This window comes from Odocoileus virginianus, chromosome 2 (genome assembly GCF_023699985.2).
Source record: "Odocoileus virginianus isolate 20LAN1187 ecotype Illinois chromosome 2, Ovbor_1.2, whole genome shotgun sequence".
Lineage (NCBI taxonomy): Eukaryota > Metazoa > Chordata > Mammalia > Artiodactyla > Cervidae > Odocoileus > Odocoileus virginianus.
The window spans coordinates 83261446-83405624 of NC_069675.1; the positions used below are offsets into that span (position 1 = coordinate 83261446).

Below are 144179 nucleotides of genomic sequence, written 5' to 3' on the forward strand. Positions count from 1 at the left end.
GGCCCACGCTCTGCCAGCCCTTGAGTATTTCAGTCTTTGGCCTGAGCCCAGCTGCAGAGCCAAGAGGAACAAAGCGAGTCTGGAGGCTGCTCTCCCTGCCCGCAGTGCGGCAGGGTGGGTGGGAGGACAGGGGAGAGCAGACTTGGGAGGGGAGAGCTGGCCGCCTGTGAGGCCCGAGTCCAGCCCATCCTTCCTGCTTTTCTTTCTGGCTGAGCCCACTGGCTGGAAGCCACACAAGGACCAGAACATGCTATAAACCGACCAGTCGCTTTACCCGCAAGCTGGTTGACTAAATGACCTCATCGATGATTGGCTAGTGGATGATTCATGAATCACTGACCCACCAATCTCCCCCCTGTTGAATGACTGACCCACCAACCTGACAGCAGGCATCTAACACCTTTGGTTTCTTCATCTATAAAATGGGGCAGAAACTGAGGACTAGGGACGTGAAACAGCCGTGGCTGGCATAGGTGGAGCCAGGCTCGTGTCTCAGACTCATGGCCCCTGCTTCTTTCTCCCAACCATCTCCTCCTGGAGACGGGCCCTAAGAGCACGTGTGACTCCAATGAGTGGACTTGGGAGGGGGCCTCCGTGGCTCCCAGCAGACAAAGGGGACAGTCAGGTCCTTCTGTACGTGCTTGTGCGCACACGCACACACACACACATGCACTCCTTCATGCTGTGCTTTGTCGTCTCTGTGGGTCCCCAGGAGGCCAGGATACACCTCTCTGTGTATTGCATCTTCAAACCTAAGAGGGAGAACTGGGCTCTGTGTATGTCAGGCCCCTGGTCCTGGGGTAGAGTGGCTACGTAGTCTACAACCTGCACCATTTGCCAAAGGAGAGCTCCAAGGTGGGACTGTGGGCACACTGGGCCCTCGGAGGCTTCCCTTAGGGCACGGTGGTGGGGTCTTGAGAGAGCGGGCTGGGCCGCCTGCGGAGCCGTGGGGAAGGAGGGCCCTGCTGTCTGCCTGGTGCAGGGGGGCCGTCGGGGGGACCAGACCCACCCCTGCTTTTTGGTCCCACCATTTGGCAGGGAAGACTGACCCATGAATGAGGGCCATGTGGGGAGCGGGGCAGCGGGCAGGCAGAGGGGACCTCGCAGGCTCTGCCTGCGAGCTGGTGGGAGGGCCGTTTCCGTAAGAGGTTATCGGAGCTGGTGTTAAGGGACACAGGGGAGGTAGCTGTCCAGGGCATGGAGGTGCCGTCTCACTGCTGATGACACACCTCGCCCATCTGTGCATATGCAGCGGGTGCTAAATAGGCTTGGCAGAAGGCCTGAGACCTGAGGAGAGTGGCCAGTCCAGCGGCTCTCACACGTGAGCAGCACCGGTATGCCCTGGGGGCTGTGTCGAAACAGAGTGCTGGGTCCCCCCCTTGTGTCTGATACAGCAGGTCTCCAATGGCGTCGGAGAACCAGCATTTCTGGTAAGTTCCCGGATGTTGTTGCTGTCACTGGTCCGGGGACCCAGCTGTGAGAAGCAGTCCTCTTGCCCACCCTCCTCATTTTGTAGGGAGAGAAACAGACCCAGAGAATGGAAACTGCTCATCCAGATCACTCTCAGATGACCAGAACCCACACCTCCCGGCTCCGTGCCCTCTACCACATTACAAGGCCCCCTGGATGGATGCTGCAGGGCCACTGTCCTGAGAACAGCCAGCCCCAGAAAAAAGCCCTCGGAGGTCAGTGCAGCGTTAGGCAACAGCACAACGAACCTGCTGGCCGGGCGGGCAGTCTCCCAAGTGTCCTGTGGCCGCCCAGCCTGTCTGCTTGGCCAGCGGCCTGTACCTGGGTGTGCTGCCAGCCCGGCTTCCCCAGTGGTCCAGTGTGATACTGGCAACAGCCCAGGCAGGCAGCAGAGTCAGCAGGACAGCAGCTCGACACGTTGGCAGAGTGGCCAGTCAAGAAGTGTCTCGCAGGGGGCTTTTGTGGGCCCTGCAAGGGTCCTGCCCGGATGCCTGCTTCTCACTCCTGCCTTCCAGCAGTGCCAGACCCAGCCTCAGTTGCATTATATCACCTCAGTGGTCCCAAGCTGGCATGACTCAACATAGGAATGGATTTTAACCCTCGAAGGAGCTGTCAGCTTCCAGCTCAGAGCTGAGTACAGCGGCACCAGGGGGTGTTGCCCCCATCCCTCAGGTGGGCTGGCCCCACTGCCAGCCGCTTCCTGGGGAACCAGGGGACCCCTGGGCGGCAGCTCCTGCTCCCCACGGCTTCCTCTCTGCCCTGAAGACCCTCATCTCCCCCATGAAGCCCCTGCCCCAGGTGCAGTCAGTGCCCCTCCCCCTCAGTGTCCTGCGTGGCATCTCTCTGGTGACAGTTGCTGTGTTTACCACTTCCTGTCTGTCTCTTTCCTGAACCCAGAGCTCTGACCTCACAGCAGGCCCATGTGGACAGGGCCAAGACAGGAGTAAACCTGCTTATCCAAGATGAGTTAGAAAATGCCTTGTGCTTGGTTTGCCTGGAGCCCCCGCCCCGACGCCTTTCCAGCTCCGCGTCACTGTGGGATCCCCCCTGGCTCCCTTGCGTCCCTCCCTATCGTGGGCTCCGAGGGACACATTGCCTCGGGCTCAGTGTGCGAGCCGTCTTCGCTGCCTTTCTCTCTCCCTCCTGCCCGGCAGGGACGCTGAGAGGTGGGAGCCTTTGCTCCCAGAATCCTGCCTCTGCTGGGGCCAGCACCATGGGAGCCTCAAGAGACCCAGGGCGGGGAGACGGGAGGACTTGACCCCTGCACTCAGCTCCCCAGGGCAGGGACGACAACAACAGGCTCGGGGTTTTGCTGTTTCTGTTGAAGTGCAAGCAAGTTCACGTTGAAGCCTGGTGCTCTGCCAGCCACTGGGAAGAGATGAGTGTGACACACTTCAGCTCTCATGGACTTAGCTCAGTACCTGTGTGACCTTAGGCAGGTTGCTTATGAACCCCAGGTTGCTCTTCCGTAAAATGGGGATGGTAAAATATTTACTTATAGGAATGCCTTGGGGATTACATGAGCTGATGCTTATGTAACTATTCGTCAAAGATGCCTGCCACATGACTACTCATAAATGGTGGCTAAAAAGCTGTTTTGTGTCCAACCAGTCCATCCTAAAGGAAATCAGTTCTAAATATTCATTAGAAGGATTGATGCTGAAGCTGAAACTCCAATCCTTTGGCCATCTGATGTGAAGAACTGACTCATTTGAAAAGACCCTGATGCTGGGAAAGATTGAAGGCAGGAGAAGGGGACGACAGAGGGTGAGATGGTTGGATGGCATCACCGACTCAATGGACATGAGTTTGAGTAAACTCCGGCAGTTGGAGATGGACAGGGAGGCCTGGCGTGCTGCAGTCCATGGGGTCGCAAACAGTCAGAGATGACTGAGTGACTGAACTGAACTGATAAAGGAGGCTCACAAGGAAAGTGGTGAGAACAGTGTTGCTCTTCCGTCGCTCAGTCGCGTCTGACTCTTTGTGACCCTGGAACTGCAGCATGCCAGGCGTCCCTGTCCTTCACCATCGCCCAGAGCTTGCTCAAACTCATGTCCATCGAGTCAGTGATGCCATCCAACCATCTCGTCCTCTGTCGTCCCCTTCCCCTGCCTTCCTACAGCGAATGGGAATATGTGTTAGAATTGTAACAGATGCAGGAACTGCCCTGCCAAGGGTGAGCTCCCCAACTTGAGATGCGCCCACACCAGACAGGGCAGAAATCCACTGGGGTGTGGATTCCCGCCGACAGCGGGCTGGCTGCTGGGGCCCCAGGGCCAGTCCTGAGGTTCTAGGGGCTCAGGGCCACACTGACTCCACAGCCTTGGGCGGTTCCTCCCAAGGACCCCGCGGTGCCTGCAGACTGTCTTACTGCCCACAGCAGCCCTTCCTCACAGGGAGCAGCAGCCTCCGCATCAGGGTTGTTTTTACCAAGCTCTTGCCTAAGTGGCCACACTGTCTGCTGTTAGCAGGTACCACAAGTCCTCAAGAGGCAGGCTTAGCTTGGCACCCCCACTCCAGCATACGTGCCAGCCGGGTAAGTGCAGAGCCTGCCAGGGAGTCATCCTGAAGGTCATGCATGGCCTCACTTCAGGGGTCTACCAAGTTGATGGCCCCACTGGCTGGCCAAGGATTCTGGGAGAAACTCAAGTTCCTCCTCTGCATTACTTTGACCTGCTCATGTAGGGGTTAACCCCCAGGGAAGTGAGCCTCAGCAGGAAATCCTAACTCACCGGCCCAGCCAAGCCCTCGGGGCCTTGCTTGCCTTCACACTTCCGGACTGCATCCAGCATGTGGTCCACTCCGCTCTTTTCCTCCCGGGCTCCTTTATGGGGCTTCCTGAGGGCTCAGGCCCTCCAAGCACCTGGACACCTTAGCTGTCGGGTTCAGGAGGAAATTTGATGAGCCATGGTGTCTGCCAGGTGACATAGCTCCTCCATCCCTGTGGGAGGATGGCTTGCCAGGGTCTGGGCCCCCCGCCTGGGCAGTGATCACAGACCTAAGGAGGCCTGAGTCTCTCCTTAGAAGGGACCTCTTGACCTCTGCTTTGTCTGATCTCCAGGCCTGACCCCAGATTTTAGGCTGCCTGAGTCAAGAGTGGGGCACGTGGGCTGTAGCGATGATCTCTTATACACACACATTTACAAACGCTTCCCCTCGTTTTCTCCTCGTGATCCCCTAGGCAGGGACCACTGTCTTTAGGAGGTCAATTTCTTCAGCTAAAATGGGAGCGATCACACTTCCCTAGCAGGGTTGTGTTAGGGATTAGAGGTGATGCTCACAAAGCATGGTCCTTACAGGGCGTCAGATGAGCCCCCATCCAGAGAGGTGATTTCTCTGGTTTGGCTGGGCCCAAACTCCCCCTCATGTCAGACCCATTTATGATGCTGGGGGAGAGGGGGAGCTTTTTATCCTATGTCTTGGGGAGAGGGGGAAGCTAGGATCCCCACACTGGGACAGCACCCATCACCCCGGGTGTGGGACCCCCAGAAACCCTGGCAGGGGCAGGGGCCAGAGTCCCCGGGGATAGAGGAAGGCACCCAGATCCCTGGTGTAGGGCAGGAGGCCACTGAGCTTGCACCCCCAGGGTGGGCGGCCTGGTGGGGAGGCCGGGGTGTCAGGCCAGCCTCAGCTGGGATGGTCCCAGGACACTCTCAGAGGGCACCCCATCCTACAGCCAGGTCTTTGAGCTGTTTTGGACACACACGCACTTCATTGCTCAGCCGTTTCAGTTTCTTTTTGGCAGCGCCATGCAGCATGTGGGCTCTTAGTTCCCCGACCAAGGATCAAACCCCCACCCTGCGCACTGGGAGTGTGTAGTCTTAGCTGCTGGACTGCCAGGGAAGGCCCTTAGCTGTCTCAGAGCAAAGCTGGGAGATCATGCAAGCTCCCCACCCTCCGGCTTCCTGGCTCCCTCCATAGTTCCGGCCCGGGAAGGAAGGGAGGGACGAGGGTGTCACAGGCCCAGAGCATTACTCAAGGAGGAGGCAGGTGGGAAGGGGCCCTGGAAGCCCCTGCCCTGCAGGCAGGGCCCTGCGAGGGCTTTGTCTGGTACCCCGAGAACAGGAAGCGCCCCACCCTGGGCAACCCCTCCGCAGCCTCTGGGTGGGCCTGGCCCACTTCCCCTGCCGAGGGACACACCCGGGCTGTTGGGTTCTGCAGCCACTGGGGAGAGGTTAGAGAGGCAGGCTCCTTTTGGCCTCAGCCTCTGGGGTTTCCCTCTCTGGGGTAGGAGAGGACTTGGTTGGTGCGGTGGTAGTAGACTGGCAGAAGCACAGATAAAATAGTCCAGCCAGCCTCTGTGGATTCCAGCAAGCATCAGCTGAACCCCAAATGCTCTGACAATCCAAACTGGAGACGAGGTTTGGGAAGCATTTGTTCCCAAGATCACACTCCATTCACATGGAGATGCTGTTCTTCCTTCAGAAGACACAAAAGGGTTCAATGACCCCTACTCCCATCCAGAAAGTGACACGTTATTCATTCATTCATTTCAACAGACCCTGGTGACGGCCAGCCCAGAGCTGGTCTCAGGGTTCCGGAGAGTAAGCCTTGCTGGTGTCCCAGAGTCCACAGTCCGGAGGACACAGGGTGACCAGGTGTTGGAGGCTGGGCCAGAGGAACTGTGTGCGGAGTGGGGAGCCCAAGGCAGACCAGCACTTCATCCTGTGGTCAGAACCCTGCCTCTTGGCCATGTTTGAGCTGAGCCTCAAAGAGGAAAGAAAAAAGGAAGCATAAAGGAGTGTGTGTGTGTGTGTGTGTGTGTGTGTGTGTGTGTGGTTGGGTGTGGGTGTGTTGGTGTGGGAGGGAGGGGTGGGAGGCAGACAATAATTTGGGCTTTTTTTTTTTGTTTTCTGCTTGAAAAGTATACCAACATAAGGGCTTTCCAGGTGGCACTAGTGGTAAAGAACCCGCCTGCCAATGCAGGAGACGTAAGAGACATGAGTTCAATCTCAGATCTGGGAAGATCCCCTGGAGGAGGAAATGGCAACCCACTCCAGTATTCTTGCCTGGAGCATCCCATGGACAGAGGAGCCTGGCGGGCTGCAGTCCATGGGGTGGCAAAGAGTCCGACAACTTAGCAACTAAAACAACAACGAGTATGAGATTTCCACATACAGTATATTATTATTAATATGTATTATCATGCATGATATATGTTGTGTAATATTACATATATATATGGAGAGAGAGAGAACATGAGAGATACTTATTACAAGGAGGTGACTTGCACAATTGTGGGGGCTGGTTAAGTGAGTTAGAAATTCACAGGACAGGTGGCAGGCTGGACCCTCTTGTGCATGACCGACCACTGCAGACACAGGTGGAATTTCTTCTTCTTCAGAGTGACCTCAGCTTTGCTATAAGGCCTTTCGCTGGTTGGAAGAGACCGACTCATATTACGGAGGGCAACCTCCTTTGTTTAAAGCCACCTGACTGTGGACATTAACCACATGGACAAAAATCCCTTCCCAGCAACCCTCTAGGTTAGCGTTGATGGACTAACTGGTGATGAGAGTCTGGCCAAGTTGACAGGGAAGACGAACCATCACACCCAGAGGCCGAGAGCTGCTGAGGATCTGGTGGTGAGAGGCAAGGGGCAGTCTCAGCCTCAGTGACCGCAGCTTTCAGGGGCCACCAGCCTCCCCCAGACCGTTGCCCCAGTTCAGTCTTCCCTGCTCCTGTCCCTCTCCCTTTAGGCCTCTGTGCGTGTGTGTTGGGCGGTGGTGGTGGGGTCTGGGGGGCAAGGCAGGCTCCCCCGTCTTCAGGGCTTCACACAGATGTGTGCCCTTTGCTCCTGCAGGCCCCATGGAACCCAGGGGCTGAGCTAACAGCTGGTGCTCAGAGCTGCCTCCTTGGGCAGCCCTGGCACCCTGGCCTTAGAGACAGCCTATCTGCTGCTCCCTAAGCATCTGCCTGCCCACAACGGGAGAAGAGGAGCCCCAGTTCTCACGCCGAGGGCCCTGCTCCCACACCACAGAGGGCAAGAAGCAGTTGATGCAGGGCATAGCCCAAGTTCTTTCCCCATGTGCAACAAAGAAGCACAGCAAACAGACAATACATGCCAAGACATGCGGGCTGCACCTTCTAAGGTAAGGCTGAGCCGGAACTCTGAGTGCTTGTGAAAAAAGGGCTCCTGGCCACACATGTCACCTGCCTGGAGCCCACTCACCTCCGACCTCTGCGGTTGTCGCCTGCCAGAAGGAGGAGAGCCACGGTGGCCGGAGCCGGCTGGCACCCCGAGTGTGCACACCCCCTCCAGCCCACATTTGGTGGTGTCATATCGTAGCTTGAGATCAGCCCTCATGAGAATACTTACACCACGGAAACTGGAAAAGTGAAAAAAGTGTTAGTCACTCAGTTGTGTCCAACTCTTTGTGACCCCATGGACTGTAGCCCACCAGGCTCTTGTGCCCATGGGATCCTCCAGGCAAGAATACCGGAGTGGGTTGTCGTTTCCTTCTCCAGGGGATCTTCCCGACCCAGAGATTGAATTTGCATCTCCTGCATTGGCAGGTGGATTCTTTACCACTGAGACACCTGGGAAGTCCTTGAGCTAGATTTAGGAGAAAATAAAAAGAGAATTCAAAAGTCAGAAATTGACTAGAACATCAGCAGTGATCACATTTGGGTAATGGGATTGATGGTTTTATGAGTGATTGAAAAAACTATTCTTAAAACTTTATTCATAAAAACAAGTAGTGGGCTGAACTTGGCTCTTAGGCCGTAACTTGCTGACCCCTGGTCAAATGGGCATTATTGTAGCTGGATCATGGTTACATAGGAGTTCACCACACTGTTCTGTCTACTTTTGCGTATGTTTAGTGTCTTCCTCAATAAAATATTTAAATCAACAACAATTAACAAAAATGACTTTTCTTCCCAACTATCTTTAAGTTTAATTATATATTTTTTATCCAATTTTATGGAGGTGTAAGAGAGTTGGGACCAAATCCATCCCGAGTCCCCCACGCCTGCCCTGTGCTTCAGGGTCCAGGCGGGTGTGGGGCTGCAGTCACCAGGCTCAGGCTCTCTGGCCCCTGCTTACCTCTATGTGCCTCGGTTTCTCCATCCACATCTCAGGCTGTGGCTGGGGCTGTGTTTTCACCTGGCCCTGCCGCCTGGTCGTGGCTCTCTGGCAAAGCCCCCCCATCCCTGAGGGGTCACGGGCCTGACGGGAAGAGAAGCGCTGTCTCTGTCTGTCTCAGGGACAGGGTCTGGACAGTGAGGATTTGGGGAGCCCTGTGGCGCTGTGACCCTGGACGAGGAGCTGAGAGTTGGGCCTGGGAGTGTTCAGGGAACTCCAAGCAGATGACAGAGGCTCAAGCCGCCGGGAGGGTCCTGGGAGGAGGACCACCCACAGCGTGGGCAGCGTGAGAACGTGGGTCCCTGAGCCCACCCTCAGGACTGACGTCCGAGAGAGGAGGACATCAGGGGCCGAAGGAGCCCAACAGTAGGGGGCAGGTGCTGGATGGAGGGGGGCACCGGGGTGGTCCAAATCCTGCAGGCCTGCAACCAGGCCCTCCCTGCTCACTCGTGCAGCCGTCAGGCCCAAGCCTGAGAGGGGAGGCAGGAGCTGGCCGCACGTGATTCCTGTTGGCTTCAGGGACCTGGAAGCATCTGGAGGCTGGATCGGGAAGTGGGGGAAAGGTCAGAGCGTCGCGCCGGCGGTGGCCTCACTCCAGGGCCGGTGGGCGGAGGATGGCTGGCGGCCAGCTGGGCCAGACACCCACAGGCCGTCCCTGGGCTGGCTGTCAGCCACCCAGGGGAGGCCGTGCGACCTTGAGGAGGCCAGGGCTGCATCTGCTGTGCTGGCGGGCGGGCGGGCGGAGGCCCTGGGGCTGCTGCTGTCTCTGACCCAGGCTTCTGCAGCCTCGGGGACTGGCTTCACAATGGGAGGGCTTTCTGGGGGATGGAGAGTCAGGTAGATGGGGGTGCGATAGGGGATCCATGGATGTGAGGCCCCTCAGAGCTAACCGTCCATCCCTCCATGCGAAGGGCAGAGCCTCTTGGAGGAGATATGAGACAGAAAGGAGAGGTGGGTCAGGGCTCAGTTTGAGAGTTTCCCCCCATTGGGTCTGTCCACCTCTGTTTCCCTGCTAATGGGCCTGTCCACCCCTTCCAGGCCACCGCGCGCAAGGAGAGGAAGCTGATTGCCCGAGGAACCAAGTTTTATTATCGAATGCTCAGTTTCAGCAACAAAATAAATTGTAAGACATGAGAAGAAATAGGAAAGTATGGCTCATACAGAGGTTAAAAAAAAAAAATCCATTTGATAGAAACTGTCTCTGGGGAATCCCAGGCTTCCCAGGTGGCACTCGTGGTAAAGAACCCACCTGCCAATGCAGGAGATGAAGGAGACACAGTTAAGATCCCTAGTCAGGGAGATCCCCCAGAGGAGGAAATGGCAGCCCACTCCAGTATTGTTGCCTGGAGAATGCCATGAATAGAGGAGACTGGGGGGCTGCAGTCCACAGGGTCGCAAAGAGTCGGACACGATGCATATAATCAACTGAGGAATCCCAGATGTTGGTCTGGCTAGATGGAGACTTTCGCTCAGCTATTTCAAATACGATCACAGAACTTCAGGAAACCCTGTCTAAAGAGTAAAGGCGCGAGGATCATATCTCCCCGGACAGCACCCTCCTGGAGTGGGCCGGCCCGGGGCCACCTGCTCCTCCCACCGCCCCGCACCCTCTGTGGGCTGCCCAGAGATGGTTGCCATTGGAAATCAGAGGTGGGGGTCACTAGATACCCCTCACGGCCCCCACACAACCCAGAGGGAGTGGGAAGGGAAGCAGCTGGTTCAGACTGGGGGTGTCCGGCCCGCTTCTGCTGAGCTGGGCCCACCCAAGTTGGAGGACAGACTCCATGAGAATAGAAATGGAAAACGGGAGTCAGCTATGGGGAGCAGGGTGCAAACTGGAGAAGAGAATCACAGCCATCTTCAGACACCCGGCACCTTGTGGCTCTGGGGAGGGCCGCGGGCTGGCCAGCTGTGTCCACTGCTGTGTGGTGGGGCCTGGCCGCTGAGCCTCTCTGAGCCTGTTGGTTCCTCTGTGAAGTGGATGAGGACGCCCGCCCTCCCATCTCACAGCATGGCCTGTGAGAATCAAAGGCAGAACCGACCGTAAGGGCGGTTCCTCCTCTCCCATGGCTTCTCCCCAGGGGAACCCTCCTGGAGGGGAGGAGCCTCTGTCCCTGGGGCACCTTCTCCCTTGGGAGCCACAGCCTCCAGCCGTCGTGGCCTGCAGGATGTTTGCCTACTCTTATCACAACCCACATGCACACAGCAGTGGAGAGTTCTGTGTGGGCGCCTGGTAACTGGGCCATCCGTGCTGGCTGCCAGGCTTGGGCTGGCCACTGCCCCTGTCTGGTCCAGCAGGATATGGCCATGGCAGGGTGAGGTTTGGGGACCATCTGGCTTGCTGAGAGGTCCGGAACTGCAACAGAGAGCTGACTTAGCCTCAAAATCCCAGGAGACCGAGAGGTTTGTCCACCTGGACCACCTGAACTGCTGAGCCCAAGATCTGGGTGCACAGGCTGCCCGCAGTGCCCACCTTGGGGACAGGGTCACTCCCGACACTGCCTGGGGTGGGGGCCCAGGACAGGCGGTCAGCATAGCCCCAGAGGAGCGTTCTTTGGCTTTGGCTGCAGGTCTGTGCATTTTTTTGGGTGAACAAAAGTTTTTTATTAGGATTTTATCTTTTAAGAGCAATTTTGGGTTTGTAGCAAAACTGAGAGGAAAGTACAGAGATTTTTCATATATTCGCCCCCGCCCCCCAGCTCACATATGCCCAGCCAACCCCCACCCCCATGATCAGTGGGACATTTGTCACCATAGATGAGCCTCTATGCTACATCATTGTCCCCCCACGAGTCTATATGATGATTCACACTTGGTGATGCACATTCCACAGGCTTGGACAGCCTATAATAGCATGTCAACTTTTATCCATCATTACTGTATCACACAGAATATTTTTGCTGTCCCAAGCATCCTCCGTGTTCTGGTTTTTCATCCATCCCCCAGAAACCCTGGGAACCACTGCTATTTTTACTGTCCCTATTGCTTTTTTGCTTTCCAGAATGTCATACAGGTAATGTAGCATTTTCAGATTGACACCTTCCCCTTAGTAATGCATTGGTTTTTAGCACCGAGTAACACTCCATTGACTGGATGTATCACAGCTGATTTATTCATTCATCTGCTGAAGGAACATGTGGGTTGCTCCAAGTTTTGGAAGTAATGAATAGAGCTGCTGTAAACATCTATGAGCGGGGCTTTGCGTGGGTATGTTTTCAGCTCTTTTGGGTAAATACCAAGGAGCGTGATTGCTGGATCATATCTATGGTAAGGGTACAGTTGTGTAAGAAACTGCCGAACTGTCTTCCCAAGTCACCGTACCATTTTGCATCTCTGCCAGCAACATCTGGGGGTTCCTGTTGCCCTGCATCCTTGCCGGCATTTGGTGCCGTCCGTGTTTTTCTGGATTTTGGGCATTCTCATGGGTGTGTGATGGCATTTCTCGGTTGTTTTAATTTGCACTCCCTTAATGTCAGATGATGTGAAGCATTTTTTCCTATGTGTATTTGCTGTTGACATGTTCTTTTTTGGTGAGGTGCCTGTAAAGGTCTTTGGCCTGTTTCTTAGTTTGGTAGTTTGTTTTCTTATTATTGAGTTTTTAAAGTTCTCTGGGTATTTTAGATAGCAGTCCTTTATCAGACATGCTTTTTGCAACTGTTTTTTCCCCCAGCCAATGACTTGTCTTCTCATTCTCATGACATTGTCTTTTGCAAAGTCAACGTTTTAAAATTCAATGAAGTCTAGCTGATCAATTATTTCTCTCGTAGTTCATACCTAAAAATTCATCATCATATCCGAAGTCATCTAGATTTTCTCCTGTGTTGTCTTCTAGGAAAGTTAGGTTTTTTTTGTATTTATATTTAGGCCTGTGGTCCAGTTTTAGCTAAATTTTGGGAAAGATTTACAGTCTGTGTATAGATTCATCTTGGGGAAAAGATTCTGTATCCATTCCAGGGGGCAAAATCCACTTTCCTGCCCTCCTTTAAGGTGGCCTAGACAGAGCAGTCTGCGTGCTAAACAGCCTGGTGAATTTTGAGCTTCTGGGATCAGAAGGGTTCATGCTTTGTCCCTGCAAAAGGTTATTTCCAGGGAGAGACCTCTCCTCCTGCTTAGGTAGCAGGTCAGCTGGACTCTCAAGCGTTTTCTCTTCCTATAACTAACCCCCTGGTCAGCAGTTGAGTTCTTAACATATGGGATGGAATGAAGGAAAGAAAGAAGGAAGGAAGGAAAGAATGAAGGCAGTGGGGAGGGAGGAGGAGAGGGGAGAGAGATAGGAAGGAAGAAAATCCTCAAAAGAAATCAAGAGTAAAAAAAAATTTTTTTTGTATTACTTTAGTTTTTATCTTCTATGCTTTTCCTGAAAAATAAGTGAAAGTGAGGCGAAAGTCACTCAGTCGTGTCAGACTCTTTGTGACCACATGGACTATATAGTCTATGGAATTTTCCAGGCCAGAATACTGGAGTGGGTAGCCTTTCCCTTCTCCAGGGGACTTTCCCAACCCAGGGATAGAACCCACTGGGTCTCCCGCATTGCAGGCGGATTCTTTACCAGCTGAGTCACCAGGGATACCCTAAGTGAATGTGTGGGTGTTTTTTTTTTCAGAGGAGAGACATGACCAGGAGTGTCTGTATCATTTGCTGTCTGGCCTCAGAGACTTCTGATCGCAGGGGCTGGTGTACGCATGAGTGTGAGGCGGCTCCCCAGGGCCCTGGACTTAACTTTCCGTAAAAAGCAACAGGAGAATCACACATGGAAAGGACTAGAGGCCAAAAGTAAAAGTCCACTCAGACCCTTGAAATGATCTTCTTTCAAGTACATAATGAAACCTGAACACAGGCATGCTGGCTGGGAATATTTCTTGGAAAGAAAGTCAAACTTTCTTTTCTAATCCCTACAAGAATCACACCCCACACCAGGCCCCAACCCCAGGTGCATGACTCTCCAAAAACCGTGCCTAGCCTTCCTCAGCATTTCATACTAGAGATCGCAAGGGAGCACCTCTTCAGTAGTATCATACAGGAGAACATTCAAAGGAAGAACAGTGGGAGGACTTCCCTGGCTGTCCAGTGGTTACGAATCTGCCTGTCAATGCAGGGGATATGGGCTCACTCTCTGGTTGGAAAACTAAGATTCCCACATGCCTTGGAGCAATTAAGCCCAAGTGCCACAACTACTGCTGGAATCAAGATTGCTGGGAGAAATACCAATAACCTCAGATATGCAGATGACACCACCCTTATGGCAGAAAGTGAAGAAGAACTAAAGAGACTCTTGATGAAATTGAGAGAGGAGAGTGAAAAAGTTGGCTTAAAGCTCAACATTCAGAAAACTAAGATCATGGCATCCAGTCCCATCACTTCAGGATAAATAGATGAAGAAACAGTGGAAACAGTGGCATACTTTATTTTTTTGGGTTCCAAAATCACTGCAGATGGTCATTGCAGCCATGAAATCAAAAGACGCTTAATCCTTGGAAGAAAAGTTATGACCAACCTAGACACGCAAAGAGTCAGACCCGACTGAGCAACTTCACTTTCACTTTCACTTTTCAGACAGCATATTAAAAAGCAGAAACATTACTTTGCCAGCAAAGGTCCATCTAGTTAAGGCTATGGTTTTTGCAGTAGTCATGTATGGATGTGAGAGTTGAAATAAAGAAAGCTGAGCACCGAAGAATTGATGCTTTTGAACTGTGGTGTTGGAGAAGACTCTTGAGAGTCCCTTGGACTGCAAGGAGATACAACCAGTCCATCCTAAAGGAAATCAGTCCTGAATATTCATTGGAAGGACTGATGTTGAAGCTGAAACTCCATTACTTTGGCCACCTCATGTGAAGAGATGACTCATTTGAAAAGACCCTGATGCTGGGAAACATTGAAGGCAGGAGAAGAGGTTGACAGAGGATGAGATGGTCAGATGGCATCACCAACTCAATGGACATGAGTTTGAGTAAACTCTGGGAGTTGGTGATACACAGGGAGGCCTGGCGTGCTGCAGTCCATGGGCTCGCAGAGTTGACTGAACGAATGAACTGAACTGAACTGCCACAAATACGGAAGCCCGCATGTTGTAAGTAGGACCCGTCACAGCCAAATAAATAAAACTTTTTGAAAAGGAAAAAAAGAAAGAACAGTCAGGATCACAAAGTCCCGTGGTCTGTGATCCAGTTATCTTACGGCAGTGGAGCCTTTCAGTCATTCAGTGGAAGTGTATTGATGATTGTATCAGTCGAGGTCTCAAGAGGAATCAGATGACACATTCAAAATAGTGCTATTCACAGACAGACAGTGGCAGCCTGGAGGGGTAGGGAGTTTGGAGGAGAGTGGATACATGTAGATGTATGACTGAGTCCGTGAGCTGATCACCTGAAACTGTCACTACATTGTTAATCGGCTATACTTCAGTATAAAATTTAAAAAAAAAAGGGATTGTTTATCAAGATGGAATGTAAGGGGTCCTAGGGGGACAGTTTGTGACCTGCAGTGAGTAGCAGCTTACCCCTGAAGGAATAAGGAAGTGATCCCATCCTTGAGAGAAAGAGCGTGTGGAGGAGACCACGTGCTTGGGGATCAGCCTGCTTGAGGTGGCTTGTGGGGAGTCAGAAATCGGTCCCCGACCCTAAGGTTCCTGCCCGAGGCTCTTCTCACTGACTATACAGGCTGCGTGGTCCCACAGGTGTGTCCCGGGGAAGAGAGCTGGGCGGGGGTGAAGGATGGGTCTAGGATGGCTGATACAAGACCCCTGCGTAAGGGTCTACAAGGCACCAGCATTCCTGGAGGCTCTTGGAACTCATTAGGGACCAAGTCAGACAAAACCCTTGTTCCGATGGAGGGGACATTCTAGCGAAGGAGGTGAACGACAAACAATAAGCATAATAATCAAGTAGAATATATGGTAGGTTAGGTTACTTCCCGGAAGACTTGGCACTCCCAGTGCAGGGGGCCTGGGTTTGATCCCAGGTCAGGAAACTAGATCCCGCATGCCACAACTAAGGTCCTGCAGGCCAGACTTTCCTGGTGGTCCAGTGGTTAAGAATCCGCCTGTCCCTGCAGGCGCCACAGGTTCAATCCTGGTCTGGGAAGATTCCACTTGCCTGAAAAGTTTTAGTACATGTGCTGCCAAAGCAAGCACTCCACTTGCCCGAAATGTTGAGCTTCCCCGGTGGCTCAGTGCCAAAGAATCTGCCTGCAGTGAGGAGGCACAGGCAACCACTACTAGTGGTGCTAGTAGCAAAAAACCAGCCTGCCAATGGAGAAGACGTAAGAGATGCAGGTTCGATCCCTGGGTCAGGAAGATCCCCTGGAGGAGGGCATGGCAACCCACTCCAGTATTCTTCCCTGGAGAATCCCCATGGACAGAGGAGTCTGGTGGGCTATGATCCATGGGGCTAGAGAATCAAACACTACTGAAGCAAATGAACACAGTACCTGGTAGGTTAGAAAGCAACAAGTGCTATGAAAAAAGAAACAGAGAAGGAGCCTAGGGGGCAGGGGATGAGGGGTGAGGGGCATGAACGGGGAGGACCTTCACCCTGGAGGGGTGTCTTGACATGCCGTGGATCACTGGACCCCCAGGAATTTTAGAGACAGACCCCTGAATTCCTGTGGTTTTCTCCCCTTTGCACACAGGTACTCACCAGTTTTCCAGAGAAGCTATTTCCTGCCATTTCTATTTCATCAATGGAATGGCAAGGTGAGTGAGGTCCCCGCAGACTAGACCTGACTGAGGGCTGGAGACTCAGGATACCCCTGAGCTCCGCAGCAAAGGTGTGATGTTGGTCCTGGCAGCTGGAAGTAAAGCGCTTCTGATGGTCTTTTCTAACAGTTATGGAGAAAAAAATACTTGCTGAGAAGGGCAAGCCTGACACTCAGCCTGCACTCATTTTATTAATACCATGACATCCCATCGGGCTCATAAATAGGTCTTTCTTCCTAAGACTGAGATTGGGCAGGTATCTCCAGTGGAGATGGGCGGAATTTCGGCAGTGGAAAACTGGTGGTTTATTATCTGTGTGCTGCTGACATCATGTAACCTTGTGAGACATTGCTGAGCAGTATCTTCGGCAAGAGGGCCAGGATGGCTGAAGAGGAATGGGGGGCAGGGAGTAGTGAGAAGTGAGGTCAGAGGGTGAGGGCCGTGGACCCCATCCACATTTAGGGACCTTGGCTTTTCCTCTGAGTGGGACAGGGAGCCGCTGTAGGGTTTTAAGCAGAAGAAGCTTAATCTAGATTTGTATTTTAGAAGAATCATTTCCTTCTAGATTGAAAATAAAAATGAACGTGGAAACAATGAGTCTAGTTGTGTTGCACTGTGCTAAGTCATTTCAGTCGTATCCAACTCTTTGGGATGCTATGGGCTGTAGCCCGTCAGGCTCCTCTGTCCATGGGATTCTCTGGGCAAGGATACTGGAGTGGGTTGCCATGCTCTCCTCCAGGGGATCTTCCTGAGCTCGGGATCGAACCTGCATCTCTTACGTCTTCTCCATTGGCAGGCTGGTTTTTTGCTACTAGCACCACTGGGAAGCCCCGATGAGTCTAGTTAGGCTACTGAAAAGACACAGGTGAGAGTTGAGGTGGTGAGAGATGGTTGGATTCTGGATATATTTTGAAGAATGTAACAACAGGGTTTGGGGAAGAGACTGGATACAGGATGTGAAAGAAAGGGAAACTGATGATGACTTCAAGGCTTTTGTTCAGGGCAACTAAAGGCATGAATTAGCATCACTGTTTGCTAGTGAACTTCTTTATGTCAAGCACTGTGCTAGACTTCAGAGCAGAGTAAGAAAGCATGGTGTGTACCCCTATCCTGCCCCCCTGGCCCCTTGCCCCCTGCACCCCTGTGCTCTGGAAGAGGGCCGGAGAGGAGAACGGACAGACATCTCAACAGGTAACTACATAGGATGCTGGAGAAGCCAAAGGAGGGTGTCCACACTTCAGCGGGGAAAGTGGAATGCCACGGAAAGGTCTGAGTTGGTGATGGGTGAGCTGAGTCTCAGAGAATGGGTGAACATGCTCAGCCAAAGCAGAGAGGAGGTCTCCAGGAAACGGGACAGGGAAGGACTCATGTGCTTGGAGATATGCAGATAGCGTGGACTCACGAGCCAGTCTGGACAAGCTGTCCGTGGTTTATCCTGACAACTCTGCACTGTTGAAGAGTGGCTGAGGGGTGGGTGGGCTACATACAGGTGGGCAGGAAGCTGTTTCAGCAGTGGAGAAGTGGAAGAAGACAAGCCAGGCCCAAAGGTCTGGAGTGGATGCGGGGACGAGAGAGGTGGCAGAGTCAAAGGTGACCCTGCTTTCCGGCTTGGGTGCCATGTACAACAGGAACCATGATGAGAGGAGCTCAGTTTGGGGTATGAGCCGGGCAGAGAATGTCCAATATGGTTTGGATCTGGAGCTAAAGGGAGAGCCTGGATTAGAGAAAGAAATCCGGGAGTAGTCTGTGCTCAAGACATTAGAATCTGAGGATGGAGAGGAGATAACAACAGCACTTCCAGGGCAGGTGTGGGGTCACAGAGAGTCAGCCAGATGTAGGATAATCAGAGGATGCTGCCTGGTAAGCGTGTCTTATTCTTTCTCTGACCCGTGTCCCCTCCTCAAAGCCCTGATTTCAATTTTCCAAGCTGTGTGGTTGAGGGGAGGAGACTTTTTTGGGGGGACCTAATGACAGTTCACCAGTGGATGGATAAACTGATCCAAATGAATCTCAGGACATTTGCTGGGAGTCCTGCACCTCTGGACTTGAACCAGGAGGCACACAGATTTAGGAATTGTTGGCAGTCATCTCGAGACCACACAGGGAGAGTAAAAATTAGGATGAAGCCCCCAAAGGAGGCAAGAAATTAGGCTGCCAGTGACATCAAAGTCCAGGACTAACCTGGGCCACCTTCAGTTTCAGCATTAGGAAGGCAACACATTTCCTTTATTGTTTAACCAGCTTGTTGTTTCTGATTTTGCAACCGAAACTTTCTAACTGATATACCCGTCAGGAAAGCCAAAGAAATTGAGAAGGTTTTCTTTATGGTCAAAGGTCTGAGAGAGAAAGAAAAGATGAGCAGCTAGGTCATCCGCAACCTTGGCTGGAGCATTTGCAGTGGACACAGCCATGACAGTGGACAGAACTGGAGGTTTGGAGTTGGACACACTGCTTCTCTCCCTAGCAGTGCGATCTCCTGGGCCTCAGCTGTGAAATGGGGCGACGCCCGCTCACTGGCCCCGGAGGATTAAAGGAGACCATCCAGCATCCGGCACTGAGCTCATTGCACAGTGTGGCAGGGACGGACGTCAGGCTGCCCCAGTCTGAGCACGTAAGAAATGAGGAAGCAGGACCATAAACAGACTAGTCCTTCAAGGAGATAAACACAGTTCACAAAGAACAAAGACCAAACAGCCCCGGAACAAGAAGTTACGCTCAACTGCCCTCCAACAGACACAACGAATCAAAGCGCTGAGACGTCAAGAGACACTCACACTCAGCGCGCAGGAATGAAAGCGGTTCTCTCTGGATAGCAGTTTTATAGTCTCTACAGAATGTTTACTGACCACTGTCTCTGACTCGGTACTCCTCTGCTAAGAATTCACTGTGCAGTTCTACTTCACAGGTATGGAAGGACAGACCTGTCCACACTTTTTTTGCAGCAGTGTTTGTAATAGCAAAATCTTGGTCTAAATGTCTGTCGGTAGGTACTGATTTATTGTTCAGCCACTCAGTTGTGTTCCACTCTATGTGACCCCATGGATGGTAGCCCACCAGGCGCCTCTGTCCATGGGATTCTCCAGGCAAGAATACTGGAATCTCCTCTAGGGAATCTTCCCGACCCAGGGATCAAACCCACATCTCCTGCATTGCAGGCAGATTCTTTACCATTTGAGCCACCAGGGAAGCCCTGGGTACTGATTAGATGGTGGTCATTTCTATAATGGAATACAATGCAGTCACTAAAGAGAATTCATGTCTAAAGAATAGTGATAAATGAAAACATCTGCAAAGAATAGTATGACCCTACATGCAAAATATGCACAGTGCACCTGAGTTTGCCTGGAGGACTCTGGTGTGGCCTTGGAGAAATGGATGGCTGGTTCTCTCTGGGGCGTTGGTCTGGGTGTCAGGAAACTCACCTCTCAGAGAGACATTATCATGGAGCTCTTCTCATTCCTTCTCATGGCATGTGTTTTTTTTTCTTGGCATGTGTTACATTTATAAAATTTTCTAAAATTTGGCTAAAAGATTTGAAGGGGGTGATGGCTAAAGGAGTTCAGGATCAAAGGTGTGTGTGTAAGACAGAAGTGATCGGAGCAGAGAAGGGACTGTGGCCTGTTAGTGCACATCTGCTGTGATGCCCTCGGGGCAGCAGTGTGGGTTCAAGGCCTGGCCACATCGCTCACCAGCCCGTGCTTGTACACTGGTGGCAGTGTTTGCAGGTGAGACGCAGATGTTGCTGATACCAGATGACAGTAATATGCCAGCTCCACAGGGTGGACAGAGGACAGTGACCTTGAATGACTGCACACCTGGTTGGTGGGAGCAGGCATGGTGACCCTGCCTCTGCACCTGCGGGCCACATGCACCCCGTGACTCCGTCCCCATGATGTCCAGTAGGCTCCTTGAGACCCCTGCTTCAGGGCCCCGTCTCGGGCGCTGCTTTCCTGACTGCCGCCAGGTTAGGCAGACCATCCCCACTGTGTGCAGTGGGGCCAGGTCCAGCCACGCTCACTTCTGAGCTTCTGACTTCTAACCCATCTCCCTGCTGATGTCCTGCAAGGGGCGGGGCTTGTCAAGGGCACCAGCTTGTCACCTCATCATCGCAGGACCATTGACTGAGCACCTACCATGTGACCAGAACTGGGCGGGCTGCCAGCGATCCAGGGAGACAAGAGGCTGGGGAGGACGGCGGGCAGGTTAGGGTCACAAGGTGCCGGGTGTGTGTGTGTGCAGGGTCAGGGGACCTGGGCTCTCCACTGGTGAGATGGGAGAAGCCCCTTGCTTCCAGGGCAAAGCCAAGCTCTGAGACAAAAGGCAAAAGCTAAGTGACCAAGGGAGAAAGAAAAAAAGACGGAGGGAAGGCAGGAAGTGTGAGGGGCCCGGGCAGCAGAGTCCAGGAAGGGTCCCCTGGGAGAGGACACACAGGCCCCACCCCACAGGCTCTGGGGCCTCAGGGGACCATGGGCGGGGTCTCCCCCGCAGGAGTTCTGACCTGTGGCCCCAGGATTAAACCTCCCAGGGAGGTTTCCTGCAATGCCTGTGGACCTCTCGCTCTAATCCTGGGGCCACAGGTGTTGCAGGAAACCTCCCTGGGAGTTACTTCATTTGTGTGATCATGTGTTCACTAGGAATATACTTCAGTGTCTATCACATTTAGGCCCTGGATTACCGGTGTGTACTTATCAACAGCCGTTTGATTGAGGAATTCTGATGATCTGAAACATTACAGGTAGATTTTTGTTCCTTGTTTTTGGCTAAGCTACACAGCTTACAGGTTCTTACTTCCCTGACCAGGAATGGAACCTGGGCTCTTGGCAGTGAGAGCACAGAATCCCAACCACTGGACCACCAGGGAAGTCCCTGGTAGATTTTTAAACCAAACGTTTCCTGTTAAGCTTTAAACTAAGAACCCTGAGATTTCAGGTCTGAAAGCATTTACCTTAAGCTTTGGTGGTTAAATTTTGGTAGTAGTTAAAAACTCAGTCGGGTCTCCCTCGGTTAACAATTACTCAGATCATTTTAGACCCTCTAAGGCAAGACTAAGAGGAAGGAAGAGTTTTCCCAAGTTTACATGCTGGGAAACAAGGAGAAAACCCAAAGGTGATTCTTTTCAGGTCTGCTTTTTAAGATCACAGATTCTGCTTTTACTGACTAATGAAAGGAAAAGCCAAGCTAAATAACAGGAAAGGACATATTACGAAATAGACATATAAAATTTAATCCCTTTGGTTTAAAATACATCTTCAATTATACAATTAAAAACAAGACAAAATCAATTTCATAAAACAAAATACAAAATATTGTTATATGACCCGTGTCCCATAACATCTTATCTTAGAAAGCCAGCAATTTGGTTCACATACTTCATTAGAATATTTTAATGGAAGAATGTAACTATCAATCCTATGTATACAAATAGCCTATTCTACTTCCCTGAACCTAGAGATACCTGCGATTTTCATTTCCATTACAAAATTACATTCTTTAGTATTTTTATATATTTAAACACATATAAAAATGTTCCCCATAGTAATACAGTTTCATAAACTCATGAATGCTTTTTAGAGATGTTAGCATACAAGTCCATCAAAGCCTGGAGGTTCTGAAACGTGATAAAACAGAAGTCATTTCCTGTAGCACAGAGATCTGGAAGCACTCCATCCCGAGTTGCATCTCCTGGTTCACAGTGACGACAGTACGTGCCGTGATCACTGTGTTTATTCCCGCTGTCGGGGACACCTGACTGATACGAGCAGACACAGCAGACGTGAGCTGCGGTAGTGCTTTTTCCTTTACTTCATTTGTTAAACAGTGCAGACATCCAAATGACAACCTTCTCAAGAGTGTGCAGCATCTCTGTCATCTGAGGTTTTGCTATGCTATGGAACGGTGGCTGTGTTTGGGAAAACCCAGAGAAAGCTTCTGAGCGCGGTTCACGAAGCACAGCATGCTACCTGCTGGGTGTAGGTGGTCAGAAATAACTTATCCTCTCGTCTCAAGAAAGTCCTTAAGGTAGACCTCATCGCGTCTCTTCGCTGTATGTACAGACACCACATGTATATATTATCTATTTATATAAGACAGGTATGTACACATTTACAGACACAGGCCTTCAAGACGTATTGCACTTACATACACGCAGCTTTAGCCTGATGGAGGCACACTGTCACCGTTCGGGTTCTTCATAAGAGAGGCAGTTGATATGTTCAAGACAGTCGCAAAGCAAGATTCTGGTAACCTGCCCTGTTGGAGTAAACACTTACTGGGGAATGAGAGGCCGAGGAGAGAGGGCGCCCCTGTCCGTTGGGGGCACCCCACCCGTGACCTGAGGCGGTCAGAGTCACATCGAGTCTGACGTGCACCCGTGCTGAAGAGACAGTTCCATAAATAATGTAGCAGATATCCTAAAGGTACCCAGGTAACCTAGCAAATCTTGGAACAAAGTTCCACTTTTAATCCTAAGTATTTATAGCAGAAAATTCAAATATGCTTTCTGGGGTCATCTGAAAAACGCCAATGCAATACATTCAATGCTATCTCCAAGCCAAAAGCAGCGCCACCTCCAACATCCACTGACATCCACCCACATTTGGAAGGTGGCCGACTGGCAAACCTGTGGCCTGTCAACCCCAAAGGCCCAGGTGACAGCTTCGCTGAGCTTGCTGGGAGTCGTGGACGTGGCGTCCTCAGATCTCAGTGAGGGTGAGCTTGAACGATCCCCCAGACTCTTCCATCTGCAGCTGGAAGGTGTCTTCGTTGGAATAATGCTTCACGATATTGTCGTCCATGTTCACCAGGATCCTGGAAAAGGGAGATGAGACAGGCCTGCTCACTCCTGCCTGCTCTGAAGTCACACCCAAACTTCACAGCTAGCGCTACCACTTGCTAGCTGTACCACGTGAAGCGAACTAGTTATACTCCCTATGCCTACTTTCCTCATCTGTGAAATGGGTACAATAGTAGGGTCAATCTCATATGGTTGTTGTAGGGGTGAAATGAGCAGCTCGGGTAAAGCACTTCACGTGCAGGATGTATGATAAAGAAAACACACTAGTTGAGTTATTATTTCCATGTGCAGTAATCATTCAATAAACAGTACTTATTACAGTGAACAAAGTAAGTCTACAGAAGAAGCACGTGGTCCAGCTACAGAAGGCACATCAGTCAAGTCAACCTACGCTATCAGAAGCCATAGCTCCCTGATGACTATTTTCCCCAGCAAGTTACCCTCAAAGTTTAGTCGATCTACTATCAAGGCCAACCCTTCCCACTAGACCCATTGAGGACATTCCACATGCTTTAGAATTAAGTCAAAGAATGTTTGCTCTGTACCCTGCTTACCCAGGCCAAACAGTACTGACACTTAAGTAACACAGTTCTAAAAATATTAACTTCTGAACAAAGAAGCAACATTCCATGATTGAAAACATGACTCAGGGCAGGAGGGTGGAGGGAGATGGAGCAAAGGCTTTGATGTTGGTCAAAACAGAACCTGAAGCTTGGCCTTGGCACTAAGCTGCCCCCTGATCCTGGAAAAGCCTCCTAGGCTCTCTGGGCCTCGGCTGCTGCATCCAGAAACTGAGCAGTAATCCCTGTCTTAGAGTAATGGCAACATGAGAGTTAAGTAACACACGCGTGCCTGGTCCAGCACCCGACTCACGATGGGGGCTCAATAAACGGGACAGCGACTGCTGTCACCCTTGGTAAATTTTATCATGCGCTCTGGAATTTGGAGCCACTGCACTGCTGCCAGCAAGGGAGAAGCAAAGATTCTACTTGGAAAAAATCCACAAAGATGCCCGAGAAAAGTAAATCAACTTTATGTGGATAATCTAGTAAGAAAAACTGTAGTTTTGCACTGATATTTCTATAATTGGTTCTTGACTGGGCACAAATTCAGGTGGACAAAATTAATTTTCTATGACACTGACATTACTCAGAGGTTCTGTTCTGTGACACTGACATCACTCAGAGGGGCCGTTCTGTGACACTGACATCACTCAGAGGGGCCGTTCTGTGACACTGACATCACTCAGAGGGGTTGTTCTGTGACACTGATATCACACAGAGGGGCCGTTCTGTGACACTGACATCACTCAGAGGGGCCGTTCTGTGACACTGACATCACTCAGAGGGGCCGTTCTGTGACACTGACATCACTCAGAGGGGCCGATCTGTGACACTGACATCACTCCTAGTCTCTGTTGTGTGACACTGACATCACTCAGAGGGGCCATTCTGTGACACTGACATCACTCAGAGGGGCCGTTCTGTGACAATGACGTCACTCAGATGGGTTGCTCTGTGACACTGACGTCACTCAGAGGGGCCGTTCTGTGACACTGACAGCACTCAGAGGGGCCGTTCTGTGACACTGACAGCACTCAGAGGGGCCGTTCTGTGACACTGACATCACTCAGAGGGGCAGTTCTGTGACACTGACAGCACTCAGAGGGGCCGTTCTGTGACACTGACATCACTCAGAGGGGCCGTTCTGTGACACTGACATCACTCAGAGGGGCCGTTCTGTGACAATGACGTCACTCAGATGGGTTGCTCTGTGACAATGACATCACTCAGAGGGGCCGTCCTGTGACACTGACATCACTCAGAGGGGCCGCTCTGTGACACTGACATCACTCAGAGGGGCCGCTCTGTGACAATGACATCACTCAGAGGGGCCGCTCTGTGACACTGACATCACTCAGAGGGGCCGCTCTGTGACACTGACAGCACTCAGAGGGGCCGCTCTGTGACATTGACAGCACTCAGAGGGGCCGCTCTGTGACACTGACATCACTCAGAGGGGCCGTTCTGTGACACTGACATCACTCAGAGGGGCTGTTCTGTGACACTGACATCACTCAGAGGGGTTGTTCTGTGACACTGACATCACACAGAGGGGCCATTCTGTGACACTGACATCACTCAGAGGGGCCGTTCTGTGACACTGACATCACTCAGAGGGGCCGTTCTGTGACACTGACATCACTCAGAGGGGCCGTTCTGTGACACTGACATCACTCCTAGTCTCTGTTGTGTGACACTGACATCACTCAGAGGGGCCATTCTGTGACACTGACATCACTCAGAGGGGCCGTTCTGTGACAATGACGTCACTCAGATGGGTTGCTCTGTGACACTGACGTCACTCAGAGGGGCCGTTCTGTGACACTGACGTCACTCAGAGGGGCCGTTCTGTGAACACTGACAGCACTCAGAGGGGCCGTTCTGTGACAGTGACATCACTCAGAGGGGCCGTTCTGTGACAGTGACATCACTCAGAGGGGCCGCTCTGTGACACTGACAGCACTCAGAGGGGCCGTTCTGTGACACTGACATCACTCAGAGGGGCCGTTCTGTGACACTGACATCACTCAGAGGGGCCGTTCTGTGACAATGACGTCACTCAGATGGGTTGCTCTGTGACAATGACATCACTCAGAGGGGCCGTCCTGTGACACTGACATCACTCAGAGGGGCCGCTCTGTGACACTGACATCACTCAGAGGGGCCGCTCTGTGACAATGACATCACTCAGAGGGGCCGCTCTGTGACACTGACATCACTCAGAGGGGCCGTTCTGTGACACTGACATCACTCAGAGGGGCCGCTCTGTGACACTGACAGCACTCAGAGGGGCCGCTCTGTGACACTGACAGCACTCAGAGGGGCCGCTCTGTGACACTGACGTCACTCAGAGGGGCCGCTCTGTGACACTGACATCACTCAGAGGGGCCGTTCTGTGACACTGACATCACTCAGATGAGTTGCTCTGTGACACTGACATCACTCAGAGGGGTTGCTCTGTGACACTGACATCACTCAGAGGGGCCGTCCTGTGACACTGACATCACTCAGAGGGGCTGTCCTGTGACACTGACATCACTCAGAGGGGCCGTTCTGTGACACTGACAGCACTCAGAGGGGCCGCTCTGTGACACTGACATCACTCAGAGGGGCCGCTCTGTGACACTGACATCACTCAGAGGGGCCGCTCTGTGACACTGACATCACTCAGAGGGGCCGCTCTGTGACACTGACATCACTCCTAGTCTCTGTTCTGTGACACTGACATCACTCAGAGGGGCCGTTCTGTGACACTGACATCACTCAGAGGGGCCGTTCTGTGACACTGACATCACTCAGAGGGGCCGTTCTGTGACACTGACATCACTCAGAGGGGCCGTTCTGTGACACTGACATCACTCAGAGGGGTTGTTCTGTGACACTGATATCACACAGAGGGGCCGTTCTGTGACACTGACATCACTCAGAGGGGCCGTTCTGTGACACTGACATCACTCAGAGGGGCCGTTCTGTGACACTGACATCACTCACAGGGGCCGCTCTGTGACACTGACATCACTCCTAGTCTCTGTTCTGTGACACTGACATCACTCAGAGGGGCCGCTCTGTGACACTGACATCACTCAGAGGGGCCGCTCTGTGACACTGACATCACTCCTAGTCTCTGTTCTGTGACACTGACATCACTCAGAGGGGCTGTTCTGTGACACTGACATCACTCAGAGGGCTTGCTCTGTGACACAGACATCACTCAGAGGGGCGTTCTGTGAACACCGACTCCATCATGGAAGGGCCGTTATATGTGACAATGACATCACTCAGAGGGCCGTCTGTGAACAAGTGAACAGACTCTGATCGTGGCCTGTCTGAGACACAAACTTCACATCACTCCAGATGCTAGCTGTACAGTGACACTGTACATGACCCCATGCTACTTCGCCTCTGTGAACATGGTACAATATCAATCTCAATGGTGCTTGTGAAATGACGCACTCAGGGGTAACGCATCACTCAGTGCAGGCGTCTTGAACTGAAATCACTTCTAGTCTCTGTTTCATGTGCACTGAACATTCATAAAGGACTTTCGTGAACACAGTACAGTCACATCAGAAGGGCTTGTCCGTGACACAGACACACTCAGCAGGGGCACCTACTGTAATCGAAACATACTCCTAGTGCTATTTTCTGACATGATTACACTCAGAGGTAGCGCTCTGTTACATGGAACCTTCACCAAAGGCCTGCAGGCTTTGCACATGAATCACTCAAGAGAGGCCTGACTCTTACACGCACAACTCACTCAAGAGGCACAGTTCTGTATTGAACATCTAACCAAAGAGCACTTCATGTGAACTGACATCAGGTGAGAGGGGCAAACTTCTGTGACACTGAACTCACTCCTAAGTCCTCTGATCTGGACCTAGGCATCACTCAGAGGGCCTCGTGTGACACTGACATCATCCTGTGTTAGGTCATGGACATGAATCAATACAGAGGGCCTGTTCAGACGCGATCAGACGCTCATCAATGGACAGTGCTCTGTGACACTGAATCATCAAGGTCTCTATCTTGACACTGCACACTCAGAGGGAGAAGCAAGATTCTGTGACTGAAAAATCACTCAAGGAGCGTCTGGAAATGACGTCAACTTAGATGGATTGTGAACACGTAGTCACTCAAGGTGCGTTCTGTGACACTGACGCATTCAAGCCTTCTTGACACTGACAGCACTCAGAGGGCGTTCTGTGACACTGACATCACTCAGATGGGCCTCTGTGACACTGACAGCACTCAGAGGGGCTGTTCTGTGACACTGATATCACTCAGAGGGGCCGTTCTGTGACATGACGTCACTCACATGGGTTCTCGTGTGACATGACATCACTCAGAGGGGCCGTCCTGTGACACTGACATCACTCAGAATGGCCGTTCTGTGACACTGACATCACTCAGAGGGGCCGCTCTGTGACAATGACATCACTCAGAGGGGCTGTTCTGTGACTCTGACATCACTCAGAGGGGCCGTTCTGTGACACTGACATCACTCAGAGGGGTCGTTCTGTGACAATGACATCACTCAGAGGGGCCGTTCTGTGACTCTGACATCACTCAGAGGGGCCGTTCTGTGACTCTGACATCACTCAGAGGGGCCGTTCTGTGACAATGACATCACTCAGAGGGGCCGTTCTGTGACACTGACATGACTCAGAGGGGCCGTTCTGTGACACTGACATGACTCAGAGGGGCCGCTCTGTGACACTGACATCACTCAGAGGGGCCGCTCTGTGACACTGACATCACTCAGAGGGGCCGCTCTGTGACACTGACATCACTCAGAGGGGCCGTTCTGTGACACTGACATCACTCAGAGGGGCCGCTCTGTGACACTGACATGACTCAGAGGGGCCGCTCTGTGACACTGACATGACTCAGAGGGGCCGCTCTGTGACACTGACATCACTCAGAGGGGCCGCTCTGTGACACTGACATCACTCAGAGGGGCCGCTCTGTGACACTGACATCACTCAGATGGGCCGCTCTGTGACACTGACATCACTCAGAGGGTCCGCTCTGTGACACTGACATCACTCAGAGGGGCCGTTCTGTGACACTGACATCACTCAGAGGGGCCGTTCTGTGACTCTGACATCACTCAGAGGGGCCGTTCTGTGACACTGACAGCACTCAGAGGGGCCGTTCTGTGACACTGACAGCACTCAGAGGGGCTGTTCTGTGACAATGACGTCACTCAGATGGGTTGCTCTGTGACAATGACGTCACTCAGAGGGGCCGTCCTGTGACACTGACGTCACTCAGAGGGGCCGTTCTGTGACACTGACGTCACTCAGAGGGGCCGCTCTGTGACAATGACGTCACTCAGAGGGGCCGTTCTGTGACTCTGACATCACTCAGAGGGGCCGTTCTGTGACACTGACATCACTCAGAGGGGCCGTTCTGTGACAATGACATCACTCAGAGGGGCCGTTCTGTGACACTGACATGACTCAGCGGGGCCGTTCTGTGACACTGACATGACTCAGAGGGGCCGCTCTGTGACACTGACATCACTCAGAGGGGCCGCTCTGTGACACTGACATCACTCAGAGGGGCCGCTCTGTGACACTGACAGCACTCAGAGGGGCCGTTCTGTGACACTGACATCACTCAGAGGGGCCGTTCTGTGACACTGACAGCACTCAGAGGGGCCGTTCTGTGACACTGACATCACTCAGAGGGGCCGTTCTGTCACAATGACGTCACTCAGATGGGTTGCTCTGTGACAATGACGTCACTCAGATGGGCCGTCCTGTGACAGTGACGTCACTCAGAGGGGCCGTCCTGTGACACTGACATCACTCAGAGGGGCCGTTCTGTGACACTGACATCACTCAGAGGGGCCGTTCTGTGACTCTGACATCACTCAGAGGGGCCGTTCTGTGACACTGACATCACTCAGAGGGGCCGTTCTGTGACTCTGACATCACTCAGAGGGGCCGTTCTGTGACTCTGACATCACTCAGAGGGGCCGTTCTGTGACACTTACATCACTCAGAGGGGCTGCTCTGTGACACTGACATCACTCAGATGGGCCGCTCTGTGACACTGAGAGCACTCAGAGGGGTTGCTCTGTGACACTGACATCACTCAGAGGGGCCGTTCTGTGACACTGACAGCACTCACAGGGGCCGTTCTGTGACTCTGACATCACTCAGAGGGGCCGTTCTGTGACACTGACATCACTCAGAGGGGCTGTTCTGTGACACTGACAGCACTCACAGGGGCTGTTCTGTGACTCTGACATCACTCAGAGGGGCTGTTCTGTGACACTAACATCACTCAGGTTGTTCTATGACACTGACATCACTCAGAGGGGCTGTTCTGTGACACTGACAGCACTCACAGGGGCTGTTCTGTGACACTGACATCACTCAGAGGGGCTGTCCTGTGACACTGACAGCACTCAGAGGGGCTGTTCTGTGACACTAACATCACTCAGGTTGTTCTATGACACTGACATCACTCAGAGGGACTGTTCTGTGACACTGACAGCACTCAGAGGGGCTGTTCTGTGACACTAACATCACTCCGGTTGTTCTATGACACTGACATCACTCAGAGGGGCTGTTCTGTGACACTGACAGCACTCAGAGGGGCCGCTCTGTGACACTGACATCACTCGGAGGGGCTGTTCTGTGATACTGACATCACTCAGAGAGGTTGTTCTGTGACACTGACATCACTCAGTTTGTTCTATGACACTGACAGCACTCAGAGGGGCTGTTCTGTGACACTAACATCACTCAGATTGTTCTATGATACTGACAGCACTCAGAGGGGCTGTTCTGTGACACTAACATCACTCCGGTTGTTCTATGACACTGACATCACTCAGAGGGGCTGTTCTGTGACACTGACAGCACTCAGAGGGGCCGCTCTGTGACACTGACATCACTCGGAGGGGCTGTTCTGTGACACTGACATCACTCAGAGAGGTTGTTTTGTGACACTAACATCACTCAGGTTGTTCTATGACACTGACAGCACTCAGAGGGGCTGTTCTGTGACACTAACATCACTCAGATTGTTCTATGATACTGACAGCACTCAGAGGGGCTGTTCTGTGACACTGACAGCACTCACAGGGGTGTTCTATGATACTGACATCACTCAAGAGGCTCTAAGGCTGCCAGTCAGCACTCACCCTTTTTTACATTTCTTGAAGATTTTCCCAATCTTTTCTTGGGGAACATCGTATTTGTCAGAGATCTAAAAGAACAAAAGAAAAATAATATTACAAAGTTCTGTGTTCATGACTTGACAAAACAATACATTCACACAGTGGTACAGACACTCAGCTTTCTGTTTCTCACATATGCACACACAAAGACACTGATGAGGACCTGTCTATCCTGGGGAAGGGGGGCCACCTGCCTTTGGAGAGAGGTGGAATCAGGGGTTGGTTGCTTCCCAAAGTCACAGGTGTCACAGCTCTATTATATGGCCATGGTTTTTTGAAATTAATACCTTACAGAGCAGTGTTAGATTTACAGAGAAAGTACAGAGCTGCTCTCTCCACCCAATATCTGTGCACTGCACTTGTCCTGTCTGATGAGCGGATGCTGCTGCAACAAGAAAACTAAAGTCCTCTGCCCACCTCTCTGAGCTGAGCGCTGCATAGGTGTTGACATCCATGTGTGCCCCTCTCTTGAGCTGGGAGCTCCATGTGTGTTGACATTCATGTTGGCCCCTCTCTGAGCTGTGCACTTCAAGAGTGCTGACGTCCACGTGGGGCCCTCTCTGAACTGTGTGCTCCAAGTGTGCTGACGTCCACGTGGGCCCCTCTCTGAGCTGTGTGCTCCAAGTGTGCTGACGTCCACGTGGGCCCTCTCTGAACTGTGTGCTCCAAGTGTGCTGACGTCCACCTGGGCCCCTCTCTGAGCTGTGTGCTCCAAGTGTGCTGACGTCCACGTGGGCCCCTCTCTGAACTGTGTGCTCCAAGTGTGCTGACGTCCACGTGGGCCCCTCTCTGAACTGTGTGCTCCAAGTGTGCTGACGTCCACGTGGGCCCCTCTCTGAACTGTGTGCTCCAAGTGTGCTGACGTCCACGTGGGCCCCTCTCTGAGCTGGGAGCTCCATGCATGTTGACATCCATTTGGGCCCCTCTCTTGAGCTGGGAGCTCCATGTGTGTTGACATTCATGTTGGCCCCTCTCTGAGCTGTGCACTTCAAGAGTGCTGACGTCCACGTGGGCCCCTCTCTGAGCTGGGAGCTCCATGCATGTTGACATCCATGTGTGCCCCTCTCTTGAGCTGGGAGCTCCATGTGTGTTGACATTCATGTTGGCCCCTCTCTGAGCTGTGCACTTCAAGAGTGCTGACGTCCACGTGGGTCCCTCTCTGAGCTGTGTGCTCCAAGTGTGCTGACGTCCACGGGGGCCCCTCTCTGAGCTGTGCACTTCAAGAGTGCTGACGTCCACGTGGGTCCCTCTCTGAGCTGTGTGCTCCAAGTGTGCTGACGTCCACGTGGGCCCCTCTCTGAACTGTGTGCTCCAAGTGTGCTGACGTCCACGTGGGCCCCTCTCTGAACTGTGTGCTCCAAGTGTGCTGACGTCCACGTGGGCCCCTCTCTGAACTGTGTGCTCCAAGTGTGCTGACGTCCACGTGGGCCCCTCTCTGAGCTGTGTGCTCCAAGTGTGCTGACGTCCACGTGGGCCCCTCTCTGAGCTGTGTGCTCCAAGTGTGCTGACGTCCACGTGGGCCCCTCTCTGAGCTGTGTGCTCCAAGTGTGCTGACATCCACGTGGGTCCCTCTCTGAGCTGTGTGCTCCAGGTGTGCTAACGTCCACGTGGGCCCCTCTCTGAACTGTGTGCTCCAAGTGTGCTGACGTCCACGTGGGCCCCTCTCTGAGCTGGGAGCTCCAAGTGTGCTCACGTCCACGTGGGCCCCTTTCTGAGCTGGGAGCTCCATGCATGTTGACATCCATTTGGGCCCCTCTCTGAGCTGCAGGCTCCATGCGTGTTGACATCCACGTGGGTCCCTCTCTGAGCTCTGTGCTCCAGGCATGCTGACATCCACACGGGCCCCTCTCCGAGCTGCAGGCTCCATGCGTATTGACAAGCATCCTGTCCAGGCACTTTACTCAGCACACAAAGGCCTCACTCTGGAGTCAGACACGCCTAAACGGCATCAGTTCTGACTCAGTTTCCACTGGCAGGTGACCGTTCTAACCCTTGGCCTCCTCTCAACAGGAAAGAGAGACCCTCACCTCACATACCCCACGACTATTGTGGGATTAAGGCGTGTCCAGAACAAAGTAGTTCATTTCAGATATGGAATCACCGGAAAGAAGGAACTGTGATTCTACCGCTCAGAAGGATCATCCAAGGGCCCTGGCCACAGCCAGGCCGGCGCCTCGCCAAGGGCAGAGCCTCTTTGGAGGGCAGTGGGCTCTGGCTGAGGCGTGGCTGCGGGCCCCAGTCCCAGCCCACCTCCCCACCCGACCAGGGGCATGGGGTCCACACAGTGCAGTGAGCTCTGGAGGTTTCCTCTTGGACATGGAGCTGTCTGCACAGGGAGGGGACAGCTACTCCAAGGACCAGGGGCAGATTCAGTCTAGGTCAGACGCTGTTATCTGAGCAGCTATCTAGACTGCTCCCACCCAGGGGTCACCGCCCTGCCCACCCTCGATCTGAAGAGCACGCCTCTGGGCGGCCCTGAAATCGGGGCCTCAGAAGACCAGCCTGTAGATCACTTTCAATCTAACGAAGATATACCATACACATCGAACCACATCCAAGATGCCATCATGCACATTCACCTCTTTTCGGTACCACTGGACGATCACTGTGTTTATGAAACCCCCAGCCCAGGAGATGGGAGGCTGGGATGAATTCCTTAAGCGCTGTGAATGAGTTATATTTGGCACAGTGAGTCCCAGTCTTTTCCACACTCTCCTCTCTCTCCATCATCAGGAAGTGAGGAAGGGCTGTCAGGAGACAAGGAAGTTGGAGGAACCGGGATAAGTCACAGGAAGCCGAATGACTCAGAGCAGAGGGCGACAGGTGGCGCTGGGGGCCGCTGGGCACCGTTGGCTGAGGTGTAAGCGAGGAGCCTCTGTGGCGCCCGGTTCCTTGAGACTGAGCAACAGCACCCCCTGGCGGCCACCCCCTGCACTACCTCAGTTCTCACCACAGCGTCCCTGAGCAGTCCATCCAGTTCAGCAGCTCAGTCGCGTCCGACTTTGTGACCCCATGGACTGCAGCACGCCAGGCCTCCCTGTCCATCACCAACTCCTGAAGCTTACTCAAACTCATGCCCATCAAGTCGGTGATGCCATCCAACCATCTCATCTCTGTTGTCCCCTTCTCCTCTTGCCCTCAATCTTTCCCAGCATCAGGGTCTTTTCAAATGTCTGTTCTTTGCATCACGTGGCCAAAGTGTTGGAGTTTCAGCTTCAGCATCAGTCCTTCCAATGAACACCCAGGACTGAGCTCCTTTAGGATAGACTGGTTGGATCTCCTTGCAGTCCAAGGGACTCTCAAGAGTCTTCTCCAACACCACAGTTCAAAAGCTTCAATTCTTTGGCGCTCAGCTTTCTTGATAGTCCAACTCTCAATCTACACGTGACCACTGGGAAAATCATAGCCTTGACTAGATGGACCTCTGTTGGCAAAGTAATGTCTCTGCTTTTTAATATGCTGTCTAGGTTGGTCATAGCTTTTCTTCCAAGGAGCAAGCGTCTTTTAATTTCATGGCTGCCGTCACCATGTGCAGTGATTTTGGAACCTCAAAAAACAAAGTCTCTCACTGTTTCCACCGTTTCCCCATCTATTTGCCGTGAAGTGATGGGACCAGATGCCATGATCTTAGTTTTCTGAATGTTGAGCTTTAAGCCTACTTTTCCACTCTCCTTTTTCACTTTCATCAACAGTCTCTTTAGTTATTCTTCGCTTTCTGCCATAAGGGTGGTGTCATCTGCATATCTGAGGTTACGGATATTTCTCCCAGCATCCATCAGTGCTACCTGGCAAATTACACAGTGGCCTCTGCCGATTTCACTGTAGCCATCTTCCTAACCAGAACCTAAACTCCATTCAGCACTGGGTCACGTACTCCTGTATCTCCAGTGCCAAGAACAGTGCCTGGCACAAAGTAAGCCCTTCACAAACATTTGTTAAATGAATTCAACATTTGGCAGTAATCAGGGGAAACCTGCTTTCAGCCGAGTTACAGACTCACTTTGAGCACAAAGATTCCGATGATTTATAGGGGCCCGAGGTGGATACATATCAAGACACAGTGCTGATCCTTTGAATTTCACTCTGGGGCAAAGCCAAAACAGGGATCAGCCTGGTACCCTTCTCGTGTCTCTCTATGGTGTCCCCAAGGGCAGGCTGGGGTCAGTGTGCTCTTGGGCCATTTGCTGAGATGCTGCGGCAAAAGGATCTCCAAGCCACCAAAGTCATATGGGCCCCTTCTCAAGCTAGACATGCAGGTGATCAGAAGTGTGCAACTAGTGACTTCACTTTAAATCACCTGGCTGTGGTCACCTCTGGTCACAACTCTGCCTTTTCACAAATAGGCTTAGGGTAAGATCTTGACACGAATTCAGTCATTCCCCAAGATCAGGAGTTCCAAAGGCCGATGGAGGAGCCACCGTTTTATGTGTGGAAGTTTTTAAGATTTTGATAGAAATAATTTTTGTTGGCTTCTAAGTAGTCTGTTAAGTGACAATCTCTCTTTAACCAAGCAAAGGAAAGTTAAACCATTCCAAGGTTCATCACAAATCCACTCAGTTCAGTGGACTAGACACTGCTGGGTGATTACTATCTACCAATGGGTGCGCTGGGCACAGTGGTGTGAGGTAGGCACAGCCCTGCAGCTGCTGAAGACTAAGCTGGGGGGTGGGGTCAGGGTGAAACGTGGCACGTGCTTCAGCCACAGACAAGGTGCTGGGACTCAGGAAAGGCTTCAGCACCACCAAGGAACCTGGACAGGCTGGTAAAATTTGTTCTGATTGAATTCTATGCAAGTAAAAGGATTACAAAGCTCCTACTACTTACAGCTTCCATCAGGCCTTTCAAGGATGGAGTCTTGAGCATCAGGGCATCGAAGACTTCTTCTGACTCCTTCCGCACATAGAGAAGCACTGATCCCCAATGGGGAGGGGGGAAAAGTGTAATTCATTGATAGGAGCAAAACAAGAAAACAGATTGTGGGTATTGGGAAAAACAAAAAGAGACATCTACATTAAGGATGGCAAACATGAACCAATATAAAAATCTGTCTCAAGGAATACAGCTTTCAGCTTCTTTTTAACTCTGCTGGAAGTCCCAGCTCAAGCCAGGAGGAGCTGCTCTGATGGAGGAACACTCAAGGGAAGTCAACACCGATGAGGTCTGTTTGAGGAATTCATGCTTTGGCTGGACTCAGAGCTCACTTCCCACTGAAAACTCCCACTACGAAACGTAAACCAACACACCTCTCTTTGGTTCTTCTACCCGGGTCAGCTTAGCAGGAGGCGGGATCACAAAGTCGTCTTCCGAGCTGTACGGCCCCCTCTTCAGGCTGGACCTGCAGTGATCCGAGGTGTGCAATTAGTGACTTCACTTTCAATCACTTGCAGAAACAAAAGGAGTTTCGGGGTGTTATCACTGGATTTTACATTTAAAATGCCCTTCGTCCTTTACCTGGGCCAGCTGCCTTTATTTTGTGGATGAAAATCTGGGGCTCAAGGGAAGAAGCTGACTGACCCGGGCTCGTGCGACTGAATGGCAGAAGGGGACCACACTCAAGGAGCCTGCCAGACACCCATGCTGCTCCCACACAGCTCCAGCTGCCCTCCCGGGAATGCGGCTTCTCTTCAGGAAAAAAAAACTTATGAAGGAGGTGGGACGTGAGATACGCATGAGGGTGGTAACAGAGGAGAGAGCATGTCAAAAGAGGGAGGACGTGTGAGCAGGAAAATGCTAAGCCAGGCTGGCTGAGACAGAAAGTTCCGGAGGAAGATGAATCTAAATCTGGAAAACCTCCATCACTCAGCTCTCGGGAACTTTAGACTCTTATGTTGCAGTGATCAGGCAGTCGATCGTTCTGAGCATCAAGAAGGCTACAACTGGGGTGTGGCAGAGACTGGAGTGGACACCAGGATCTACAAGCTGAAGACGAGCGGGACGACTCTGGAGACAATCACAGCATCAAACCCCAGAGGATCGGAAAAAATACGGCAGTGTCGGCGGAAATACAAAGGGAGAGGAAACATTTCCAGTTGCATATGAAGAAAGAAGGGCTTCCCTGATAACTCAGTTGGTAAAGAACCCGCCTGCAATGCAGGAGACCCTGGTTCGATTCCTGGGTCAGAAAGATCCCCTGGGGAAGGGAAAGGCTACCCGCTCCAGTATTCTGGTTTGGAGAATTACATGAACTACAGTCCATGGGGTCGCAAACAGCCGAACACAACTGAGCGACTTTCACTTTCCTGAAGAAAGAAGTGAAGAGAGCGGCGGGACTGGCTGTCAAAGGCACAAGTCACAGTGAGCTCACTGTTGTGAGGTTCAGTGAGTAAGCAAGAAAATAGTAAAAAAAAAAAAAAAAAATTGAAAATGAAGTTAAGTGCGAGCTTCTGAGCAGAACTATCACTTTAAGAAAAGCAGCTGGACCTTAAAATGCTGTGTCTCAGCTTCCAGCACAGAACAGGCCTCCAATGAAAGCACCTGCAGAACTCAGGTCTGAGAACACAAGTTTTAGAGGGGCTGCAGAGAGCCAGCCTTCTGCGAGGCCTGTGGCTCATGTAGGTCGGCGTGGGGAGCCAGGATGGCCCACAGAAGGTGACCGGACCGTCACCTGGTAGAGTGCTGGGCAGGCGGGCTGCTGGCAAGGCTGAGAAGGGTGCCCCTGGGAGCAGGGGGCATTGACACCATCACAGCAACCAGCACACAGGGGCCTCCTCCAGCGTTCTGAAGCCTGATCTCTACAAGGAACCCAGGCTTCTCAGAGCAGAGGCTGATTTTGGGGCCAGAGCAGGGGAGAAAAACAAGTGCCTGGAACACGCCATGCCTGAAGGTGAGGAAGTGCTGGAGCGGTGAGGGCAGGATGGTCTTGCTGTGCCAGAGTGACCCAGGAGCAGGTGAGAGGGGACCCCACTGGCCCTGGGACCACGTGAGCAGAGTAACTGATGATGATGAATCACAGTGTATTGAATACAGTGGGAAACCACAAGCCCATGCTGATGTAATGCAAATGAGAAATTAAAAACTTAACAAGGAGTGAGATGTTTACAAAGCACCTCCCCTCAAAACACCTACTATAAGAAGAGAAAGAGTTTCACCCCACAGCGGAGAAGCCTGGCAGAGCATGCCTGAATCAAGTGACCAGAGCGAACATCGCCAGTGGGGGTGCCCTGAAAACACGTGCTCCTGACAGGATACACTGAGAGCAGGGTCTTGTCCGTACCAGCCCTGCCCAGACGCATCATCCACCTCAAGAGAAAACCACGGCCAGACCCAAACAGAGGGGCAGCCTACACAATGGCGGGAGTATGACCTGCAGAAGCATTAGCTCAGGAAAGCCAAGGAGAGGCGGAGGCTATTCCCGATGGAAGGAGATTCAGGAGCCAGGACAACGAAAGACCCTGTGTGAGTCTGAAAGGGACCCTTTTTTGCCATAAAGGATGTTTTTGGAACAATTAGCAAAACCTGGACTGGCTGGTACTGTGCTAAGGTCTTGATGTCAACATTCTGACTGTGTTATGCATGGGAACATCCTCATTTGTGGAAACATACAAACCTAGACAGAGTATTAAAAAGCAGAGACATCACTTTGCCTACAGAGGTTCGTCTAGTCAAAGCTATGGTTTTTCCAGTAGTCATGTATGGGTATGAGAGTTGGACTATAAATAAGGCTGAGGGCCAAAGAATTGATGCCTTTGAACTGTGGTGTTGGAGAAGACTCTCGAGAGTCCCTTGGACTGCAAGGAGATCAAACCAGTCCATCCTAAAGGAAATCAGTCCTGAATATTCATTGGAAGGACTGATGCTGAAGCTGAAGCTCCAACACTTTGGCCACTGGATTTGAAGAACTGACTCACTGGAAAAGACCCTGATGCTGGGAAAAGATTGAAGGCAGGAGGAGAAGGGGATGACAGAGGATGAGATGGCTGGATGGCATCACTGACTCAATGCACATGAGTTTGAACAAGCTCCGGGAGTTGGTGATGGACAGGGAGGCCTGGCGTGCTGCAGTCCATGGGGTCACAAAGAGTCGGACACGGCTGAGTGACTGAACAACAACCACCACCAAGGACTCAGGGATGTTGGGTCACTGCCAGCAACTTACTCTCCAGTGGCTCAGGAAAAAGCGAGTTCTTTGTACTGTAATTATTTTAGAGGTTTGAGAATGTTTCAAAATAAAAAGAATTTAGTAAAACAAAACATAAACCTTACCCTTCACCCTCCAGTTCTTCTGAGGCAATGGGAAGGACCTAAGACCAAGGGAAAAAAAAAAAAGATTGCTTTTCAAGCATATGCTAAAATATTTCAGACTTTAAACAAATTATTCCTAAAACGAAAGTAATTTGGAATGTGACCAATCGCACACAATGACCAGATTCTTAAAGATGTCTTGAACTCCTCCAGTTCAGGAGCTGGCAAACAACAGCCCATGAACCAAGTCTGGCCTGATGCCCGTTTATGTAAATACGGTGTTTACTGGGGCACAGCCACGCCCATTCCTGGCACAGTGTGTACAGTGATTTTGGCCCCACAACAGCAGAGGTGAGTCACAACAGAGAGCCCTCAACCCCAAAAGCCTAAGATGTTTATTCCTGGGCCCTTTACAGCACAAGATTACTGAGCCCTGCTCACCCTAGACTCATGAGAAACTGAATACTCTGATAGTGCCTTTCCTGAAGAACGCTGCAAACACATCTGTCTGTCGGAATCTGTGTACAAAGCTCCTGGCGTACGTCTTTGGGGCATCTACCTGAACTCAGGCAGAGGGCATTCTCCACTCTGCCCAAGTCCAACCTCCACTGAGCTTCTGCTCCAAGCAGAGTGTGACTGCAGCTTTGATAAATTTTAGATTAGCGGCCGAGATTCGACCAAACATGTGCCTGTGACAGTCCCCTAACTGAAACTATGAGGAGAGCGCTCAGACATCCTTCATCCTATTAAGGCTCCCACACCTGGTATTCCTCTGGCTTTTCCCTCCTGTCCAGACCCATGGAAGTGAAATTCACATGATCACAGACTCAACTCCACATGTTATTATTCCAGTGTCTTTTAAAGAGCTGAAGACACCAACAGATAACATCCATACAGAATTAAGTCGGCAGGTCTGGGGCTATGCTTCCACGGCAATGATGCTTACACATAGCTGACTGTGAGGATGTCACATCACCCGAACCAGACACTCCAAAGAGCTGACCCCTAACCCTGGCCAGACCTCCCCAAGCTCTGGCTCCTGTTTGCCAAAGACTCTCCTGCTGTGGCCTGTCGCCTCCTAGCAGCCACCCTGGGATCCGGGTTACCTACGTGAGCACCCCGCTGAAGGCTGGCAAAGTGCACATCGGGGATGAAGAGGACAGGCTGGGTGTCGAGATCAATGAAGGGCTTGAAAACTGTGATGTCCATGCGCTTGTGAGATGGAAGAAGCGGCACTTTGACGTCGGAAACTGAAAAAAAAAAAAAAAACCACAAGGACACCATCGTCAGCAGCTTCCATTCCCAGACTGCAGGCAGGCTACAGAGCATCTTCCTTGTTTAAGAAACTTAAAACTATAGCAGAACAAGCAGATACAGGTCATGCTGCCTGAACTGCGAAAAATTACACTTAATGTGTTTGCATTTGCACTAAAATCAATTGCACATCTTACCAAAGGCGGGAGAGAAAAAGCCATGTTTAAACACAAAGACACACATACACACTACACAGAGAAAGATCCAGAACAGAGGCAAAGCACGTGAAGTTTCTGCCTGAAAGGCTAAAACTTAACGATTGTATAAACATAATTTAGAGTTAATTTCACCCTGGCTCTCCTCATTAGATAATCTGTTCTGATCGTGGTGTACTCCTGACATCAGAACAGGCACCTCAACTCCAGACCTTCGTCTTCAGAACCGAACCCCATGAGGCGGAGAGACAACGTGACTGCCTAACTCTATTCACTGAATTACAGACTCCACCGTCCCCCAGCCCCTGGCCCTGAGGTGCTTAGTGATGAGCTGTCCGAGCCGCTGACCGGCTCTCTGAAGGGGACATCTCCTGAGCTGCAGTGTGAGGCCAGCAGCAGAGCCCGAACGGGCGTGCTCAGGCCACGTCTGCTGGGCGCCGGCCACGCAGAGAGCAGGTGCGGCCGTCCGAGCTCCAGCCGCGCAGAGCGTGTGCCCCAGCTCCAGCTGTGCCGAGTGCGGGCTTTTTTCCTTCCTTTTAGCTGAGAGCTATGGGATTCTGTGAATATGAATGCTGGCCATATTAAAAAGGAAAAAGAAAAAAAAAGCTTTCCCGGGGGAACATCCAAACAGAAGCCCTATAGATTCTGCATATGTTAAGAATATCTGATAGAAGAACACCACGCTTATTTCAAATTGAGACAACCTGAATTCCAAAGGGTGTTTCTATTACTCTTAAAAATCTAGGCCAGTTCCAATCTCATCATCAGCTATTCGGGTGGAACATGTGTTATTTGTCAGGAACGGGAGCCAGCAACCTGAACCAGAACTGAGGGCCAAAAATCGTCTGAACTCTGGAAAAACTCAGGACTCCTTCCTGGAGTTCCCCGAGCACGACTTAGTTCAGGCCCTCATTGGTCTTTGCTTCCTGGTTAAAGGAAGCAAAGCTATCACTTCACAGCAAGAAGAAGAAAATATCCACTACGCTAGCTTCTGTTTACAACCTTGAGTTACTGTTGGAACGAAAAGGTCTAAAACGCTTGGCAGAAACACTTCTACTTACAGGCATTCAACTGGGAGCTGGGGTCAGTGCACTTGCCTTTTCTTTTGCTTTGCTTTCGTTCTTCATCTCTGATCTTCCGTTCGGCTCCCTGGGTGGAGAGAAGACAAGACGTGGCTCTGTTTACTGACCCTCCTGAAAATGCTTAGCTCTTATCCTGACCTTCGGTGGGAAAATACCTCCTCTTTGGAGATGACTGCTTTTTATACTTGTGGAGCTTATCATGGTAGTTTCTTCTAAAAAAGCCCTTTCTTAAAACTATTTTTAAACTAGAAAAAAATCACAGGGAAACACTTGTTTAAAAAACTAAGAGAGCAGAATTCCCCTCAACAATGGATGAGGCCAGGTCAAATGGAAGCCAAGAAAATCAGCTAACGTACTGCACACTGGCTTCCAAGACACAAGTGACTTTTCTTGTCGTCTAATAACAAGAAAATTGAGAGAAAAAAATACAAGCTGATCCCACTTTGAGTATACTGTCCTGTACAGTCAATGTGGTTATTACTGAAAACTGTGATTCTGTCCAAGGTCTTGGTATTGACTAAGTGATAGATCCAACCAACTATGACTTACAAGAGCAAATATTTAGCTAGAAATCTGTAGTCACTTAAAAGGAAAACTTTACTCCCAGGCCTACAAAGAGGATATACACACACGGTGCACAGAACTACACAAAGAACAGCAGTGCTGCACAAGTGGACCCACGTAGGAACAAACACAACCTGAAATTAAGCAAGTATGCAAAATGAAAACAAAATTATTCATTAGCTATTTTGCTTGACTTACTTGCATTTATTTCTAGATGGTGCAGATTTGTTTACAAAGTTATTCAGGTTCCCTGGTAGCTCCACGCTAAAGAATCTGCCTGCAATGCAGGAGATCTGGGTTTGATCCCTGGGTTGGGAAAGATCCCCTGGAGAAGGGAATGGCAATCCACTCCTGTATTTTTGCCTGGAGAATCCCACGGACAGAGGAGCCAAGCAAGCAATAATCCATGGAGTTGCAAGTGAGACACGACTGAGTGAGTAGCACTTTTATTTGTTAAAGAACTGGTTATTTACTCTTCAGTAAATACATTCCCTAACAGCAAACAGTGGTGATAAAAATCATCCAGTTGATTTGGCACGATTATACAATAAAACCGCATTTTAAAACATGGAATGAAAAACCACCTTCTACATTTATCGATACATCACTAATGTATCAATACACACAAACTTGCCCATCACCACTGCTACCTGACACTGATGCAAACACTACATCCCTGACGGAAAAGAACAGGCAATGGTCACCAGGCTCCTCGCCATTACCGTCTGGGGTTGGTCTGGGTCTTGCTCAGTTCCTTCTGATGGTCTAAAAATAACCCCATGTCAAAGTCTTTGTACCCCAAGGATGGGAGCCCGCCAGGCTCCTCTCTCTGTGGGATGTCCCAGGCAAGACTACTGGAGTGGGTTGCCATTTCTTTCTCCAGGGGGATCTTCACAACCCAGGGATCAAACCTGAGACTCCTGCATTAGCAGGAGGGTTCTTTACCACTGGGCCACCAGGGAAGCCCCCAGACCTGCCTAGCAGACCTGGAAGATCCAAGAGAAGACCTGGAAGATCCAACTGTTTCCAAGAAGGTTCACCAGATCTCAGGACAAGGCTCAGGAAGACTGACGGCTGACAGGCACACCTGACAGCCAGCGAGGTCAAAGTCACAGCCTTTGGTGTCCTCTGAGATCCCAGGAGCCAGGAAACCCCGAGTGCGGAGGAGGATGGAACCACTGCAACAACCCAGAACTGACATGGGAATCCATGGCCAGGCTACCAAAGCCACGGTCCATGTGCTAAGAAAGCTGTGGGAAAAACTGAACGTGGTAAGCAGAGTCTTGAAAGACATAAAATAGATCCAAACTGACCTTCCAGAGATGAAAACTACACAGGCGGGACCGCAGCAGTGTGGACAAGACACAGGGAAAGATGGTTAGCACACGTGAAAAAAATTTTTTTTAATTGAATGGATAAAACTTTAACCTCTCCCTACAATTTTTAGGAAAAGGACATGGACATAACGATCATTTTTCTTTGGGCTCTAAGGAAGAATGTGGCATGAAGGAAGAAAATCTGAGTCAGGGTCAGAGACCTCTGCTCCAGAGCAGATGTGACTTGCCACCAGTTAAGATGCAGCATGTGAGAAAGCAGGGGGCAGAGCGGGGGAAAGGAGGAATGAGGCCCCTAAGAGATGCCCACGTCTGATGCCCAGAGCCTGGGCCTCCGTCGCTTCCACAGCAAGAAGAGGAGGCTGGGCTGACTGCAAGACAGGGAGAGTCACAAGCGCCCACACAGCAGAAGAGCCAGAGGAGGAGGAGGCAGGATAGCTCGCAAGGCAGGCGGGGCCACGAGCCAAGAACTGCGGGCAGCCCTAGACAGAGGAAAGGCAGGGGAACGGGTTCTCCACGAGACTCCAGACGGAACCAGGCTTCTGGTGCCTTAACTTTTGCCCAGTAATACTTGGGTCAGACTCCCTGACCTACAGAACTGGAAGATGACAGACGCGTGTCATTTCAAGCCACTAAGTCTGTGGTCATTTGTCAACAGCAAAAACAGAAGACTAATACAACTGATACCACATGACAAGTCACATGGCAGGTACTCAATAAACATCACTGGACCTGCCCTCTGGACCTGGAAGGTCTTAGGCTCATCCCCTGGAGCCGACACAGTGCTCCATGCACCCAAAGTACAAGTCAGGACACCAGGCCTCTGATGGCAAATTCACTTCCGGGTTCTAGGCACCTTCTAAAAAAATCTTCGTAACACAGAGGTTCAAACAGGATGAAAAGACGAGACTGGCAAGAAAAAAAATATACAACCCGGTATTTCTGAGTGGGAAAAGTCAGAGTCATCTTCAATCCTAGTTCAGTGGACAGTTCTGCCCCATTCTGGAAGACGTCACTGTCTCCAATCCCCGGGGCACCAGGGACTGCCAGCTTCTTTCTGGATTTAATCGAGCTGAGCGCTCCACCCGGCAAAAGTGCTCATCTCTTCTCCGGAAAACAAGGAGTCACAGCAGAGGAAAGGAACGATACTGACTCATGTGGGCCCGTGCTCTCGCTTCCCACCCACCTGCTGCTGCCAGCAAGAATCTGAAGCTCACCTTCCCCTGCCTAAGTGAGCTGCCGGACAACCTGCCAAACAGCCTGGAAGGAGGCGTGCCAGAGACGACGCAGACCTGGAGGCCTCGGACACAGAGCTCGGGAAAGCTCCACCTCCAGGCCACTGCCCGCAGGCCCCTGCAAGCTGAGGGCCCGCCCGGGACTGGGCGCAGCGTCTCTGCATCCCACCCGTCAGGCCCGCCCGACAGAACGCGCTCATCGACCTTTCTGGTTTTTCAGTCAAAAGGAGATTAGTTTTTCTCTCCTCTATAATGTGACTTTGCATGGCTAAAACATGAACTGCTAATTTAAGATCAGCTATTTTATATTATCAGCAATACATGCTTCAGTTCTGTTAGTTGCTCAGTCGTGTCCGACTCTGCAACCCCATGGACTGCACCACGCCAGACCTCCCTGCCCATCACTAACTCCCGGAGCTTGCTCAAACTCATGTCCATTGTGTCGATGATGCCATCCAACCATCTCATCTTATGTTGTCCCCTTCTCCTCCTGCCTTCAATCTTTCCCAGCTTTAGGGTCTTTTCCAATGAGTCAGTTCTTCCCATCAGGTGGCCAAAGTATTGGAGTTTCAGCATCGGCATCAGTCCTTCCAATGAATATTCAGGACTGGTCTCCTTTAGGATGGACTGGCTGGATCTCCTTGCAGTCCAGGGGACTCTCAAGAGTCTTCTCCAACACCACAGTTCAAAAGCATCACCACTTCTCCAACACCACGGTTCAAAGTACATCCTCACTGGACTTAAGTATAAGGAAGGCCCTGGTCTTTTCCTATGAGGAAGGGTGTATCCTAAGGGTCCACATCCAGTCGATGGCCTTACCTTATCACAGAAGACCTTTATCTGGCAGTATGCCCGATGCACAGGCTTGTTGCTGCGGTTGTTATAACTGTAGGTGTCAATTTGGATGTTCAGAGGCAACCCCTTCACACCCTTCTGAGAAGAGAAGTCTGTGCTCAAGCAGTTCACAGAGATGAAAACCTGCAAACGGAAGAAAAGTTTCCGTAAGCAACAGGCACCAACAGTAACCATTTGCACAGTTGATAAAAACACTAATGCCATGGAAATGATTCAGATTATGCTTGAAAAGAGAGTTCGTCTTCCTATTTAAAAGAAGTTTTGTTTTTTTTTAAAGGGGTAATAAGGGTTAATTTAAAACCACTTTTGGTCATAGGAATGACAGCTTTGACCCCTGTCAATTCTCCTCCCAGAACACTTATTTAATAATTGGAAGGTGGATGAGGCCAGTTGTCCTTCTTGACGTCATCTTTAAATGTTCCAAGGGGCACAGGTGCTCTTTGTAGCTTTCTGAGAGCCTGCTGCAAACTCTTTGGGGATCTGCCTGCATTTGTGTCTATACCATCTCCTAGGATAACCTGTAAAACCTATGTTCCAACATCCTGGAGTTTATGAAATCATGAGTCACATGATTGAAGTGGCACTGAAGGCTGTTACTCAGAGAGACTCAGGTCTACCCTGTACACAAGCATGAACATGCTCAGGCCCGCCCCCGCGCCCCCCATATCTGTGAGTCTGGATTTTAACCCCCCCCATAGCCAGTCCACAGGTGTTTGAGTTCACAGTCAATGCTTTTGTTTTAGAATTTATTTCTGATGCATAAGCACCACATGGTGGGTATTACTGGAACTACAGTTTTTAAAACGGCCTGGCACATTTCGAAGGCCTCAGACCCTTATTCTAGATTCCGACCGGTCCATGAGGTGACAACCCAGCAGCCCTAATAACTAAACCCAGCCCTAACTACTACACTGGTGCAGGCTGCTGCTGGCTAAAGCAAGACCCAGAAAGAGAGAAGTTTAAGTCACAAGACGGGGAAAACCTATAAGACGGTAATAAGAGAGTAGGGAGTGGGGACAGAGTGTAAGGAGAAAAGACAGTCACGAGGACAAACAGCGCTCTCCAGAAGGCATGCAGGACACCGAAGCGGGGTGTCCACGCCTGCTCTCATCCGTGTGCTGCTTACAAGTAGAAGAGACCAAGACACCCTGAAAAGACTGAGGACTTGTCCAAGTAAACAGGTGGAGCAGTCGTCACTCCCCTCACCCCTCCGCTCGGCCTCGCCCACTCTCTACACCAAGGATGAGCCGGCGGCGTGGCCCTGCCCCAGCTCCGTGCTGGTCCCTCGTCCTCCCGCTGACCCGTCCAGTGCCCCCCATGGCTCCTCTCTGCTGCTCTGCATCTGAACGTCCAACCCCAGGCCCCGCTCCTGGAGTGTCTGCATTCGGCCCGCACTGTGACACAGATCCCGCAGCACAGAGCTTTACACATGGGCGTGTAAGCAAGCCTCACGCACACGGTCTCGTGTCCCCACCACTACCTGGAGGGACTGCTGTCCTCTGCTTACAGGTGAGGCCTGGACAGACCTTTAAACTGTCCCCCGCATAGAGAGCAAAGGGCTGGGAGTCATTTCCGGGTCTTTCTGCCTCTATTCCCTGCTGCCTCTCTTTCCCAAAGCAGCTTCCCCCCCCCCCAACCCCAAATTCAGGAAACTTCTAAACTGACACAAGACGATTATACAAGTAATATTACATTTTAGCCAGTTACCTCGATAATATCCATTAAGGCAATTCCCCCCACCGGCCCACTTGTAATGGTGTACTGCAGTTTTTTTTTAAGCGTGTAAGTTTTTGTTTTTTTTTAAGGAGGACAACTGCTCTACAATATTGTGCTGGCCTCTGCCACACATCAACATGAATCAGCCACAGGTATACATATGTCCCCTGCCTCCTGAACCCCCCTCCCATCCCCGACTCTTGGTTGTCAGAGAGCACTGGGTCAAGCTCCCTGGGTCACCCAGCAAATTCTCACTTGCTGTCTCTTTTACATCTGGTAATGTGTATGTTTGCACACTGTGTTCTCAATTCATCCCACTCTCTCCTTCCCCTATTGTGTCCACCAGTCTCTTCTCTGTGCCTGCGTCTCCACAACTGCCCTGCAAATAGGTCCATCAGTACCATCTTTCTAGATTCTATACGCATCCAAACCAGCTATTTATCCTAGACGAACCCCTGGATTTTCTTTACGACCTGAAACGGTCTGCCATTTTTAGATATGTATGTTTTGTGTCCCAAGTGAAAGTGAAAGTCGCTCAGTCGTGTCCGACTCTTTGCAACCACAAGGGCTGTCCATGGTATTCTCCAGGCCAGAATACTGGAGTGGGTAGCCTTTCCCTTCTCCAGGGGATCTTCCCGACCCAGGAATCGAACTGGGGTGTCCCACACTGGAGGCAGATTCTTGACCAACTGAGCTATCAGGGAAGCCCCAAACTAGATAGTAAATACTCAGTAGGCTAGGTCCATTTTCTCCATTTGGCACCTTTTTAAATAAAAACTTTCTATTTTGTGTTGGGGTCTAGCCGATTAACATTGCTGTGACAGTTTCAGGTGACAGTGAAGGGACTCAGCCACACATATACATGTATCCATTCTCCCCCAAGCCCGTTCCCATCCAGTCTGCCACAGAACATCGAGCAGAGTTCCATGAGCTGTTGGCACCTTTCTTAATACTTGGCACGGTTTCTGATCTAGTACTGCCTTATCTTGCCTATCGCATTTTTCTTTCGGTTTACCTAATTTTCAGCATTTGACCAAATTGCTCTAATTTTTAAATACATACATCTAGATACACAGGCAAAAGCAGCACATGTGAATTTCAGAGCTACAGAAACTCAAGGCTTTGACTTCATATTTTTTCATATATGTTTTTTTAAGAAAACATTTCATATACAACCTGTAAATCCAACTTGAAAAGTTAGTCTATGGAATAGATGAAAGAGGGACAAACAGAATCGCAGACAGAAAGACAACAGTTCATGCAAACAACAGAACACATACATAGTAACCAAATGGTCACATTTTTTATTTTACAACTCGGTAGAAAATCTAAGCTTTTCTCTATCACTCTAGGCTGCAAGGCTCAATTCCTAACTCAAAAACAGCTGCCTGGGAAAACTACACTTTACCCTCCACAATTCCAGGAAGTCTTTGCCCCAAAGTGATATTCCCTTTACAAGAGGATTTCACAGTAATCCAGCCTAAAACCTAACCTCCTCTGGCTTCCCAGCATCAAGTTTCTATTCAGAGCAGAAGTAAGCAGGCGCCAAATCCCAGGGTCAGTATAAACACGGAGGCTTCAAAGAGACACCACTCTCCCTGCCGTTCACGACCACTTTCGATCACTTTCTTGCATATGTTCTTCTATCTTTTATCACCGACTCTTTCCAAACCTGGCAGTTTTCTACATGGAATCAGAGAGAGTGGACAGCATCCCTAACTCAGCATTAAAAAATGCTACCTTGTCTCGACAGATATGCAGACATACTGGTAAAAGGTGAACAGCATGTGCAGTGTCTGATCCAAGAACATGAAGTTCAGAGTCAGTGGGCTGAAGGCCCGCAGGAGAAAGACGAGGGCGGCACGGGAACACGCCGGACAGTCACGGGGACAGCCGGCCCTCAGGGGGACACACCGGCCCCGAGGGGGACACGCATGCCGTGTCTAAGCCTCAACCAAAGGCTGACAAGGGGGCAAGATGCCGTATGTACGTCCTAGCCAGTGGTAATGTGGTCAACAGGAAAGGCTTTGGTCTGAAAATCACAGCATCCAGTTTCGGTTCCAGCTCCATCACTAACTGTGCTGTGACATGGGCCAGGGTCCACTGGTCAAGCACAGGGCTGTTGAGACCACCCCTAGCTGACTTTTAACTGCAGTGCCAGGTTGGTATTTATACTGAAAGATGATTAACCCTACATTCCTACTCTGTAAGTCTAGTAAAAACAATTTTGTGTAATATGTTGATCAATCAACTTTTACATATCATACTCTTAAAAGAGTACCATGTAAGGTTGCCACTTAAAGCAATCATACTAACTACTTGTATAAAATTAAGAATCTTGTGCAACAGTGGTTCTCAAAGTGTGGCCAGAACATCAGCCTGCCTGGAAATATGAGCGCTGAACACCCTGACTCGCCTGGAAGTCCATCCTGTACCGGAGACCATGGGGCCGCCCCTGCTGTTCCTGCTCCCACCGGCCCGGGGTGGGTTTTGGGCTTGAGGACGGTTTCAGGTCCTCTCTGGTCATTCTCGTGATTGGCCAAGACAAAACCACTGCTGTCAAGTGATTAACTGTTTACAAACTTACACACTTTGAGCCATAAAAGAGCTCCTTTGGCTCCAAAACTCTGAGGTTAGTAAAACAAGTTCCAGTGTATGATTTCCTTTCTTTAAGAAGTTCAGATGTGCTTACATGTGTTTATATGTATCCCATTAGGCATTTTTATATTAAAAAAATTTTTTTACAGAGATACAGTCCTATCAAATAATAATATTCATTTAATCAATGGAAAGATAAAGATTAAAGCATCTGCTCAACCTTACTATTCAACAAGGTCATGCAAATCCTCAAGAATTCCTAGGTTAGAAGATAAATAGATTAGAGAAGCGTCTGTCAGACTGTACTTCTTATGTTTATGTGTGACGTTTGGTTTTCACGGGTGCTGACGTGTGGGGATGAGTTATGTGTCTGGATGGGGGTGTCAAGCTGACTGCTGGTATAGTCCCAAGGAGGACAGCGACCAGGCTTTCTGTTCCTGGGGCTGGGATACAGCACACGCTCAGCACGCAGGTTTTTAACAAGAGAAGGAAAATGTAGAGAGAGGAATGAATAAACACAACCAAGATACATGAAGGAGTTCTCAAGTATTCATCTAAACCAGGAGTGGGCTAACTTTTTCTGCTGAAGGGTCTGATAAGAGTTTTTGCCTTTGTGGGCCAAATGCAACCATGCAGTTCTGCAGTGATGGTGCTAAGGCCACCGCCACAATCAACATGTGAGCAGAGAAGGATGGTGGTATCTTGAAAAAACTACTCATGTGAACAGGCTGCTGGACGGCCAGAGCCTGAGGGGCAGTCTCCAAGCCGCTGGGACGTAACTGACCTTCACATCACCACAATGTGGGAAACAGTGAGGAAATGTCAGGCCCTTTTTGTGACTCAGCATTTCCACTTTCCACACAAGTGGCCTCCTGAGAAGACAGGCGCTAGGGATGTCTCACCAGTGTGAGCTCTCCCGTGGACCCTCCCCCTCTATCAACGCAGCCCAGGCTCGCCGAGGGGACTCCACCAAGTCCTGAGGGAGAAGCACAGTGTCAGGGAACCTTTATTTAGGAAGGTGACACTCTTTCATCAGTGGCACCCATGACAGGGAGATAGCAAATGTACGAGACGAGACAGAGCTCTGCCCTGGGTCCTGGGGCCGCAACGAGACGGTGCGTTCGTTCCTCACCCGCGTCAACCCCAGGGGCTGGTTCTACCTGGCGGCTTGGCCTTAACTTGACCTTGGACAACAGGCCAAGTCACCCACACCTGGATAAGACAGACTGTTCAGACCATTCTCACTGTGTAGAGAAACACTTTCTATAATGAGATTACAGGAAAACACCAATATCTGCTAAAGAAGGTGGGAAAGAGATAGAAAGATGAACTATTACACATCCAATCCCTCTTCTATAAAACACAAGTATGTGTGCATGCACACAGACACACACAGATACACACACTTTAGAAAGTCTTATATCTAAAATCTGAGAGTAGGGTGAATGATACACAACCTTCCTTCTTCAGAATGATGTAAAGATCTTTAAGAACTCAAATAATGACCCTTTATTTTCATATTTCCTTACCACTGATTTAGAGGAAAAGTTAGACTTTATTCAAATAATTGGAACATAAATCTCAAAAGATGAACAATCAATGTCCCCATCCAAAATCACTAGAGAAAAAGAAAAAAAAAAAAAACACCTAAACCCCCCCCCAACAAAACCCTGCTAAATTAGGTGGAAGATGCTTGGCAAGATTCCTCTTTCAATGTCCAGCCCATTTTTCTAAGACAGTTCCTCATTAGTGGCTGAGAATTCACGAATTTAGAACTTCTCAAAAAATATAATTTTGTTTTCATGTACTTAGAATTTTTCAAAAGATTTAATCTTGTCCTCAAAACTCAGCTGGAAAATGAAAACAAGAGAATAAAGAATTGCATCATTGAAGAAGTAACTTGCATAGGTTTTTTTTCATTCCAAATGTTGACAAGCACAGAACCAACAAGCAATCAGACCCTGAGCTAGTTTACGATGATTTTCCCAGGAAGCACTATGGCAGCCACACAATCCAGCTCACCAGCCAGCTGCCGTGCCCACAGCCAGCCCTCAGATGAAAGAAAGAGGAGGGAGAAAGAAGGAACCAGTGTGCTCAGAAGACAGCTACGGTCAGCACTACACGTTCCAGCAGGTGGAGAGAGTGTGGCTGAGAACAGATTTTATAAACTCCCAACTCGCCTGCTCTTCGGGAGCTTCATCATCTATACCACCAAGTGAGACATAATTCCAGAAAACTTACTGACTCTCTAGTCTAAAAGGAGTAGTCAGATGTGTGAGCTGAAACATGTGAATTTCATTTGTAGGGAGAAGTTCTAGAAATATTGTTCATCTACCTAATTCACAGAAAGAAAGCACTAACAAAGTAATTAGAATTCACAAAGCGAAAGTTACAAAAATTATAAGCAGTTTAGTCAAAAGCTGAGTGACGAGACTAACTTAAATATGTTATAATAGGTTAATTTTCATAAACAAAAAGGCTGTTTCTTATCCAAAATCTACCACAACAGTCATACTCACTCCATATTATTCTTCACATACAAGGAAAGAAACTGAGAGCCAGATAATATAGTTTCAATTTTTTCCCCACTGATTTAGGTGAAATTTTACCCACTATCGTATGACAATGACATTGCAGCTACGCTGGTGAAAATCATTTCCTCTGACTTTCATAGTATGGTTTTCTCAATGAGAGGAAAGAAAAATTTCAAAATGTGAACCTTTAGATTCAGTGAGAACATTCTGAACCACCCTTAAGACAGCTTGGATCAAGTTTTCTTAATTAAACTTTTTTTTTAATGAATAAACTTTTCATTTTAAGGGCTCCAATTTTTACATTATGATCAAAGTATCAAAGCAATGCTCATAAGTGAGAGGTGAGAGGTGAGCCATGTGACGTCACCTCGGTGACGGGGACAACCAAGAGCTTAGAGAAAAAGCCTGAAGGAACGGACCTGCGTTCTCAAGGCCTCCAGTATGCCAGCTCCACACTATTTTAGTTCCGCATCTCCTTCACAGGACTTTTTATGCACACTTTGGAGGGGCTCTTATTTTTGTGGCTCAGCTGGTAAAGAATCCACCTGCAATGCAGGAGACCTAGGTTCGATCCCTGGGTTGGGAAGAGCCCCTGGAGAAGGGAAAGGCTACCCACTCCAGTATTCTGGCCTGGAGAATTCCATGGACTGTATAGTCCATGGGGTTGCAAAGAGTCGGACACGATTGAGCGACTTTCACTCACTCAATTTATGATAACCTTTATTTCATTCTCTACTGACATCTCTCTTATGACTAAAGACTAGAAACAACTGAAAGGACTTCTCTGAGATGCGTTTCCCCAGCTACCCCCAGAGAATCGCAGCTCCATTTTAGTATCTATTACATGGTAGTTAAGTAGCCTCCCTGGGCCCCTGTGGCCTTTTTCAGGCCAAGGGCCTCTGCACCCATCACTGAGGTCATGGAAAGGAAGGGACAAGAGCACCAAACAGGCCACCTCTACCGAATCCCTTGTCACTCTGTCACCCTGTGAGCGCTATAAGCCAACGGTCCCCTACTGCTCGACGAGCTGAGACGGAGCTGATGTAATCACAACAGAGAGAGCGTGCACAGTGAGTGTCGTGTGCCTGAATCACCCTATCCGTGGAAAACCCTCAGAACCGGCCCCTGCTGCCAAAGGGCCCAGGGACCGCTGCTGTAAGCCCCTTGATGGCAGGGATTATGTGTGATCCATTAAAAAAATTTTTTTCCCAGTGTTTAGTATATTTTTTGCATTTCTCCTAACTGGTGCTGAATTAAAAACTGTTAATAAGAGACAGAAAAAACATAGGTAGATACAAAATCCACTAGATTCAAAATCCACCTATTAGCTCCAAATCTTAACAAGTTTCAAATCCTAACAAAACTTTAAATACATGTAACAGTGCCCTGACCTGTGTTTTTGTCTACACACAACCAAAAAAAAAAAAAAAAAAAGCTAATATAAATTTACATAAATTAACCCACCTTTCTTCCAATCCCTAGGAGAGGACTGTCCAAACAATAAAATGGCCACAAATCAAGAAATGAAAAGAGACAGCCTGCTTCCCTGACATTAGGCAACCACCGAACACCGGGATCACTACAGAACCGTAATCATTTATTCTTACTCAGTGGCGTTCAATCACTCACCTCTGCCTATGTGATAGACTAAATTCCTCAGCAGTCAAAAGCTGCCTGTGATGCAACCCCTCTGTCCAGCTGTGTTTCCTACCACCTACAGCATGTTTCTCAAATGTGAATAATACATGCATCCTTTTTGATAGAGAAAAAAAAGTTCCTTGCCCCCTAAGAACATATCCAATCCTAGTCTGAGAAATAACTACTCTATTCAAACAGCTGAATGCATAATGTTTGACCACACAGCACCCCCAGCGACTCACCTGGCCTGTGTCTGGCTCTAACTTAATATCTAAACACAAACACTAGCGATGAAACCTCCTGGCAGCAACTGGCCACCAGAGTACACCTGTGAATTTAAAAAGTCTTATCACTGAATTGAAAACGCAAAGAAACTCCGACCCTGATCTCCTCAGTCCACAGCCCCCAAGGGTTTGAGACAGCTTGCTTACAGGGTGACGTCCAAGGTCCTCACTCGGGCAGGACAGGGCCTTCAGAGTCTGGACTCACCTCCTCACCCCACCCCTCACTCGCCTTGGGTGTCAGGTTCTGATTTGAGCTCTGCACTCACTCACATCACAGTCACAGGCTCATTCTGGGCTCTGAACACTTGGCTCATTCTTAACTGATCTTTAGGACTCACTCAAGCATCACCTAAGGGAACCTTCTCGCATCTTCGTAAGTTCTACTCATTTGGGTTTACTTCTATGACTGCACATACTAGAGTAGCACCTTCTCCACTAAATTCTGAATTTCCTGAGAATTGGGCCATGTTCCACTCAGCTTTACACTCCCAAAGCATCCTGGCAGTTCCTGGCCAATAAGAAAAAAAAAGAACGTTCACTGAATGGATGACCCCCAGACTCCTAAAGTCCAGCCACACAAAACTACACGCTGCTATGATATGTGAGTTACATCTGCTGTACTCTGACAATGTACCTGACTCTGGCCCTCAAAACCACCTCTGAAACTGGCTCTCTTCTGCCCCCAGTGCACAGATGAGACTTTGCAAGGTTAGGTAACTTGTTGCCCAAGTTCACAGGTTATTCACATTCACATCTTTTTTCTAAGCACAGGTGAACACTGAGGTCATCTTTTGAATCCAGGACATCAAGCGGTCTTTCATACACACTGGATATTAGATAACAGTAAAATGAACGACTACATATACCCCTCAATCTGGAAAAAGATCATGGAATTTTGAGGCTCAATGATACATAGAGAGGGACAGATATGGTAAGTTCTAGGGCAGGGGTAAACCCACAAAGTGAGCCATGAGGTGACTGTCTACTGTAATGATTTACTTTTACACTTTAAAGTATTATGTTCAGTGACATCTTTCCTTTATAGCACCTGCAGGTACCTGGCAGTGGGGTGTGATAATTAGGCATGTGACCCCTTCACACGTAGCTTCGGGTCATACTGACAGGGAGGTAACGTCTACGACTTCTTACAAGATTCGAGCATCGCAGCAGCTAAGTCCTGGGGCTGCTTCCCGGGCTACAATACATCAGAGCACCTCTGCAGACTGAGCCGTTGCAGGTGCCTCTGAAATTCACAGGAGCTACTCTGGGAGCAGGAATAAGGGAGAAGAAAGGTCCCATCAGACGGCCTTTGCAAAAACACTCCGCAGCCACCATCTCTCAAAGCACAGTGCCCGGTGCTGTCTCTTTCATAAAGCCTTCACCTCCCTTAGCTGAAGGGACCCCCCTTAACCTGGAAACCTTGGGAGCATTTTTTAAACCTCACTTATGACCTGTACATCACATAGAGAGTGTTCCCTCTTTTGAGGACAGGCTTTCTGCTTGCACTGTTTTTCACTCCCTCAGAGTGATCCTAGAGAGAAAAGCACAATGAATAATTTGCTGAATGAATGGACCACACCATCCACACAGTAGCAACAGATTAACTACCTTGCATAGAGTTTTCTAGAAGGCTGTTAGAAATGAGTTAAAGGGATTGATAATAACAGAAACAATTTGTCAAGGGAGAATGGTGCTTTCATCTTTGAAGTTAAGACCGTACACAATAAGAATTTTGGAAAAGCATCAGCCTGCAGGGCTGAGAGCATGCCTGATCAGAATTTCATGTGGGTCACTGTGAATTAAGTGCACATTCAGGCAGTTCAATGGAGTTCTAACTGCCTGGTAAATACACGCAAGAAAAGAGAAGAGATCTAATAGAAGAAGGAAAAGAAAAAGAGAAAAATGGGCTGATTTAACTATGGAAGATGCTTCAGAAAGCTGATAACCAAAAAATGTCTTATATCCCAAGAATGCACTTCTTCTTGTTGCGCTCCCCAGAAACATTTACCTTGAACATGAGCATCACCTGGCTCAGAATCTGGCTACTCCACACCTTAACTCAAGAGAGACACAGCATCCAGCTGTGGCTCAGGCTCTGAAGAGTCAGGCAGTAAAAGACACACGGGACACAGATGACAAAGCCAGAGCCAGGACCTACGCCTCCTGCACAAATCTGTGCTCTTGAAATCACAAGGACACAATGAACACAGAAAGCCTGAAGTTCCTGATGGAAAACGGTGTGTTGCAGCAGAAAAACAGGGGAAAGAGTGACCCTCAAGGGGCTGCGAGCAGAAGGTTCTTTTTTGATCAGGGGGCATGAAATCAAAGGTTCCTATATTCCAAATCAAACAGGGCTTCTACGCCCAATTTCCATGTGACTTCCTGTTAACTCATGAGACTTAGCTGATGCCTCGGCCCCGCTAGGCAGTGTCAGCCCTTGTGGGTATCGTCCCAGCTGCCTCTAGGAGTCATTACTGCTTTAACTCATTCTAGCATTAAATTCAACTCATTCTAGTATTAAATTCAACTTAGTCAAAGAGATCATATTCATAATCTCATTCCTGGGATGTAACTGATCTGCTAAGTTGAAAGCAGGAATCCTAGAACAAGCTTTCATTTAACGCATGTCCATATCAGTCAAAAAAAAAAAAATCACTTGAAAATACTTCTACGTCGCTTTTCTTAGTATAGAAACCTCCTGACAAATTAAATTACGTGAGATCAACAACATAGGTTTATTCTCACCCCAAATCTAACAGCACTACTTCAAGATAACAAAATCCCCAGTTTTCCAATATGTGTATAGGGAAGTTACGCCAGCTGAAACCAATGGAGTAGGAAACGGGTTTAAAGGAAGGGATCAAAGTCCAAGTCTAATCAGACAGGAACATCTACTGAGCATTCTACAGCAGACACTTAATCTTCAACATTCCCTCTCCCACAACTGGGTGGGGGAGCTGGTGGGAAACCCAACCCCAACAAACTCTGATTACCTTAGTTCTGCAGGAGCCTAGTCGTTGCCCTGCTTCCTCCCGATGCGCAGGCCTAATTAATTAATTACACCCCAGAAGGTCTCAGAGGCTGAGTCAGAGCCTGGGACGCAGAGTCCCGCTCCACCACTGATTCATCAGCTAATCCCAGGAAAGTCACACCTCCCCACTATGCTGATGACATGTGGGGAGTAGAAAGTCCCCACTACAGAATTAACATCAGCATGAAACAAGAGCCTTCAAACGTGCGACCAGTGTGTGTGTGTGTTCTTTCTCAGACGATCAGACGGCCATCAGGAGAGGAGAGAAAGAACAGGAAGGCTGGGCGGTGAGGGGAGGGGTGTGGGGAGAGCAAAGCACTGACTTGCAATCTTCTGCCAGCAACGTGGGGCGTCTCCCCAAAGACAACACAAGGGTCTAGTCATCGCCCCGACTGCAGCCACAGCGCTGCCTTCCCACGCCACCCACATGTCAGCTTTGGTCTCTGCAACAGATTGCAGAGAGCTGGGAAAAGTCCCAAAGACAAAGAAAGAGAAGGAGAGAGAGAAAAGCTTCCTGGAGGCACCGGCGGGCCGTCTTCCCTCTGTCACGTCCTACAAGCAGGGGCTGGTGAACCTAAGGACACTTGGCAGAAACAGAGGCTGGGCACCTGTTGTCCCAAATAAACAGAATGATTGTTTGAAATGCGAAGATCTGGACGCAGGTGCGAAGCAAGGCAAACACAGACCACGTGCCAGCATCTCTAGTACAGAGCTCAGGACCAGAAGCAGATGGCCACAGGGCAGGCTTGGCCAGCAAGCTGACTTCCAGTCAAAATCTAGAATTAGACACTGGAACTCTTCTTTAAAAAGCTAAAGAAAAAGTCCCTAACTGGGTAATTAATATAGATTCCACTTATATTTACTAGCAGATTTGGAGTCTTGCATAAAGAAGACCTCCCTTATAAAAAAAAAAAAAAGAAAACCTTAACTCCCATGTCCTACACTGCCCCCAAATCTCTATTCCAGGTAAATTCAGTTACTACTAATAATGTCCGGGCAGAGTCAATCCTCTCTGGCTGAAGTGACAGACTCAGAAAACCACTTGAGATGGAATTTCCAGGAAGGACCCAGGAGCAGGCGGGTTAAGGTGACAAAGTGTCAGAGAAGAAAGCTCGAGAGACAAGTTCACAGATCATGACCGCGGCAGGGTGGAGGGAGGGGGAAACTCTGACCCGCCTCGCTCCAGAGAGACGGAAAAACAAGTTCAAGCGACAGCACTTTTTCACAGCGGCTGACACGGTGCCTCAAACCCGTTTCCCAAGAGGCAGGTTTCACTACCAAACCGAGGCTTTCTTCAGCTGCCAAGTGTCTCCCTCGTCCAACCAAAACCATCACGGCCTGGCCCTCACCCGCAGGCGTGTGCAGTGATGAACGTGTGCTTTTGTTACCTGCAGGTTCGGAAGGCCCACCGGGAATCGGTGCATTTGGTCTCACCACGGGGCCAACCTCCTGCCCAGACACTAGGATAACACGTGAAACGCTTCCAGCCCAAGCCCAGCAACCCTCACTCTAAAAAGAGAAACCTCCCTCGTAGTCAGACCCAGGGCGGTCTCTTCAGAGTCAGCTTTCCAATTGCAAAGTCAAGAATTCATCCCATATCAGCTAGTGAAAGGCATTCCCCACACATTTCCATTCCGGAAAAATTTCTCATCACTTTCAGTTCTGATCAAACCACAGCTCAAAGACTATTCATTCCATGTAGAGGAGAGTGACTTTCTGGGACCAACATTTTTTATCTTTCACTTTAATAAACAGTACTTTCCAACTGCATGGAGTAGAAAGAGGGTCAGCTCAGAAGGCCCCAGGCTCCCTTGGTTCCTCTAGGGTCTAAAGACAGGATGCTTGGAGAGTCCAACCCGCATCTGGGTAGACTCCGAAAGTCTCGTACCTTCATTTTAAAAGTAACAATGCTTCCTGGCTTCCTCCAGTATTTAGGCCAGGGAAGATACACTTGTTTGAAATCTCCTGCCTACACTTAATTGCAATCGCAAGTAAGACATCTGACTCACCTCTCCCGCCTCCCTCCCATTCACACTGGAAATTTCAAGTTGAGAAACAAACCAAACCTGCCCCATGCTTAATGCAACCAGGGGTGGCAACACCTTCTTTTACTGGAGCGCTTGCTGGGTGCCTCACCAGGATGGAATCCCTCTAAATGCAAGCAGTAGGCTCAGTCCAAACAAACTAAAGACTACTCTCATGATGAATTCCAAATATTATGCTTAGATGAAACAACAAACTGTTATTACACTCATAAACCTGCATCCCACAAGCACACACAGAAAGCCTTAAGTTCAAGTCACCAGCTCGGGTCCACCCCTGTGTCATCCCGCGGCAGGAACGCCGTAGCCCTCTGCGGAGACAGGGCACAGAGGGAAAGACCTCCGTGCTCCAGCCCAACCCAGGCTCTCGGTGCTCCTGGGGGCTCTGTGTTCTACTCCAGGCCTCTTTACTTCATAACACGAGCCTCTCGGTGACACAGAACATGTTCGGCTCAGAGGGACAACCCGGCAGAACGCCTTGGCGTTTCTCCTGAGAGCTGGCACGTTAGAGTTCAAAGCACACAGCGCTCTCCCACGAGGGAGAGGATGCTCCGATCTGGTCCTGTCTCTTCTCTGCGGGTCCCGGCCCTGCCCCGAAGGTGAACCGGGTAAGGGAACTGAACCAGGAGGAGACGAATGGCATGTTGAAACAGGCTCTGACCACCCCCCTCCCAGAGATGAGATCCTGCACGAGGAGAGGAAGGCGCAGCTCCATCCGCCCGTGAGAGCCCTCCTCCCACCCGACCCCGAGCGCCTCCTCCTGCGGGTCTGATGAAGACAGCAGGAAGCACGGCCCACAGGACGGACTCTTCCGAGTCTTCGGGTGGTTTTCAGCCATGAAGGCAAAATCCAGGAAAGAAACCCAGACTCCACACCTACTCCTCCTCCTCTGACAGTGCTCACTCCAGCAGGAGCTGAGGTGTGTGTCTGATGGCAAACTCTTCACTGTCAGCATTTAGAAGATGAAATTGTGTGATTGGCAGCTGCACCCCAACCCACCTGGCAGTGAGGATTTAGAAGTCACCTCTGGAAAAAAACATGTGAGATATTCCACCTCCCTGGAGTTTTATCACGTCTTTAAAAGGTATGCTCCATACCCAGGAGTTCAGAGCACATACAGACAATCAAAGCAACCCTGAGCTCTGTTTGCACCGGCTCCTGCGTTCCTTCCCACTTCCTACACTGTCCAGTTAACTATAACCAAGTATGTCCTGTCCCACCAGCACGACCCCTTCCTGCGAGTGGGGCTCCGCTGGACGCCAGGCTCCCTCAGAACTGGCTGTCCTGTGTCACTTAATTCCATACGGGGGATTTTTGGTTTATAATTTCCACTCCTCTGGAGGCAGACACCACTCATCCAACAATCAGTATAAACTGTTTCCTTGTAGCAAAAGTGCTCTACTTACCAAAGCAATCTGTATTAGTGAATCCATAATGCCTCTCTATTAATAATTAGGGTTGACACTTTTAGATGTCTCCCCCTGCCAGGATCACTTCCTGTCCATTTCAAGGTGGAGATGCTTGCCTCCTTGGGTGATCTCACCTGGATGACAAGCAGCAAACGTCTTCCCACCTGGAGGAATGAGCACCTTTTCCTGGGTACTGGGCAGGTGGCAATGCCCGCTACGTGCCAACACAGGGAAGGCCCCTCAGCACAGTGCCGGGCCTAAAACTGATGTTCAGACAAGTTAATTCTCTCCCCCTAACTTGTTTCTTCCTCTATTTATTTTAGATCTTCAGGCTTTGAGAGGCCCTTACTTTGTATCACTATCCAAATCTCAGTGCTTTTATAAACCCTTAGATCTATAGTCCAAGCAAAAAATTAAACCTTGTTCCAGGATATGAAGGCTATCCAGAACGACTCACTTGACTGGAAACACGGAAACTGGTGCAGAACAGATAACCCCAGCCAATAAGTTATCTGTGTCTCCAAAGTTTATTGGTGAAGTTTCATTTCCTTAGAAACATGATGCTATATTTAGGATCTCAGGCCACAAAAGTCCATTTAACCCACAATACACCTGAACTACAACACCAGTGTTTTCAGCCAGGATGGAGCACTGGGCCATGGGCACAGCAGGTGGCTGGATATTTGGAGGATAAAGTTATGAATTCTTGGAACTAGGGGCAAGGGGCATAGTTGGCTTTGGATGAAATCTTTACAGAGCCCAAGTCTGTGTTTATCTTCCTCCCACCTTCCTTTACATCTCCCCCCGACCCCTGCAGCAATCTCCTCATCCTCCAGGGACCAGTGCCCTCCTACCTGACAAATTCTAAACTCCACCAGAGCACCCTGTTTTAATGTTTTGCAAGGAACCTCTTCTCCCTACCAAAATCACCTCAAGCATATGATCTCAGTCATAAATCAGGAAGGAAGAAATCTGATGAAGTCATTTCTCAATGAAGTGTGAATGCCAGACGGACTTTAATTTGTCTGGGTACTCCTGACTCTTGAGAAGATGCATGGCTACCTAAACAGACCTAATTTTGTGTGGAGTACAGAAAAATGAACAAACTGGGTCTAGACACAGGAGAGACCAGGGCTGCCACGGGGGCTTGTTTCTAAGACATTTCTGCTTTTCCAAGCAACTTCCTTTTCCCCTGATGCTTTGAAGTCTAATAAACTTTTTTTAAATATAAATTTCATAATTTCTTTGCATTTCCATGGTAACAGGAAGTATATGCTTACACTGGTAAGCGAAGTGTGGACAGGGACAGGAGAAGATGAGTCTAGCTTAGACAGGGCTTTCCCCAAACTAGAACCTAAGCCAAGGTGCTCAAGATTAAACCGGATGAGTCCTAAAAACAATCACCCCTGAAGAGCAGTGGAATCTACAGAGAAGATGCTCATGTTGACCCTGGGCTAGAACTCTGGTCTTACTCCTCCTGGCATGGCAAAAAGGGTATATGTTAGGTATCTTTTTAAAAAAGTCAGGGGAGAAAGGAATGCCACATGTCTCCAAGAAACCCTATGTTTGTGGGGGAGAATGAACTGGAATTAAGAAGCAACAAACAAGCATCCTAAATCAGAACAAGAAAGTGGGATGATTTTAGAAACTGAAGTTCAAAAAAAGCCACCTGTAGAGAATTCTGCGTGTCCATCTGTTCACGCTAGTTACCCTGGGGCATCCATTACTTCAAGTGTAAAGACAGAAAATATTAGCTTGGCCAGGGGAAGCAAAACATCTACAGACTTCACTCCAATGAACGCTTGAAACTGATGCCTGATACCACTTCAAAAGGCAGCGGCCTCATTAAGAAACGACACCAGCACCATCCAGGAGCTGGCAAAGGCTGAAAAAACTCAAGTCTGCGCGGGGGTCTGGAAGGGGAAATGAAACTGAATTTACCTACATCAATTAACAACGCTATTAAGACTACTTAGGGACACGCCTCCGACAATACTTCTCTTTAATACAAACATGCTGAAGGCCTTCAGAATGAAACCAGCCATTATCCCCACCTGTCAGCTGGGCTTTCATTACTCCCACCCAGAGGAGTGATACACGGAACAAACACGCCGCCCTGCCCACACGCAGGGCCTTTCCATCAAGATCTCCCTGCACCCCGACTAGCGCCTGCTGAGTCCCGATGACACCCCAATGAGCTGGCCACCGCGAGGTTTTCATTCTCCAAGGGGAATGGGGTTGGGGGGGGAACTGAGCCGGTGAATCAAGGGACCAACCCGAGATCACAGATAAGTCAGAAAGTGAGTTTGGGACTTAGGGGTGCTTGATCAGCTCCTCTGCAATTTCCTCACAGCCCCTCATGGCGATCAGGAAGGACTTCCCTGGTTCAAGGGGAGAAGCACCCGGGGGGCGGGTGGGCAGGGGCACAGGGCCCACTCTTCCTATAGGCTGCCTGCACACCGAGCCCTATTATGGCATCTCATTTCAGAATAACTGCAACAACTATATAAAATCGAAAGTTCATTTTCCCTTATACTAGCTTCTCTGCAGTGTTTGTTCCAAACTCTGGGATAAGCAGCCTAAAGACATTTGCATAGGCTGGAGGTGGTCAGCAGGAAAACCTTGGGGCAACTACAGGAACTTAGGCTTCCTAACAGACTGGGGGACCCCACTGACTATACCCTGCACTCTTAAGATGCACTTTTGCTTTAGACAATAAGAAAGGAAAGCAACTGTAGTACAAACTTAAAACGGGTCTCAAGAATCCAGTCAGAGGATTTTTTACAAGCAATAGGGTGGGAAAAATTAAACTCTATGATAGTTAGTACTTAATGTAGTGTCTTACTCTGCAACTGCTAAAAGTCTGGTTGAATAAATAAAAGAGAAGTTGAGAAAAAACAGGAAGGTGAGGATAACTTCGAAGGTGGACCTTGATAGAGAAAAGTATTCTTACTACTGCCACAAATATTAAGATCAATCTTACGTTAACAACTGCCCCAAAATTCATGTTTCCACTGTGTTACCTGAGCTCCCAAACTTTAAAGCAATGAAAAGAAATAGTGGAACACTGTTCAGTTCAGATGCTCAGTCACATACGACACTTTGCAACCCCATGGACTGCAGCACGTCAGGCTTCCCTGTCCATCACCATCTCCCAAAGCTTGCTCAAACTCACGTCCATCGAGTTCATGATACCATCCAACCATCTCATCCTCTGTTGTCCCCTTCTCCTCCTGCCTTCAATCTTTCCCAACGTCAGGGTCTTTCCCAATGAGTACTAATATTTTATACTAAAAGAAAAGAAGGCTGTGGGAAGGGCAGGAATCACTTTAAAATATACTTAGTTTTTCATAAAAGGTACTAAAACTTCCAAATGACCATCTGAATTGGAGGCAGTTCTTCACTTGTCAAAGCCCAAGAGAGAAGAACCCTAACTAACCAAGTTGCCTTCACAAGGCATCAACATGAGACAGAACCTGCTGATGACAACCTATAGAAACTCCCCCAGCTTCACAGCCCTGTTCCGACAACCCTTACAACATGCCTGGAGGAGGGAGCAGAAATGGATTAACTCCACTTCACAAAGGAGGAAGCAATGCCCAGACTGAGGAATCCAAACTGAGGCCGGATGGTGGCTGCAGGCCCTGTCAGGGCCCCGCTACCCAGGACATGGAGGGTCCACCGACTGTATTTTGGGGAGGAAGAAAGAACAGAAAGGGGAGAGGGACGGTTTTAGAACATCTGGGAAGATGCTGTGCTTTCAGAAAATGTGCACTAATGAAAAGGCAGAAAGTGAGACCCAGCTGGCTAAGGAACAGGATGCGGGGACAGGTCAAGGAGGGGACTGTTTATTCTCCTGGAGTCCCGTCCTGCTCCAAGCCCCTCAGGACCATGGCTGTGACCTGCCTTCCTAGCCCCACCTGGTCTCCCTCCTCCGTAGCAAAGGAGTGAAAAACGAGAAAAACTACAAAAAAAAAAAAAAAAAACAACTGTCAAATCACTAGGCCAGGAGCTGGTCACCTACCTTTGCTTCATCGTTAATGTCCCAAGTGAAAGAAATGGCATTATAAGCGATCTCCTCAATGTTGCTGATGGTGTTGAAGCTTTCTTTGTAGTCAGCTGGGTGAGGGATGAGAGAGAGAAGTCATGATTTCCAGTTTCCAACGTGAGATTATACAGTTATTATACAGTGAGATTATACAGTTCACTGTAAGGTTCAGCTTTTCATATAATCATTGTTGGATAATTTAAATTAATATTTTGTTGGGTTGAAAGAAGTTCAAAGAAGGTAGAAAAAGAATCACAGAATCTTTTTCACAGAGGCAAGCTTAGATGTATTTAATTTTATCCCATTATGTCAAAATTAGGACATTTAGGTCTAAAAGGTTTAAATAACTGTCCCAAGGCCACAGAACTAGTCCAGAGAATCAAGATTGGAACTTGATTCTTTTTATACTTCTGAAAGAGAACATGAACACTACCAAAGGCAAAGAAAAGAAGTAACTCAAAGATTAAGAGCTGTTCTGTGACCTAGACAGTGGTTTCATATGAAGGTCACGCTCACGTCAAAAACAGGGTTTTCACTAAGCTACTTGACAAAATACGACGTGCATGGGTCTGCTGCTGTACCGCGAGTGATGATGAACCTTTGGGTGTATTTACAGACAGAAGAGACTTGCAATGCAGCTCAGTGTGCAACTAGAGAAGACAGTATGTGAGCCAGGCTCCGAAGCTCCGGGCCCTGGCGTCACGTGGGAAGCCTCTGCACGGGGCACCTGTCCTCATGAAGGAAGTAACGTTAAGAGAACCGATTCCAGGAGGCCAAGGACAGGGTTTGGAACGAAGCAGTGGCTGGCAGAAAAATTCAAATGCGTTCGGCAGGAAGCTGATCACTGCCAAAAATAACTGGATTTAGAAAAGTCTGGATGGGAGCGCCTCTGGGAATGGAAGCGAGCTCCGGGGCTCCTTACCTATGTCAATACACCTTTGTTTTGCCGTGTGCTGCCGCGAGTGCCAATATTTCCAGTGCCTCAGCTGGTCTTCTCTGCTCTTATCCTCAGCAAAAACCACCATGATCACACTCTGGGAGAGAGGAAACGTTACCAGGTAAAGACACTATGGGCTGAGTATCTTTCGGAAAACCTAGTTTTTTGATTTTGTAGTGAATTGCGACAGCAATTTTATGATACAAATGAACTTACAAGACAGAAAGAGAATCATAGACTTAGAAAACGAACTTCTGGGTGCCAGGGTGGAAGGGTGGATGGATAGTTACGGAGTTTGGGAAGGTCATGTACACACTGCTATATTTAAAATGGAAAAACAATGAAGACCTACTGGAATTCTGCTCAGTGTTATGTGTCAGCCTGGATGGGAGTGGGTTTTTGGGAAGAATGGATACATGCATATATATATATGGCTGAGTCCCTTCACTGTTCACCTGAAACTACTACAACATTGTTTTGTTTTCACCACAGCATTTTTATTTGGTTATACCCTAATACAAAATAAAAAGTTTAAAATAAAAAAAAATTTTTTTAATAAAAAAAATTTCATTATTTTGAAACTGAAATTTTTTGAAATGAAATTTCATTATTTTAAAAATTTATTTAATTTTTTGGCCACCGTGTGTGGCATGCAGGATCCCTGTTCCCTGAGCCTGGATGGATCCCAATCCCCCTGTAGTGGGAGCACAGAGTCTCAACCACGGGGATCTTAATTTAGATCCGCCTAGGACCTGGAAATAGTGAGCTCCAACCGGCCCAGGGCAGGACTCACTCGGACTTTGCTGATGGGGTGGTGGACGCCCTCGTTGCCGCTCACTTCCTTCAGTGTGACGGGGTAGAACTGGCCTTTGTTCAGGTACGTCATGGTGCTGTCTCCTGGCTTCTGTCGGAGCGATTTGGAGGCTTCCAGGGTGTATTCAAAGTTGTTCCTAGAATACAATAAAAGTCACAGACCTCTAATCCACCCCCTTGGAAGCTTTCCCTATATCTGAGCTCAGACGTGAGGCTGCAGTGTGGATGCATGCACACATCAGGTGAAACATCCCAATTAACAGTGTCATGTCACCATCAGCATTCGCTGCTCTTCCCCAGATCACCTCAAGCAGCCCAGAGGTCCTCCTAGATGTGGGACTACAGACCACCTCTAGAGAACCTATGAAATAGGGGTTTGGAGGCTAAGGATACTAAAGCTACGAATAGGTGACAAGCACTCTGGAAGATATCACAGGACATGCTGCCAGCCCAGTGCTTACCCAGCAAGGGCTGCAAACAGGAGGCTGGCAGGCCTCTGACGAAATCTGACTTGGCCCGTGTAGCACTTTTTTGTTGTTTTTACCTATAATTTAAATGTCCTTGGATGGTACTCCACGGTCCTCTACATTTTCTATTATTTTCTAGCCCCACCTATATATCCCCCTGAAGTTGTTTAATAACCCAGTCAGGCCGGGGGTTGGCACATTTCCCCTATCTTTATAAATAAAGTTTTACTGGAATGTTGCCATGCCCTTTGATTCTGTATTACGACTGCTTCTGTGCTACAGCCCGGAGCTGAGCAGAGTTGGGCAGTTTCACAGGGACCGTATGGCCCACGTTGCCTGAAATATTTGTTATCTGATCCTTCAAAGAAAACGCCTGCCGACCCCTGCATCTCAGGTCCTGAAGGGACCAGAGTTTGTGACTTCTGGACCTTGAGGCAGGTGTGCCTTACAGATTCCTGTAAAATCCTAGACTTTGAAATAAAACTTTTATTTTAAAATACAGCACTCATAAAAATGCATAAAATGAAATTACAAAATGAAATCCTAGACTCCTAAAAAAACCTGAAGATGTTTTTATATAAAGTTGAAAATATTCATATTTGCAGAGTGAGATGCAATTCTGTGATGCATAAAAGAGGTTGTCAGCCCAGTAAACAGTTGGCTTATAGTGACACAAATAAAAATACAAAAGCCTTTATCCACTTGATGCTATCCCTAAATTATCACAGGATTATATACTTTTGGAAACAGAAGGGACCTCAGATCTGATTTAATCTTTCATGTCTTCTCTGAGATTCCACCCCACTACATCACATAAAGAAACCAAAGGGAAGGAAAAGCACCAACACCAAGCATTAGGGAAACAAGAAACACAGTTCAGAGATCAAAACTGAGTGCACTAAAACAAAGCGAACGTCCTCCAGCGAAGATGTCACCACACTAACTGCAAGAAGGTAGAGTTGAAAGCCACCAAAAGCCACCTCTGATTTTTCAAGATCAAATTAATAAATAGAAAGTTAAGTCGCACAAGTTGAAAGTTAAAAATCAAATTGAAAGACAACTATTACCCAGAAACACTGTCAAAAACATAGTCCTCTGAATTCATGCCAGGCATCCGCAGACTGAGATCCGAGGGGAAGAAAACCTGAAATACCAATGTGATAAGCCACAAGGATGTAACTGGTGATCAGGCTCACCGAAGACCGACGTCGGGCACAGCATCAGAGTCTGTGGCTTAAGGCAACCCACCGCTCTTTTAAACCTTGTCTAAGACAAAAATTTTAACTCTACAAAAAATTTAAAGAGAAAATTAGAAAGAAAAAAATGTCCATTTTATACGCCACTTGGTCAAACTAAGACAATCTATGTAGGTGCTCCCAATAAGCACTGCCTTCTCTCTTCTCCCACCCTTCCCACACATCCCACTTCTGCCCAAACTCTGGGGTCTGCACCCCAGATCTCATGATCCTTAGGAGTCAGCTCCGCCACTGCACCTAGTTCAGACAACAGTACCAGGCTGGCACTGTGGCTGGCTGGAGCGGGGCACCTTCTCAGGAAAGGCTACTGTTCACTCTGTAAGCGGGGAGGGACTCTCTGACCCCACCACGAGTCATTAAACACAGTTCCAAACATCCTCAGTCCTTCACTTTGACCTGAGTGATGTGTTTATCACCCTGAAACCCTCGGAAGTATTGGAAGTGATGGGTAAATGTCACACGGTGCATTTGTCATCAAGATCTACCTGCTCCCCGACAATACTGCCAACCAAGAAATACGAGGCAACTACATGATAACTCCTTTTATATTAAGACTGGTTGCAGGGAGGTTGTTTTGGCTGAGGACCAAAGCCAAAAACAGACTGTGAGGCTGTGTCTGTTGTCTGTGGAAGATTATGTATGCAGCTTTCCTTCTTACTCTCCAGCAAAGAGCTTGGTTGAAATCATAATTGTTAACTTAGCTGCTGGTAAGATTAGCCATGTGCCCTTGATAATAATTTCTGGTTTTATAGGTTTAGTTTACAAATTATACCCGTGGATCTTTCCTCTTAAAAAAAAAAAAAAGAAAGAAAGAAAAAAAAAAGAAACCCCTTTTGTTCCCAATCCACTCACTTCAGGCTGAGTTTCAAGCTTACATAACAAGGAAGAGGTGGAACCCAATACTTAAACAAACATGCAGCGTCTTAGGAAGATGCTTGCGTTTCCTGTACCTCCTGAACGCCTTCCTTGAAGGTCTCCGAGAAGGTAGAGTCTGGAGTGCGCCTTTGCGCGTTTGGGGGTTGAGTGCTGGAGCCAAACTGGTCAGTGTTCAGGTTCCGGTCGAAAACCACCACACGCTCCGTGGGCTCGGGGTGATACACTGCTGGGGGGATGCCCACAGCGAAGCCGTGGGGCTGGCTTTCCGTCTTGATGGAGTGGGTGGGCATCGCCGCGATGGAGACGGTGACCGTGGTGTCGGGGGCTGTCAGATGTCCTCTCTTGTCGATGCCCAGCTGGTTGCCATGGGGAAGGACGATGTTGAATGGCACGTTCTTCAGCACCTGCACTCTGTTTTCGCCAGCAGAGATGAGGGGCTGCTCCGTCACATTTGGTATGTTTCTTTAAGGAGAGAGAAGCGTGTTTTCAAACTCAGAGCTGATACAATTCCGGGACAATTATAATTTTCCGAATGGCACTGGGCTGTTGGGTCCTGGGCAATAATAATAATAACACACTTGGTAGAAGCCAAATGAATAGGCAATGGCATGATAACCCATCACAAGAGAAAGGAAAAAGCCCTCTAGTTACAGGTCAAAGCACTGAGTAAAACTTCATTTGGAATGCTGAGAACTCAGAGCTTTCCTCTATTATATTTTATTTCCAATAACCCCCATAAAATTGTCATATTTTACTAGCAGTCTGAAGCTACACTCGTGATTAACTGCAGCAGTATAGGCTGGAGGTTAAAGTATAGATGCCAGAGTCAGACAAGGTAGATTCAAGATCTCTCAGTAACTACATGCTCATCTAAAAATGAGGATAATGACGGTACCTATCCTCACAAGGTTGTGATGAGGATGAAAGGAGAGTACGCTGAAAAGCGTGCAGTGATGCCTGGCACATGGGGGCCCACAGCCATCAATTTTCCTGGGGGCTTCCGGGATGGCTCAGTGCTTGTAAAGAATCTGCCTGCAGTGCGGGAGACCTGGGTTTGATCCCTGGGTGGGGAAGATCCGCTGGAGAAGGGAACGGCTACCCACTCCAGTATTCTGGCCTGGAGAATTCCATGGATAGAGGAGTCTGGCGGGCTACAGTCCATGGGGTCACTAAGAGTCAGACATGGACTCAGCGAATAACACTTTTGCTTTCACCAACCCCACCCCCTCACCCCATGATTATAGTGAACCATCATATACATCAACATAAGAGTTACTTTTGGCTCGACAAATATCCTGGGCAATATAAGATGATATGTAGTTTAGGGTAAAATTCATATATTTTCAAAGTTCCCTCAAATCATACAGGCTGATACTTACAAGGAAAAAACAATTTGGTAAATTGGCAGATTTCAGGATCAATAAAATATTCAAACTTAAAACCATAAATTCACTCCCATGACTATTTTAAAGAAATTTCTTAGAGAAAAAGAAGAAAAAAGAAAAAGCTATCTAGAAAGTTGTTCATTAAGGCTTTGTAGAAGCAAAAATCAGATATATCCCTGATACTAAGGATAGCTAGGGTTTGATTTAAAATACTCCAGCAAAAACAAATAAAATTTAAATATTAACTAATTAGAAAGTTGGAGAAAGGGAAGAGTAGATCAAACAGATACCAGTCGATCCTAAAGGAAATCAACTTAACTATTCATTGGAAGAACTGATGCTGAAGCTGAAGCTCCAATACTTTGACCACCTGATGCAAAGTGCCAACTCACTGGAAAAGACACAAATGCTGGGAAAGATTGAGGGCAGCAGGAGAAGGGGGCAAAAGAGGATGAAATGGTTAAATAGCATCACTGACTCAATGGACATGAATTTGAGCAAACTCCGGGAGAGTGAAGGACAGGGGAGTCTGGTGCGCTGCAGTCCGTGGGGTCACAAGAGTCGGACATGACTTAGGGGCTGAACAACAACAGCAGCAACAAGGATCAAACAGCAGGAATTAAGCTGGTAACAGCTGAAGCTGAGTATCTATTGACTTAGGCTACTTCTCTACTTTTGTTATTTTTGAAAGTGCCTATAACAAAAAGTAAAAAATAAAAGCTATAAGCCCTTTTCCAAATTATGAAGACTAAAACAGCAATGTAGAAAAACTTATGTAACATATTAAGTAGAAGAAAATCCTACCTGGGAATACAACCACAACCACATAAAATGCACCTGCCTGCCCAAACAGTAAACAAATAAACTGTCAGCAGAGTGGGATTCCAAGTGATCATTCTTTCTTCAAAAATGTTTCATTCTTGTACTACTAATAGAACTCAGAACAATTTAAAAGGTATATTCAGCTTTTTTCCCAGGTCTATAAAGTCAAGCCTTAATTTTCTGAAAGTTTTAACTTAAAATATTTCCAAAAGAACCTCGATAGGCATTTGGAATACAGCTGAACATACTCTATTAAGTTTCACATGGGTACTTATTTAAGGTCATTGGTGATGACTTTTTTAAATGGACCCCTGCCATTGCCTTAAGCCACACTGTTCTTAAGAGAACCTAAAAGACAAATAAGGAAACAGTGCAGTCATGTTGTAAATAATGAAAAAAAAAAAATCCCTTTGGATGAGGAGAAAGTTAATTGTTTTTGTTTTCGAGAAAAGAGAACTTCTCCTACAGAAACTGGTGACTTCTCAGTAACAGAATCAGAGTAAGGGGCAGATCAGTAATGAAATCTGTGTTCAGATATAAAGAGTCCAAATTTCCCATGTCTTCCTCTAGTTCCTGTTCACTTAAACAAGCTCTTGCTTTAACTTTCACAGAAACTGGGAATTTGTAGCATACTGTTCCACGCTCTGTCTTAAACCTTACCTTTTGCTATGGTCCGGCTCAGGGTGCTCAACATCTGCCTTTGCTGCTGATGACCTTCTCTCTCTCGGAACCTGAGATATCAACACACAGGACCACAGTTTAATTCTCACTCCTGAAGTAGAGACATAATCCCTACTTTTCAGTAAGTGCAGCCCTTCAGGTGATTATGGACTGCCTACCGAACCCCAGGCTCCAAGGACGCACAATGAATAAGAGAGTGTCTGCTCTCCAGGAGTCCACAATCTGGTCACTGGGTTGATATGCAAAAACCAGCTTCTATTCAGTTGCCAAAGAAACTCAGAACATCACAAATCTACTTTGTCATGAATGTGGGTTTCATCTCTTAAGAGAAATACCTCTGGTCGGGCAAAGCCCGTTTATCTATGTAACATGACAGAGAAGAAGTTACTGAAAAGACAACCAGGCTCTTTCAGCATTCTCCCTGCTCTTCTCTGCTACCCTTCCTTTCGGATCAAATGCAAAATCAAAGGCATCAGCCACATTAACAATTCACTCCAAGATCCAAAAGGTGGCTCCAAATGATACATTTTGTCAGAGACACTGGGATTCACAATGTCTATCACTCAAAGGACAAAGCGGACTCTGTTGGGTCTATTCCTTTTTCGAGTCTGCTTCTCTGCACAGGGGAGAGCAGGCCAACATTAGTGGATGTCCTGCAGACATCAACCCAACTGAGACTTCTCTGCAACACACACTCCAAAAACTAAGACGTTTGAAACTAGTTTTCAATGTAAAAGTAGAAACTCTATTTCTACATTCTTATTTTACCCTTACAGGCAGAATGAATTATTGTTTCTGGTAGTAACAACGTGTTTTTTAAGCTTTACCAAGGTTATTATGGAAAAATGACTGAGGGGTACATCCAAAGAATTGAAACAAGTAAGTCAGTTTTTTTTTGGGGGGGGGTGGTTTAAAAATTGTTTTATTTGGGAAAAGTGCGCCTTACAAAAGGGCAGCTGCAAAATACAGAGACCTCTGCAACAATTACTGTTTTGTTTTTATCTTTTTTTCTTTAAGTGAAAAGAACGAGTGATATCTGAGGCATCAGAGCAGTAGATGGACACATCCGGGGCACCTCCAAGTTAAAAAATATGAAACGCTTCATGAATTTGCGTGTCATCCTTGCGCAGGGGCCATGCTAATCTTCTCTGTATCGTTCCAATTTTAGTATATGTGCTGCCGAAGCGAGCACAAGTCAGTTTTTAAAAAAGGAAAATAAGTAACCGGACATCTGTTGCAAGAAGGCTGACATATAGTACCACTAAGACTGCCACCCTTGATGGGCAGACATGAGGATTTATCTCCTCCTAAGATGTATAATACTTTCAGGACCCTTTATTTAAAACACACGCACATAAAATCACTGCAACTAGTGTTATTCCACAGGTTTTTCTGGCACTAAACTTGTTGGTTTCCTCCCATTCTCGAAAGTTTCAGTTAAAAATATCTAACTTCAAACTTCATAATTAATACTTAAGAACTTACAGTTTCTATACTGAGTCAATAAAACAAGCCACAAGAAGAACAGATATATGAGTTCTACTTCAAAGGAAACTTTTGTGGCTACACTTCCCAGGCAAAGTTTCTTCTAGCATCCTTGGTTACTATGCAAGTTTCCATTGGTATCTAAGGGGGAAGAAAACCTTACCTCATTCCCTCAAACACAAGCTGGACACATGGCCTTACATCAGAAAACAGAGCTTTGGTTTAGGTTCCCCCTCCCCACCCAATTTTGATAATTAAGCTATCTTCTTTGCTTTTTACCCTGTGCATTTTTTTTTATTCCGAAAAGAATACAGTGTCAGAAGGTAACAAAGAGCTGGAAACTGGTGAATTTGGGTGAAAGTATCTGAGAGTTAGCTATCTTGTTAATTTTTTCTACAGGTATGGAAGTTTTAAAGACAAAAGATGGTGAAAATAAACTGTAATATATAGCCGTCCCTGCATGTGGGTTATTGGTTAAAAAGGATGCCACAGTGAACACAGCAAGCAAAGCCCCGCCCCCAGGAGGCAGCATGGCATATAGAAGAGGGGGCCTGGCACAACCAGAAGTCCTGGCTGCACATACTAGTCATGTGACCGGAGAACCTTATTTTTTATCACCCGCAGGGATAATGGCACAGATCTTGCAAGGTTCCTGGAGGGATTAGAAACAACACGCATTCTGCTAACACGTCTAGCACAGTATAGGTAATCGGTAGGTGGTAGCTAGTATCACTGGGCTAATGATGACGACACAGACCAGGGGTATCAATCCAGACACAAACACCAGGTAAAGCTTCAGGCAGAGACAGACTGCACTGAATTAAACCTAATCCAAACCTCAAGGAACAGACAGTAAAATACATCCTGAACCTTAAACTAGAAAATCTAGAAAATATGAGGTTTTTTTTCCCCCAAGAAATCTCACAATCAAATCAAACCAGATGCCCGCAATACCATTTAAGGGAAAGGAAACCACGCTAACTACCGAGGAAGAAAGGGCTAGCACACAGGCAAAGGGAACCCCTGTCCACTCTAGATGGTGCTAAGAGCTACCTCTGAAGAAATGATCGACCTCATTAAGGCAGAGAGAATTTCTTCTTTCGCAGTAGCTTCACCTTTCAGATAGAGCCAGAACAGTTGGCTACTTCATACATTTTAGAAACAACCTTTTGATTCTGTGATTGTAGATTTTCAGCTTTGAACCACAGTATGTCAAAGCACTCATTAAACTATTTATAGTCAGTACAGAAGCAACTTGCATTACAGTCTACCAGCAAATTACTGTTTTATATGCTGTTGGATCAAGTGCACCTTGGACAGTAGTTACGGGGTTCTGAAGAGCAAGCAAACCCACCTTGTAGTAGTCATAGAGCAAGCCCAGCGCGGCAGCACTGTCCTCATCGCCATTGATACTCATCATCGCTTTGGTTGCTGCAGTGAGCGGGTTTTCCAGGAAAGACTTCCAGGCTTCATCCTCACTAGTATAGGAACGCCGCTGTGAATAAAGTGCTTCATTCTGAAGAACCAACACTGGCCGTTTGCTTGGGAGAGATTTTTTTGAAAAGAAAAGAAAAAAACAACATATATATGTGTGTGTGTATATATATATATATCACATCTTCTTCTATTGCAAATCATCATAAGCTAATTTTTGAAAAAGCAAACAGCCAATTCCTGATTTTGCAATAAAAGAGTCCACTGTTTCATCATTTCATCATTAGTAAAGTAAGTTAAGACACGATCAGAAGACAACCCACTTAAATGTAACCCAATGGGTCACCCAGGAAGATGTACAATATTTAGACAGCCAGGGAACCTGCAGTTAACCTTCACGTGGATCCCAGGACACACTAAGTGACACACAAAAAACCCCCACTAAAACCAAAAGTCAAAAACTCACTCCAAGAAAATGTGAAGCGATTCAAACGCTTTACATAAACAAACACAAGGACAAAGTAAGGCTAAGAACACGCACTCTCCTCAAACACAGGCACTCAGGCCTGTCCCCTCTTCAACAGTACATCTGGTTCTATCCTCAAGCTGCTATACAGCTATTTCCCTCCTTCTCTGGGTGATGCCATGCCTCAAACTACCAACAAGCGGGAGAGAAGGGGGGATGGAAGGAAGAAGGGATAACTTGGTTTAATCCTCGGGGGTATATGAGAAAGTTAGAATATTCTACTGATTACCAGCAGATTGAGCATGGAATGTGGCCAAAGGGGACTGTAAACCAATAAGGAGACACAATTTTCTGGCTTGGGAGTTCACTGTTTATCTTAGAGATAAACACTTAAGAATCTACAATAATAAATGAAGCCGCTGGACAAAAAGAGATTTTTTTTTTTTAAGGAAATAAGATTTTTTTTTTTTTAGGTTGGGGAATCTGTCCTCAAAAATCTTTCCTGGTTTTTAACATGGGGCAAGAACTGCTTCATATTAATGCTGTAGTTTGGTGGGAAAAATCCAGAACATCAACAGAGAACTTCAGTAGAGTCTTATAGAAGATTTAACTTAAAAGAGTAAAGCAAACATGACTGATTCCAAAAACCTGAAATGTAAACACCCTCAACAACTGTTCAGTTGGCTCTGTTTAGTAAGTCAATAAAAAGAAAAAAGTGGAAAACTACCTCCAGCAAAATCAAGCACTTTCTTTGAAAAAAAAAAAAAAGTTTAAATATTCAGAACTACTTCAAATTATCACTATTCTAACAAGCAAATTAAAGGAGTTAGTCTCATTGCAACACACAAATGAAATATGTAAATTGCCTAAAGGTGACCTACCTACTCTAAAAGTGAATGTAGAAAGACTGATTATCTTCTCTAGTAATCAACAAGGTTAGGGTTTGGCAGTCACCTAGGCCCTTTAAAAACAGATTCTGAAAAAGGAGCGGGGGAGGAAATCCAACAACTTAATTCATCCTCAGTCAAAATTAAATCTTATTTCAAGGAGTGCACACTTGGTAGGAAAAGAAATCTTGAAGGTGGTATACTATTTTAACACAAAACAAACACAATGGGTTGTTCAAAGTGCATGTTCAGTTTAAAAATGAAGACTTCCTACAAATCTCAAATTTAAAAAAAAAATTAAGAATATACAAAGGGGCATTCCTTGTGCCACCAGGAGGACAGAACAAGAGCTGCTGAGCCAGTGGTACCCCGGGATGACTCTCTGGGGTCTGGCTAAGCTGTAATATTAATAGTGTAATAGCTACTTCCAGAAGCCTATATGACAGCACTTGGCTCATTCAGTTCCCCTCCTGTAAGTTCTTCAGCTTCCCTTCTTCTCCCACCCCCATCCCAAATCTGCACAAGCAACAGAAAATAAATATTCTTTGCAAATGATTTTGTGTGTGATCACCCTGAAGGTGTCTTAAACTATTTCCAAACTGTGCCTCAGGCCAAAATTTTAGCTCTGGAAATATGCCTTATCTAAACTATAAGTCAAGAAATAAACACGAAACCAGCTGCCTTTTTTAGTCTACTTCCTCATGACAGTCCCTAAAGGCTCATCACTGCCGTCTCCTTGAATTATATATTTTCAAGCAATAATTTATCTGCATACTGTACAACATAAGTTTAATTTAAATTATTCCACTTAAGCTGTTCCATACATAATACTATCTAAACCTCTCCTCCCAGAAAAATAGCACCCTTACACAAAATGATTCTCAGCAAATAATTACAAAACTGGGAGAAGTACCGCTGTGCCCTGGATTCACTGATCTCAAATATAACTGATTGGTTGGGTGCGACTTGCATTTTTTTCTGAACAATTTTATATTTACAGAAAAGCTGCAAAGGAGATACAGAAGCATCCCTGGCCCGGTGTCTCCTAATATTAACGGCTTACATTACTGCCTTACAGTTTATGAAAACATTTCTTCAATCACGAGCTCCATGAAAGCATTATTAGTAAGGACAAAGCTTCCTAGTTTACCACCCTGATTTCAAAGTCTCATCCTTCTTGATATTTCTGAGCATTTTTAATTACAGCAATCTGTAATTACCACCAATGATGCAAGCGGCAAAAGAACTCCCACAGCAATGTTCTCACTCACACAATCGGCCAGGGGAAAAAAGAGAAAATGCCAGTACACCCGAGCACTTCAACTTTTCCCTAGATCTCTCGGTTCCGAGGTTCTAGCAGGCGGCCGAACGACACGGTTGAGCGACGAGAGACTTGATTACCTGAGAAGGCTCCCCTTTTGCAGCCGCAGAGCGTCCCAAAGAGCAAAACCTTCCGGGTTGGGGGCGGGGGGACGCGAGGCCTCCGCGCCCCCCTACCCCGGGGAGCAGAATCGGGGCTCACACGAGGGGTGGCCCGCCCACCCCAGACCAGGACCCCGAAGCTGCGGGCGGGGTGGGGGTTTCCACTCCGGAGAGCAGGCCCGCACCCCTCAAGGCAGGGGTCTCCCCCTAGGTGGGGGGGGGGGGGGGGGGGGGCTTTGGAGAAACAATGACAGAGCGGGGATGCAGAGAAGCGGAGGCCGCGGACGGCGAGCTGCGCGCCCCCTCCCGCCGCCGGGCCCCTCGTCCCCCGCCCGGCCTCGCGGCAGGTGCGGCCGGCCGGCTGGCCAGGCGGGCAGCAGCGGCCCCGGCTGCACGGCCGGCCTCGCGGACGCCGGCGCCCTCACTCACTTGTCGTACTCCTGTGTCATCGCGCTCGCTCGCCGCTGCCGGGCCGCAGAACTGGACTTTCGGGTTGGGACAGTACACCCGATCCGGGGGGGAGGAGGTGGCGGCGGCGGCGCGGCGGCGGCGGGTCCGGAGCGGCGGCCCCGACGGGTTGGGTCGGCTTTTCTCGCTCGGAGCCGGCCGGGCACGGGCAGCGCGCACAGGGCGCCCCGCCTCGGCCTCCCATTGGCTGGCGACGCAGGCACAGGGCGGGGCCTCGGGGCCAGGGGGGGCGGGCGCCGCGGTCTGATTGGCCGGCGGGCCGGGCCGCGGGGCGGGGCCGACGGGCCCCGGGGGGCGGGGCGGGGCCCGGCCGCTCCGCGTGGCCGCGTCCGTGCGGCGCGCCCGGAGCTCCGGGGCCCAGCTCCGGCCCAGACTCCGGTCAAGCCGCGAAGCCCGCGGGCGCGCGCTTGTAGCCGCTCGGCGGTCCCTGGCGCGCCCGCAGGTGGGGAGGCCGGGCGCTGCGTCCCCGCTGTGCCCCGCGGTCACCGTGCTCGGCCGCCTCACCCGCCGGACGGGCCGGGCCCCGGTGCCTCCTTCCCGGGTTCCTGGGCGCTCTTCCAAGCCCACCGCCGCTCCAGTGATGGAGCCTCCCCTCCCAACCTAGCGGCTGCATCTTCACGGCGCCCCGCGGTCCGCTGCTCTGCCGCCTCGGGCCATCTCCCGGCCTGGGCCCGGTGGAGCCGGGGCCCTGTACCCTCTCGCCCCTCTCACCTCTCCGAGCGCGTCCCCCTTCCTTACGAGGCTCCTTTGCCTTTTACCCGAGGAAGCGCAGACGTGTCCCTCCTCGCCTTACCCGCCCCCACCCCCCGCCGTCCGAAACTGTCCGGCTTTAGAACCACACCCCCCCACCCGTTCATCCACTTTAGATTGTTCGCTTCCTGACAGTAGCCGCAAAATTGCCACGACCTCATAAGACGGCGCTTCTCTCCAGCTTCCCCGCCTTGCCCCCGCGCGGCCAGGGTGGGGTGGGTGTCCGCCGAGTGGTCGCCCCAGCATCACCCCAGCCGCCCCCATCCCAAGTGCCTGTCCTTCCCCCTCTTCTCTGGCCCCCCCTCCCCCCCCCGCAACTCCGGACGCCCCCACCAGCCTCGAACTTCCATCCCTGCCCACCTCTTTAGCCCTCTGGGAAGCGCGTCTGGACGTCCGGCTACCCAGTATTCTTCCTCCCCCCCCCCACCACTGCCGCCCCTCCCAGCACCCCCAAGCCGCATCACTCCTCTGTCACTCCTTTCCCCGGCCAGCTTCTGTGCATTTCCACCCCTGCCTACTCCTGGCCCCAGCTGGCCTTTCCGAGTGGAAGCTCCCTTCTCCAGGGTCTGCCCTTCCTTCCCCAAGTATTTATTGAGAGACTGGCCTCTATGCCAGGCACTGCTCTAGGTGCTGGGGACACCTGCAGTGAACACAGGGGACAATATTCCCTGCCTTCTTCCAGCATCCGACTTGGGGGTACCAGGCCATAACAAAATTAATTAATTGTACTGATAGGTTAGAAAGCTATGCAGGAGGGAAAGTAGAGCAGCTGGGAGCAGAGGGTGGGATCCACTTGAAGACTTGAAGGAGGTGAGGCCTTCAGGAGGTGGGGAGGGGTGGTCCAGGCAGAGGCAGGGCACGGCAGAAGTTGGGGACACCTGGTGTGTTCAGTAATCCCACACTGAAGGGCTGGGGTGCTGAAGGACAGGGGAGATGGGGACAGGGAACACTGTGGGCCTTGTGGGCCTTTGTGCAGACTTGGGTTTCACTGAGTGAGGTGGGGAAGCATCGAAAGAGTTGGAGTATGGCAAGCACGTGACTCAATGGACATGAGTTTGAGCAAGCTCTGGGGGATGTTGAAGGACAGGGAAGCCTGGTGTGCTGTCGTCTGTGGGGTTGCAAAGAGTCGACAGGACTGAGCGACTGAACAGCAACAAAGGCATGTGTTGTTTTGCCTTTGTTGTTTTAAAGTGATGAAGCTGGCTGTTGGGTGGTAGGGGACAGATCTGGGAGCAGGAAGACCATGCCAAAGAAAACAGTTGCTTGGCTTAGGGTGGTGGGATAGAGTAGTGAGAAATAGTCAAATGCTGGATCTATTCTGGAGGTAAAACCAACAAGATTTCCTAAAAACCAGATGTGAGGTGTGAGGAAAAAAAAAAAGAGAGAGAGAGTCAAGGACTACAAGGTTTGCAGCCAAAAACTGAGAAGAATGCTCAGCCATCGCTGAGATGGGGAAGACTGCAGGCAGAAGAGGTCTGGGGGAGGTCAGGAGTTGCATTTTGAACATGTTCATTTCAAGGCTTTTATTGGAGACCCAAGTAGACGTATCAGGAGATGGTTGGATATGAGTCTGGAGTTGCGGGGAGACGTCTGGGTTGAAAAGACATCTGGGAACCATCAGCACAGAGATGCTGTTGAGAGCCTGGAGATGGGGTGAATCACCATGGCCCTGGGGAGGAAAGAACAGGACCAACACTGGATCCTGGAGCCTCCAACACAGAGAGGGAGAGGATTCTGCAGAGAAGACAGGACAGGGGGATGGGGGGCGGTCCCTGAGGGAGGAGGAAAATGGAACCAAGGAGGAAACCTTGGTCAACCAGGTCACATGCTGCCAGGACGTCAAGGAAGATGAGGATTTAGCAACATAGAAGCCATCAGGACCTCTACTTAGCCCCAGCCCCTCATCCACTCCCACCATCTTCCTGCTCCCTGATCTCCAGGTCTCTTGGGGCCTAAACAGCAGACACAGACACTTCTCACTGTCTCCTTCCTGGTGGCTAAGACAGTAAAGAGTCTGCCTGCAGTGCCAGAGCCCCAGGCTCAATTCCTGGATCGGGAAGATCCCCTGGAGAAGAAAATGACAACCCACTCCAGTATCCTTGCCTGGAAAATCCCATGGGCAGAGGAGCCTGGCAGGCTATGTACAGTTCATGGGGTTGCAGAGTCAGACATGACTGAAGAGACTTCACCTTCACTTTTTTCACTTTTCTGCCATTGCCAGCTTCTGTCCTCTAGCCCTGAGTACCATGCTAAAGCCAGAGAGTCTCTTCTTTTTTCTTACTCACTAACTCATTTAAGGAGAAGGCAATGGCAACCCACTCCAGTACTCTTGCCTGGAAAATCCCATGGACGTGGACGGAGGAGCCTGGTAGGCTACAGTCCATGGGGTCTCAAAGAGTCAGACACAACTGAGCAACTTCACTTTCACTTTTCACTTTCATGCATTGGAGAAGGAAATGGCAACCCACTCCAGTATTATTGCCTGAAGAATCCCAGGGACGGAGGAGCCTGGTGGGCTGCCGTCTATGGGGTCGCACAGTGTCGGACACGACTCATGCGACTTAGCAGCAGCAGTAGAAGCAACTCGTTTAAAGAAATTTTATTTTTTTTAAAGTGGTCTAACTTTAAAAAGAAATTAAGTAATAGTACAGGTGGTTCCCAGGAATGGTGCAGCTCCACAGATTTGTGCTGCAGAGAAGACTCAACTTGAGAAACAGTGTCTCTGTATGTAGTCCTTCCCTCTTCTTCCTCTGATCCATCTCCAGATATGGCCAGAGGGACCTATACAAAGCACAGATTTTAGATCACATCATCTTATTACACTCAGGATATAAGTCCCAATGCCTTTGCATGGAGTGTGTTTGATTAGCTTGCCTGCCCGTTTGCAACTCTGCTCCTGGCGGTGGTCCTCTTCCCTGGGAACCTCCCCTGCCCCAACCCCACCCCCGGTCCCTACTCATCTTGCTGCTTGGGAGACGCCACTCCACCTTCCAAACTGGGCTAGGACTCCCTCCCCTTCCTTCAGGTGGCCTCCACAGCCTTCTGGGCTGGGTTAAGTGTCCCATGTGCACACATAGTACTTAAGCATCACCCCTTTAGCACACTTACCACTTTCCGTCTGTAGCAATTGATTCTCTGCTTGTGTCTGTCTCCACCATAATGGGAGCTTGTCAAGAGAGGGCAGGGATTGTACTGCTTCCATTTTCCTGTCCCCAGCCTCCTGGTATCCACACAGAAGATGTCCAGGAAGTGATCCCTGAAGAGATAATGTTTCTCTGCAGGCATCCATTCTGCTCTTCAGCCTCCTCCCATCAGTACCACATCTGCGACTGGTTTAAATGACCGTCCTATTGCAGGAGATGCACAATCTCATGCTTCCATCTTCCTGTCTGATAACATCAGTTCAGTTCAGTCACTCAGTTGTGTCCGACTCTTTGCAACCCCATGGACTGCAGCACGCCAGGCCTCCCTGTCTATCACCAACTCCCAGAGTTTACTCAAACTCATGTCCATCGAGTTGGTGATGCCATCCAACCACCTCACCCTCTGTTGTCCCCTTCTCCTCCCGCCTTCAATCTTTCCCAGCATCAGGGTCTTTTCAAATGAGTCAATTCTTCGCATCAATTGGCCAAAGTAGTGGAGTTTCAGCTTCAGCATCAGTCCTTCCAATGAATATTCAGGACTGATTTCCTTTAGGATGGACTGATTGGATGTCCTTGCAGTCCAAGGGACTCTCAAGAGTCTCCTCCAGCACCACAGTTTGATATGTAATAGGCACAAGATCAATATGGGATGGATGAATAAACACCAAACCACAAAACCAGAAACAAGAACGGTAAAGGCCAGAGGTTGTTATAAAATTGGTGTATTAATAAAAAACATTGGGCCTATTTTGTAAATCTGAATACCAGCTTGTTTCATTTGTATTTAAGTGCTCTCTAAAATGGAAGTTAAAATCTATATCTGTATAGCCAGTTGGAATATGCTGTGTGAATCAGCGAGCTCAAACTGGGGCTCTGTAACAACCTAGAGGCGGGGAGGGGGGAGGGAGGTAGGAATGGGGCGGGGAGGAGGGAGGGAGGTTCAAGAGGGAGGGGACATATGTGTACCTATGACTGATTTATGATCCATGGCAGAAACCAATTCAATACTGTCAAGTGATTATCCTTCAGTTAAAAATAAATAGTTGTTTTAAATGTAAAAAAAAATCTGTATTTGTAAGATGTTGACAATATCTTTTTTATTTAAATTTTTCTACTATTCTTGAATTATAAAAATAATACATATGTATAGTTTAAAAAAAGGAGATGTAAGCAATACAGAGGGTTTAGAGCACAGAGCAGCTCCCTCCTCCATCCTGTCCTTCCCCCCCAGAGATAACCACTGCTACCAGTTTTCCTATAACTTTCCAGATATTTTCTGTGTATCCACAAGTAATATACATATGGTATATTTTCTTATACAATGGAGTCCATACTGTGTACGGCCCTCCTCACCTTGCTCACTTGCACTTACTAGAGTCTTACACGTTTTCCATGTCAACACGTATACATCACCTGTATTTTAAAAAATGGCTGTTGTGGGGTCAGTTGAATTGGGAGATGGCGACTGATATATATACATATATATATATATATATATATAGTATTGAGACTATGCATCAGCTTCCCCGGTGGCTCAGTCTTTAAAGAATCTGCCTGCAATGCAGGAGACCCACCTGAGTGCAGAAGATCTGATTTCCATCTCTGGTTTGGGAAGATCCCCTGGAGAAGGAAATGGCAACCCACTCCAGTATTCTTGCCTGTGAAATGCCATGGACAGAGGAGCCTGGTGGGCCTACAGTCCATGCAGTTGCAAGAGTCGAACAAGGCTTGCCTGTGAATTAAGGTGTGATTAAATTCTATGCAAAGTGTGAAATTCTTTACTTGAAATAGCACAGTATTAAATGTTTCAATAAAGAAGCTCTCTCTCTCTGAAAAAAAAATGGCTGCAGATTATTTCTTTGTATTGATGTGTGATAACTAGACCCTACCTGCAAGCAATTAGTGTTTTTATCTCCAGTTTTCCACAATTACATTCTGTAATACACATCCCTCTATCTACACACTCTGCACACTTGGTCAAGTACAGACATAGAATAAATCTCCAGAATTGGAGGTGCTGTGAAAAAGGTGTGCATAGTTCCAATCTGTATAGATCTTACCCAACTGTTTTCCAAAAGGCTGCCCCCATTGGACTGCTACCAATGGGTCATGGGACTACCTAAAGTGCCACCTCCCCAGACAGGAGCATGCTCAGACTTTGCTAGCCTTTAGATGAAAACTAGTATCTAATTTTTTTTAAATTTGCATTTTAAAAAATCACGAGTGAGGTTTAGAGTCCTTTCAGTTGTTTGGCAATGACATTTTTAATGTCAAGGGTAGGGTAATTTTTTTTTAAAAGAAGGCAGATTTTTGAGGTAGCTTTCCAAGTCTTGGGCTTCAGAGTAGCAAATGAATTTGGGGCCGCGCTCCCATAGGAGACCCCTGGGTTCTAACAGCCCTGTGGAAGTAGAGAGACAGATTGGAAGGTGGATTGGGAATGTCACAGGCCTAGGTACTAGCCCAGATCCTACTGACCTGCTGGGTGACTTCGCTCTGTGCCTCTGGGAAAGGACGAGGTTGGATGGGTCATCTGGTCCCTTCCAGCTTCAATGTCTCCTGATTCTAATAGCAGTTGCTAAGAATAGTTCTGATCTTACCTGCCCACAGTTTACAGATGGCGGTCCAAGCTCCTAAGCCTGGTATTCAAGTTCCCCAACACACAGTCACAAATATATGTCCCAGTCAAGAGCGCCCTGCACCCTGGACCCTATCACAGAGTCCCCTGAAAGCGTCCAGCAATTTCAGGCCCCTGGTTGCCTGTGCTCTTTCTTCTCTCCACCTCATCTCTTCCTGTCCCTCTTCTTCTTGCAAGGCCAGCCTCCAATGTCATCTCCTCCAGGACCCCTTTCCCTCCCATACAAATTTCTCCCCCACCTCCTCAGCTACCCTTCATTAAACATTCATCAAAAGCATTCCACCTTTTAGGTAGTTAAGTTTTGCAAGAGTTTGAGAGGATGATTTCGAGTCCATCAGATCTGGATTCCAAGCTCAGATCTGCCTCCTGTTCTTACCTTAAGCAGTCTACCTCACTGCCAGTCCCCAATTTCCTCATCTGTAAAATGAGGAAAACAGTATCAAGTTTTGAGGAGTTAAAAAAACATAATACAATGAAAGAATCTCATGCGATGCCTGGCTCAAAGACCCTGGACGGTCAGCTTCCATCTTCTCTAGAGACCAGCAGGGCCTGAGCCCTGTCCAGTCCCTCCAAGTGCTTGTTTGTTGGCTGTTTGACCTAGCTGTAGCCTGACCAACCATTCACAGCTAGGCTCATCACATTCCCTGGTGAGGCAGCCCCTATTGAAGGGACAACTGACGTAGTTGTAAGACAAGGGCACAGCCTCCATGCCTGACTTCCAGGAATCTGTACCAGCCAGTTCACCAGAGCCACTGTGTCTTGCCCTGTTTGCCAGTGACTCCTGTGAGATGAAAGTCATCCACTCTGGACAAACGAGGTGTGGAAAGGAGAGTGTGACATCTCTACCCTTGTCTCCCAGCTCTATGACTTGGGAAATTATGGAACCCATATGGAGAATATGGGCTAATGACCCCTATCGCCCAGGGCTGATTGGTTTGTTATGTTTCATGATTCCCTTCTCCAGGGGATCATCCCAATCCAGGGATCAAATTCACACTTCCTACATTGGCAGGCGGATTCTTTACCTCTGAGTCACCTAGGAAACCCCACCAGATCTTTTAGAACTCAATAAATATTAAATCTTCCATCTCCTCATTTTCCTAACTGTATTATAAACTGCTTAAGGAACAGAAACTATGTATCATATTTTTAAAAATCCCTCATAATCTAGTGTGGGGATAAGCATATTATAGAGGTGCTTCCTTTGTAGCTCAGTTGGTAAAGAGTCTGCCTGCAACACAGGAGACCTGGGTTCATTTCTTGGGTCGGGAAGATCCCCTGGAGAAGGAAATGGCAACCCCCTCCAGTATTCTTGACTGGAGAATCCCCTTGACAGAGAAGCCGGGCAGGCTACAGTCTATGGGTTCGCAAGAGTCAGACACAACTGAGCAACTAAAAACACACACACAGAGGATCAACGATTATTGTTATTCAGGATGGTAATGACAGTCACCTTCTGGAGGTGTTTCAGATTCAAAGCGTACCTGAGTCATTTGATTCTTAACGCAACCCTGTGAGACAGGGTTACACCCATCTTGTAGATGGAGAAACAAGGTCCAGAGAAATCAAACATTTTCAAAGTCTCATAGCCAGTGATTTTGGGGTATGAAGCCAGGCGTCTTGTTTCCAAATCTCACACTTTCTCCCCAGGCTTTGGTGCTGCTGATACGTATTTCTGCATGATACCTGGTGTTTTTCCTGTGCCCCCACCATGGACACTCGAAGAAATGTGGCAGTCATGGCTGGGGGTTTCTTGTGATGATATCTGTCTTGGGAGATGGTGTTTGTTCATTCTCTAAGGAAGGAGAAGGAAATGGCAACCCACTGCAATATTCTTGCCTGGAGAAGCCCGTAAACAGAGAAGCCTGGTGAGCTACAGTCTATGGGGTGGCGAAGCGTCAGACATGACTTAGCGATGAAACAAGCATAGTTACTTCCCAAGCTTGGAGAACACGCCGACCCCGAGGATTCTCCATGGTTTGGTCTCCATGCCCTCGCTTCTCAAATATCCTCAGTGGCATCATTTGCTCCTGGAGCCTCTGCCCCTCCCCTGCCTGCCCACCTGTCGGGCCAGGACAGCTGCAGTCTCAGGTGAGTCTTGACAGGTACCTGGTACTTGACGCAGACGGGTTTCTAATGGAGGCTGAAGAGCCGTGTCAGGCTGGGTGTCGCCCTCTTCCTGGCAACTTGAACCCAGATAGCTCACATTCTTTTCTCCTGGCTTCACTGCAGATCAATCATTCCGGTGAAGGCTCAATAGTTGCAGCAACGCTGTCAGAGCACTCTCAGCTCAGGAACACTGGCCTTCACCCCCGGGGAACCTCTCTGGCCTGTGACTAACGCTCTGTGAGGTGGAGCCATCATGCTTCCTGTCATTTCATGAAAACGCCCTGATCAGGGCAACTGGGAGGCCCTGACTCTGCTTGCTGGTTCACATTTGCATATTCTCCTCTTTGAAGAAAAGGGTTTGGGTGGTAAAACACCCTCAGCTAAGATCCATTTAAGGTGATGTTGCATCTCATCAAATTTTTTAAAAATTTATTTCTTAATTGAAGCTTAATTGCCTTACAAAATGTTGTTGTTTTCTGTCAAACATTGACAAGAATCAGCCATAGGTACACCATGTTCCCTCCCCATCCAACCCTTCTAGATTGTCACAGAGCCCCTGTTTGAGTTCCCTGAGACACACAGCAATTTCCCGTTGGCTGTCTATTTTACATATGGTAATGTGAGTTTCCGTGTTACTCTCTGCATACATCTCACCCTCTCCTCCCACCTGCCGTGTCCATAGTTCTGTTCTCTATGTCTGCTTCTCCTTTGCTGCCCTGCAAATAATTTCATCAGTACCATCTTTCTAGATTGCATATATTTGCATTAGTATACGATATTTATCTTTCTCTTTCTGACTTACTTCACGCTGAATAATAGGCTCTAGGGTCATCAATTTTTATTGTAAAAGAAGAATTACCTCACGTATAGGTAGGAAACTGGGAACGTGATTAAGTCACTTACCCAAAGTTGACAGTTCATGAACTCTGTTTTTATGTGTAGATACACTCACTTCTATGTGTCTTCTCTAAGCCATGACGCTATCCATTCCAGTCTCTGGAATTTTGAGTTACGTCTTTGGTGATAATTAGAGAAAGGAAGATGTAGAGGTTGAAACGAGAAGAAGGGGAAAAAAGCCAGGAGAACTTTGCGACAAGCATCAAGAGAGAAAAAGAAGTAGAAGCAGGTCATGGAGTTTCATAACTGATGTGCGTTTGGTCTGAAATTATCGTGGGCATCACTATGACTGTATTACTTGGAGATTGGGAAATAGCTGAGGATTACTTATTTAGGTATCCTTTAATCCTTTTAATAAAGGTTCTTCAAAGCATCACAAAAAATCCATAAGTCTCTACTTTGGGGCTATAGTGGGAATCAGAGGATGGAGATGCTAATTCAGAGACATGAAACCAGAGGGCTGCTGACAAGTAGAGGGAAGGACCAGGCAAAGCACCACAAAATGCTTCTTAGTTGACACACAATCCTTAGTAAAGAAAACCGATGTGCAGGCATCGCCTCGAAAATGCGTAGAGGAAAGGTCCTGCAAAGTTTCTGATGAGCTCTGGTAGGAAGTGGACATTAGCTGCATAAACCTCATTGTCACCAATTAGATGTGTGAAATCTCCTAAATATGTTTTTTCTTTTGCATGTTACTTTTTACCTTTGTCAACTCTGTTCTTCACACAAGTTCTCAAATGTCTTCCACCAGCCCTTACTCACAGTCTGGCGGTCAAATAGCTCAATCTAGAGACCCGGGCACCTTAGTACAAATGGTATAAATACCCTAACAAGAAACAAATCTCTCTGAGTTGGGAAGGATGGATCCTGCCAGGAACCGAGGCAGGGAAATTGGAGGAGGTGGTATTTGAGCAGGGTCATTGCAGAAAAATAAACCTCCTGAGACGAGGGAGGAGGCTCCTGAGAGAGAATACAGCAGGGGCAAAGGTACTGAGTGTGGGGGTCACGGCTCACCCAGGAGCCCCTTGCACTCGATGCAGGGAGCGGGGGCAGGGCCCGTGGCAGGGCTGGTTGTGTGGGAGCCACAGTCTAATGAACCCCAGGCCAAGCCATCGGCTTGCAGGCAGCAGGAAGCCATCAAAGGGTTTTGAGCCTCAAAGTGTTTTGGTCTACTTTTGGAAAATAACTGTTGGCAGAGGAATGAGAAATTGTCAAGGTGAGAGGTTTTGAGACTTTCCTGTAGCTCAAATGGTGAAGAATCTGCCTACGAGGCAGGAGACCAGGGTTTGATTGCAGGATCGGGAAGACTCTCTGGAGAAGGGAATGACAATCCACTCCAGTATTCCTGCCTGGAGAATTCCATGGACATAGAAGCTCGGCAGGCTACTGTGTTCGTGGGGTCGCAAAGAGTTGGATAGAACTGAGTAACTAACACACAGAGAAGCGAGACGATGAGGGCCTGATTTGGGCAGTCACTGTGTCATGGAAGACGGGAAACAGGCCAGAGAGGTACTTGGTGGTGGGACTGCCAGAGCTGAGTGATGGATGAGATGTTGGGGGTGACAGTGAGGGGGGACGACTTATAGCTTAGGGGTTAGTTGAATGGAGCTAGTGATTGAGAGATGAGGAGCAGAGAGTACAGGCAGGGTTAGGGTGGAGGTTAGGAGTGAGTGTCTGTGAGGGTACACTCCACTCATGCAGGCTAATGTTGTCTCCTTCTGGGTAGCACTGGGGTTCCTTAGCTTCCACACTGACATCACCAGGTCTTTGAGACACAGCGCTGCAAGCTGGCAAAGCCTACAGATTCTGGAGCTAGGCTACCTGGGATCAGAACGTCTCAACATCCTTATTTGTAAGACAATCATAGCACCACGTCATCTGAGATGAGATGAAAGGATCGAAAGAGGTGATTTGTGTCAAGTGCTGAGGACAGTGCCTGGCACATTGTGAGCATGTTATAGTTACGGGGTGAGGCCACAAGTATACTTGGGCAAAAGCTATGTCCATTTTTTTCTCCTTCTGTCTTAAAAGTACTTCAGTTTGTTTCACAACCAGTGTCTGAAATGCAGACAACTAAGTTCATCCATTAAGTGGTGACCATTGCACTGTGGTAAACTGATAAGAAGGCTTTTTGTAATTTTGCTTTTTAAAAAAAATAATCACTATTTTCATCGAAGACATTTATTAAACAAATATTGGAGGTAGGGTTCTGTATGGAGCCATGAGACATGGCCCCCAGCCTCAAAGGACAATAAAGCCTAGTCAGGACAACAGTACCCACGCAGAATCAGGCGACAATAAATGCCAAACATAGGAGGTGCTGTGGGTGCAGAGGTATCAAAAGAAAGGAGCTCCTCTTGACACCTTTTCAGACAGAGGGAAGATGAAGACAGTTGAGGTCAGGGAGGTGGGAGGTGGGTGGTGGGGGGTAGTCCCTACCCTCTGTGCCTGCGGATGGGCAGTGGGGTGCCGGGTGATGAAATGCAGACTCTGAGGCCAACCCCCCCAATTCTGATCATCAGGCAGTGGTGAGGAGCGGGCAGGCAGGGGAGCCCCTGGTCTGGTCTGCACGAGTCCTGGCGTGAGCAGATTTGGATCCCTTGGCTGTGCTTTGAGAAAGAAAGTGTGTCTAGATGGGCGTGGAGAGGGCTTGGCAGGAACACACTGTGTTTGGGGTGGCTGGGTGGGGGGTGGGAGAGGAGGTCCCTGCCTTCGGGAGCCAGTAGGGTGACTGCTTAGGGCACCTGGGACCCCAAGCAGAGACCTTTCCAGGGAGACTGTTAATTCTGGTGTGAATTTCTAAGGAGGGAAAGGTGAAAATAAGTCAAAACATTTTATAATATTTTTCTGATTCTTTCACATGGTAAAGAACACATTTTTCCTACTTTAACCTTGGGAGTTTTAAAATTCAGAGACCACCATTTTCATTTTAGGTAATATTTAACTTAATCACTTCATCTGAATTAACATGAACAACAATGGTGACACAAAGATAATTACATTTAAGTGGTATTTTAACTTAAAAATTTCTTTGGGAATATCTGTGAGTCACCCTGTTCAACTCAAATATCCATAAGATGTGTACTAATTGTTCCAGAAGGAAATCATTGTTGCAGAGGGCAAAAGGCCAAGTGAGCTGAAATAGCAGGCTCTTAATTTATAGTCTATAAAAGGACTCTTTTGTAAGTTCTTCTCAAGTCATAGCGTATTATCAGGCGAGTCTGGCACTAAAGTCACTTCATGCTTAAATACTTCATAAGGGCCCCAAACAAGGGAGCTCCGTGAAACATTTTGTGAGATTTGATACTGTGAATTCACTCAGCTTTCAAGATTGCAGAGGCATTTTAAATTTTATAAAGTTACCAGCAAAAAAAAAGTTACCAGCTACATACTCAAGATAAAAACATACATTTTAAAACACTTTTAACTACCTACAGTATATAATAGGGCCTTCCCTGGAGGCTCAGATGGTACAGAATCTGCCTGCAATGCAGGAGACCTGGGCTCGATCCCTGGGTTGGGAAGAACCCTCGGGGTTACCTGCTCCAGTATTCTTGCCTGGAGAACCCCATGGACAGAGAAGCCTGGCAGACTAAAGTCCATGGGGTCGAAGAGTCGGACACGACTGAGAGACTAACACAATAATACATAATAACTCGCAGAACTCTTTACAGCTGCCACACTTTGGAGATTCTGCTTGAGGTTTTCTTTGAGACTCAGAAATAATGGTCCTTCTTTCCTTCTGAGCAGTATAGTTTCCTGTGTCAATCCAGGATTGAATTAGTAGTGCTTTTTTTTTTTTTAATTTCCTTAGGTGGCTTTGTGCCAATACGGGGAAGGGGGGCACCCAAAGAGATAACAAAGAACTACAGATACTCTGCCGTCAGTGCTAGGCCTCCTTCCTTTGGGCTGTAGAAGTGCCACTTGGGAATGTCAGTGACAGGTCTGCTGCTTTTAGGCAGGAGGAAAAAGCCACGCTTCAGTAAGATAAGGCACCCAGGGTTCCCCAGTTTGTGGCTCCCCGCAGTGAGCCATCATTATGTCCTCATGACAATGACGATTGATCTGTTGCAAGAGGAGCCGCGGCTGGCAGGGAGGAGACAGTCCTGTTGCTTTTAAGTCTAACAGAATCTCAAACTGCCTAAAGAAACCTGCATTTTTTTTTTTTGGGGGGGGGCAGGGGAAGGATTGAAAAAAAGAAGAAACAAGAACCCGAACTAACAAAACTATGTTCAAAATGTATGAACGCTCCCTGTAGACTAATGAACTGTTTGGGCCAATGTTCTGTATTCTGGTAGGAACACACGTTCATTGTACTTTCAGCAGATTTAAATTTTTAAAGAAACATGTTTAACAAGTTTAAAGTTTTTACTTTAGTCAGTTCAGTTGCTCATTCATGTCCAACTCTTTGTGACCCCAAGGACTGCAGCACGCCAGGCCTCACTGTCCATCACCAACTCCCAGAGTTTACTCAAACTCATGTTGGTTGAGTTGGTGATGCCATTCCATCTTCTAATCCTTTGTTGTCCCCTTCTCCTCCTGCCTTCAATATTTCCTAACATCGGGATCTTTTCAAAGGTCTTTTCATCAGGCTCTTCATATCAGGTAGCCAAAGTATTGGCATTTCAGCCTTGGCATCAGTCCCTTCAATGAATATGCAGGACTGATTTCCTTTAGGATGGACTGGTTGGATCTCCTTGCAGTCCAAGGGACTCTCAAGAGTCTTCTCCAACACCACAGTTCAAAAGCATCAATTCTTCAATGCTCAGCTTTCTTTATAGTCCAACCCTCACATCCATACATGACCACTGGAAAAACCATAGCCTTGACTAGATGGACCTTTGTTGGCAAAGTATTGTCTCTGCTTTTTAATATGCTATCTAGGTTGGTCATAACTTTCCTTCCAAGGAGCAAGTATCTTTTAATATCATGGCTGCAGTCACGATCTGCAGTGATTTTGGAGCCCCACAAAATAAAGTCTGTCACTGTTTCCACCAGATGCCATGATCTTAGTTTTCTGAATGTTGAGTTTTAAGCCAGCTTTTTCATTCTCCTCTTTCACTTTCATCAAGAGGCTCTGTAGTTCTTCTCTGCTTTCTGCCATAAGGGTGGTGTCATCTGCATATCTGAGGTTATTGATATTTCTCCCGGAAATCTTGATTCCAGCTGTGCTTCATCCAGTCCAGCGTTTCTCATGATGTACTCTGCATATAAGTTAAATAAACAGGTGACAATATACAGCCTTGATGTATTCCTTTCCCAATTTGGAACCAGTCTGTTGTTCCTTGTCCAGTTCTAACTGTTGCTTCCTGACCTGCATACAGATTTCTTACTTTAGTCTACTATGAGCAAAACTTTGTTGCTATAGTTATAGCAGATAGATTTATCTAGATATATTAAATGAGAAATATTATATTAAAGTGTTCGGTAAGTAGATAGGCAGATGCATATTTAATACATGTTACACAGCTGTGCTTTTCACAATGTTTTGATGATCTGCAACTAAAAACTTGAAATTTTTAGCATTTTCAGCACGTGTGTGCACTATTTACATGACCATCAGCTGAGACTGATCATTCAAAGACATAAAATGATTTCAGGACTCTTTTTTTCCCTAGAAATATCTGGTGTATTCTATTTTCATCTCCTAGAAGTCTCTGGTTTCACACTATTACAATATTTTCCAGATCTGAGACCATGTGAAATCCTACTTGGTTCTATCATACTTCCTTTTAGGTGTATGTGCTCAGTCGCTCAGTCACGTCTGACTCTTTTGATCCCATAGGCTGTAACCTGGCAGGCTCCTCTGTCCATGAGATTCTGCAGGCAAGAATACTGGAGTGGGTTGCCATTTCCTTCTCCAGAGGATCTTCCCAACCCAAGAAACAAACCCAGGTCTCCTGCATTGCAAGCAGGCTCTTTACCGACTGAGCCACAACTGAGCTACCATGGTGACCTAAATTATAAAATTGCTTCCCTGCTGTGCTGTTTAATTTAAAAACTAAGTAAGATTTGTTCATAATAGAGAGTCCATCCAAATCAACAAATATAAGTCACTCTAGTGGCAAAATAGTTTATTACTTCCCCTGAACGGGCATGTTCATTAGAAGGACTGATGCTGAAGCTGAAACTCCAATACTTTGGCCACCTCATGCGAAGAGTTGACTCATTGGAAAAGACCCTGATGCTGGGAGGGATTGGGAGCAGGAGGAGAAGGGGACGACAGAGGATGACATGGCTGGATGGCATCACCGACTCAATGGGCATGAGTTTGAGTAAACTCCGGGAGTTGATGATGGACAGGGAGGCCTGGCGTGCTGCGATTCATGGATTCACAGAGTTGGACACGACTGAGCGGCTGAACTGAATTGAACTGAACGGGCAATCAGTTTGAAAAAATTTGATTCCTCAGGGGCAGCCTGCTGGGGAACAAAAGTCCTCCTCCATCCAGCGATGTGGGTCTCTTCCCCTTCTATGCTCCTATTGGGCGCTGTGTGTACATTCATTGTGGCACTGTGCCTGCTTCTGCCTTATTTCCTAATTATATCTCTTTGTCGTTTAGATATAGCTGAGGCCAAGTGTTTAGGCAGAGAAGGCTTGAGGAGACCAACTACAGGGCGCCCTGTGTCAACATGGGCAGGGTGACGCCAGCACAGAAGAAATGACTGCCCAGCCACTAAGGCCCCCCGGGGGTTGAAGGGCTCCAGAAGTACCTCCCTGCTCCCGGGGAGGATATGGAGGGCGGCAGGTGGAGCTGAGTGCTGTGTGGATGGCCATGTGGCCAGTGGTTGTCACTCTATTGTGTATCAGAATCACCCTGGAGGGCTTGTTAGTAAATTCAGCTCTTTACTCCACTCAAGTACCACAGCACTTCAGATCATGCTGTTGATTCCATAAAGCTCATATACAAATAATTTTCCAGTTCAGGTCTTTGGAGGGCAATTTTTTGTCTTAGAAAAATGTGTTTCTTATATAGCCCCCTCAATCTCTTGCCCCACTCCCTAGCAGGTGTTGTGACTTGTTTCAACAGTGTGTTTCTTTTTATAGCTAGGTAGTATTCCCTTGTATGGATATACCACATCCATTCACCTGTTGATGGCCATTTGGGCTGTTTATCTCTTACCAATCTCGGATAAAGTTGCTGTGAATATTTGTGTGTAAGTCTTTGTGTGGAAAGATGCTTTTATTTTTCCTGGGTAGACACCGAGTAGGGTGTCCTGTGCCTAAAATGATCGCCTGGATGGCCACATGGCCTGCCCCCTCAACTCGATTTCACACAGGTTTGTTTCAGCTCAAATGTCACCTCCCAGACTGTCCTTTTCATTTACTTTGTACTAAAGGGCCCACCTGACCACACATCCCTTATCTTATCTTTTCCTCATTGCACTTCATTGCCCCCAATATTATTTATTTGTATACTAACTGTCCCTGCCTTGTTCAGTACTGTACCTCCAGGGTCTAGCGCGTGTGTGGAACACAGAAGCTGCTCAGTAAGTATTTATTGCACAAATAAACGAATGATGAATCAGAATGGCTTTTTCCAATATCCACACCAGGTATTAGACACCTATATAATCTTCGCCTACCTAATATGTGGGAAACAACATCTCTGTAACTTGCATTTAATATGAGTGACATTGACTACCCTGTTTTTAGCTTGGCCTTTGTATTTTGTTTTTTCAGAAAGCTATCTTTTCATATGCCTTGTTCAGCTATCTTTTTCCTATTGCTTTGCAAGCACTATTGATATATTAAAGGGACGGCTTATCCCTTTGTTCATTGTACACTATAATGATATTTTCCCAGCTTTTCAGTTGCCTTTGACTTTGTAGTCATATTATTAACCTTTTCCTTTTGCTTTCTGGTTTTGAGACATTTTAGAAAGTCCTTCCCCATTCCAAGATCATCACAGCATTCACAGTTGTTTTCTTCTAAGACTTTATACATGTATATATAAAAGATTATAATGTTTAGATCTTTGATCCATCTGGGATTTACTTTGGGGTGTAAAGAGTAAGTAAGTGATCTATTTTAAAAAGAAAATTTAGCTTTAAAATACAATGAAGCAACTTCCCTGCTGGTCCAATGGTCAAGACTCTGAGCTTCCAATTTGGGGGCCCAGGTTCCATCCCTGGTTGGGGAATTAGATCCTACATGCCACAACTAAGAGTTTGAATGCCACAACTAAAGATCCCACGTGCTGTAACTAAGACCTGGTGCAACCAAATAAATATTTTTAAAAAATACAATGAATACAAATTTCTGGTTACCATTTACTTAACATTTTAACAATGAGAACATTCATAATTTAAAACTAAATTCAAATAAATTTCACCTGTTTTCCAACATACATTTTTGTTTGATATAGGTATTTGTATGTATGTACATGTATGCAATAAAACACTATTTTTCACCATTCTCTAGAAGTTTATATTACAATGACATTACTTTCATTATTAAAATGTTTTCCCTGACAAGTTTCCACTTATTTCTTTCAGTATTTTCTTGCTTTCCTGGATCTTGAAGATTTCTTGTTTGTTTTATTATATTTTGCTTTAAAAAGTCTCTTTTCTATTAAGCTCACTTCTTCATGGAGAAAGGAAGTCTTTATTCTCAGCAAGAAGGAGAAGAGATTTAGTATAAACTGGTAACTCAGAGAAAAATTGGATTCTTCATAGGTTGTCACATGCTTACAATGGCTAGAAGGGGAAGAAAAAAGACACCATGTTTAAATTAGGGTCATTTAGAAAGGTATGTGCTGGTTCCTTGAATATCCCCCAAATAACCTAAAAACTGTATATGGTTAGGCTTAAGATAGTACTCTGAGCTGGAAGGAAATGGAACAAGCTGGAAGGAATCCTACATTTTATAAAGGAAAAAAATGCTAGCACTGTCTGTGGCCATCAGGCGTGGGACGCAGGTGGTCCACAGCCAGTTCTCACAGCTCCTCCTCCACTCCAGGCGGGCCCCCCTCTTACCATGGTCAAGGCAAACAAAAGCACACAGGCAGAGATTCTGCACATACTAAAAACACACGAACAAAATAATCCCCAGCTCCCAACCAAAATAAGATACCAGGCTTAATAATGTATGCTGCAATTCTGTATGTGTTATAGAAGGAAGAGTTAACGAAGCAATTTTGCTTATTTTAAAGTAGTAAGTAGAACCTGAATCTGATCAAATCTCTAAAACACTAATGAAAACTGCTAAGTAACTCTGCCAATCTTTACCTATACCAAGGTGGAAGCAGGGGAAAGGGGAACACGTTAAAAGGTGCCATGGGCTGTAATCAGCAAAATCTAGACTACAGGAAATTGTACAGGACACATGACCTGGATTACTCAATAAGTAAACTGCAAGGGGGAAATAAAAGAGATAAAGGGGGAATTTATGAACTAAAGTATTTAAGGGCTATCTCTACCACCGGCAATGTAAGGACTTTATGTGGATTCTGAGTTATTTAAAAACTTACTGTTGACAATCAGGTAAATCTAGACATTGACTGCATGTTTGATGAGATTAAGGAATTATTATTAGTTTTTAATGTCAGATTAATGGTATTATGGCTTTGTTTGAGAAAATTATGATGTTTGGACTTGTTTCCAAATAATCTGGGAGTAGACAGGCAAAGCAGTGAGCTGGCTGGGGCATGGGGAAAACAAGTCTAGCCACGTGGAAAGTTGTTAATGCGGGGGTGACTATGGGTAGGGGGCATTAATTATACTGTGCTCTCTACCTTTGAATATACTTGAAGTTTTCCATAATAAATAGTTTTAAAAACAAGTGAACAATATATAGATGGTATAAACATTTAGACAATGATTTATGTAACAAATATGGCCCTAAATTCCTGAAAGAATGTTTGTATTTGCACCACAGAACTCAGACACCCATCAGTTGTGACTATGGATAAATACTCTTGGTTCTTTCATCTGCAAAACAGAAAAAAAAAACCACCTCATAAAAAGGAAAAGAGGAATGAATGAGAATATATATTAAGCACTTATCCAATAGCTGGCACAAAGGGCGGGCTCAAAAATGTTCACTTTCCCTATACTCCTTTAAAACTGATTTTAAAATTTTCACATAAAATCTTAAGCCTATTTTAATAATATACCCTACTATGTTCACTAGGAGGAAATTTAAAAGCCTCAACTGCTTGTGCATTGATTGGAAATAGAATATAAGCCATTTATATGAATTCTCACAAATATGGTGCCCTCTTTTCTTCTTTTCTAATTTTTAATTTTAGCTCTATGAAGAGAGACTCAGACAAAATATTATCACAAAAAGGGTGAAAATATTGTTTCCCCTGCCTAGGGACCATAAAGAAAGCTCTATTTCTACAACAAAAAGATAAGAAAATGTGTACAGTAGGATTTTAATTTTATTTATCTATTTTAGTTGGAGGCTAAGTACTTTACAATATTGTAGTGAGAACTTTTTATTTCTAAGTTGAATCAACAACAGTGTCTTTTAAGGATTACATCCCTTATCATAAACTCAGAAAATTTAAATTTTCCTAAAGTTTTAAGTGATAAAACCAAATATAACTTACAATCATTTAAATTCATCCAGGTTGTTAGCTCTGCCTCAGACAAGAAGGATAAACACCCTTATGATCTGAAGGGCTCTCAGCCTTTCTCTGCTTAGTTCTCAAGGCCTGAGTATTGTCAAAATTATTTCCCAGTACAATGCTTGTCTCTTCTGAACCCTCAAAACTGAGTCCTCCTGTGTAATAAAATTCTCCATGTTGCTGAAGATCTGCTCTTTTAAGCATCAAAACATTTTAACCATTTTGGATAGACATATTTTAAAATTGAGCTATATATTATTTGGTTATTATTAATCAGAGAACATTCAGCCTATTTTCAAAAGCCTTTAACCACCAGGGAAGCCCTCCTTTAAAATTATATGGTGACAAGTTGTCCACTTTTATTGTGGAAATATTAGAAAATAAAGGTAAGAAAAACAAACCCAAAGAGAATGCACATAATTTGGGGACATGCTAAAGGAGAGACATGGTCAAGTTTGTTTAGTTCTGTGGTGCTACTGTGTGTCATGAATGAACTTCAGACCACTGTAATTTGAATTCTTTTGTGTGCTTCTGCGGCTGGTTCCTCTATTGTTTGTCAAACAAGTACCACTTATACTTGCTGTCAAGACATTCAGCAGCAGACACCTCTCAGTCTCCCGCCTACTCTGCATCTTCTGATGGTGAGGAATCTGGAAATCAGACAACTCAGCCTGATGGACACATACCTCCCGGCAGAGTGAGGGACTAAAGGATTTCCTGAGAGGAGTGTATATGCATTAGTTATGGACTCAGTGGCCATTTTACTGGTTAGCTGGACCCTTTTTTGCTTACTGTGTGGTTCTAGGCTATGATCTGAATAGGCAAGGTAAGTTGACAGATGATTTTGGTACATAAAACCATGGTGATAACCATGCTTGATGCACAGAGTGTATTGCTTAGCCTTATAACTCACGCAGAGAAAAAAATCTTGGTTGCTTCATCTCTGATTATACCAAGGTCTATTTGTAACTAACTGTCTTACGTTACAGGATTATACCCATGAAGAACATCCAAAAATGCACTGATCACGCCAAGTGAAGAGCACAAAGGTGTAGGTTCCCCACTAACCCCAAGGACCGACTATGCAGGCAGACAAGGCAGATGGTACTAACGCATCAGGTCCTAACTTCCTGCCCCTTGTGTGGGTCTTGACTAAGCTCACCATTTTCTAAAGTCCAACCAATAACACATCTGCCTATCATTATGACCAACTCCTTTAAATCATAGGTGGCCTTTTTTTTTTAATGAGAAAAAGACTACTACTTCAGGCCAAACTAGAGGTTTCAGGGTGGTTTTTATCCCATGATTTCTAAGAGCACCGCACACCTTTTACAGAACTTCTGAGTACTCAGCCAGTAGAGGGAATTCTTGGTTCTCAGGGACTGGCCTTTCTGCTGCAGGACTCCCTGGAGGCTATGACTATGGAAACAAGGCCTCTCGCTGTCCTCTTCAGTCCAGTTGAACTGAAAACTTGAAGGCTTTTTTTTTTCAATGTTTGGTGCTGAATCCACCAGTGTGCTAAACTGTTTCTGTAGACTCACCACCATTTCTGGAAATGAAGAGAAAAGAAATGAAATAAAAACTCACATTAAATGGCAAATAAAGTCTGTAGTTTACTTGATAGTAATGCACCAATGGTGGTTTTGTAGTTTTGACAAGTGTTCCTCGGTGATGTAGGAGCATAACTAGGGGAAACTGACACTGGAAGAGGGATGGCGAGGAACAACTTGAAAAGGCTAAAAAGGTCAATTTTATGTTACATATATTTTACCACAGAAACAAAACAAAACAAAAAAAAACCAACCTAAAAAAGCAGTTCTCCAAATAAAGAGTTCTGAAAGTATAGATTTATAGCATTTAAGATTTTGGCGAGAACTTAAGGTCTGTTTGAATATTGCAATGTTCCTGAAATAGATTTCTACAGACATTTTTAACACAGAAGGACGTTTCTCTGGATGTGCAATGGGACACCTGTTAAACAACTGAGAAAAGGACTTATGCATTCACTTTTCAATTTAAAACACAGTTTTTCTATAGCTGGGCTGTTACTTGGTGTTAACGAGAAGAAACCCCACTCACCTCTTCTTTTATACACCACTGGCCTGTCAATGGCTGAGTAGTAGAGTGGCTTTTCACCTTTCCACAGAAACCTGCCAAGATAAAGACGCATTTGGAGCAGGATGGAGATGAAATGGGCCTCAACACACTTCAGAGAAGTTTCTCAATGGCAGTATCTGAAATTCCTGATACTCATATAATAGCTCTGGCTTAGAAAGACCTGCTGACATGTGTCTCTATAGCACTCATGACCTAGACGTGAGTGGCACTGCAGGAGGCAAGAAGTCAATGGAAGGATAAGTTCCACCCCAAACCTCCCAGATGCCATAAGATTACAAAGAAATGACTGATTATACCTTCATCATAAAATTCCCATGCTGTATGTTCTCATAAAATGAGGCCACCTAAGGAAAAAACTGTTCTTCCTTGTCTTTGGTCAAACACCCTTCTGCTGCAGATAAAGTAGTGGTACTTCTGACTCTGAAAACTTGTACAAAATGAACAGTAAGTGCCTTCCTTCTAATGCAGAAGTGTAATCCCTGTGAACAGGTTATGGTCTTCCTGAAAATTATGTGTGAACTAAATCATACCACATTTAAATATTCAGAAAGCTTGTCATCTGTGATTCTTTCAAATATCTTTTTGTTATTTATTTATCAAATAATAAAAGTGACAATATATTCAAGGTAAAAAAAATCTTTTAATAATAAAGAAGTTCCCTAAACAGTTTAATCCCACTTCCTAGATAAACCCACTATTAAAAATGCCTTGTGACTACCTCATTTAGATAGATTTTCTTACGCATTTATAGTAAATGCCCATACAGGTGGCAATTATGCTGCAGTCAAAGAGGTGTTATTACTTCCTTGAGGTCACAGGCATAGAAGATGGGAAAGGTGGGCCATCGAAAATGATTAACAATCGTCAGACAGTCCTTCTTTAAACATTTACTTTACTTTGTTTACCTCTTTTCAAAACTACAAAAAATAGAGGCCCACCACGAAGTCTCAGTATTTTCTCCAGGAAGTCACAAGGTCCTCTATGCTCTGTCTGTCCAGCCTTCCCTCGGGATTTGGTTCCCCACTGCTGTATATTACATGTATAATTTATATGTAGCAAAACTGACCCTGTTCAGTGTATAGCTGCACTAGTTTAGATAAACACATACAGTTGTGTAATCACCACCATGATTAGTCCACGGAACAGTTCCACACTCCCAAATCTCCCATGCCTTTTGAAGGTCAACTCCTCCCCTGACCCTCAGCTAAACTTGGTCTCAACCACCAATCTGTTTCTCTATTCTTACAGCTTAGCCTTTTCCAGAAAGTCATATAAATGAAATTAGACTGTATGTAACCTTTTGAATCTTTCATTAACATAATTGTATTTATGATTCATTCATATTTCTGGATGTATCAGAAGCTTGTTCCTTTCTGGTACTGAAGAGTATTTTATTTTACAGATATGCTACAGTTTGTTTATCCATTACCACCTGAAGGGCATCTGGGTTGTTGCCAGTTTTTGGCCACAACGTTTCATTTGTTTACTTGTGAGTGAAGTATACAGATCTACATATATTCATATATAGGTTTCTGTGTGAACTTACTTTTGGCCCATTTAAAAAACTGAGTTGTTTTCTTATATGAAAATTCTTCATATACTCTGGATACAAACCTTCTATCAGATATGTGATTTGAACATATTTTCTCCTAGCCTATATCTTCTCTTAACAGTGTTTTTAGAAGAGAAGTTCTTTCTTTTGATGAAGTCTAACTTATCTTTTTTTTTATTTTTTATTTTTTTTCTTTTATGGATCATGCCTTTGGTATCATATCTGAGAAAATTTTTGTCTAACCTAAAAGGCTGCAAAGATCTTCTGCACATGATTTTAAATTTTCTTCCATGAAAACTGGAAGTCAAAGCACTCTCTAAAGTTATTTTTAGGTTTTCAACTACAGTTTATTAGTGTTTCTCATAATCCCATGCATAGAGACCTATGCTGAGCTGTAGAAAATACTTAACAACTTTTACCTGACAATATGGAAGATGATGTCTAGAAGAATAGAGAGAAAAATTAGAAATTTATGTCAACAGCAGAGATGGGGAAGGGTAGAACAGGTGATGTGCATACATAGGAGCTCTGTGCCCACAGAGCAGTCAGCAGTGACTTACAAGTCATCTCACTCATCCCAAAACACAGACTCTATGAAGGATCTTGGTAACAGATCCCTTGGACAAGCTCTTCCCAGAGGCCTGGTGTCTGTCTGGAAAATGCCACTTTGAAACTAGACATACGTTCTTTGGTCACTAAATTCTCCCTTAAAGTAGCTAAAAGTCAGTGAGCCTTTTGATGCACAGCTGACTGAGGCACTGCAGGAAAAATCTGGGCTCTAACAGGTATGTCTGAAGTATAAGTTGGTGCCTGGTTTGGGTTCACTAATGGGCACCTGTTCAACCCTGAGATGCCCAAGTGGCATGGCCCCTGAATACCTAGCCTTTCAGTACTGGTCGGGACCCCCACGGCGGCACCAGAAAAGGAAGGGCCGGTGGCTGGTTCTCCAAGATGACCTAAGAACTCAGGAGAGCCTTCTGTTCTCACTGTTGCTTGTGTGCCTGCTGAGAGCCAACGACTAGACATTCCTTCTCCAACAGAAAAGAGGAAGGCCTCGTTCCCCGGGTGCCCACAGCTGTCAGAAGCTCACTCTCACTGTCTGTCCAACCTGCCCATCTCCTCCCCTCTTCAGCAAGGATCCTTTCTCCCAGAGCGCTTTATTCATCCCTGGAAGTCTGTTTCTTGATTTAAAAGCTCTCTGAAATTTAGAAGAGAAATAATCTAATTCTATCCGCAAACACTGAAATTTAGTTCGTGATTAAGAATATCAAGAAGGCATTATTAGCCTTCCTTTATTGATGAGGAAACTGGAGTTATCATTTTAACTAATTTGAGGAATCTTGATTTTCCTCAGAGGATATAAAATGACTTGATCAAATGAGTACTGTTGCAAAATTACATACACTACAGAAATGTTAACCTTTTCTTCAAAGTCTCACAGAGACTCAAAGTTCCAAGAATAGATATAAAACCTGTTCAAATCAGAAACCTATAGCAATGTACCCTCTACTACATAAGACAGTATCTCTGAAAATTTATGAGCTGACTACATTTCAGTGTACTGAGGCTAAGAAGTTAACTGGGCCACAGTTAAACAGCTGGTTTTAAACCATCAGGATGCACCCCTGCATTCTCTAATGCTATGCTCTTTCCACTCTGCCACAGTGGACCTGGGTGGGCTTCCCTGTTGCTCAGTGGTAAAGAACCTGCCTGCCAATTCAGGAGATGCGGATTTAATCCCTGGTTGGGAAGATCCCCTAGAGAAGAAAGCAGCAACCCACTCCAGTACTCGTGCCTGGGAAACCCCATGGACAGAGGAATCTGGCGTGCTGCAGTCCATGGGGTCACAACTTAGCAACTAAACAACAACAATGGACCTACATGAGAAGGAGAACTCGAGGTCAAACAGTGAGACTGACTGAATTAAATATGCTACTCTCTTTCTGCTTTGCTTTGTTTGGATTTTTATAGGGAACTTTATTTTGGAGGAACAGTCCAGTTATAAATGACACAGGCTGACGTTTGCAGTCTTTTGTAATAGCGGGAAGCACAGATGGGAACTGATCCACTGTGGGAAACGAAAGAGGAAGGAATACCAGAAATGCAGAGGAGAGTCATGCAGATTACGAAAAGATGAGTACTGAGTACAATACAGCTCCCTGGACTGGATTCTGGATCAGGAGGAGGACACTAATATTACTTTTTTAAATCTTCTATACCATTCACCATTACAACAAAAAGAATAAAATACTTAGGAGTATATCTACCTAAAGAAACAAAAGACCTATACATAGAAAACTATAAAACACTGATGAAAGAAATCAAAGAGGACACAAACAGATGGAGAAATATACCGTGTTCATGGATTGGAAGAATCAATATTGTCAAAATGGCTATACTACCCAAAGCAATCTATAGATTCAATGCAATCCCTATCAAGCTATCAAAGGTATTTTTCACAGAACTAGAACAAATAATTTCACAATTTGTATGGAAATACAAAAAACCTTGAATAGCCAAAGTAACCTTGAGAAAGAAGAATGGAACTGGAGGAATCAACCTGCTTGATTTCAGACTATACTACAAAGCCACAGTCATCAAGACAGTATGGTACTGGCACAAAGACAGAAATATAGATCAATGGAACAGAATAGAAAGCCCAGAGATAAATCCAAGAACCTATGGTCACGTTATCTTCGACAAAGGAGGCAAGGATATACAATGGAAAAAAGACAATCTCTATAACAAGTGGTGCTAGGAAAACAGGTCAACCACTGGTAAAAGAATGAAACTAGAACACTTTCTAACACCATACACAAAAATAAACTCAAAATGGATTAAAGATCTAAATGTAAGACCAGAAACTATAAAACTCCTAGAGGAGAACATAGGCAAAACACTCTCTGACATAAATCACAGCAGGATCCTCTATGACCCACATTCCAGAATTTTAGAAACAAAAGCAAAAATAAACAAATGGGACCTAATGAAACTTAAAAGCTTTTGCACAACAAAGGAAACTATAAGCAAGGTGAAAAGACAGCCCTCAGATTGGGAGAAAATAATAGCAAATGAAGCAACAGACAAAGGATTAATCTCAAAAATATACAAGCAACTCCTCCAGCTCAATTCCAGAAAAATAAATGACCCAATCAAAAAATGGGCCAAAGAACTAAACAGACATTTCTCCAAGGAAGACATACGGATGGAAAAAAAACACATGAAAAGATGCTCAACATCACTCATTATCAGAGAAATGCAAATCAAAACCACAATGATGTACCATTACATGCCAGTCCAGATGGCTGCCATCCAAAAGTCTACAAGCAATAAATGCTGGAGAGGGTGTGGAGAAAAGGGAACCCTCTTACACTGTTGGTGGGAATGCAAATTAGTAACAGCCACTATGGAAAACAGTGTGGAGATTCCTTAAAAAACTGGAAATAGAACTGCCATATGACCCAGCAATACCACTTTTAGGCATACACACTGAGGAAACCAGATCTGAAAGAGACACGTGCACCCCAATGTTCATCGCAGCACTGTTTATAATAGCCAGGACATGGAAGCAACCTAGATGCCCATCAGCAGACGAATGGATGAGGAAGCTGTGGTACATATACACCATGGAATATTACTCAGCCATTAAAAAGAATTCATTTGAATCAGTTCTAATGAGATGGATGAAACTGGAGCCCATTATACAGAGCGAAGTAAGCCAGAAAGATAAAGACCATTACAGTATACTAACACATATATATGGAATTTAGAAAGATGGTAATGATAACTCTATATGCAAAACAGAAAAAGAGACTCAGATGTACAGAACAGACTTGTGGACTCTGTGGGAGAAGGCGAGGGTGGGATGTTTCAAGAGAACAGCATCGAAACATGTATATCTAGGGTGAAACAGATCACCAGCCCAGGTTGGATGCATGAGACAAGTGCTTGGGCCTGGTGCACTGGGAAGACCCAGAGGGATGGGGTGGATGGAGAGGGAGGTGGGAGGGGGGACCGGGATGGGGAATACATGTAAATCCATGGCTAATTCATTTCAATGTATGACAAAAACCACTGCAATGTTGTAAAGTAATTAGCCTCCAACTAATAAAAATAAATGGAAAAATAAATAAATAAATAAAGTGAATTACGCATTAAATAAATAAATAAATAAATAAATCTTCTGGCCACACCGTGTGGCATGTGGAATCTCAGCTCCCTGACCAGGGATGGACCCCACCTCCCTTGCATTGGCAGTGTGGAGTCTTAACCATTGGACCACCAGGGACACCCCTAAAAGGACATTATGGGGTTTCCCTGATAGCTCAGTTGGTAAAGAATCCGCCTGCAAGGCAGGAGACCCCGGTTTGATTCTTGGGTTGGGAAGACCCCCTGGAGAAGGGAAAGGCTACCCACTCCAGTATTCTGGCCTAGAGAATTCCATGGACTATATGGCTTATGGGGTCGCAAAGAGTCGGACACGACTGAGCAACTTTTACTCACTCACTAATAGTTAATAGAAATATTTTTAAAAGGTAGTTTAGACAGAGGGGTTAATTCTAGAAAAAAGGGTCATAATGCTGGTGAGTCTGAACTGATGAAACTTGAGCTTTCAGATGTAAAGCAATAGACTTAAAAAATAAAGTAGGTGAATCTAAAGCTAGAAGAGGTAACATACTTTGCCCTGGCTTCCTCCCACTTTTGTTTTTTCTCATCAATAGCTTTCTTCATAACTTGGTACCATTTTCTGAAATCAAACCATGGTTTATCTGAAAGAAATGAAATCCATGATTACTAACCAAATATGTCACATTATTAAACACAAACACATGTTGCTCATTTGAGTCTTTATTCACTGACCTGACTAAACATTTATGCGCCAGCCCTTGAAGGGACTGACTATCTCCAGCTCTAATGTGACTTGTGAGCACTCTGCTGTCACCCCATTCCGTTCTGAGCTCTCACCTGTACTGGCCGTGTATTACACCAAAACTACCTTAAAAAAGAACTGGAATAGAGCTGCTTTACCCTGCGGGGTCAGATCTGCTGCAGAGCACACTGATGGGCCACACATGCACGCGTGTCCCCCTCTTCTGGACTTTCTTCCAGTTAAAGCCCCCACAGAGCGCTGAGCAGGGCTCCCGCAGCTCTAAGCAGGTTCTCGTTAGTGACCTATTCATACACAGTCGTGTAGATATGCAATCCCAATCTCCCAACTCACCCCATCCCCCTGCCTTTTCCCCTTCGGTAATCATATGTTTCTTCTCTATAGCTGTGTTTCTATTTCTGCTTTGCAAGTAAGATCATCTTTACTATTTTTCTAGATTACACAGATTGAAACCATCTTTTTACATGTCTGTTTCTCTTAGATTTGACTATTATCTCCTCGAGAATAGAAGATATATTAGATAATTACACATATAAACAGTCTGATACAAGGTACAATTTATATATTTCTCAGAGTTTCTTCTTCTAATTCACCTTTTACAATCACTTGATTGACTAAAAAAAAAAAAAAGGTACCTTCTTTGTTCTTTTTATTATATTTCTCTGCAATATTAGACAAAGACCTGGAGATACAAATAAACAAATCAATTTATTTGGAAATCATTCACTTGAAGACAGTTAAATTTTGAATTCTTCTGAAAGAAAAGTATAGAACAGTACTTGAAACTGATGCCAACTTTTAATGCAGAAGCACATACTGAAATAGGGAAGAAGACATTGCCACTCTTTGTTGGCATTTTAAGATTCTTTCACTTTCCAGATGATCTTTGAAGATACATAGTGCCAGAAATCAAAAGGTACACAGATGAAGTGCTATGTGACTGTTTAGAGTTTGTGTATGATGATTTGAAACTCAGGAGAAGGAGACACATGTGTGGCTTCCTAAAAATGGAAGAAAACATGATCCAAACAACTTACTAAAGGAGAACAAACTCTCTGACAAATATCTGAGCCAAAACATTAGGTAAGGAGTAATTGTTGCTACTAGTCAGTGTTCTATAACAACTGAGAGTCTCTACTTTCTACTGAGATATAACATATTGAGTCCTTTACTCTGAATAATTAGGGGAAAATGATACAATTTTTTCCTCCTAAGGCTGACATACACTTACCATTCTAAATTGTCATCCAATAAAAAGAGCAGTTTCAATGCCACTACAATGACAGCTACAGCTTGCACATCATATTTAACAGTTTTTGCCTTTTTAGCTATAGGATCAAATCTTAGAAAATCCACTTCTCCTATTCCAGTCGCTTTTACCACTAGGCAGGTTAAATTATGCATTTCATCTGTTGAAGAATAAAACAGAAAAATGTGAAATTAAACTCTTTGGTTAATGAGAACATACTAATGTATATATCCATGAGATAAGCTTTATCTTAAAATATACTATGCCAGAACTCTGAGACATACCATTTTGTGTATAAATAAACCAAAAAATGAAATGTGTATAGAAAAACAAATGGTTGAATCCTGGCAGGGTCTATCTTCTCCTATTCTGACTTCCCAAAATACCTGCTATCTATGGGACACATCTTGGCACTGAATACACAGGCACACATCCATCTTCTATTGCTTCATCCATGCTCCTTGTCTGTGTTTCTACGGCAATTTGCATTTACCTGAAACTAACTTTCCTGTAAGACCAAGGGCTTCTCTAAAAATGTGCACTCACTCGGGAAGCTAGGGAGCCTGGCTAGCACACTGGAAGGCCCAGTGTGCATCTCACCTGCTGCACTGCTTTCCCAAAGAAATTACACGCTCAGCACAGACTCATCTATTATTCAAGGCTGAGTAACTTGGGACTTGGAGCCAGAACACCTACAGCCTATATATTTAGGCCTTCTAATCATGAGCTTTGTGGCTCCAGACTAGAGCCACTCAACCTCAGTTTCTTCATTTTTAAAAGGCATTATGGTGAGGATAAACATTAAAAAGATAGGACAAGTGAATTATACTTTGAAAACACTGAATTACTAAGCGAATTTCTTTACTTACTAACTGAAGTACCTATATTTTGATTAAATTCAAGTAGAACAGCTGTTATTTACAAGAGCATAATAAGTTGTATTGCATTTCCTATATACTGTCAGTCATTATGTTCTATTGATTCTATTCTCTTAATGTAGTATACAATACTTTTGTAACAGGACAAATTATATTACACACAGTATATATACATCTCTATATATAGTATTAAATACAGAATTTTATTACTATAAAAATGGTATTTCTTGAAAAATGTCTCCCCTATTTATTTAAAATTAATATCTTGAATTGCTTCTCTTATACTAAAAGTACACACTAATAAAAAGCAAATGGAAGAAATTATGAGGAAGGAAGCCAGAACAGGAGAGAAAAACTAAGATTCTGACCTGGAGTATTATGTGACCTGGAGTATCGTATGACGCCGTGGCCATCCAGCAGCCAGGCGTCACTCAGCTTGCCCACGGTTCATCTGAGATGAGAACACCCACCCGTCCTCCCTTTCCACCTTCACAGATGAGGTAATACAGATGAAGGCACTTTGGAAACTCTACAGGGTTCCCCACAAATTAAACAGACATGATTATGAAAGCTGCCAGGAATTCTCTCTGGCCGGCTCCTCGGTCCCAGAATGAGGGGCAAAACTAAGAGATGTGTTTGGAGTTCAGTCAGAGCCACCAGAGAGGCAGTGCTTACTCAGCAAGGGTGTGTGTGACACGCCTGCTGGAGGCTGCTCTCTGCCCCGTTCCAGGGACCACACTGTCATACACAGAGGCACTGAGGAGGGGCATTTGTTGCCCCAGCATGCTTAAAACCACTTTTAGCTTTCTGGGAACCTGAAAACCTCTCTTTGAAAAAGGGCCAAGTACACAGATCTCTTCTTTTCCATCAACAGCACAAGAGAACTGTAGAGTGCAAACTTTCAGCTTTGAAAATGGCAATATTCTAGAAGTCTTCTTATAATCTCATGGGTAGGAGGCCAATCAACATCACATTTTAGAATGTAATTTTGAAGGGACCACCACATCTTAGTTTGTAGATCTACTTTGTTTACTGTTTCTTCCCACTATTATGTAATACAAACTCAGTATAAGACATTTATAAGATATATAAAGTGGGAAGAAAGAAAAAATGCATTACTATAACTTAGAAATAGCACTTCAATATTTGGGTAAATTTATTTCCAATATTTTCATGAATATTTTAATTTTATATAGCTATGATTATATTATATATAATTTATAATTTGGCCTAGTTCCTTTTCTATTATGACATAAACATTTCCCATGCTTTTATATACTATTCACAAACATGATTTTAAAAGATGCACACGATTCCACTGGATATAAAAAATATTTACTTAAACATTACCTTTCTGTTGGATACTTATTTCTGATTTCTCAGTATTATAAATAAGGTCAATAACATTTGTGTATAGTTTTTTATCTATATTCCAAATTATTTCTATTGAACACTGTGGGAAGTAAAATTTCTCTATCCTGGCTCTTTTTAATATGGTCTCTAAAACAGCACTTTAAAACATCAGATGATAGCAGTCTCTGTATATTATAGTGGCTTTAATTCTACTTGTTACTCTCAGGAAGAGTTAGGTGAGAAATACTATTAAGTTACACACACTGGTCATAAAACACTGCCACCATCATTTCTGTCCAATAGCAACTATGTGAGCTAGACACCTGCCATAACCCTGGCTAAAGCCTTAGCCAGTTATATTTTGGTAATTCCTTGCATTCTTTCCATATCTTAGAGTTTCCCATTATGAGCTTAGGATTTTGAAGTATATAACAGAACACAGGAACTGGCCATATTTTGAAAAAATCACTCCAAAAGTAAATCAAAAAACCAAAATCCAAAACAATAAACTGATATATGTAACATGCCAAAGTGCAGAAATCAGACTTCCCAAATTCTGGAATCTTAATCAAAGAGCCAGTGACTTCTGAAGTTACAGCAAGACACATACATTCCTTAGCTTAATAAATGATACATTTGAAAAGCTTATTTTTTTCTCTTTAAAAAATATTTTAGAAGACTTAATATTTACATGTGTGTATATATATTACTCCAATTTATGTTTATTTTTACAGCTAAAATTATATTATACATGCAGTTTTGTATATTGTTTTTTTCATATGTCTTTTCCTTTCCTATTAAAAATAAATTCAATCACTTTTTTTATATTGCATAAGCAATAATATAGTCACGCCATGTTTGTATTTTCTGTTAAGAATAGAAACCCTGCATTTCTCACATTTCTAGTTTAGCAAGAAATTCAGGAATAGATTCCATCGGCGAATTCCGCTGGGGTGACCTGTGTCTTGGTGTATTGTGAACAAGGGCTAGTGAGGCTGCCTCTGCATCCTACCAGACACTCATCTCCATTTGTCTCAGGGACTGGAAATAGCAATATGTTACTAAACAATAAAAATATCACTGCAGATTAACTTCTGGGATTTTAAAAATTAGAATTCTTTATTTAATAATCACGCTTCATGCAAATGAAGGAGTGCTGCCCTTTTTCAGCAGAGGTGCCTCAGTAATTAATAATACATACTGAATCATGTGTTACTTGTATTCAGTAAAAACTTACTGTAAAAACCAAACATTATCTCTCAAGCTTATCCCTCTCACCCAAAATAGAGCTCATTACTTCTGAATAGTGTCCTTTTAACCATTTTAAATGGTCCAAAACATTTTAAGAAAGAACTTTGAAATTAAGCTTCATATTATTATAGACCCTGTCAGGTGACTCTAATAGTCTCTGATTGAGAGGATTCGATACATTTTTCATAATAATTCAATAAGTCAAGGCTTATTTACCATATATACCTCACACTTACCAGGGAGATTGACCTCCATCAAGTATTTCATACACAAGATGTTTGGATGAAGATAGCAGTTTTCAGTTATGTCTGGAAAACGCGGCAAATCTAAAAATGTGGCAACTTCAATTATTTTTTTAAAGATAACTTCATAGTTAGGCCAACACTGGAATGAAAGAGATAGTCAAGGTAGCGATTTCTGCAACATAAATTATTTTAAAAACTACTTTCTGATTTTAAAAATAACATGTATTCACTGAATAAAACTTGGGAGTGTAGATTAAAAACATTAAGGAGAAACACCCATAAACCCCAAATATCCTCACTGAACTGTTTTAAACAGTAATAGTTATAAATTTAAAAGCCACTAAAATTCTATCTGGCTCAAACAGTTCTTACTGGCCTTACCCATGATATAGTGAAACCATTACTTCTTGCCAATCATAGAAGAATCTGGGATAAAGCTGTAATCCTACTGGAATTACGATGTCATCACAATCCCAGCAAAGCAGGACTTCCCTCTCGCCTTCCCTAACCAGCACCCTCTTGCCAACCTTCCAATTCATAGCTAACAGATGTGGTTCAATGCTACATAACATTCACGTGCTTCTATGTTGGAGATGACAACGGGGCTTAAGTCTTATAGCTAAAAATGTGCAATTCAGCTTTCTATTTTCTCATATGTTAGTCTATAAGAAAGAGTACCTTACAGAATTCAGGAAAATGTATGAGCCAATATTAATAAATTAATTCTGTTCATTTTACGAGCACCCTTGTAGCTAATCTGGTATGCTATTTATATTTTTGCAATTTCCAAACATTCTTCTCATTGATACTACATATAATTTTTCCTTATTTACTTATCCATTCACATAAAAATATTAAATTTAGAGTCTATTCTATGTAAGATACTTCGGGAAATATAAAGATGAATAAAGTGATCTCTTCAAGGAATATATACTCTAGAAAAGGAAGTCAGTGTTCAAAGATAACTATAGGATAAGATAGCTGTTGAGTGCTACAACCAACATTTTTTTTTTTAAGATCTATGGGATTTCAGAAAAACTAACATTTCTGACATGGTTGGACCTCATTAAAATTAGGCCAGAATACAAACATTCTGGAAATCTGTTTGGCACTATTTATTAAAGTTGACTGGAAGTCAAGAGTGAGATTACTGTCAGGGTGCAGGTGATCACGACTGGAAGTGGGGATAAGATGGAGCTTCTGGGGTGCAGAGATGGTTGTTTCTTGATCTAGGGGGCTGGTTCAGGTAATGAAAGTTCATCAGGTTGGGTACATTTGTGATAAGTTCACTTTTCTGTATGTATGTCTCGCTTAAAAAAACATGCTAAGAGAGAAAGTTTATTAAACTATTTTGTGTAACAATCACTTCATATATCACCCTATAGGAGAAATCATCCAACCAGCAAATTCAGAGTTGGCAAGACCTCTAAAGGTATCTGGTCTAAATTTACAAAACCCCTAACAGGTGTATGTCTACCTCTTCTTGTAAATCTCCAGTGATGGGAACTCAATACCTTTCCTGAAGGTAGTCTATTCAATTTTTAATGCATTTAATCATTACAAAGTTCTTCCTTATTCTAAGTGAAAATCTGTTTCCCAACAATTTGTACCAATAATATTGCTATGTCAAGTCTTGCCCATTTTCTAAATGTATGAAGGTGTTTGGGAACCAAGTGAAGGAACGAATACTTCTCTGTTCAATGTTACTTTGGTACATTCAGCTTACATGCAATTATAAAGCACAAGGGAATACTTTATAATGGTACTGGCTCAGATGGTACAGCGTCTGCCTGTATGCTGCAGACCCAGGTTCGACCCCTGGGTTGGGAAGATCCTGTGGAGAAGGAAATGGCAACCCACTCCAGTACTCTTGCCTGGAAAATTCCATGGACAGAAACTCCATGGCGGGCCATAGTCCATGGGGTAGAACTATGACTGAGTGACTTTACTTACTTATAGAAAACAAACTGCAAATTTCCAGAATTTATAACTATGTCCAATTTTACTTTGCCTGAGGTTACAACCTTCTTTGTATTGTATTTATTTTGATGCCAGTATTTCAGTATCTAAACTTTTGAGTTTTATTAGGGAGAAAAGGCTTTTAGTTTATGCTATATTATTAACATATAATCAACCTGTAGGTGAAGAATATAAAGTAAATTTCTGTCTAACCAAATAGCAATGTGGCCTTTTAAGTCTGTTTCTAAATGCTGAGGTACAGTAATTCTACTTGTATACGAAAATACTATTAACAACTGTATTTTAATCTGTAAATTCAAAAAGGAAAAAATGACCCAGTCAATGAGCTGCTGCCAGGGACTCAGAGGCCTCCCCTCACTTCCCGATGGAGGCTCTGTCCCCCTGCCCGCTTTCTCCCGCCGCCACCTTCCGCAGGCCATTTCCACCGAGGAAAAGGAATCATGTTGTATGTCCCATATCCAGAATCTCCACTCTTCAGATTCTTTGCTTATGCAAGTGAGGGTGATGATCTGCTTCCTGCTGGCACTGAGAATTATATCCATATAAGAATTCAACAGAGAAACAGCAGGAAGACCCTTACTACTTACTGTCTAAGAGATCGCAGATGATGATGATAAAAAGAAACTAGTGAAGGCGTTTAAGAAGAAATTTGCCTGCAAAGGTACTGCAATTGAGCATCCAGAATATGGAGAAGGAATTCAGCTACAGGGTGACCAGCACAAGGACATATGCCAGTTCCTGGTGGAGACTGGACTGCCTAAGGATGACCAGTCGAAGATTCACAGATTTTAAGTGCTTTTGGCTCACTGAAGCTTAAGTGAGGATTTCCTTGCAATGAGTAGAATTTCCCTTTGGTCCCTAGTCACAAGTTTAAAAACCTCACAGCCTGTATAATGTAACCATAATTTTGGGTTTGCTTTTTAACTTGGACTAGTGTAACTCCTACATGCAATAAACTGAAAAGAGCCACACAAAAAAAAAGTTAAAAATGAAAACATATACTCTATCTAAGTGACCTTTGGGAAAAGCTGTCTGTTTATCTTTATAAAATCAACTCATTTAGACATCTGCATCATGTTGCTCAGAATTTGAAGAATCTTCTCAAGTTAACAATTAATGTTACTGACAAGATTTACGGTAACCCTAATCCTGCTCCCCTCTGGTGGCTTAAGCGGTAAAGACTCTGCCTGCAATGCAGGAGATTGGGGTTTAATCCCTGGATCGGGAATATCCCCTGGAGAAGGAAATGGCAACCCACTCCAGTATTCTTGCCTGGAGAATACCATGGACACAGGAATTCTAGTCATGGAGCTGCAAAGAGTCGGACATGACTAAAGTGACTTAGCATACAATCCTTTTAAATAATGCAGGTAGGAGATGAAAGTAAGTACTTTTATCTGCAAACAAACACTAGAGCAGTGAATGTTCCTCTTTGAAAAATAATCATCTCAGAAAATCAACTTAATGGATAATAAAATCATGACAAGTAATAGTAAGATCATTAATGAAAAGGAATCTAGTAAGCAAAAAAGAATTGATGCTTTCGAACTGTGGTGCTGGAGAAGACTCTTGAGAGTCGCTTGAATTGCAAGGAAATCAAACCAATCCATCCTAAAGGAAATCAGTCCTGAATATTCCTTGGAAGGACTGATGTTGATGCTGAAGCTCCAATACTTTGGCCACCTGATGCAAAGAGCTGACTCATTGGAAAAGACCCTGATGTTGGGAAAGACTGAAGGCAAAAGGAGAAGAGGGCGGCAGAGGATGAGATGGTTAGATGGCATCACTCACTCAATGGAAATGAATTTGAGCGAACTCCGGGAAATAGTGAAGGACAGAGGAGCCTGGTGTGCTGCAGCCCTTGGGGTCGCAAAGAATCGGACATGACTTAGCAACTTAACACACACACACAAAATATCCACAGTGACATCCGCTACCTTCTGCCTCCAGCATCACGTGAAATGGTGGCCCAACTGGCTCTACAGGGCTTGGCTACGGACTAACCCTCCCACACATCTGCTCCTATTCCACCCAAGTCAGGCCAGTCTAGGGGCCTGCACCACCAGCTCAGCAAAGCATCCAACCTAGGGCAGGAGACTGGCAGGACTATGACATGGCACCGTTGTGGAGAACGTGATCACAGGATCACATTTTTCTTTTCGTGCCATTGTCCTTAGCCTGGAGAATGGTAGAAGGCTCTAATTTTGACAAGATTCCAAAACATGGATATAAAATAATTACAGTAAACATTTAACAACTGTGTTGAAGTGAAGTCGCTCAGTCGTGTCTGACTCTTTGCGACCCCATGGACTGTAGCCTAACTGGATCCTCCGTCCATGGGATTCTCCAGGCAAGAGTACTGGAGTGGGTTGCCATTTCCTTCTCCAGGGGATCTTCCTGATCCAGGGATCGAACCTGGGTCTCCCACATTGTAGGCAGACACTTTATCGTCTGAGCCACCAAGAAATAGTGTTATTTTGACTTTCAGAAAAATGTATGCATGTATAGAATACACCTAAAGGAAGGATGTCATAAAAGTTGCTGGGCATTTGTACTATATTTCATTTGGAATCTGTGTGTTAAGTAGAATAAGAGCACTACTAGAATACTATTTAAAACTTCGCATGTTTAGTTTAGGTATAATAGTACTTTGTTTTATATTGGTCTTTGGTTATCCCCGAATTAATTTACTTTTACCTCTAATTTTTTTTTGTGGAACAAGATGCAATAACATAAGACAGACAGAGGCAAAGATGAAAAGACTAGTCTTTATTGCTCAGAGCACATTTCTATCAGAACCACTTGTAAGACGCTGATTTAAAAGTCCTCAATCCCACACCAGACTTCATAAATCCATCCCTAACACTAGGTCTAGGAAGCTGTAGTTTAAACAAACTCGCCACAATATTCCTGTGCAAGATAATAATAAAATAAAATGAAGCGGCTCTCCACTCCTTCTTCCTGGAGCCTGGAAGAGACACTCTGACGGTTTTAGTTCACAAGCCTGATGAGAGAAGTGTACCCACACATTCCAGCGATGGCTAAGATGCTGCAGAAAGCCAGGAACAAAAGAGCACGTCAGCTGGTTTCTATTCACGCTGCCTAGCAGTAGTAATCCTGGAAGGGAGTGGGAGTGAGGGAACCTGAGAACACCTGTTATCATTACGCTCCTCTCAGTTTCCCTCAGGTAGATTTCAAACCTGCTAGATGATTACTCTAACAGAGGTTGCACAAACAATCCCAAGAGTGACATGCGGCCTACAGAGGAAGATGGTGAAAAAATCTGGAATAAAGTTTGAAAACTCAGAGTGTATTAAAGCTTGATCCAGTGAGATAGTCATCTGGAGGGGTTCAAAGAGTGACTGACAGCTCTGGAGGAGTCTTTTTCTTCCTTAAACTGTCAGGGACCTAGTTTCACAAAGGGCGTAAGATTGCTCCGAGGCAAAATGAATCATCATGGCAAACTGCCACTCAGTGGGTTTGGCTGAACCAACATTGCATCTTTTCTTTTCACTCATTCAGAGAGGAGATCAGAATGTTGTTGATCAACATTCACAAAGCTGGAGATGTACTTCAGAATGGATTTCCAGGTTCCTCTTTATTGCTTCTTGCTGAGTCTAGTGAGGGATGACGAAATGACTAATTCTTGATAGGCCTTAGAATCACTGTCAAGGACCATGGTACAATAATTTGTATGTTACATACTAACTGTTTAGAAATTGGTCTGTGGGTTTAAAACACAAAGATTAAAAAAAGAAAGAAAACAAGGCTGAAAATACACAAGTAGCTCCACTGTCTGCTAAGTCACTGGCAGAATGAATTCCACCTGTAAGAGAAAAGTCTGCTTAGGCCCAACTTTGGCTTAAGCAGCAATTTGCTTATCTGGTACTCTATACAGAGATAGTGTCTCAGAAAAGGAATAGATTTTTAGTTTATTCTACCAGATAAACTGAAAGATTTTAGCTAGAAATAAATGAAGCTTCAGATCAGCACCACACTTCAGAAATTTGACTCAAAAATAAAGCAGCAGAAGAGACAGAGGCAGAAAAAAAGAGGAGGAGGAGATCTTTAAATTTAAAGAAAATGAAACAGTTTACCTCCCAGGAGTTGGGAATCATAACGCAGAAAAAGGAGATGGTTGGAAATTCTAAAACTTAATTTTCATACCTGTTTCCTCTCCTGAACTCAACTCAAGTCAGAGTAATGGCAGAAAGACAAACCCATGGCCCGCTTGGAACAAGAAACAAACCACATCAATACTCTCTACTCTGGATTCCACTTCCCTATGTTATAAAGGGAGTTTTGTCAGATTTGTTGTTATTGGGGCCCACTTGAATATTAACAGAACAATTTAATGGAAAGAAATAGTTCACACAGGATAAAGGTTTAAGGGTCTTTAAAGCCTTTTTTTCCCTCCTCCCTTTGGTTTTTTTTTTTCTTTTAAGGTGTGCTCAACTTTCTGGAATAACAAAAACAAAACAAAACCAAACACAGAAGAAAAACAGTCCCAAGCAGCCCACACACACAAAACTCCACTGGCATTATCTTCATCACCATCTCCTAGAACAATCGCACCTTTTGTCATTTCTGGTGGAGGTACAGCTGCTGAAGAAGCCAAGACTTAGTAGAGAAAGCTAAGACATGAAGGGAGGGAAGAAAATGCTTCCTTTGTTAACGAAAAGCTGTTTCCATTTAAAAGTTTCAACATACTATGGAATAGTGAATGCACTTTTGTGAGCAAATGCAAAGCGTACAATGAAGAAAAGCTGCCTGTCAACTAAATAAACAGTCATCTGAAGGCATCCCAAACCTTCTCCACTTTTCTTGAAAAATGTGGGGGAGAGGGGGGAGGGAAGTATGTACTATTAGTAGAAACAGTGGAGGATGCGTCTAAAACGTATAGTAAATATGACACATAGGGCTTCTAGAGGGCTACAGATTCATATAATTACAATATTAAGAAATCCCAAGGCGAATATGTTTTTTAAAAGACCACAAGGCTATAATCAATTGTTCTAGCATGCATTAAAAATGGCGTGCTTGGGAAAGCATTTTATTGAATTTCACAAATATTCCACTGAGTTTATTTTCCTTCATGAAGCAATGCCTGAAGACAGGTAAGGACAAGCTAGAGTTTCTGTTACACAACAGCAGGCTCTTGTGATAAACCTGATTACAATACCCTGTCAGAGGTGAACTTCCTGCTTTGCTATTAAAAAAAGGCACAGTGCCGCACCCTTACTTATTGTTGTTTCGAAGCAAAAATTCAGCTGAGAAAAAGCTAATGCTACATGCACCTGTTAACCCAAACCTAAAATAAGACTTTCTATGGCAAAGGGAAATTAATAAAGAATAAAACTATGTCAGAAGAGATTACAAAGCACTGTAATATATTATTTATGGAGGAAGGATAAAATGAATTCCACACGCATTATGATTCATAAAACAGTTCAATTCGAATTTCTGGTCTGCTAGAATTATCTTAATTGTTGTAAATCTATCAGAAGTAACAAGAAATATACTTTTTTATATTCAAAATCTAGTCTTCTGAAAGCCTATGGTGAATACATTACTTTATGTGAAATATAGTCTTGGTCCTGGGGATAAGACCATTTCAGAAACATGCTGTCGACTTGCCCAGACCAAGATAAACCTTATGAACAAATACAAATTTATGAACCGATGACCAACTGAACAGGAGACGCTCATTTGGTTTGGTCTCAGGATCAGAGTTGGGAAAAATCTACCGACATTCTCCTCCAAACATTCTGCTTATTATGGAATACCTACATTTAAATTCACCTATCTGTACTAAAGCATATTAGAAGTTGGTATCCAGAAGAGCAGACAATCCCCCAAAAATTTCCATTTGATCTTGGCAGGGTTACGTGATTATTTTTGCAGCAGGCTAACCTCTGTCACTGGGCTTCCCTGGTGGCTCAGTCGGTAAAGAATCCAACTGCAATGCAGGAGACCTGGGTTCGATCCCTGGGTTGGGAAGATCTCCTGGAGGAGGGCATGGTAACCCACTCTAGTGTTCTTGCCTGGAGAATTCCATAGACAGAGGAGCCTGGCAGGCTGCAGTCCATGGGGTCGCAAAGAGTCAGACACGACTGAGCAGCGAAGCACAGCATAACCTTTGTCATTACTCGGTTTTCCTTAGGCGAGTACAAAACTTGGTTCTCATTCCTTCTCCTGGGAAGCAGAGTTTGGGGGAGGCCTGGGCTGAGCACGCTGGGTACCAGGGGTGAGTACTGACACAGGATCGAACTAAGTCACAGGCACTTCACATGAAATCACTGGCTTCACTTTGCAAGCATCAGATATTATTTTTCTAAAAAAAAGTCATCCATGTAGCCTCAAACATACAGTTTCTGACTGGGGTAATTAACTACTGGTTTCAGTACATGGGTGAGCAGTACGAAGAACTGATAAGATTATTAATCTCACAAGCGGTTTTCATGAGTGATACTGACACACCCATAAATCGAGTTTGTAAATGTCCTTACTTATAAGCAGAAATTACATCCCTTATGCATTTACCACTAAAATGTCAGTGGAATGCTGTTTTATTTTTTCAGCCAAATGCCACTATTTAATAGCCTCCTGATACATAATAAATACAAAAGAAGCAGACTGGAAGCTTACTACTTAGGTAGAAAAAAATCCCCCAAAAATGTATTTGAAATCTTCTCTAAATATTTAATTCTGTTTTTCAGCTATTTCAAATCATTTAATCAACAAACAGAGTCCTTTTCCATGTATACAGAATTGTATTATATATGAAGTCGTATGTGTGTGTGTGTGTGCGCGCGCGCGCGCGAGCGCCTGCTCAATCATGTCTGACTTTGTGACCCCGTGGACTAAAGCTCGCCAGGCTCCTCTGTCCATGGAATTCTCCAGGCAAGAATACTGGAGTGGGTAGCCATTTCCTACTCCAGGGGATCTTCCCGACCCAGTGATCAAACATGAATCTCTTGCATCTCCTGCATTACCAGGCAGATTCTTTACCACTGAGCCACCATGGAAGCCCATGAAGTCTTATAGATGACAAACAGAAGCACTACATGATTCCTACTGTCAAAGAGTAGCTAGGGATGCAAAGAATATACAAACAAACCAACTGTTACATCTGCCCATGGACTCCTCCATGAGTACTCCCTCTGTGGTTCTCCCTCCAGAGGTAACTAATATCCTGAATTTTGCTTACCATGAACTTTTTTAAAAAATAGTTTTTTCATACATATAAATATACCTATATATTTACTTTAACTTCTTTTTTGAGCTTAATAAAAATGGCATCATACTGTACATAGTTTCCTAAGATTTGCCTTTCACACTCGACAGAATGTTCCATTCTTGCTGATTGTATCTATGGTTGTTTAATACACCATGTCTGACTGTGTCACATTTTATCCCTTTTTCTGGTGACAGACATTTAGATTGTTTCCAGTTCTATTTGTTTGCTTTCTTCTCATCACGTAGCTTCCTTCTTTAGCCTTTTAGCCTTGTATCCTTAAACACTAATCTCCATCAACAGACAACTAGTGAGGTAATTGTGGCATATCTATTCTGTGCAGCTTCCAGAAAAATAAAAAGTTAAAGTTAGTAAGTTAATTGCAGTTATACAAGAGAATAAAAGAAAACTAAGATCATGGCATCTGGTCCCATCACTTCATGGCAAATAGATGGGGAAACAGTAGAAACAGGGGCAGACTTTATCTATTTGGGCTCCAAAATCACTGCAGATGGTGACTGTAGTCATGAAACTAAAAGATACTTGCTCCTTGGAAGGAAATTTATGACCAACCTAGACAGCATATTAAAAAGCAGAGACATTACTTTGCCAACAAAGGTCCATCTAGTCAAAACTATGGTTTTTCCAGTAGTCATGTATGGATGTAAGAGTTGGACTATAAAGGAAGTTAAGTGCTGAAGAATTGATGCTTCTGAACTGTGGTGTTGGAGAAGACTCTTGAGAGTCCCTTGGACTTCGAGGAGATCCAACCAGTCCATCCTAAAGGAAATCAGTCCTGAATATTCATTGGAAGGACTGATGCTGAAGCTGAAACTCCAATACTCTGGCCACCTGATGTGAAGAACTGACTCATATGAAAAGACCCTGATGCTGGGAAAGATTGAGGGCAAGAGGAGAAGGGGACAACAGAAGATGAGATGGTTGGATGGCATCACTAACTCAATGGACATAAGTTTGAGTAAATTCCAGGAGCTGGTGATGGACAGGAGGCCTGGCATGATGCAGTCCATGGGACTGAAAAGAGTCGGACATGACTGAGTGACTGAACTCAACTGAACTGAAGAGATTATCCCTATTCTTTGAAACTATACACTAAAATATTTAGGGATGATGTGCTATGTAAATGTAACTTACCTCAATGATTCAGAAATAGAACTGCAGAGATAGATACAGTGATAAAATAGCACAAAGGATGAAACTGTAGGATAAAATAGTAATAAAATTTGAATCTGGGTAAAGGATACATTTTTATTTTTGCAGCTTTTTTAGAAATCTAAAAGTATTCCCAAATAAAAGTTTATTTTAAAAAAAAATCTCTCTAAAGATATACCATGTTCTTGGATTGGAAGAATCAATATTGTTAAAATGACTATACTATCTAAAGCAATCTACAGATTCAGTACAATCCCTATCAAATTACCAATGTCATTTTCCACAAAACTAGAACAAAAAATCTGATAATTTGTATGGAAACACAAAAGACTCTGAACAACCTAAGCAATCTTGAGAAAGTAAAATGGAATTGAAGGAATCAACCTTCCTGATTTCAGACTATACTATAAAGCTACAGTCATCAAGACAGTATGGTACTGGCACAAAAACAGAAATATAGACCAATGGAACTAGAAAGAAAGCCCAGAGATAAACCCACACACTTATGGTCATCTTATCTTTGACAAAGGAGGCAAGAATATACAATGGAGAAAAGACAATTTCTTCAGTAAGTGGTGCTGGGAAAACTGGACAGCTACATGTAAAAGAATAAAATGAGAATACTTCCTTGTTAGGAAAATAAACTATACACAAAATAAAACTAAATATACAAAAATAAACTAAAAATGGATTAAAGACCTAAATGTAATCATCAGAGACTATAAAACTCTTAGAGGAAAACATAGGCAGAACACTCTTTGATATAAATTGCAGCAAGATCTTCTATGACCCACCTCCTAGAGTAATGGAAATAAAAACAAATGGGACCTAATTAAACTTTAAAGCTTTCACACAGCAAAAGAAACCATAAACAAAATGAAAAGACAGCTCTCAGAATGGGAAAAATAATTGCAAATGAAGCAATCAATGGACAAAGGATTAATCTCCAAAATATACAAGCAGCTCAATATCAGAAGCACAAACAACCCAATCAAAAAATAGACAGAAGACCTAAACAGACATTTCTCCAAAGACATATAGATGACCAATAAATGCATGAAAAGGTGCTCAACATCTCTCATTATTAGAGAAATGCAAATCAAAACTACGAGGTATCACCTCACACTGGTCCGAATGGCCATAATTGAAAAATCTACAAACAATAAGTGCTGGAGAGGATGTGGAGAAAAGGGAACCCTCCCGCACTGTTGGTAGGAATGTAAATTGATACAGCCACTATGCAGAACAGTATGGAGATTCCTTCAAAAATTAGGAATAAAACTACCACATGACCCAGCAATTCCACTACTGGGTATATACTCTGAGAAAACCATAATTGAAAAAGATAACATGTACCACAATGTTCACTGCAGCACTATTTATAATAGCTGGGACACAGAAGCAACCTAGATGTCCATCAAAAGATGAATGGATAAAGAAATTGTGGTACATACATACAATGGAATATTACTCAGCCATAAAAATGAACACATTTGAGTCAGTTCTAGTGAGGTGAATGAACCTAGAGCCTTTTAACAGAGTGAAGTAAGTCAGAAAGAGAAAAAAATATAGTGTATATTAATACATATATATGGAATCTAGAAAAATGGTACTGATGAGCCTCTTTGCAGGGCAGGAATAAGAGATGCAGAGGTAGAGAACAGACTTGTAGACACAGTGGAGGAAGGAGAGGGTGGGACAAATTGAGAAAGTAACACTGAAACATATATGTTACCATATGTAAAATAGATAGCCAGTGGGAAGTTGCTGCATAACACAGGAAGCTCAACCCAGTGCTCTGTAACAACCTAGAGGAGTGGGATGGGGTAGAGGGTGGGAAGGAGGTTCAAGAGAGAAGGGACACATGTATACTTATGGCTGATTCACACTGCTGTATGGCAGAAACCAACACAACATTGTAACGCAATTACCCTTCAATTAAAAATTATATATATATATATATATATATAAAAGGCTAATTCCTCCAAAAAAAAGCTCGCTAAGATACAAGTGAAAAAGGCAAAGTAAAATAGTTACTGCTATCCAGATATAGTCTCATATTATTTTAAACTTATACTTTCTATCAAAATCTCTATAAGAAATCATTCCCCTCTTTTACTCCTGCCCCCTCACTCAAGATTAATTTAAAACTAGTCAACAAAAGAGATTGTTATTAGGGCGAGAATTTTATATAAACAAACGTTTATAACCATGATCCTCCAATAACATGGTCCAGCTGGTAGAAAATTCAGAAGCAAAGATTAGATAGTATTTGTGAATAGAGATTATAATTTTCAAAAAAATCCAGGAATAAAGGAGCAGTTGGATACTTGCAGGCATTCAAGAAAGAACTGTTTAGGTAACAATTAGCTAAAAAGCATCTGAATATTGACTCTGTTTCTAAATGTCTAAAAAGTAGTATTTGGAACACTTCTATTTCTGCCCTTAAAGCACTAACTACTATGGGAATTGACTTCCCATGATAAACGGAGAATTGGGGAAAATATATAAGGGGACTTCCCTCTGGTGGCCCAGTGGTTAAGAATCTGCCTTGCAATGTAGGGATGCAGGTTTGACTCCTATTTGGGGAACTAAGATCTCACATGCCCTGAGCGCTGCAACCACCAAAGCCGGCGCCACTGAAGGGTTCACACGCTGCAACGACTGAGACCGTGCGCTCCGGGTCCTCGCCGTCGTGTAGAGAGCCTACACGCCACTACTGAGTCCATGTGCCCCAATCAAAGTCCGTGTGCTGCAACAAAAGACCCCACAAGATGCAACTAAGACCCGATACAGTAAATAAATAAATAATTTCTTTTTTTAAAGAAAAAATATATGAAACAATTTCAGGCATTAGAAAACAGGAAGCACAGGATGATATGCCCTGAAAGAAGAGAAACAAACGGCTGCAGGATGCTGCCTGGAGGCAGTCTGCAACCTGCAGTGCAGGGAGCAGAGAGTGAAACAGAGCCCCAAGGTCTCGCTGAGTTAGAGATTAGAGTTCCTGGAAGCTGGGGTGGCTGTAATTTGCAGACACAGTATGAGTGAGAACGCAGATGCACAGAGAACTCTGGAGGTCTGCAAAGGGGTCCTCTCAGTCTTTGGCTGAGTACCAAACTCTGCATGCTTTAAAAAAAAAAAACCTGAGGTCAGGGGAGAAAAAAAAATATCACTGGATCTTTTACCCCAGTGAATCCAGACAATTCTCAGAGCTCACATAAGGCACCAGCTGGAGTGGAGAGGCTTCATAATAGTGGGGGCACTAGGTGAATGAAGTCTTTCAGAGGGACATCACTTAGTAGGAGGAGCTAAGTTAGTCCAAGAATAAAAGCTCTGGAACAGCCATAAAAAAGCTTGAAAACAAGCTTCTAAATGATCAAACTGATATCCAAGCTACCTAATCATACAGCAGAACAAAAATCCGGTTATCCATCAACCCAAAATTCACACTGTCTGCATCCAATCAAAACCACCAGGCATAGAAAGCAGGAAAACAAGACACACAATCAGGAGAGAAACCAGTCAACAGACTCAGAGGTAACAGGATCAGTAGATGAGAACCTTAAAACATCTACTGTAAATACTGTCAATAAACTGGAGGATGAAAAAGAAAACATAAACATAATGAGAGAAATGAAAAATAAGACTAAAATGGAATTTCTAGAAATGAAAAACATGGACTCTGAAATGAAAAAAATAGTGGAAAAAGAACCAGTAGATTACAAATTCAAGAAGTACAGATGAGTGAATTTGAAGACATCACCATAGAAACTATACAATACAAAACATAATGAGGGGGAAAAAAAAAAAAGAACAGAAGGCTGTAGTTTGAGACTACTGTGTAGTCTGAGACTACTGTGTACAATGACCCTGGCAAAAGATGCCACCTTCCGAAGTGTCCGAGCTTCCCTGCTGGCTCAGACGGCAAGGAGTCTGCCTGCAATGCGGGAGAAAGTGAAGTCGATCAGTTACGTCTGACTCTTTGTGACCCCATGGACCGTAGCCTACCAGGTTCCTCCGTCCATGGGATTCTCCAGGCAAGAATTCTTGGATGGGTTGCCGTTTCCTTCTCCAGGGGATCTTCCCGACCCAGGGATCGAACCTGGGTCTCCCACACGGTGGGCGGACGCTTCACCATCTGAGCCACCAGAGACCCGGGTTCAGTCCCTGGGTTGGGAAGATCCCCTGGAGGAGGAAACGACAACCCACTCCAGTATTCTTGCCTGGAGAATCCCACGGACAGAAGAGTCAGTCCATGGGGTCATAAAGAGTTGGACACGACTGAGTGACTAACACTTCACTTCACTCTGAGGTGTTTACTCACATGTATAATTGGCAAGATGGTGAACCATACTCATGCAGAGGTTTAGCAAGGATCACAAATGTCTCCTGAAATAAACTGAAAACAACGTAAAGGCTGTGAAGGTTAAGAAAGCCTATGAAAAGATTTCCTTAAGTGGGCAAATGCAGGATAATATTTAATATTAACATTTAGTACTCTGAAAACCTGATGAAGAGCAAAGGGCATATAACCTTTGAGTACTATAAATAGTGATAAGGACTCATAATTAAAAGAACAGAAGATCTTCCACTGGAAACATGAAAAGAGAGCTAGAGGAGGACTGATGCAAACAAAGGACTGAAAACAGTGCCTCTCAAAACAAAAGTGCCGGTGCTCAGTGCTATCTGACTCTCTGCAATCCCGTGGACTACAGCCCGCCAGGCTCCTCGGTCCATGGGATTCTCCAGGCAAGAATACTCGAGTGGTTTGCCATTCTCTTCTCCAGGAGATCTTCCTGACCCAGGGACTGGACTCGGGTCTTCCACAATGCAGGCAGATTCTTTACCACCAGAGCCACCAGGGAAGCCCTAACACAGTAACTTCCAGTTCCTTCCTCCAAAGCAACATAGTGAGCAAATAACAGCAAAATACACTGTTTTCTAAAATTTGAAATTAGTTCAAGTTCTCTATATAAAACTTCTGAAATTTAGTCTCAACAATACACTTATCTGCAGTGCACACATCTTACACTAAAGCTATATTTTGAGAATAGCCTAAAGAATAAAGAAACCACAAAAAGAAAATATAAATAATAGTTCTACTCTTTATTAAGATATGATTAATGTTTCATATTTAAATAGAACAAAAAGTGGTTGACTTTTTTAAACTTCAACATGAAATAGTAAATCAGGAGATGAATATAAATCAACAAATTACTCTAATGTCTCATAAGTGACTACAAAGTTAAAAAGAAAATAATTTACCTCTATGGCAAAGATTCCTTTGTCACGTCCATATAATTTCATCTCTTCTGGAAAATGCTGAAAAGCATGTATGTAAGGAATATGTTCCTCTTCAACAAATCTGTGTTTTTGAAAAAGTTTCAATATAAGATATGTACTGATTTGGCAAAGTAAACAAAAGAGGGGAAAATGTTATATTTCAAAGACAAGGTAAGAAGCAGTTGAGTATATTGTATATCTCAAATAGATTTAAGAATAATTAACCTGAAAATATCTATATTTCTGTTCCCTTGTGCAGAGACAAGATTTAGTTGATTATCTAATAATCTCTTCTGTTTCTGCCCAAATAGATAAAATATTTCTAAAAGGTGTGTTTATCTTATTTGTCAATATACCAGGCTTGTAGATATGGCATTCCTTCTGTCTATCCCTAATTTCTCTGACGTGATTAGTTTCTACTCATCTTTTAAATGACTTCTTCAGGGAGACCTTTTTGATCTCTGTTTTCCTTGTTAGACTACCTCCTTGCCCACCAATTGGTCCACAGTACCTATGACAGTACATGGTAGGCACCTGTCACTGGAAGAACAATTAAAGAAACACTCGTTTACCACTCTGTCTCAACGTCTGGTACATAGTAACTGGTCAACTATTCTGAGTAAATTACTGAGTTTGAAGAAGTTAGCACATAAATGTAAATAAATATTCGTACATACTTATCTACAATTCATTCATTCATTCGACAGAAATTTATCGAGTACTATGTACCCAACACTATTCGAGGCTGGGAGACACAGCAGTGAACAAAACAGTAAAATATTCTTGTTCCCATGGAGTTTACGTTGCACTGAGAAGATCAAGATGAGAAAACCAGTAAGTGAAATACACAGTACGCTAGGTAGGAGGGAACGGTAAAAAGAACAACAGAGACAAAAACAGAGCGGCGGGGCAGACTGACAGCATCTCACTCGCCCCTCCTAACTAAGAAACCAATACTCCAGTCACGACCCCTGGAGATACTATCTCTACTTATAATACCATTGTACTTTCCAAAAGCTCCAATCTGTGACAGACTGAAATTTAACAAACTAGTTATTCATTACAGGTGGTTTAAGTAGCACTGCATTAGAGGTGAGTTGTGTCCACCCACAAAACATATCCTGAACCCCTTCACTTCATTCTAGTTCTATCACCACCACCCTAATCCAAGCCACTGGGTATAGAAAAGACCACCCAGTCTCTCTGCTTCCACTTGTGTCTACCTAGAATCCACTTTCCTCACAGTTGCCTGAACAATCTTGAAAACATAAACCAGATCGGATCATGTCTCTCCTATCAAACTCTTCGGTGGCTTACTATCACACTTAAAGGCAAACTTCTGATGGGAATGGGGTTTCCTCTTGGAGTGATAAATACATCCAGCAAATAGAGGTGATAGCTGCACACCCAGTGAATATACTGAAAACCACTGACTTGTATACTTTAAAAGGGTGAATTGTATATAAACTATACTTAAAAAAAAAAAAAAATCCAAACTCCTAACTTGGTTTCCAAAGACCCATGTCTGGTCCTGTTTATTATCTCTTTGCCCTCATCTTCCTCCTACTCCTTCAAATTCACATTCCCATCACATCAGCCTCCTCTGCTCCTGGATCATACAGAGCTTGCAACTGCTTTAGGGCCTGGCACTAGCAACCTCTCTTTACCTGGAATGCTAATACTTCTGATACTCAACAGCTGGTTTTATTTTCATTCAGAGTGCTGTTTAAATTCACCTTCTCACTGAGGCCTTCCCTAATAACCCATCTAAAGCAGCCATCTGGTCATTCTCTATCACATCACCCTATTTCAATCTTCTGAACAGCATTCCCTTGTCTGATTTATTGTATTTATTTATTTGCTTATCTGTCCTCTCCTCTAGTCTTAAACTTTAGGAGAGCAGGGACTATCTATATGGTTCACAAATGTATTTCAAGGGTCTGGTCTCTAAAACAACACCTGAAAATAGCAGATATTCAACGAATATTTCTGGAATGAATATATGTTGGCTGTTTTTACTCATTGTAATTGTTAATACAGGATCCTTTAAAGGCTCCTCAAGGGTTATGAATTTATCCTAAGGAGGATGCTGTTAAAGGATTTAACAGAGAAGTGACATACAGGATCAGTATAAGATACATGGGTATTGTGGAAAGGTTAATAATGTAGGGCCTTCAAATCAATGTTCTTTAAATAGTTTATTCAGGGTGTAGCAATAGTAGTTCGCAAACTTTAGCATCCCTTAGAATCCCCAGAGGGCTTATTAAAACAGAGATTGATTACCAGGCCCTGTACCCAGAGCTTCTGACTCAGAAGGTTAGAATGGGTCCAAGAATTTGCCTTTCTAACAAATTCCCAGAAGCTGCTGATGCTGCTGGTCAGGACCACACTTTGAGAACCTGTGACTTAGAGCTCTTTTCCAAGAAAAGCAGAGAGAAAGGACCAGTGGTAAAGCCTTTTCTTCTACTCCTTCAAGCAATTAAACCAGGTCTCAAATTTGTAAGTCCCACAGAGCAAAATAAAAGCCTTCCAGCTAACTAGATCTAATCTTCTTGAAGGCAGTTTACAATTCCCCTTGGAGGGGGAAGCAAGGAAAAGTAAGGAAAAAAGGAAGGAGGGAGACAGAGGGGTGAGGAGAGAGGCAGAAGAAGAGGGGGAGAGAGACAGACAAACGTGTACGTTCTCATCCCAACCTCCAACCACACAAAATATTCTCCCTGAGAAGAATTTTTGGGCAAATAATTTTCTCTATTATTTCTGGGCAACTACTATTTCTTCCTTGTTAGATTTCTAGGGGAGTTTTGTTACCCCCTTACAGATTGCCTTGTGTAGAAAGAACAGCTAGCCCTTTCATCCAGCTCCAGTGACACGATCCTTCCTGTAAGATCCTTCAGGTTATCAGGAGGAAATGGACAGGAGAACCACAAGATTTACCTGGGAAGTGGCTAAGTAACCCAGGTGAAGACAGAGACAGAGGGAATGGGGGAAACATGGTTCTCAGAGTTATTCTGGAAGTATAATTGAGAGGACATATTGATTAAACTATATGCAGAGAGAGGGAAGAGTCAAGGATGGGTCTCAGGTGCCTGTATGAGATGGAACAGGGTATTAATGAAGAAGGGAATCACTGGAGGAAGAGATGAACTGAGGAGAAAGATGATGAAGGAGTATCCAGCAGGCAGCTGAATATGTGAATATATGGGTCTGGCCCTCACTAGACAAGTCTGGGCTGGAAATCCAGATCTGGGAGTCGTCATCATACAGATGGTAATTAGAGCCGTGGGGAAGGATGAGATCACCCAATGAGGGCGGACGGAACAAGATGAGGTTTTAATGTAACAGTAAAATTCACTGAATCATGGACTATCTGCATGTCAAGTTAATCACATCTGAGAAAAGCCTTGTTATTTGGTTGATGTGGCCAAATTCAAAGGCACTATTTTTATTTACTGGAGGCACTTTATTTAATCAAAGGGCCTAGTGCCAATGATGATGATGATGATAAAGAAAACATAAACAACAATAACTAGAACTGAGTTCTTGTTATGCACCAGGCACCACGTGCTTTTCATGTAGTACTAAGTACTGAAAGTAGTTTCAACTCTCTGAGGTAGATATTATTAGTAACCTCATTTTACCAATGAGGAAACAGGCGGAAAGAAATTAAATAACTTACTTAAGGTGCTATAGCACATAAGTGATAGAACCAGGATTTGAACCCACGGTTCTGGTTCCAAATCTATGCTCTGAAAATCACTCCACGCTTTGAGAAACTCAAATGTTATCATTTAGAACACATAATGAGCAAGGAAAAATGAACACATTAATGATTGTGATACATCTTCTATTTAATGAGATATTCTTACATACCATACCATAATTTATTCATTACCTATAAAACCCGGCAGATAATCTTGAAAACTGTACGTGCTGACTATCCATGTAACAGGTTCTTGGAATAGCTTTGTTTTCCATTTTAGCTTATAAACACAGACAACCTATCTTTTAGCCCTTAACAACACCAAGGTATGCTTTTGTATAACTTACTACTACTATTTGCCATGTAAAGGTCATCTGTTCATCTTCTCTCTTAAAAATGAAAAATACTTAATAATGCTGTGCAGGTACTTAAATGTCACTTTTCACCTTCAAAGCATTTTATTCACACTGGATGATAAATTCTCTAATACCCCATATGTAAGATAAATAGTATTATTTCCACTATGTAAATAAGGAAACCCAGGAGATGAATTCTTAGCCCAGGGAGAATTACATGTCAGAGTCAGAATTCACACTACCTAATCTTTCCCTTCCTTAATTGAAGCCTCCTGGTAAAATCCAAAATATCCACAGGCTGTCACAAGATAATCAGCAAAAGCATCATCGTAAGAGGCCCAGCTTACCTCAAAAGATCTGAAAGAGTAATTGTCTCTCTCTGCCAAAGTAATGACAGATAGCAGAAGGCTAGCGTCCGTGGTACGCTCATCTTCATGACCCCCTTCTCCTTCCGCAGCGAATATTCCACTCCATCAAGAGACCCGGAACAGACAGAGGTCGTTTCTTACGGGACAAATGGAGATTTTTTTTAAGTGTAAGTAACTATTTTGGACAAGAAAAGAAGAAAAACAGCAAAATCCAAAGAGGTATTTTAAGTATCTTAAAATTACTGATAGAATCTTTACACAGAGCAACTTGGCAATAAAGGGCAGTGATGATTTGGAAGAAAACTGGCCAAAACGTTAAAAGCTGGTTCTTTGTGGGAGTGGGGTGTGTGGAGAGTCTAAGGAGCTGTCTTTTCTGGATTTTTTTGTAGTGAACAGGAGCAAGTTTTCAAATAAATAAAAGGACAAAGAATTACTAAGCGAAGCAAAAATGTGTCATTCCTTTGAGTCACGCCTCAACTCCCGTGTCCCCTTCTCCAACAGGCTCTCCAAACAATAGCTAAGGCAGCACCTCTCCCACTCCCATGCTCCGGGCGTCTTCCCCCACGGCATTATTTCATCCTCATGCATTCATTCCACAAATACTTGTCCGTCTTACTCTGTGCCTCTCTTCCAGGTCTGGGGAAATCACGGTGCACAGTATCTCATTTCTCCTTAAACTTACATACTAGTAGTGAGGGACAGTAAATGACCAAAAAAAACCACCTGACAGACAGTGGTTAAGGGCAACATGGAAAAACAGCAATGCAGGGGCATACAGGGCAATGGGAAGGGCAGAGACCTGTGCTTTCTCACATGGGTGGTCTCAGAAGCCCTGTGGGGAGGGTGACGCCTGAGCAGAGGCCCCGGGTGAGATCAGAGAGCAAGGCTGAAGGATCTGGGGAGGAACACCGAGTCTATCAGCAGAGCCGACTTGAAGGAACAGCGAGGAAGCCAGTGCGGCTCGAGCACCACGGGCGAGAGGAAGAGCGGCAGGAGACGACCAGAGAGGAGTGTTAGGTGACAAGAAAACACACTGTTAAAGGGCTCTGTTGGCCATGATCTGTCCTTCAGATTTTCAGCTAAGCATAATAAGAGTTTTCTGGAGACTTTTAAACAGAAGGGCAACATAATCTCACTTCTGATTTTTAAAAGGTCACTCCGGCTGCTATGAAGAATGGAATTAGGGGACGGCACACAGGAGGCCATGATGCCAGGTCCACAGCAGTGGGTCCTTGTGCTGGAGTGGCGATCCTGTAGGTGGTGAGGGGCAGCTGGACCCTGGACACATTCTGAAGGCAGAGTCAGAAAGATTTGCTGATGGACTGGATGTGAAGTATGAGAAAACAAGAGGAGATGAGTAGAAGTCTACGGTTTTGGGGCCTTAGCAACAAGAATGGAGATGCCCCTACTGAGACAAGGGAGGTGGCAGAAGATCAGGCTTGACCAGAGAAATCAAGATATCAGACCCGCACATGTTAACTGTAAGACTTTATTAAACATGCAAACAGAAATGCTGAGTAGGCAGCTGAATATAAAATTCTAGAGTTGAGAGGATAGGAATTTTAGAGTTGCTGGATATAGCTAGTGTTTAAAGCCAGGAGTGAGGGTAGATAGAAAAGCAGGGCTAGGAATAACCCTGAGAGACTCCAAGTTTCTTGGGCAAAAACTCTCCAAATTATCCCTCAAAATCCCCTTTTCTAAATCCTGAAGATCCTTTCTTCATAGCATTTATCAGGAACTGCCCTATTCTTTTTCACATGTGCATTTATTGTCCCTGGGAGTGTCTCCTCCCAGGACACTCTAGGCAGCTTGAAGACAGACAGTATTGCTCACAATGGCATCCACAGAGCTCAGAACAGGCTCCAGGTGGAGAAGGAACCCAATAAATATTTGGTGACCAATGGTCTAGCAGCTTTACTTCAAAGATTTCATCTTAGTGAAATGATTTTTAAAACATGCAAAGGTTCAGGGTCAAGGCATGTTATGGCAACACTGTTTATAATAAGAAAACAATTTAAAACAACCTAAGTGACTAAAATAGAAATTTAATTAACTAACTCCACGCAATGAAAACAGTGCATAACAATTTACACAATCCTTTGTGTAAAAGCATTGGACTGTTCTCCAAGTACAGTTGTTGGACCAGGTATATTAGCATCACCTGAGAACATGGTAGAGATGCAAATTATTGAGCTCACCAGCCCTCCATCCCTACCATCCCTCTGATGGATGCTAAAGGCTGAAGACTATGGTTTTAAAAGAATATACAAGGACACAGATTTCTATAAAATACTATTTTAAAAACTTCTCTATATATTACATATATAAAAACATGTAGGAACTTCTAGTTAAGATGGCAGATTGAAAGCACACATTAGCTTCTGTTTTGTCCCACTTTAATCATAAAGAAATTTTTAAAATATATACATATAAGAACAAATAACGCGGAAAAAGAGACAACAGCAATAAAATGTTACAAGCTGAAAAGCAAATGGAGAGGTGATTATTGCCTTAGCAGTGCGGAGAAAGCTGGATTCAGAGCCAGCAGTAGGGGAAGGCAGAATTCAATGTAATTTTCCTGGGGACCTCTAAGGCAGGCTCAGGAACCAGTTACACCAGGTAGCCCTGGAAAACGCATGATGCAGGACCAACACCAGGAGCACCGCTTGGGAGCCTGATTAAGAAGCTTTACACCCAGACTCCTCCCAAGCTCCATGCAGCCAGGTGGCTGCTCCTCCCCATCCTGCCCGAAAACTGCAGGTTTCTCCTCCAGAGACCCTCTCCTCCCCTGAGGCCTTCTTCCCACCCAGTTCCCAGGACAGCTGGGGTTATACCCGCCAAAAAAAAGACTCAGAGGTGTTTTTGGAAAATCTGGTCAGCTGATGACAATGCTGGAGGTTCACCAAGAAAATAAACCAGAGCAGAAGTGACAAGACTTACTGTGGGTAGAAAGCTTTCAATCAACTTTTCAATCTCCATTCTTAAACAGGACTAGCCTTCTTAGGCTTGCTAAGCACTTGAAGAAACCCTCTAGTATAAAAAGGCAAAGAAAGAAAGAAAGTGAAGTCGCTCAGTCATGTCCGACTCTTTGTGACCCCACAGACTGCAGCCTACTAGGCTTCTCTGTCCATGGGATTTTCCAGGCAAGAATATTGGAGTGAGTTGCCATTTCCTTCTCCAGGAGATCTTCCTGACCCAGGGATTGAACCCAGGTCTCCCTCATTGTAGGAAGATGCTTTACCATCAAATCTTCAAATCAGTGTGAAATAACATTAATATCCTCAGCAAAATAAGAAAAGATGCTCCACAAATTGAGGGTGTGAACCAAGAAAGAAAATGAAGTGAGATAAAGAAATAAGAAATTTAACCACAGAGAGGTGACAGACTTCTCGGGATGGTGGTAAAGAGATCCCCAAGACAGAGGTCTGGAGATACATCATTCTAGATCAAAGCAGCTCAGAAGTTCCAGGATCTATTAAAGAACATGAAATTGACAGAATAAGGAATTGAGAGATTGCCAGAACTGAGGGGAAGTGTGGAGATACATCAGTAATAGATTATAGATTCATGGATTATAGATTCATAATTTCACTAAGTTGTATTTGACTCTTTTGTGACCCCATGGACTGTAGCCCACCAGGCTCCTCTGTCCATGGGGTTCTCCAGGCAACAACAGTGGAATGGATTGCCATTTCCTTCTCGAGGGGATCTTCCTGACCCAGGGATCAAATCCGTGTCTTCTGCACTGGCGGGCAGATTCTTACCACTGAGCCACCGGGGAAGCCTAGATTACAGATTAGTAATAAATAAATAGAAAACTAAGCAAATTATCAACTCTGGAGAAACCAAAGCACATACAGAAAAAGTAATCATAGTAAGCTATATGACTCAGCTCTGATGAATATTTATATACATTTACAATTTAAGCACCAAAAAACTGACCAAGCAAAAAATTACATTGAAAAGCTAGAGAAGGAGAAATTCATAATTATGTGCTGGTAACTACGTGGCAGGGGGTAGGGAGGGACAGTGAGGGATGACTGAAAGAGCTAAGGCTTCGTCGTCCATAGTGGGAATTAAATCGCTCATGTGCAAAACGAGAAATCAAGATGTAGTAACAGAAGCATGTGATACAGCAATACAGCGTTTAAAAAAGAGCTGAAAATGAATGCCTCTGGGAAATGGGACATTTGAGGGAGATAGTGGACTGCAATTTATTTTTATTTGTGTAACAAGTCATGCATGTAGAATTTTGATCAAAAAAATTTAAAGAATCAAGAAGTAGTTCACATTTTTGGAAAACAAAACTCGTGCTTTCTCTCTCTATATATATATGAATAAAAAACCTTCTAGAATGTAGAAGAATACAGTGATAGTGGTTATTTTGGGGTGGTACAATAACTCGTGATTTTATTTTCTTTATGAACATCCGTTTTTGTGTTTTTTTTTTTTTTTTTGGCAGGCTACACAGCTTACAGGATCTTAGTTCTCTAACTAGGGATTAAACCTGGGTCCCAGTAGTGGAAATGCCGAGTTCTAACCACTGGACTGTCAGAGAATTCCCATGAATATCTGAATTTTATGTTTTGCATTAATAATGAGTGTTTTAATAGTTACATTTAATAGGAAAATGAAAATACAGCTCTAAGGATGATCATTTACTAAGAAACAAACATGCAAACAAAAACCCCTAACATAGGTAAACAATCATGATGTCTTACTGAAAAGGCTTGGATGGTTTCAGAGTCCTAGTTCTCTTGAGATTATTTGAGTCAGGTGGCCTGAGGCATGGAAAAGGAAACCCCACATGCCATGCTGCCCAATTATCCTACAATTCTAACTTCTGTGGACATAAAATGTAACTTATTTGATAACTGTGTCATTGTGCAGTCCATCAAGAAATGCAGATATGCTTAAGGAAAAAAAAAGGAAATGACAAAAAATAAAAAGAAACGTGGATATGTTGATAAAAGGAATTTTTAATCTCTGGAGGGTGAAGGGCTTGCAAAGAAGCAGTCCATACTAGAAATGTTTTGTTGAAAAGTTTACGTAACCACACGTAATGCAGACTTCAACAATTCCTAACATCAGGAGGTTTGCAGTCTATCTCCCAAACAACTCCAGTAGCACACATCAAGACCTTCACAATCTATAATAAAATCTTTCTCTTTTCCACCACGTTTCTTTGTTTTCGTTTTTAAAAGTAATGTAGAAACAACTAAAATCATGAATAAATGCTCTGAGGAGAAGGTCTGTATCTGTAACCTTAAATACACTCCTTATCTATTTTAAATTACGGAATTAAACCAGAAAGTAAGACATACATGCACATGCATGCACACACACACACACACACACAGACACACACAATATGGTAATCTGATTCAGCCTGCGTTAGTCTATGCAGAGAAACTGGGCAGCTTATTTTTGACTCCTGTCTATCTTACCACATGGCTAAGTTCTATTAGTTCTCTGCTACAACTTTTCTCTAAAATTCTGAGCCCACAGTTATCTTACTTGAGCTAGCCTCCTTTTTGTAGTCAAATGCTCTACCCCTGAGCTATACCCCCAGCTAGCCTCCTTTTTGGATCTGCTTATTGCTTGAAAAGTGAAAGTGTTAGTCATTCAGTCATGTCTGATTCTTTATACCCCACGGACTGTAGCCCGCCAGGCTCCTCTGTCTGTGGGATTCTCAAGAACAGCTCCTGGAGTAGGGAGAAATTCCCTTCTCCAAGGGATCTTCTCGACCCAGCAGAGATAGAACCCTGGTCTTCTGCAGATAGATTCTTTAACATCTAATCCACCTGGGAAGCCTCACTGTTTAGTTCCCTTTAAAAATCACACCTAAAAGCTCATGAGGAAACAATGTACCTTTTTAAAAACTGCCCTAATATTTCATTCAGTCTAGCTTTCTCCTTGCCATATGATTCAACAAATCATTCTTCCTTGCTAGGCCAAGTTCCCTTCCTTGGAATATGAAGAGACAGGACTACATTATTTCTAAGATGCATTGCCAGAGTGTTAGTTTGTCATCTTTACCTGAGTGTGATGCTTTGATGATGGGGAAAGGCTTTGGAGTGCGGACATCAGGCTGAGACTCTGATCCACTTTCTCCAAAAGACAGTCGGCTCACGTCACTCAGTAGCTCAGGCTCACTCTCCCAGTCTGAATGGCTCGAATTATCTTCTAATACCTGTTTTATAAAAGGATATAAATTATGATTATATAGGAATTACAACATAATTCATTTCCACAAACTGTAAACAATGTTTGAGCATCACAAACACTAGAGAAGGAGCCACTCTAGAGACCTGTAGCCACCTGCCTGGTCCCTGAGACCAAGAGAGCCAGACTTCTCCACGTGCTCGCTTCCTCAGCAGCTCCTAGCCATGCTTCTCAGATAAGGACGCCAAACAAGCATGAGCAGAGAAACATGCAGACACAACAGGCCTAGTTCTCTCTGTAACTAACACCTCACCTATAGCTCTAGCATCAACACCAATAAAAACATCAAGTGTCAGTAATGACTCCAGACACACTGAGGCTTGACAATCATACATTATCTCTTACCATGATTTAATTTTTCACAAGTGTATCGCTGAAAAAGCGGTCAGAGTGTCCCTTAGAAAGATCAGCTGGCTAGCTACCTAAAGGCCTCATTAACTGACATGACCTTGGGGAGCTGATCACAGTCAAAATGCCACGCTCTCAGTCATGTAGGCCAGAAACCGGATCTCACTGTGAGGAGATAAAGCTCATATTAAAGGAACTCACAGAGAATGAGACAGAAAAAAGAAACCAGGGACAGGATAACGCTTGTTTCTTCTGTCAAGCACATCCCCTCTGGTATGTGAGCCCACGAGGGGCCAGGCAACCACAAAGCTGGCTGATACATGGAGATCACTGAGAAAACTGAAGCAATCCTAAGGAAACTCCCACACCACACGCTCAGCCCTCTGTCGGCCTCTGCGCCCTTTCCTGCTCCCATCTACAGCAACGTCTCCCTCTGTGCACTTGCTTCCACCTCTCACTGTTGTTCAGTTGCTAAGTTGTGTCCAACTCTTTGCAACCCCAAAGACTGCAGCACGCCAGGCTTCCTGGTCCTTTACCATCTCCTGCAGTTTGCTCAGACTCATGTCCATTGAGTCACTGACGCCATCCGACCACCTCACCCTGTCGCCCCCTTCTCCTTTTGACCTCAATCTTTCCCAGCATCAGGGTCCTTCCAGTGAATATGCAGAGCTCAGTTCTTGGTCCTCTTCTCTGTCTTTGCTCCTCAGGAATGTCATCAGTCTTGTAGTTTTAAATACCATCTACTATGTATACTGTTTTCAATTCTAATGTGCACTCCCCCATCTCTATATTTTAATATCCCTGAAATCAGGAATATCTTACAGTCAGCGTCATGGCACAATTTAATTTGCAGCATTTTCTTTTTTCTTGGGGATACTTAAAAATAATGGTGCATCTTACAAACAATGGTATTTTAGATTTGATTATAGTGTGAGCTGACAACTTCCAAATTTGTATCTCCAGTCCAGATCTCTCCCCTGAACTGAACACTTGTGTATCTGAGGACTTCACATTTCCTCCTGGATGTCCAATAGCTGTCTCAAACTTACGCGTAAAACTGAACTATTGTTTTTCCTGCTCTACCTGCTATTTCTAAACTTCTCATTCCTACAATTTCTAAACATCTCATTTCTTTCACTAAACTCTTCGAGTGGAACCTATGAGACCCTAACCAAACAAGGAAACACTGGGCCAAGTTTCCAAGCTCTTAACAAATGTGTGTCAAACAGAGTCAGAATCCCTTCTCAGTCCTAGAGAGTAAGAATCACACGTAAAACACATCAAAGCTTATCAATCCTGCATTTCCCAGCAGTGGAATCCTCCCCTATCCCAAACAAAATGATCCATGGCACATTTAATAAGCAGTGAAAAGCAAACTGCTAAAAATATAACTGCTTTGATGGATGGGGGTGGGGTGGTGAAGCATCCAGATGACAACTGAGCTGAATCTTGAAATGCCAGGTAAAGCAAGCAGGTGTTCCAAACAAAAAGAATAACATTTGCGAACAGTTTTTAATAGTACAATGGTAGAAACTCCTTTAAACTTCTATTTAGAAACTTAACCACAAATTTCTTTATTTTTCAACTGGTCAAATAAAAAGTCAAAATTAATTTCAATGCCTATATCACTGACCCTGTCCTTCTGGACTATAAATGAAACCTCTTCACTGAAACTCCTCTGAAAACCATAACTGAGGTAAGGTTGAACCTCATCTTCATTTCTATCTCTCATCTTCATTTCTATCTCTCACAAGATATGTCTTTTGGTCCCACTTGTCAGACATGTGACTTACCGTACTTTTCCTTCTGCTGGTATAAACTGGGTTTTTACAATATGCCTGCTTGCTCTTCTGAAGGTAGCGCTTCCAAAAATTATGCAAAACTTCATTCTAATGTGGAGGAGAAACAAGAATGCTTCAGGTCGTGATGAAAATATACTGGCACATCCAGATCACAGAATGTCTATTCTCTTGTACTTTACATACTGTTTCCAGCTAAATGTATTCTCACCTTTCTTACTTAAACTTCCTTGAAGGAATTATCATTTCAGTATCAGGTATATGAGAAGCACTGAATATAGTCTTCCTAATCTTAGATTTTAGGAAAGGAAGGAACTAGTTCCTTAAAATCACCTAGTTGAATCCCTTCTTTTTACAAGTTAAGTAAATTAAGATCCAGAGAAAGAAAGTCACTTATACGTGACTACACTTCTAGTTAGGAGCAAAGTTGCTATAGAATTTAGTGACCTATTGACACCCCCCTTCCTCCTCCCACCCTCTGTCCAAGTGAAAGTAAAACAAAACAAAGCAGCTTTTCCATTTATTTATTACCTACTGGGCACAAGGCATCCATAAGCTTTAACACAACCCTACAAAACAGTTATTAGCTCATATTTTACCACTGAAGACACTGAGTAACATGGCCAAAATGACCCATGAATAGGATCTAGAGTCAGTTCTGACTCTGGAGCCTGGGTTCTTATCATCACACCATTCCTGCACCACTTAGCTGGTCAGGTATAAACAGTCATACTTATTGGTTAATTTCAGAGAAACTGTTTTCAGGATTAATCTCGATGAAGTAGGTATCAACAGAAAGATATACAGGTGTAAACCCTACTGAAGCTCTTTGGTGGAACTACCTGAAACTATTTATTAAAAAACACTCATACATCAGATACCTATGCCAGGGAAAACCAGATTCACAAACCTGCAGGCTACCAGCAATCTTACCTAAGCAATGACTGTCAAGGTTAAGGCTCACCACTTGGGCTATGCATTGGCCTATGGTCACTGCCTGCCTGCTGCAGACATTCATTGCTTTGAATAGCAAAGGCTGCTTTACCAATCTTTTCTTGGTGACTTCAGTAGTTGATATTTCTTCCTTTGCTTTTTGCTCTTGTTTTCATTTATGAGCATAGTACTATATGATGTCCTATTCACTCATTCCACATACACATGGAAACTTCTCTCCAACTAAGCTGACTCCAGTAGCATCAGTATCACCTGGAAACTTATTAGAAATGCAGATTCTTGGGCCCTACTCCAGACTTGCTTATCAGAAACTCTGGAATGGGGTCAAGCAATCTGTGTTTTAACAAGTCTTCCAAGTTGATTCTGATATACACTCAAGTTTGAAAACCATTGATTTAATGTATCACTGCACAAAGTGCATTTTATAGAAGTCCTGATGGATGCTACTTCCCCCATCCCATCCCCCCACACACACCAGAGGATTTTACTCTCAAATTGTGAATACTGCACATTGCATCCCCTAGGAAATGAAAAAGCACATTAACACATAAAAGGCACTAATAAGTGGACAAAATTATTTATTTTACTTTAACCTAATGTTTCCTAATTATCTGAAGACTAAAACCTTTCTTACTTTTTTTTGGATGTACTGCTTATTTATACATTTTGGGGATTGCTGGTCTTGCAAAAGGATTAAAGAAAAATCATCAGAAAAATGATTCTTTCTAATAAGCCAAATGCTATTACTGATAACCCTACTATTCTTAGTTCCACTCTAAGTCTACTGTTCTTCAAACAACAAAATGAAAGGTTAACATCTGAACTCAAATGGACTTACCTTTAACTCTGGGCCTACTCCAAGGCTCTGTAAGGCTTCTGCTTGTTGATAAAGTATGTGCTGAAAACCTTCACACACATACCAATCCCAGCCTTTCTCTAAATGACAAATGACAGATTTCAGACATCTGAGTTTCTTACTTACTACATGTAATGCTACTGCACAGTTTCAATTGTGTTTCCCACACTTCAACTGGAATTTTTTCATATCCCTGCGTAGAGCTTCCATTCTTACACTCTCACTTCCAATCTGGCAAATCTGTACACAAATGCTAAAGTAAATTTAATTTTTCTGAAATATCAATGCAAGGGCAGAAAAATGGTTAGTCACCACATTAAAAAAAGAAAACAAGTTTTATAAATGTACTGAACAATGCCCAGCAGAAACCTAAATGAAAGGATACTCAACGCTCAGCCACTGTTTCCCCTCCGACTCCTCTGTTCCACCTCACACAGAAAGGGAACAATGAGGATTTGGAGAATGAATGAACTAAAGCAAAGAGGGGAAGCTCCAAGATCGCTGGAAATGGTGTACAACAAGAACACACAAGGAAAACGAACTGCTCAACGGCTTTCTCCTTTCATCAAGATGCTTCTAGGTAAGAGTGTGAAACTGAAAGCAAGGAAACTAAGATTTATTGAACTCGGTCCAGTCACCACATATTTTAAGTATTAATGGGTTATTTTCTTGCAACCTCAAAACAGTCTTAAGAGATTTTGAAGGAATGGACAAAGCTACATGTTTAAATAAAACTACCAATTAAAAGAAAATGCTCAAGTCTGTTAAGGCTCTTATGTTTTACCCCTCCCAAGTTGACAAATACTGCAACTCTTTGAAAAAATATGCTTCTGAAGTCTGCTGCTATGACTCCAAGATGCCCTCTCCCCTGAAGAAAGTCACAGGATTCCTGTGCCCCTCCCTAACCTCAGAGTTACAAGGTCTCCCCACCTCTGCTGACTAACTCACTTTCTGGAAAGGGTCTTAGTTTGTATAGGAGTAAAATAAGAAGCCTGCAATTTTGATGCATTCCTAAGGTGAGGGAGTTTAAACTCCCCACGCTATAGCCGGCCATGTGTGCTCTCTCCTTCCTGCACCCTATTCTGACAAACTAAAGTTGTATCTTGAATTCTAAGTCTGGGCTCCTACTCTCTATAATAAATGGTATTACCATCTTACTTTACACATGAAGAAATTAAGGACAAAGAGGTTGAATATAAGACTCTCAACATTTAATTTGAAACACCTGATGTTCTTTCAGCAATTTAAGCTTAAACTATACAATTTTTACTACCTAGATGCCAAGTCCAAATTAATCAGGTTTTACTCTAATTAAATTTAATTAAGATTAATCAGGTTTTAGCCTAATAAAAATAGTCACTACTAAAGTTTAAACAGGAACATGAGTTGACATCTAGGCATTCTCTGTTATTTATCTAAGATCAGCAATGTATTTCATGCAGTTATTTCACCAACATTTATATATATTATATATTTCATGTGTGTATCCTTAAAGCTACCTCAGGTAGAAGAGTCTGCCATTATCATTAGCCTAATTTCAAACCTGAGCATCTGGCTCTAGGCAATCAGTCACAGAAATAAAAAGCATCAACTAAACTTCACCTCAGATTCTTCTCAATAATGGTTAATTATATGTACTCCCTGGATTAATGAAATAGATTGCCTTTCAAAGCACACCCGTGCTGAGGTTATTTTAAAGGAAATTAATTTTCCCTATTATAAAAGGGTGTGTTCAAAATCACTGTGAGAAATGGATTTCTGAAAGCTGAGTATCATATTTAACTAGACTAACCTGACAACTCCATAGCTGAAACATGTCAGAGAAGAAGCAATTTTCTTTAAAAGCACAGAAAATCATGAGAGATTACAGATACAGAATAGAGAAAATGCCAACAGACACAAAAAAATACACTCCCTTGACTATTATTATTTTTTGCATAGTAGTTGCACCACTGAAAAATCAAATCATCTACAATAAACAGAATAAAAATGGGTATGCTTTAAGAAGTTGCTTCCAATTTTACCAAAAA

General features: G+C 45.2%; 2 protein-coding genes, 1 non-coding gene and 1 pseudogene across 6 annotated transcripts in view; 1 reads left to right on the plus strand and 3 right to left on the minus strand.

The window, feature by feature from the left end:
- Nucleotides 1-21453: 21453 nt before the first annotated feature.
- On the minus strand, nt 21454-78327 carry GRHL1 (grainyhead like transcription factor 1). Of its 2 annotated transcripts, none has more exons than XM_070451813.1 (16): nt 78188-78327; nt 74904-75090; nt 72044-72114; nt 69251-69638; nt 68112-68188; nt 66558-66714; nt 65750-65861; nt 64804-64898; nt 45492-45650; nt 41555-41606; nt 40099-40238; nt 39010-39047; nt 36051-36142; nt 35632-35717; nt 30772-30836; nt 21454-23060 (listed from the first exon to the last, which is right to left on the minus strand). In XM_070451813.1, exons 1-16 carry the CDS (start codon nt 78205-78207, stop codon nt 22946-22948), a joined length of 1854 nt encoding a protein of 617 aa, XP_070307914.1. In that variant the 5' UTR covers nt 78208-78327; the 3' UTR covers nt 21454-22945. The 2 variants fall into 2 exon arrangements, with proteins under 2 accessions (XP_070307914.1, XP_070307905.1); XM_070451804.1 differs by having other exon boundaries at nt 41519-41606.
- Nucleotides 73150-73256, minus strand: LOC139031800 (U6 spliceosomal RNA). The gene has a single exon (XR_011484317.1). It is a non-coding gene; the product is annotated as a U6 spliceosomal RNA (small nuclear RNA).
- Nucleotides 78328-96019: 17692 nt separating the features above from the next.
- Nucleotides 96020-144179, minus strand: part of TAF1B (TATA-box binding protein associated factor, RNA polymerase I subunit B) — a 53431-nt gene continuing 5271 nt past the window's right edge. For all 3 annotated transcript variants that reach the window (XM_020912033.2, XM_070451831.1, XM_020912034.2), the window contains exons 4-15: nt 142132-142229; nt 140334-140429; nt 138007-138160; nt 131947-132103; nt 127526-127625; nt 111862-112009; nt 108126-108303; nt 107530-107576; nt 106685-106775; nt 100416-100486; nt 99663-99885; nt 96020-96459 (exon numbers count right to left, since the gene is read on the minus strand). In XM_020912033.2, coding sequence (XP_020767692.1) covers nt 96255-96459; nt 99663-99885; nt 100416-100486; nt 106685-106775; nt 107530-107576; nt 108126-108303; nt 111862-112009; nt 127526-127625; nt 131947-132103; nt 138007-138160; nt 140334-140429; nt 142132-142229 — 1568 coding nt within the window. In that variant the 3' untranslated portion in view covers nt 96020-96254. The remainder of the gene's footprint in view (nt 96460-99662; nt 99886-100415; nt 100487-106684; nt 106776-107529; nt 107577-108125; nt 108304-111861; nt 112010-127525; nt 127626-131946; nt 132104-138006; nt 138161-140333; nt 140430-142131; nt 142230-144179) is intronic.
- Nucleotides 114298-114788, plus strand: LOC110149563 (eukaryotic translation initiation factor 1 pseudogene; annotated as a pseudogene).

Bases quoted from the DNA above. Each gene is read 5' to 3' on its own strand.
- GRHL1 (XM_070451804.1), bottom strand. From the start codon at position 78,207: ATGACACAGGAGTACGACAA. The intron at 45,651-64,803 runs GTAGGTGACCAG...TTCCGTTTGCAG, and splicing joins ACATTAACGATGAAGCAAAG to GTTTTCATCTCTGTGAACTG. The intron at 35,718-36,050 runs GTGTGTTGGTTT...ATTGGGGATCAG, and splicing joins GGTAGAAGAACCAAAGAGAG to TGCTTCTCTATGTGCGGAAG.